The 141,834-nt window shown below is 42.2% G+C and overlaps 12 protein-coding genes, 1 long non-coding RNA gene and 1 other non-coding gene across 37 annotated transcripts; 7 read left to right on the top strand and 7 right to left on the bottom strand.

Annotated features, from left to right (window-relative positions):
- Positions 1 to 12,423: 12,423 nt before the first annotated feature.
- On the bottom strand, positions 12,424 to 17,011 carry DOT4 (Pentatricopeptide repeat (PPR) superfamily protein). Its single transcript, XM_008791844.5, has one exon. It carries the CDS (start codon positions 16,939 to 16,941, stop codon positions 14,308 to 14,310), a length of 2,634 nt encoding a protein of 877 aa, XP_008790066.2. The 5' UTR covers positions 16,942 to 17,011; the 3' UTR covers positions 12,424 to 14,307.
- Positions 17,012 to 17,873: 862 nt separating this feature from the next.
- On the top strand, positions 17,874 to 17,946 carry TRNAE-CUC (transfer RNA glutamic acid (anticodon CUC)). Its single transcript has one exon. It is a non-coding gene; the product is annotated as a tRNA-Glu (tRNA).
- A 65-nt stretch (positions 17,947 to 18,011) lies between these two features.
- LOC103707352 (large ribosomal subunit protein uL5-like) lies at positions 18,012 to 22,417 on the top strand. 2 transcript variants are annotated; one of them, XM_039129200.2, is made up of 6 exons: positions 18,012 to 18,169; positions 18,276 to 18,383; positions 19,012 to 19,054; positions 19,142 to 19,337; positions 20,507 to 20,583; positions 22,044 to 22,417. In XM_039129200.2, the coding sequence occupies exons 1-6, from the start codon at positions 18,167 to 18,169 to the stop codon at positions 22,178 to 22,180; spliced, it is 564 nt and encodes a 187-aa protein (XP_038985128.1). In that variant the 5' UTR covers positions 18,012 to 18,166; the 3' UTR covers positions 22,181 to 22,417. The 2 variants fall into 2 exon arrangements, with proteins under 2 accessions (XP_038985128.1, XP_008790022.1); XM_008791800.5 differs by lacking the exon at positions 20,507 to 20,583.
- Positions 22,418 to 25,638: 3,221 nt separating this feature from the next.
- On the bottom strand, positions 25,639 to 28,460 carry LOC103707353 (uncharacterized). 3 transcript variants are annotated; one of them, XM_026804766.4, is made up of 2 exons: positions 27,835 to 28,460; positions 25,639 to 27,677 (listed from the first exon to the last, which is right to left on the bottom strand). In XM_026804766.4, exons 1-2 carry the CDS (start codon positions 28,266 to 28,268, stop codon positions 27,650 to 27,652), a joined length of 462 nt encoding a protein of 153 aa, XP_026660567.2. In that variant the 5' UTR covers positions 28,269 to 28,460; the 3' UTR covers positions 25,639 to 27,649. The 3 variants fall into 3 exon arrangements, 2 of the variants coding, with proteins under 2 accessions (XP_026660567.2, XP_008790023.4); XM_008791801.6 differs by having other exon boundaries at positions 25,639 to 26,230; positions 27,835 to 28,405; XR_015987416.2 differs by having other exon boundaries at positions 26,104 to 26,230; positions 26,322 to 27,977.
- A 1,399-nt stretch (positions 28,461 to 29,859) lies between these two features.
- LOC103707354 (tetrahydroberberine oxidase-like) lies at positions 29,860 to 33,057 on the top strand. The gene has a single exon (XM_008791802.6). The coding sequence runs from the start codon at positions 29,991 to 29,993 to the stop codon at positions 31,653 to 31,655; it is 1,665 nt and encodes a 554-aa protein (XP_008790024.3). The 5' UTR covers positions 29,860 to 29,990; the 3' UTR covers positions 31,656 to 33,057.
- A 1,419-nt stretch (positions 33,058 to 34,476) lies between these two features.
- Positions 34,477 to 37,014, top strand: LOC103707386 (berberine bridge enzyme-like Cyn d 4). Its single transcript, XM_008791845.6, has one exon. It carries the CDS (start codon positions 35,174 to 35,176, stop codon positions 36,854 to 36,856), a length of 1,683 nt encoding a protein of 560 aa, XP_008790067.4. The 5' UTR covers positions 34,477 to 35,173; the 3' UTR covers positions 36,857 to 37,014.
- A 1,814-nt stretch (positions 37,015 to 38,828) lies between these two features.
- On the bottom strand, positions 38,829 to 39,786 carry LOC103707355 (enoyl-CoA delta isomerase 1, peroxisomal). Its single transcript, XM_008791803.6, has one exon. It carries the CDS (start codon positions 39,703 to 39,705, stop codon positions 38,977 to 38,979), a length of 729 nt encoding a protein of 242 aa, XP_008790025.4. The 5' UTR covers positions 39,706 to 39,786; the 3' UTR covers positions 38,829 to 38,976.
- Positions 39,787 to 44,181: 4,395 nt separating this feature from the next.
- On the top strand, positions 44,182 to 52,876 carry LOC103707387 (uncharacterized). Of its 11 annotated transcripts, none has more exons than XR_016413345.1 (6): positions 44,182 to 44,555; positions 44,734 to 48,127; positions 48,294 to 48,615; positions 49,156 to 51,275; positions 51,365 to 51,433; positions 51,548 to 52,876. It is a non-coding gene; the product is annotated as an uncharacterized LOC103707387 (long non-coding RNA). The 11 variants fall into 11 exon arrangements; XR_015987424.2 differs by having other exon boundaries at positions 49,156 to 50,486; positions 51,171 to 51,275; positions 51,365 to 52,876; XR_016413344.1 differs by having other exon boundaries at positions 49,156 to 51,433.
- A 1,008-nt stretch (positions 52,877 to 53,884) lies between these two features.
- Positions 53,885 to 66,050, bottom strand: LOC103707356 (shaggy-related protein kinase eta-like). The gene is made up of 12 exons (XM_008791804.6): positions 65,821 to 66,050; positions 64,671 to 64,757; positions 64,517 to 64,576; positions 64,161 to 64,433; positions 64,007 to 64,081; positions 63,515 to 63,571; positions 61,148 to 61,288; positions 60,975 to 61,025; positions 60,799 to 60,894; positions 58,420 to 58,503; positions 57,431 to 57,532; positions 53,885 to 54,317 (listed from the first exon to the last, which is right to left on the bottom strand). Exons 1-12 carry the CDS (start codon positions 65,908 to 65,910, stop codon positions 54,222 to 54,224), a joined length of 1,212 nt encoding a protein of 403 aa, XP_008790026.1. The 5' UTR covers positions 65,911 to 66,050; the 3' UTR covers positions 53,885 to 54,221.
- Positions 66,051 to 73,165: 7,115 nt separating this feature from the next.
- Positions 73,166 to 74,560, bottom strand: LOC149753557 (uncharacterized). Its single transcript, XM_089930951.1, has 2 exons — positions 74,265 to 74,560; positions 73,166 to 74,183 (listed from the first exon to the last, which is right to left on the bottom strand). The coding sequence occupies exons 1-2, from the start codon at positions 74,469 to 74,471 to the stop codon at positions 73,269 to 73,271; spliced, it is 1,122 nt and encodes a 373-aa protein (XP_089787077.1). The 5' UTR covers positions 74,472 to 74,560; the 3' UTR covers positions 73,166 to 73,268.
- A 4,906-nt stretch (positions 74,561 to 79,466) lies between these two features.
- LOC103707357 (U-box domain-containing protein 17-like) lies at positions 79,467 to 82,249 on the bottom strand. The gene has a single exon (XM_008791806.6). It carries the CDS (start codon positions 81,912 to 81,914, stop codon positions 79,710 to 79,712), a length of 2,205 nt encoding a protein of 734 aa, XP_008790028.2. The 5' UTR covers positions 81,915 to 82,249; the 3' UTR covers positions 79,467 to 79,709.
- Positions 82,250 to 88,207: 5,958 nt separating this feature from the next.
- On the bottom strand, positions 88,208 to 94,907 carry LOC103707358 (NHL domain-containing protein). Of its 2 annotated transcripts, none has more exons than XM_008791807.6 (7): positions 94,546 to 94,907; positions 94,352 to 94,423; positions 94,100 to 94,270; positions 93,676 to 93,846; positions 93,380 to 93,589; positions 89,366 to 89,448; positions 88,208 to 89,107 (listed from the first exon to the last, which is right to left on the bottom strand). In XM_008791807.6, exons 1-7 carry the CDS (start codon positions 94,619 to 94,621, stop codon positions 88,466 to 88,468), a joined length of 1,425 nt encoding a protein of 474 aa, XP_008790029.3. In that variant the 5' UTR covers positions 94,622 to 94,907; the 3' UTR covers positions 88,208 to 88,465. The 2 variants fall into 2 exon arrangements, with proteins under 2 accessions (XP_008790029.3, XP_008790030.3); XM_008791808.6 differs by having other exon boundaries at positions 94,352 to 94,420; positions 94,546 to 94,895.
- Positions 94,908 to 112,261: 17,354 nt separating this feature from the next.
- On the top strand, positions 112,262 to 121,153 carry LOC103707359 (protein GRAVITROPIC IN THE LIGHT 1). 10 transcript variants are annotated; one of them, XM_008791811.5, is made up of 3 exons: positions 112,465 to 112,647; positions 112,730 to 112,838; positions 117,128 to 119,024. In XM_008791811.5, exon 3 carries the CDS (start codon positions 117,307 to 117,309, stop codon positions 118,750 to 118,752), a length of 1,446 nt encoding a protein of 481 aa, XP_008790033.1. In that variant the 5' UTR covers positions 112,465 to 112,647; positions 112,730 to 112,838; positions 117,128 to 117,306; the 3' UTR covers positions 118,753 to 119,024. The 10 variants fall into 10 exon arrangements, 9 of the variants coding, with proteins under 9 accessions (XP_008790033.1, XP_038985130.1, XP_088578670.1 ...); XM_039129202.3 differs by having other exon boundaries at positions 112,466 to 112,647; positions 112,724 to 112,838; positions 116,536 to 119,024; XM_088722544.2 differs by having other exon boundaries at positions 112,466 to 112,647; positions 112,724 to 112,838; positions 117,121 to 119,024.
- An 11,078-nt stretch (positions 121,154 to 132,231) lies between these two features.
- On the top strand, positions 132,232 to 139,415 carry LOC103707393 (uncharacterized). Its single transcript, XM_088722546.2, has one exon. It carries the CDS (start codon positions 138,014 to 138,016, stop codon positions 139,196 to 139,198), a length of 1,185 nt encoding a protein of 394 aa, XP_088578672.2. The 5' UTR covers positions 132,232 to 138,013; the 3' UTR covers positions 139,199 to 139,415.
- The last annotated feature ends 2,419 nt before the right edge of the window (positions 139,416 to 141,834 follow it).

Consider the following 141,834-nt stretch of genomic DNA (forward strand, 5'->3'; position numbering starts at 1 on the left):
TTTATTTTTTTATTCATCAAAAAAATCCACCTCTCTTTGTGCTAGGATTTGTGGCAATGTGGCAATGGAAAGTCCAACTTGAACGGGATAAGAAGATAGGATTATTGATGACCATTCTTATGGAGTTAGTTATTTAAATTTACACTAAATATAAAAGATATTAAAAATTAAGTATTTTTTATTTTGAGTTAGATTTTGGATTTGGTTTCGAGTTGGAAAATCATCCAAACTGCAATTAAAACCAAAACCAAACTATTCTTAATTTTTAAATCCATCATTAAAACCATTTTCATTTAATTTTGGTTAAACTGTCGTGTTCGATTAGAAGTATGCTTGGTTTAGAAATGAGTAAAATATTGGAATATCTAAAATTTCTAGTCCCGATAGAGTTCGGATCTTCTACGTTGCATTTTTGCACCGCAGAGTATTGTATACATATAGATCTCCGCCAACCTCATCCGCCGATATAGATGACTATTTGTTCATGTATCATGTTTGATAGCCATTTATTTTTACAATAGGATGATGTAGCATGATCACGGTGCGTATGGCATTCTGCGGTGCGCAAAACTAGCCCTGCAGAAAATCTGAACCAATGGTGATAGATGTGGGCGAGCTCATGGCTTGCTGGCTTCGGCTGTGGCGGGACCCAGCGGATCTAAAATCTCTGAGCTTGTCCCTCTCTCCCAGGCTCCCCCTGCCGAACATGACAGTAATTTGTCCGTTGAGGTTCACCGTTTACCTTCTGCCATAAGGCCCAAGAACTTGGATTACCAATTTCACACCGGCCGGTGGGTCGGGTTATCGAAGGCTGAAATCAGGCATCCATTTCCTCATTAAAAAAATAAAAAAAATCCATCTTCATCCCCTTCATCTCTACAATCATGGAGCAGAGGAATGTCTATCTGTTTTTTTGATAATAAAACAAGTATTGAGCTTGCTCCACATGATTTATGATAACATGCAAAGTATAAAACTAATGCCATTTCTAATAAGAAGATTGAGCATGTTAATTGCCATTGAGGCATCAATATCAAATCCATGCCTCAATTACAGCAACATTTTTTTTATTTTAAAGAGAAAGATAGCATCTCTTGGGATTCATTCAAAAAAGGATAAAATAATAAAAATAGGTTTTTTTTTCCTTTTTGTCCTTTATAACCCTTCATATGAACTGACTCAGCATAAACAGTAATAAATCACTCGCAATAGCTAATTGTTCTTGATATATCTCAGCACAGAAAAGTTCAAATAATCGAAGTGTTATCATGAAATAAGTTTTAAGCCAGGCGTCGCCTCCTGCTCTGCTTTCTCCGACTCCTGTAAGGGAGGTCACTCAGGAATCATGATATGTACAAATTAATCATGTCCAAGTATCATACTTAGAAATCCCCATTTCCAACACTAAAAGATTGGCACCGAGCTGCGATGGAAAACCCGTTTCCACATTTCTTTAGTATCCCCCAACTCGATGACTTAATTCCCAACTATATTTTTAATCACTTGCCATCTCTTATTTAATTTTATAAGCTTCCCTCTACCTTCCTCTCTTCGATACGTTGATAACCTTGCTTAAATCGAGTGCAAGACATCTAAAACTAGCCATCCAAGTTTTCGACTTGTTCGATACCTAATTTGGGCAAGCAACAAACAAGAGGGGAAGATTCATGCCACACAAATACCAATCATCAATTGCCAAGTACTTCACACAGACGTATTTGAGCGTAATCTTTAACTAATTTGGAGAGGACTCAAACTCATTTATATTAACTTTTTAAGTTCATTAGACCATGGCGATATTTAAAGTAATGCGAGAGCTAGTCACGACGAGAATGGCATTTAGATTGACTTTATTGGATAATTAAGCTTTAACCATATCAAGGATGAAGGGACCCATTCTCTAATTTAGGCCGTTGTTCCACTTTACAGCCCAAGAGACCGGCCTTGTTCTCGCATAAGCAAGTGTTTGGGCCAAGTCATTATGGGCCGGCCCATCTATTCGAATCCGGTCTCGGTCCGTTTGATTTGGTTCCTTCTATTTCATCCAAATAATGACTCTCGCCCTGTTCGTGCCTATCTCCAACTTCGATCTTGAACCTCGAAACATGTGAACTTCCCAACAAAAGTAGCCTCCAAAGGTTTCAGTAAATAGCTATGTACCTGGCTATGTTTGTAATGCAGCCTCCAGGAAAAGCTGGTGCACGCTACCAATCACTGCAGTGTATTGCGATGGACCAATTACTAAAATGAGCATATGATCACTGGAACCTCTTGTGGTTGAAATTTGGCCTAAGGGCGACCAAGCCAGAAGGGAGCCGAGAAGATGCCGGCCAGAAATGGAGAAAGAGGGCTGCCTCCGGTGGTCCGGGGTACCTCCGAGAAGATGCCGGCCGGTAAGGAGCAAGATGGCCACCTCCCTGTGCTCCGGCATACCTGCACAAAGCCTTGGCCAGAGATTCCGGTGAAGGCCCTCCGATGGTTAAGTTACCCGGGCTTTTTTGTGAAGAGGAGAGCTTTCTGAGTGCCTTTGATGACCTCTTGTCGCTCAAAAATAGTTTGTAGAAGCTTAAGAATGCCTGTAAAAGCTTACCGAGGGTCTTTTCCTATCCCTTTTATCGGGTGAGGGTGGCGGCTGTTACCTAAAATTTTGGGCTAAGATGTGATCAGCTAGTCAATAGCTGGAGATGGCGTGTCGGCAAATGCGGCAGGATGTAACCCTTAGCAGGCGTGGCAGGGTATGACCCTTGACAGGTGGGACAAGGTATGGCCCTTAGTTGACACATCATGGCTCTTGGTAGGGCCGAGGTTAGCTTGGCTCTGAGGTCTGCTCTGCTGGAATTGGGTGACTCCATACCGAAATAGGACGATCCATTTTGCCTCCTATCAAAACCCATGCTTAGTATGTGGCATGCACGGGCAAGGCCGTGCATGCAGTGCATGCAATAATTTTTTCTTAATTGGAAGCCACAAAATTTCTCCAGTCATGGCCTACATCGGTCTCTTCTTTTTGGTGCTCTTCCACTTCTCCGAGTTCTCTCTCCAGGTAGCGCCTGCTTACGAGACTCGGATAAACAACAACGATTCCACTCCATTCACTGCCCATGCACTGTGCGTGCGATGCTTCTTACAGGTGCAGCTAACGCTAGACCGCGGCTGGCATTCCCTTCAATTTGCTCTCGGATTCTACATCTCGTCGACCATTGTTATACCTTGCCATCAAGATCCGAGACTCGACAAATTGATCCAATCTACGGCCTAAATCTGCTCAGGTGGTCTGGAGAGCAAAGCTGCATAGAGGACAGAATTAAGCTCATATCAAGCCTTTCAACCACTTATTTGGGGGATGGTTGGTTGGTTCTATCAGTAACGTCTTTCGTGGATCGCAACCCATATCAAATCAGACCCTATGTCCCATATCAAGAGAGAAAGCTCAGCCTGCTTCCCTATTTCTTTGCCATATGTGTGGCTGGCGTGGAGATGCCTGGTTATATAGCTAAGGATGGAGATGAAAGGAAGGAGCCGGGAGATGATTAAGTCCGGTATACATGAAATATGAGATATATTAGTCGGACTAGATCTATGAGCTCAATGGTGGATCAGTTCAATCACGAACTAACACACGCAAAGATGGACAAAAATGAAATAAAAGGAAGAGGGTAATACCGATATATTGGTCCATAGTTGGACTAGTCTAGCAGCTAAAAGTTTCATAATGAAATATGGGTTACTTAGATTTTACTGATATGACAAAAATACCCTGAGTCTTTCGGGCAAGATTTGGCTAGAACATAATTGCACAAACCGGCCGAGAATAGGACAATAATTATTACCATCCCAATCGGAAATTCGAGAATCCTGAAGGATACGGAATTATTTATTTCTCATTTAATGTCTTATACATCAAAAAACAAAAAATTGTACATAGGGTCGGCCATTTGTGCAAAGTAACCCAGCCCATGATTTTATTTAGACATTGAACCTTTGTGCGGTAGCATTGCTCCATCATAGTCTTTTGAAGTCGATAGCATACTTTTGAAAATAAATGTTTAATCATATTGATAAGACCTTGTTTTTGTATCAGGCTTTTAGTCGTAATCTTTCCCTCAAAATATTACGTTGGTAACACAGCTATTCAAATATTGGTATATAGCTACTTATGCTTCCCAGGCTCATCTAGTTTGCCCTGGAACAAGATGCGACCTTTGACAAGAAAATTCTCGAACAAAGGGTGAAGGTAAGGCTGTGTTTGTTCATGGAGTGGTGGCCACATCACCGAAAGGGTTGAGAATAAAAGAGCTAAGATTTCCTTCGATCGACATCCATGCATCCATAATGTAGAGATGGATCCACCCCCTCTGCAAGCCCACTCAAAACGCATCGTTCCAACGCGCAAAGAGACATAAAATCTAGCGGAGCTGGATTACAGGGCAATTACTTTTTGGCAGGCAGCCACTGCCAAAGGAGATTTGCCCCGGAATTCACCTCCACAGTGCCTTCGTCTTAGAATTATCATCAGGTATGCTTCCATTTCCAACTCTTTGAATGCACACATTGAAGAAGGAACCGGCAACTTTGTCCGCATTTTGCGAGCGGGGCGGGACCGGGTTGTAGCTTTCGCGCGAAAGAAGGATCAACCTTCCTCTGCGACGAAGGCGGGACCGGGTCCAAATGGTGAGAGGTACTCGATAAAAAATCTTAGTTTTTATATTATTTTATTTGGCAGATAGGGCCATAGATAAATTTGGGCTGCTAGTACTCTCTACTCATATGTTCCAACATCAAATAGATTTTTTTTCCGCGGTAAACCGATCCATCCTGAGTATCAAGTTGGTGGTGGTCGCAGAAATCTCAGCTCGTCTCATGTCCAAATTGGAAAAATTGGATAGGATTGCTGCACGCCTCCAAAAAAATGTTTCGGGATCAGCGGTGATCTCGTTGTCAAGCACCTACGAGTCGATGATGGATGGCAGAGGAAAGACTTCGAGTAGTATTCCGATGCTGGCTCCAACCTAAGACAACAAAAATCAAGAAGTCCATGCACCAGAGCATATTCGGCGAGGAATCCTCCAATACTTAAGTCAAATGCAACTTTTAGGGAATAAAAGGAGATCTAAGAGACGCGTAAAACAATCAATATAGAGCTTACTTGGAAAGCCCTTTGGAACACAATATATAGGCAAGGGTCGAAACCTGTTGTCAAATGGTTTAGAGTTATATACTGGTTGGTAAAGCAACAAAGAACATATTTTGCCTATAATTTTGCCTACACTTCTCGGTCGCGGCATTTACATGGATATCTCATTTATTGGAAAATAGTTAGCAATTATGGTCAAGTTAAAATATCTAAAGAGCTAAAATATTATCATTCATCTTAAGAGCTAAAATAGTTAGTAATTAGGGGATTTGCACCTTCATTCATTTTAAGAGCTAAATTACCTTCTTTTACCACACCCTTCCAAAAATCAATACATTTTTCCTTGTCATATGAAGACAAACAGTATAGTAATAAGCAATTGAAGAATAATTCCAATCTCCATACATGTTGGCCAACAACTTCTTTTTCTTGCTTTGTTACAATGGTAATGGATGCTTTAGAGATCTGGGTTATAATTAAATAATCCTGTAGTTTCATCCGATCTAACAATACCTTCCAATCTTCCTGGAAATTTCACCTTGCATACCGATTTTCATCAATTTTTCTGACTTTTAGAAGAAAACAAAGATAGAGGAGAGTTTGGCTACGGAGTTCAACCAGGAGAAGGCTAACTGACTTGCTTTTTTGCTGCACTATCTTCTTGAGATATCGAAACTCCATCAAAATTTAGTTCAGAATCACCGACAAGAATTATAGATCCTCATTATCTCATGATTAATACACCTCCATCCCTTTCTAGCTTCAGTATAGCCAAGAAATATGCACTTGACGGATTTCTTATCCAATTTGTTTTGTTAGGAAAACAATCATACTCGTGCACAATAAACAAATCCAAATACAAGAAGATGAGAGATACTACACTGTTCCCAAATAAATTTTATGGAATCATGTAACCAGTACTCCAAGCTGTCATGATAGTAACATATACCATCATCTACAAGCACTCTATCCAAAATAAATGCTTCATATTTATAGCATTAATCATACTACGGATAGCTCCAAATAAATGTTTGTTCTTCGTTCTTGTCATACTTATTATGCCCAGAAGTATATGGACAAGTAAGCCATCCATATATGCCACAACTACCCTAATTGTTTGTAATCTTTTTGAAAACATATCACCACCACTGTCAGTCCTCAAATAACCAATCTTATGTTTAAAAAATGTTCAATAAGAATTTTAAACTAACAAAAATTTTTAAATACTTCTAACTTGTCTCTAGCAAAGTAAATGACAGTAACAGAAATAATCAGTAAAGATAGGTTATGTACCTGTATGATCATGAATAAAAATAATTATCTTTATATAAACAGTAAAATAATTAGAATATTTAGAATTAAAAAATATGTTTTTTTTCATCCGGTAGAAATCATGGTCATGATACCCATGTTCTCCCTCTCCCCTGTTCTCTCGCCCGCTCTTTGCCTTTCCCCGGCAGCCTCTCTCCAGCCGGACTCAGCGGGAGATCCGACGTAACCCAAATTAGATTTCTTCCCATTGTAATTATTAAAACTTAAAATAAAAAAAGTTGGGGTCAACGATCCATTGGGTTGGTCATCACTGATCGCACGCCCCTAGCTGATGTGTCATCAGACGTGGCAGGTCATTATTCGTAATCCCCATACAAATTTCGACGGAATCCGGTTTCGTCCGCTTGGGGAATATTCTCAACCGCAATCCCATCGCCATCCCGTCTTTCTTCTCCCAGCGGCAACCCAAAAAAGACATTCCTCCGCGGGACCCGCCGCACAGTCACACCTCCTTTTGTCTCATTCCTTAATCCAAATTTCCGCCGGACCACCGCAACGCATCCCATTCATAAATCACAATTGGATCCCGCTAACCTTGCCCCCGGGCAATAGTTAAAAAATATTAATTAGCCTCTAACTACCTTCACTATATTTTTTCCAAAAAATAAAGCGAAATCTTTATTTAATATAATATATCCTTTAAATATTATATTAAATGGAGAGAGAAAATAAAAATAATAATCATAAAAGTATAAGAGAGAATAAAGAAATACTTCCATCTTTTTTCCATTTCCTACTCTACCAATCAAGAGAGGATAAAAATGAAATGGCAAGGTTCAGTGGATACCACTATGACTACTTTTGCACCTACTCTGCCCATGGTGACATGATGTTATTTTAGTAATTTTCAATTAACAAATGGAGATACACCAGTATAGCTAACAAATACTGTACTAATAACTTTTCCACTTTAAAATTTCAATCAAAAAGCAGAATCAATTAAAATCCCACTAATCATCCCAGGCAACTATGTGTAATATAATTTGAATCTCACTAATCATCCCGAGTTAAGGGATAATAATTAATCTCCAACCATCTTTATTACATTTTTTTCCCAGCTACTTTTTAGAAGCAATTAATATCTTTGGAATAAGCTGTCTTTTGGAAGCAATTAATATTCTTGGAACAAGCTGCCTTTTAAAAGCAATTAATATTTCTAGAACAAGTTGTTTTTTGGAAGTAATTAATATTTCTTAACCATCGGCCCCGGGCGATGGTTATCATTTGCCATCACAATTAACCAATTAATAATTAATCACGTGGTAATCACCTCCTACCAGAAGAAGTAATGGTATTTCTGTAATAAAGAATCCACCCAGTGTCATTTGCGAAGCCCGCCCCGCTGCCGGCTTTATAAGCTATCCAGCTCGGTCTATCAACTAACGGTCATGCTTTCGCCGATGGAGGAAGGGAAGGAGGAGAACGCGGACTACGTGCTAACCCTCTTCGATGTCTATTGGTTTCACCGCCAAATCCTTCGCCCTTCTCCCCGGCCGCCGCCTCCACCGTTGCCGGTGCTACCTCCGCCTCTTCTGGACCGGGAGGACGCTGAATCCCAATCCTCGGAGTCGCCTCCTGCCTCCCGCCGCTCACTTCTCCTCCGTCGCCACCGACGATCTCTCAGCGACGAGGACGCTCCCTTGACGGAGCTCCGCATCCAGACCCCCAAGCTGCAGACAATCCTCTCCGGCAAAGAAGGCCTCGTCAGAGACGAGCCCCGGCAAAACGGTGCGACCGCCAGCGGCGGCGAGAACTGGACTGCGGCCACGAGGCGGAGGCGGCGGCGGAGAAGGAGGGAAAGGAGTGGGAGGAGCAGCAGGAGCTTATCGGAGCTGCAATTCGAGGAGGTAAAGGGGTTCATGGATCTGGGTTTTACGTTCTCCGAAGCGGAGGCGGACCCCAGGCTGATATCGATCGTGCCCGGGCTCCAGCAGCTGGGGAAACGGGAGCCCGGAGACGGGGAACAGGCGGCGGAAGGCTCATCTTGCGCCTCCGAGGAGGTGGACGAGTCGGCGATCTCGAGGCCGTACCTCTCGGAGGCGTGGGACGCGCCGGAGAACAAGCTGGTGAATTGGAGGATCCCGAAGGCGGCGGACGGCGTGGTCCTAAAGGACCACCTCCGGTCCTGGGCCCACGCGGTCGCCTCCACCGTCCGATGAAGGTCAGGCGCCCATCACCGCCGTCTAGTTTTTCCTAGGAACTTAGATTCGATATTAATTGGGAATCAATTGTAAATATCGCGAGCGAAGTATATTTCCTATCAGGCCTTCAGCTTCTAGTCTTTTGTCTTTTCTCGATTTCTTTGTTTAAGATGGGAAGTAGACCGTCGACCCCAGTTTCGCTGATCCAAACGTTGAGATATTGTATGATGGCGGAACATTGATATGTCATAGAGAAGTTACTTAGTTTTTTTTGCAGTGGGTGACGCTCAACCATCTCTCTTGGCGTGCAGCTCTTGCTGCAGTTGGTTAGGAATTAAAATGTTGCACTGGCTTTTTTTTTTTTTTTTTTGATCCTAGATTGAAGACTTTCTTTGGTTGTAAGTAATCTATGATTGCGGGAGACTTTTAATGGAATTGAAAGAGTTTGCTGGGCGATGGATGAGTTGCTAGGGCTTCATGAAATTGATATGATGGAAAGTGTAGATCACAAATTACATGTTCATGTACTGGGGAGAAATGTGGAAGGAAAGAGAGGAAGGTTTTTGCTATTTTCTTTTGAACTTTTTCTCCTACTTGCGTTACAGGCAACTTTTCTATGCAGCAGAGCTTAGCGTTTTCAGATCCAATGGCCAAAGGATTTTGCATCAAGTACTGCAGACTGCTGGTTGTCAACTAATGGAGCTGGTTGTACAACCCGTTGACATCACGACCCATTTAGATTTTTTTTCTTTTAATCATATGAGTAGTCTTCCTGGCAGAAGGATTTGCAACGAGTAATTGAGGTGGTTGTGGAATCCTTTGGACATAACAATGTCATATGATATCATGGTCCATGTAGTTTTTTTTTCCTTCATTAAAACAAGTTCCAAGTGGTTTTTAAATTTTCAGCTGATGCTCTTTCGGAGGTGTCAAGGATATTCTTCCTATGATTCCTACCAAAGTAAAATATTTTTCTCCGCAATGAAAGAAAAAAAAAGAGAGGAGAAACAAATGAAATATAACCACTAGAAATTCAATAGCTGGTGACAGTTGATCAAATACATTTAAGCTGCTTCTTTACCATGTAATCAGCAGCTGCACACTATAACCATTTGCTCAGCATATTTTATTAAATTATTAGAAAATTACGGCAGCAGCATCAGCTTAAATAAGGTAAGTAATGGGAGATTATCAAAAAATTGAATGGTGGATTTAGAAAGATCATAAGCAATGTAAGCCAACAAGTCAGTCACTTGATTTTCTTCTCTGTAGGTGTGAGTTGCTTCGGCATATCAACCATAAACTCGAACAATAAATAGGATTATACCTTCTAATCTGAGTTAAAAAAAGTGTAGTGCCTATTTTGTTCAAGAGTTGCTCATAAATTTTAACTAACAGAGGAAGGAGGTTATATTAAGCTTGGAGGAAGAAGATATTTCCTGCATGGTTGCTTAAGAAGAAAGCAAAGATGTCACATACTCATAAGTTGGGCAAAAAAGTCAAAATGAATGTCTAATAATAACTTTCGAGAAAAACCTAGATTTAGGGGCATAGTTTGGATGTCGATAAAAGATACCATGTAAAATAAAGATGAAAAAAAAAGAAATAGTGATATCTAATTTCATCAAAACAATATTGCATATTTTTATCATGCTTTGGTGTCCACTCGAGTAAAAGCTTGTGAATTAAAAGAAGCTTTCCATTCTCAACATCTTTGCCTTCTTTTTTTTATAGGCAGGTTAAGAAGCACAGTCCATCTGCCGGCAAAATTTTCTTTTTTTTTAACATTGGCAGCTCATATTAATTTTGTATGAGCATTGTCATTAAAATTAAAAAAATAAAATATTTCATAAAGATGGCAGATTCAAAAAAAAAATTTATTACGGTGGGCAGAGAAGACTTCTCCATGCTGCTTATATTGGACGGACGCAAAGATTATTTTAATGGCAGATTAACTTATTAATATTTTAGCCTACCCAACGGGCCATTAAAAAAAACCTTCTCGCATCACTTGCGTATCCAAGGGAGCAACCACGGGCGACAGATGACATCAGCTCTCCTCCCCCTTCGTGAGGGTGATGGGTTAATAAACGTGCAATAATTCTCGTTAATAATTGTGAGTTGAGAGGACGCCGCTATCCTAGCCTGGACGCCATGTTTCAGCTCGCCATCACGTGAAAATCCCCCCCGCGGGCAGTACCGATTGCATCTCCCCGCCTCACTTGAATGGACGTGCCACCCGATGTCACCCTGTTATCCGGGTTGGTAGACCCCATCACGCACGGCGGAAGAGCCCACCCGAGGCCACCGATTTGACGGCCCTGATGGAGACATGGAGACCTTAGCCGGATTTCCATCCACTTTATTTTTCTCTCTTAAATTTTTTATATATTAAAAATAAATTTGTCAAACAGTATCACTCCTTTATCTCGCAGAAAAAAATTATTTTTATAAAAAAATAATATTAAAATATATGATGCTTGGGAAAATATTTTTTATATATTTAGTTCTTAAAAAAAATTATGTGCCAAAATAGCTTATATTTTTAATAAAAGTAAAGATATTATTCTATTCTATTTAAAAACTCAAAAATATTTTAAAAAAATATTTAATTTTCAGCTAATTAAAATTGGATTTTTTATCTCATATAGATTTTTTTCGAAAAATAAAAAAATATTATTTTCAAAAAAAATTATTTTTTATCTCTATTCTTTAAACACTCTAATTAAATATAAAATATTTTTTTATTTTTTTCGCTGACCAACCTCCTCCTCCTCCTCCTCCTCCTCCTCCAAACTAAATGAGTTTTATATTAAGTATTGCTATTAATCGCCCACCAATGGCCCCTGCTAAGCGCACCCTGGACCTGGATTGGTGCGAGACACGGTGGAATTTCAATACGTTGTGTGCAAAATCCAGGATATCATGTCAAGAAGAAAGTATCGTAGTTTCTGCCCACTGATACCTCCACCTATGGCGTCCTCGGTTGTTGTCTTCTGAAGACGTAATGGTGAAATATCTGAGGATGATAGTCTTGTTGCGGCCATTCATGTCGATTGGCCAAAGAATTCTTCCTCTATTTTCTTTTAAGGCAGTTGGCCAGCTTGGGTAAGCAACCTGCACCATCCCCAAACTGTTGCATAATCTTGTAATAGTCTGAAAGAAACATACCCATGAGTAAAGACACGACTTTCAGGCCTCAAGCCTGTTCAGATTATACCGTATGTCAGTGCTAGATCTTTTTTTCTCAATAAAAATTACATGGACCTTGGTGTGCTTGACTATTTGGTTTCCCTGTTCAAGGACTCATCATGTCTTATATCACAAGGGCCTCCTGAGTTTTGGAGAGGATAGAGATAAACAGTGGTTGCGAGTTTCACTTTCATAGTCAAATTGCAACTTTGACTAAAAAATCTATTAAGAATGGTCAAAACTTATCTAAAACTTGCCATATCTTTCATAACTCGGTTGAATCAATAAGTCCAAAAAAAACTAACCAAACTGTACGTTTTTCTTGATTCAAGATCTATCTCGATCAAGTTAGAATATTGGATTATTATTTTGATAATGCTAGTTTTGTATTTAATTTTTGATATAATTATTATTATTAAGTCTATGATATCTATGTATTCTTTATTATTTTAAAATTATTAAAACATATTAAATTTAAAATAGTTATAAATATTTAGATTGATAAAATATTTTTTAGTGATTTACAAATAGTAAGTTGCTGTTCGTTTGTTGAGGCGAAAAGTTTACAAATATGTTATGATTTATTGCATAAGAAATGATGTCAATATAGAATCATGTTGGGGCATGATAATACCGATCTGCTTTCTTAATTGTGTTCGATAATATGTCTACCTATGCATAAAAGAAAGAAAAAAAAAAGAACATACATACAAAATAAATATTTTATGAAAGTATATAAGTATGTATATATATATATATGATAATTTATTTTGCCTAGCTATGTCATTGGAGACTACCAAGGCGTTGTTTTGCGTGCTCTTCTACAAAGTCTTTTGCGTGAAGACACCAGTTTATTAAAATAAGTACACAAATAAAAGATCACAGCAAACCCCCTACATGGTTGGCTGCAGGCAATCAAACCAAAAACAAACCTGTCTTTGATGCCAGGTTTAACTTTTATTTTTCTCCAAATAAATTTGATAAACCTGCAGTTTTTTTTTTTAGTACAACGACAGCTCACACCCTACGGGTGTAGATACAGCCAACAAAATCAGTAAACAACATAGCAGATAAAGAATTCGACACTATGTCACGCTCCAGCCATACGAAGCTTCCGAAATGGTGAGCCGCATAGGAGGCAATTCAATCAGCTTCACCATTTGCTTTCTTGTAGACGTGTGTGGCCTGATGGAAGCTACACTTCTGCAGTAATCTGTGAATGTCGAGGAGCAACGGCCTACACTCGCCTACACATCTCGGACCTCGGATCCAGTCGATCACCGTGGCCAAGTCGCCCTCGAGGATGAGTCAGTCGGCACCCAGTGCCTGTCAGGCATAGGAGATGCACTCGTAGGCGGTTCTGAGCTCAGCACACACCATCGAGGAGTCGAAGATCTGTTGACCTGCAGCCGCCGCCACTAGTCTGGAATCATGATCTCTGATGACAAAGCCTACGCATCCGCATCTCCCGTCATCGGCCATACTGCCATCGAAATTCGCCTTCAAGAAGTCAGAGAGTGGGGCACTTAGGATACGAACATATATCTGGATGCCACAAGAGCAGGAAGAGGGCCCAGATGTCCCTGGCCAACCCTGCAGTTCAAAAGCAGATGCTCGACTAGTTCTTTAGGATAATTAGAGTCCAAGAACCAGAAATCATCCATCCCTTCTATCCCTCCTTGGTGTGAATCTCATTTCTTACAGCTAGTCATATAAATATTTTGATCTTTCCTAGTGATTTCTACCCAGAAGAATAGAAAGGACATAAGACTTTATTCTGAATTAAAAACTTTAAAGAGAACTGACAAAAGTTTTTTGAGACAATCAGACGTGTCCTGAAGATAAAAGAATATTCTTTTCCGGTATATAATCTTTAAAAATTGAAGCAATTCTATCAGCATTCATCCATAACATCCATCCGCTGATTCATCAGACTACAAATAACAGTTTTGTTTCAAATTCTTTCCCACGTCATTTTTCTTCCTTTAACCAGCGATGCATGATATCTGATCGTAGCTATAGGTAGATTGTAAATTTCACCATTGTAGTTGAACTGACTAAGAGGGGAGGATGGAGGACTGCAAGTTATCAATCCTTGCAGACTTCAGTTTGTTTTCCTCTGCATTGTAAGTTCTTGATGTAACATAAGTTTTCCTCAGCCCATCAAATCCAGGCATTGCAAGTAATCACATGGATGAATGACTACCGCATAGCTTGGACTTCAAATGCTTATGGAATGACTGGAGCAGTCACAGTGCAAGGACACCTTGCTAACCTTTCAAAATGTCAATCCTTTCATCACTGTAAGAAAAGCTGTGGTGTTCACACTGCCAAAATTGTGATATGTACAAGTTGTCAAGCAGCAACACGAGATTCATCTTCAAAACCCATCCATGACTTCAACTTCTGGACACTTGTTAGCGTAAATGCCAACTAGAGCTTTTCTTCTGAGAGTTTTGTATTCCTGCCTATAGGCCACCTTAATTCAGTCCAAGTTCTAGTCAAGGTTCACCAATAACCTCTGCAAGAGCACCTCCCTCCCTCAAAATGGTGGAAGTAATTGGAGTCCCTCAAGATGATTTCCCTGTCCACCATCTTGGACATGAACTTGGCAACCTCATGACAGTCACCACACACTCTCAGGTTCTTCGAGACTCGAATGGGCTTACCTTTCAGGGAGTTCAAGATACCAAAGGCAATGGCTAGCTTCTCACTGTGCCCACAAAGAGCATCTTCCTTCACTGTATCGTCTACATTTATCAAGGCATACCTCTTCTTTGGGACATAACCCTCATCCCTCATCCTTTTCCTCACCTCTTTGAGAAATAGCTCGATCCTCTTCGATTGTGGATGCGACTTGTCCCCTGCAACAAAGACATGAATCTTGCTCTTGATCTCTATCCAACTGCAGCCTGGGTTTTTCCGCAGTCCACGGCCGCTGATCTTTTTCCTTAGTTTTCTCACAGCCTCCCACTCCTCTGCCTCTGCATATATATTTGCAAGGAGCACATAATACCCTGTATTCTCTGGTTCTAATTCAAAAACATGTTCAGCAACTCTCTCGGCAAGTTTGACATTCCTATGTATTCTACAACCACAGAGCAATGCACCCCAAACAGTGGAATCTGGCTTGACTGGCATTGACTTTATGAACTCGTATGCTTTGGCTAAATGTCCAGCACGACTAAGTAGATCAACCATGCACGCATAATGCTCCAATCTAGGCTCTATCTTGTATTCATTTCTCATTATATTGTAGAATTCCCATCCCTCATAAATGAGTCCAGAATGGCTACAAGCATACAATATGACAGTAAAAGAAACTTCATCTGGCTCCACGCCACTGCCACTCATCTCCTTAAAGACAGCGATAGCATTTTTTCCATGCCCATGCATGCCATATCCAGCAATCATCACTGTCCATGAGATAAGATCCTTTTTGGACATTCGATCAAAGAGTATACGCGCAAGAAGTAATGCACCACATTTTGCATACATATCAACAAGCGCATTTGCCACATAACCATCTGAAAAATGCCCTGACCTTAATATGTGGCCATGGATCTCTCTGCCTTTCTCTAAAGATGAAAGACTAGCTGCAGCAGGAAGGATGCAGGCCATAGTCACTGAATTAGGCCTCATGTGGACTTGCATTTCGCTGAACAAACTAAGTGCTTCATTAGGAAAATGGTTCTTTGAGTAGCCTCCAATCAAGGTATTCCACGAGATAATATTCTTACTGGTGGTATTATCAAAAACGGATCTAGCATCTTCCATACTCCCACATTTTGAATACATGTCCATAAGTGCATTGGCAACAAAAAGATTCTTCTCCACTCTATTCCTAACTATATAATCATGGATATTCTTCCCTTGGTCTAATGACCCACTACAAGCGCAAGCATGAAGAGCACTTGTGACAGCAAATAGATCTGGCCTGACACCCAGCGATTCCATTTCTCCAAATAATGCAATTGCTTCATCAAACAACCCAGCTCGAGTGGATGCCTGGATCATCGAAGTCCACGATACAACGCTCCTCTGAACCATCCTCTCAAAAATTCGAGATGCACCTTCCAAACTCCAGCATTTTGAGTACATGTCCACCAAAGAGTTACTGACAGTTACCTCCTTACTATAAGCAGCTTTTATTGAATACCCATGAACTGCTTTGCCTAGTGTAAGAATACCCAATTCGGCACAAGCTGGGAGAACAGTCACGAGTGTTGCTGAATCTATATCCATCCCCAAAAACCACATCTCCGTGAACAGGTCAACACCCTTTCTTGGAAGACTATTAAAAACACAACCATTGATTAAGGAGTTCCAAGATATGACATCTCTATCGGGCATTTCATCGAACACATCAATAGCGCTGGTAATTCTATTGCATTTGGAATAGAAGGCAATGAGAGCATTCCCAACTGCATTGTAAGCACCAAAACCTAGTTTTATCAGACTCCCATGAACTTGTTCGCCTTCGGAGACACCGCCCGAAGTGGCAAAACACTTCAAGGTCAAGGAGAAAGTGTAGGAATCGGGCTTAACGGATGAATACTGCATCTCTCTGAAAAGATCGATGCTTTCATCAAAATCACCAACCTTGGCGTACTCATTTAACAATAGATTCCAAGGAAAAATGTGATCTTTGGCGGCACTCCAGTCAAAAACCCTTCTTCCCTCCCTCAAGTCGCCACATTTAACGTACATAAAGACCAGTTTTGAACCCAAAAGGGTGTGAATTTGGATACCGGAGGACGATAAAATACTGTGGACCTTCCTACCGTCGGCCAACGAGCCGAGCTCCGCGCAGAGCTGCAGAACAGAACAAAAAGTCTCGGAATTAATGCAGCGATCCTCCGAATCGCTGTCAGAAATCAATCTCATGACCTCCTTCAGATCGCCCTTTTGGCAGAACTTCCGGATTTTAACATTAAGATCGATCCGTTGCTTCTCATAGACTGAAGTGGAGGCTCTCGTAATAATTCTCCGGGAATCGGAACTCCGCAGAGAAAGTTGGGTCCCTGAGGAAGATGGGAGTTTAGAGAGACTTCGGTGGTGCTTCGGCTTCGAAGGAGAGGAGGAGGAAGGAAGGGAAAGGTGGAGGCTGGAGATCGAAAAGAGAGGCGATGCTGCCGCCATTGAGGAAGGGAGTTCGCCGGGAGAAGGAAACTAACGACAACGGTTTGGGATTCAAAGATATATAACCCGCCGATTTCACGCGCAGAGCGCGTGCCTCCTCGCGGGTATATATAATTATATAAATGGGAATGCATAGATGTTTAATGAACTTGTGGTAATATATTGTTTGTTCTGATTTGCCCACAGGGCTTCGTTAATCACTTCATTGGAACAACAACAAAAAGGCCTTTTTTTTGAGCCTGTGTTACAGTCTGCGTGTGCGTGTGCCTGCAAGCTCGTAAGCACACGTGTTATGGCGTTCTTTAATTCATATCAGCTTATCTAATTCTTTTCCTTTAAGAGCCATAAGACACCTAGTGTCGGATGGTTTGAGCATTATTGTTGAGCAATGGAGTAGCTAGCATATGGTTGATACTAGATGAATAATTGAACTATGTAGGTAATTGTTATTTGTTAATGGTGAAACTAATTCATTAGATTAATAGGATAATTATATTCCTCTTAATTCTAGCATTGCTAAGGCATCGTCTATTCTATAGGCCTAGGGTAAATATGTTAGAGAGTTACACTGCTGTGTCACATGACCAATCTAGACAGTAGATTAGAAGCGTGATAGCATTTATATTATTTACAAATGTGTTAGGGAATACCTGATTATGATTGAAATTATCCCTTCTTTCCTCCTTAGATGAGAAAAAATTGAAAGATTTGTTGCTCTCTTTTGGTACAATTTCTATCCTTAAGTAGTGTTTTCTATGCATTAATTCTAGTAGAGGATGGAGTGGCAACGTGAAGATTTATGATTCATCACGAAGAAGAAATTTCAGAGGCGTAGAAGGTGTTTACAATGAATTATGAGAAGCTAATTGATGTATCCCTCGTTGTAGGAATAGCTATTATATTTAATATAGGATGCAAAGCACAGCTGCCTCTCCGTTGTAGTCTAGTCGGTAAGGATACTCGGCTCTCACCCGAGAGACCCGGGTTCGATTCCCGGCAACGGAAGATATAATTTTTTTATCAAAATGATATTCGTAGGACATCGCTATTTTTTTTATTTCAAAAAATTTATCGGTAGCATTTTCGTCATTTTGATCGGCAACAGAGAGAGAACAAAACCCTGGCAGCGAAAGGGTTTGCACCTTTTTTAGGGTTTCTTCCTTCTCCCGCCTAGTGGCGCGAGTTCGACTTCGTTCGGTGTCGACTGCCGTTCACCTCTCCCTCCATGGTTGGAATCCTCCTGCCTCTTTCTCTCTTTTCCTGTGATCTTTCCTTGCCCTTTATTTTCATTCTTTCTATTGACGGTGGCGTCGTCTTCTACTCTTCCTTGGCAGGCTTCGGAGAAGAAGCTGTTGAACCCGATGAGGGATATCAATGTGCAGAAGCTCGTCCTCAACATCTCCGTCGGTGAGAGTGGTGATCGTCTCACCAGAGCCGCTAAGGTACAACCCTTCTTTATTTCCTTGTAGATAAGATCTCGGATGAATCCTCTGATGGATATCTTCCTCTATTTTTTCGATTTTATTCTTCTTCTCTTTCGAGTATCAAATAATTGCATCATTCTTTTTGCTTTTTCATATTCTTTTTTGGAGTTGAAAGAATTAATCTTTATAGTGTTTCTTCAATGTCTCGAGTTTTTTTTTTCTCCGTCTTCATTTCTTTGTATGCGGAGACTTTAGGATACTATTTGGGTGTAGCAGGACCAGAATGTGACTGTTTTTATGGATAATCGAGAAATTTATTATGAAGTTATTACTGGTGAAAACTGTAGAAATTTTGAGCTCTGTTGGTTTGTATTATTTGTAATTTGGTAAAACTTGCACGTATTACTTAATTCCTTAGTACATCCGGCTTGGAATATTTATGATGTATGGAATGAAGAGTGTCGTTTTAATGTTTTTGTGGGAAATATTGAGTCGAGGAAATTGCATTGTAGTTTATTCTCTTCGGCTTAAAGTCAGCTAGTAATTTTATTGCGTAAAACGCTTCTCTCTCTCTCTCTATCTCTATCTCTATTTAATACAGACATTTGGTTTCAGTATTATTCTCTATATGCACTTCGGTTTGCAGGTTTTGGAGCAGTTGAGTGGGCAAACGCCAGTTTTCTCAAAGGGTATTATTATCTTTATTTCATTTCTATTTTATATTTATTTTTGATTCCTTTGCTTGATGGCTGATATATTTTGATCTCATTCTGCAGCAAGATACACCGTGCGGTCCTTCGGAATCAGGCGTAACGAAAAGATAGCATGCTATGTCACTGTCAGAGGCGAAAAGGCAATGCAGCTTTTGGAGAGTGGTTTGAAAGTGAAGGAATACGAATTATTAAGAAGAAACTTCAGTGATACTGGGTGTTTTGGTTTTGGCATCCAAGAGCATATTGATCTGGGTATTAAGTAAGTGAAATTTACTCTTGATTTTTGATGTTAGCCGAACGTCCTGAAATCACAAATTATTGAGTAGAATAGATATAGATATGAAATTTGAGTGTCTTATCCATTAAAGATGTGGGGGGGATTATATTTTTGCAGTTCGGGACTGTTGAGTTAAATATTACAATTTTGAGATTGATCAAACAGTGATATCCATGAAGGAGAAATGGTTGTCCTCCCTTACTATGTCTCTGACTGGTCTGTTCAGTGGTAGATACAGATCCATTTCCCCTCCTTGGGAGGCTCGTGGTTCAATTTTTTTACTGATGTGTGCATGTCTTAATTTTGCGAGATTGGTTTGATAAGTTTTCTTGATCAACCCATTTAACTACTTTACATGTGTATTGTCTTGATGAACTACTGATGAGGTAATTGTTGTTAGAACAAGGTGGGGCTAATTTTCATTCTTTTTTAATAAACACATATTTTGGTAGAGAATTGAAGTGAATGGAACATGATTTAACATGCTCTGGAAGAAACAAACCATAACCCTTTTTGTGCCTTATAGCTAGATCAATGTCAAACTTATAAATCATGATTTATTTTTTGATATGTGAATTCCATTTGGATTTTTGCTAGGATTTTGTTATTCAACTGCTCTGAATTTTATGTTGACCGGTTAGGATTTACAAAAGTATTTGAGGATGGTCTAAAACATTTTTGGTTTGTCTAAAGCTACTACTTCAATTTTCTAATAACCTTGTCATGGACCTCCAAGATTGCAGGTGATTATGGTATGACTTTAGTCCAGATAATTGTTCTTCAGGCTTATAATGTTATCTGAATTCTTGTTTTTTTCATTCTTTTTAATCTATTTTTATACATTTTATTTGTTTTAGGTTTTTTTTTCCTTAAAACCAAGCTGCTAGGTGTCTTTGTTTCCGTATTCCTGATTTATCCAGGGGCTTAATCTGCTGAGTCAATATGGTTGGTTGTGTGTGCCTATTTTGGCTTAGGTAGTTCTGGGTCAATCTGATATGCAATGCCCCATTTGCCTGCATACAGTTATTTCTTTGAGAACATTCAACCTGCGCTGCCGTCACCAGTTTGCTTTGCTATCAATGAAATTGAGTACCTACCTTTGCTATTACGTTCTTCTTCAAGTGTGTAATCATTGGGATTTTGAATTTCAGATTTGGCCTTATTTTAAGTAGTGCTAAGGTAGACTGGAAGATTGAGGAGGTGGACGTGGCTATCTATAACAATGCAGGTAGGGATGCCTAGAAAGGGGAAAAGTAAGAAATTTTATTTTATTTTTCTGGTTACTAGTTATAATGCATATGCAGACACTTACATGGCTACTACTAAGCTTCTACATTGCCAGCTCCGACCCACTTTCCAGAGTGGTACATGTACTGCATGACATTCATGCAAGTGTAAGAATGCTCTCTATTGTACAGGTGGTTGTGTTCTATAGGGTCTCTAGGTTGTCTTTGTATGGCACCTCTTGTAGGATGTGTCAGTTGTATGGCATTGTAGTCCTGGTGGGCTGGATGAGCACTGCATGCATTTGCATGTTACCTGTACTACTGTATGTAGTTGGTGGTCGGTGTATACAGGTTTGTAGCATAAATAAAGCCACCTTACCAGAAAAAGTTTTTTTAGGGCATAGGTTAGGTGGTAATGTGCCTTCTCCATGGATTTGTTCAAGATTTTTTTTGGTATATTACATTTTTTTAATCTTGAAAAGTCTAAGTTTTGCTAATCAATCACTATGAATTTGGATTTTAGAGGACATGGAATACATATTATGCATAGAATCAAACTTAAGGAGAGTCCCCCCCTGGATGACTCAGAATCCAGTTATTTCTTAGGTCTTTTTTTATAGAAGTTTATCATGGTTTAAACCTGGGGAGAAATGGAACTAGGGTTACCTTGGGAAGCTGAAAAATTAGAATTTAGCCACTTGTTTGTATTAATAAAATTTTGGAATGGCAAAGTATCATTCCATTTGCTGATGGGGAGCTAGTAGAGGTGGTGTGGTGGTGGTTAGACTTTGAGGCTCCGAGGGAACAGTATGTAGTTACCATTTTATTTCACTTAAAAAAGGAATGCCTAAAGTAGAAAGCCTGGTAATAGAACTTAATGTAAATAATTTTTTATTGAAATACAGCCTTTTTTCTTGTTGCAAGGATTGGCCATCTTTGAATCCTGCAGGCAGTTGGGGCTGGCAGTATCTAAGATGGGCCTATTTTTAATTGTTAAGGTATTATTAGGTTTTTTTTAATAGTTGTTTATCTGACTACTGACATGAGCGTGTTTATGATACATCACCTCATGCATAATTTGATTTTTTTCCCAGTCGGAGATGCTTCAAGTAGCTAGCTCTTTGGTGAAATTGACTTCTGGAAACAAATGAACAAATAGATGCAGAAAGTTATATTGCAATATCTCATCTGTTTCCATGCGGACTGACTTGTGATTGAAGTCCATGCCTTAAAACTGCAATTCTACGTTACATGGTGATTTAGCTTACATTATGACATGCATTTTCCTAGTTTCCATGGGTGTTTAAAAACTACACGCAAGTCTTGAAAAGGCTGCATCTATGCACATACACATTTTGCGCTTACAAGTATGATGGCTTACAGCTGACCTTGTTGGCTTGAGAATTCAAGATTATGACTTCCATCAATTGGTATCTGATATATATTCATGTTATTTTGACAGGTATGATCCCTCAACAGGTATTTATGGCATGGATTTTTATGTTGTTCTGGAGAGACCTGGGTATCGTGTGGGACGTCGCCGCCGGTGCAAGTCTCGTGTTGGAATACAGCACGGGGTCACCAAGGAGGATGCTATGAAGTGGTTCCAGGTCAAATATGAGGGTGTTATTCTCAACAAGTCCCAGGCAACCACCGCTTAAGATTTTCATGTCAAAGTATCAAAGCCTTCAACTTTTTTTTTATCTGTAGTTTAAGTTAGGCTTCTTCTGTTATCCATCAAAGTAACTGGTTTATGGAAGAATTTTGCTTCAATTTTGTCATTGTTCATGAGAAATTGTATCTGAAAGAGTAATTGATTTTATTTTGCTGCTTTGATGTGCTGTGGTTTTTCTTTCTGACCTTAGATATTATATGGGAAGTCAGCTGGTGATTCACAAAGGTTGTGCGAATATTATTGCTTACTGGGAAGTCAAATGCTGGATGGATAGTTCATTGCTAGTCTCATTGCAAATATTTAGGTGTTCTTCGGCATCGTCATCCATCTGAATGTTCTGTTTTGGCCATGAAATTTGCACGGCTGTTTAATTTTTACAGTGGATGGATGATTTTTAGAAAAGAAAATCTAATGATTAAGATGAGATTTGGTTTCTATCACCATGGAACGTCCGTTGACAGAGTCTTATAGCTGGTTTACGGGCTTACGGGCTTACGGGCAGGGGGTGGTTAGTCGCTGAGCTCTGCCCCCCTCTCCTTCGGCGTATAGCCTAGGTTAGCAGGGAGGCCATAGCATTGCCAGGTGGCAAAGTTACGCCAGTGTTACATCAATGGGCCCTCGCTAGTTCCGTGGCACGTGGCCGAGGTGGGGAGGGAGGTCATAGCATGCAACAGGTGGTGTCCGCTCGTCGTCGACATCTTTCCGTTTTGGTGTCTGGGCACGTGTTAGCAGGCCGTTCTGTCATCGTCTAATGGGCATGTTTGTGATCAACAAAATATATATAAGAAAATTACATAAATATCCTTCTCAAAATTTAAATTTGTATAAATATTTTTTTTAAAATTTATATTTATTTTTGTACTTTTATAAAAATATTACTTTTTTAATAAATGCCGCTAATGCCACAGTTCTTCTAACACCATTAATAAATATCATATTTATTGTAATTAAAATAAAATAAAATTTTAAATTATTTTTTGTTTTTCATTTTGATCTTTTTAAAAATATTTTTTTTGCATATTTACTCATTAAAAATATTTTAATCATTTTAATTTGAACCCGTTAATTTTTTAACAATGTTAGATGGTGTGGATACATATACAAAAATAAAAAATAAAAAAAGATAGAATAGTAAAACAAGTGTTTTACGAGGGTATACGTGCAAATATCAATTTTAGGAAGGTATTTATGCGAAATTCGATATTTAGAAGGGTATTTATGTAAAAAATTAAAAAAAATAAATTCTCTAAAATAAAGAGCCTCAAAAGATGTAAGTCAGTCAGCAACACTGATCACCTCTATGGTTAGCCCGAAAAGAGTCATAGCCTCTCAAAGCAGTGACTGTCCGTTAACATTGTTATGCCGGTTTTGTATCCATTCGATCATTGTAGCCAGTTCTCAGCTCCGCTCTAATGATTAATAAGATCCTGGTGAGCGTAGGGTTAGCCTCTCCACCGGTGAGCACAAAGGCGCAGCAACAACACCGTGTATGTGGGCTCCACAAAGCTGGTGGTTGTTTGGAAGGTGGAGATGGCGAGGAAGATGGCATGAGGGTAGCTCCACTTATGGTAATGACACGAGGTGGTGGAAGGATGCCCGCGCCATGTCAAGCTCCCGCTCGCTGAACCCTTGCTAGGCCTCATCAACCCTGTCTTCGCCCTTTCCACCTCTTTGGGCTTTACAACCCCGTCGACGCCTCTGCCAACCCTACTGCCATCTACGACCTCCCCCTTAAGCAGCACAATCCTCGACATCCACTACCGCGTTGACTCTTCCTTATCTTCGGCTCCGCCACCAACTCCTTAGACATGGAGTATTACCAAATTTTTAACAAAGCTTTCGAATAAACAATTTAATAATTTTTTTTATTAGTCCATCAAAACTGAAAGCTATTAGCACGGACTATTTTGAATATTAAAATATATTTATATAAAAAATAAATATTTTAAATTGATTTTACATATATGAGAATATATTTTGTTACAAATAAATTTTAGTATTTTTAATTTCTTATTAAGTTTGTCGGCTGATATTTTGTTTCAAGTTGGGTTTATCGTGGGATTGACAATACTAAAAAAAAACATACGTGGATTTCAATGAAAAAAAAGCAGGGATATTTCCATCAATACAAATATTCACGAAAAAGATAGAGACAATCATATCAAATATAATTTATAATTTTATAATTCAGATAATTTGAAATTAATGAATAATTCGAAAGTTAGTAAAGAGTATTAGGGTCGCTTACCTCTTCAAAGCTATTTAAGAATACGATTACTTCATATTCAGCTATTTTAAAATCTAAACATGCAAAAAGAACTTCTTAAGGATTGAAACATACTAAATTGAGCTTTATACCCGAATTGGGGCAGAGGAAGAAAGGATTGGCCAGCGCCAGTGGTCAATGGCCATGGCCAGAGGACCGATGACAAAGGGTACAACAATGCAACTAGATGTGTTAGTAGCAGGTAGTGAGAAAAGGCCGACGCCGATGACGGGACAATAATAAAGTTGGTACATGGTTGAGAACAAGAGATTTTTGGCTTGTTTGAACATGGAATCTAGTCTATTCGCCGGGGATTGGGGCTTCGGCAAAGGCTAGGGACCACTGCAGGGGAGAGAATGAGGGCCTCGGCAACGAATGCCTGCGGTGGAGATGGCTAGGAACAAAGAAAAATAGGGTCGGGTTCCTGAAATAGGGGAGGGGTTCTCACCTTGGTACTGGTGAAAATTTGCCACGACCATAGGGAACCCGACGCAAGAAGTCTTTGGCGGCACAACCGAGGCATGGCAAGCCCAAGTGGAGAGAGAAAGGAAGAAGGAGAGAGTGAGAGGAAGAGGAGAAAGGGAGAATCGGTCGTGGTGGCTATGGAAACTAAGGGAAAGAAAAAGGGAGAAGGCTCGCTGGTGGACGAAATCGAGGGAAAAAGGAAAGGGGGCGTGCGCCGTGCCTCCTTGCTTGCGCACATTCCAGCCAACTAGTTTGGTTTCCACCCAAACAGCCCAAGTCAACTCGGCTCGACTGAGTCGAGTCGGCCAAGTTCTTACAGCACCACCTAAGTTTCAAACAGAAAATCTTTGGCTATCAGGCGGAGGGGTGTGACTAATAGGGTCCTAGTTCAATAATGATGCAATTAGAAAGATAGGCTATTTTTGATACATTATGTGTGCGAAACCCTCAACTTTTATTGGAGAACAACATAAAAACAGAGTGTTGAGCTTTGAGTGAAAATGGAAGGTTGTTTCATGGTCTTGAGGTCGCTAATTCAGTGCAAGTTTCACGCACTGTAGATAATTTCACCATTTAAAAAAAAATAAAATAAAATGCCACTTCAAAACTAAAAAGAAAAAAAAATGCAATCAACATCCAAAAGGTAACACAAAGATCAAAACGGGGTTAACATCTGTCAATTGACATCCAATCATAATACACTGATATTGTTCATTCAAAAAACATTCAATGATCGAAGTTAATATATATGTCCACATTAGCTTTGGAATATCTCTCAGCATACTAGAAATGATGATGTCTTGCTTTTCTATTCACTTCTCTAAAGAAATCTCCAGTGTTTTTGACAAAAAACTCAAAGAACATTTCTGTATGGCTGCTGCCCTATGAAGATTGCTTTGTGAGAACTAGTTCATAAAAAATTTACTAACTTCTTACATTATCTCAAGCGTCTATTTTCCCTTCTCTAGGCAAGCTGTCATGCCCGAAAATCTTCAAATTCCCAAACATATCGAAAGAGGTGGGGGTCATTCATAGTGCGAACAACCATGTAAGTATGTAGGTCAGTACTAGCAGCAGGAAGATCAAGAGAAGACAGAATGGTTGACTCCAACAACTGCCACTCTCTGATGAGTTTCTGTTGATGCTGCTGCCCAACATTCTGCTCTCATGCCATGCCTCCATGAAACTGCTGTCTTCCTTACCAATGATGTTTTTTGCATTCACACCACAAATTTCACAACACCTGCACAATGCTCAAGAGCTGGAGACAATTATTTATATAAAATCTTACCTCTTCTTGATAAGTGAAGGGACTCATGGAGGGAATGCTTTACCTAACAGCAATATAATGGAGTCAACTGATAGGAAAATGGTTGTGCCAGCATTAAGGACATGCGATTTAAGAAAATGACAAGAGACTGTGGGTTGGCGAAGTGCCAAAAAGCTAGAGACAGCCCCAGCAGCACTTGCTTAACTATGGGTTAACGGGTCTGGGGCATGGGAGCAGCTATTAAGGAGCCTTGAGCAGAATTACTAGCATTCTCAAAAGCTCAGAATGATAGAGAACTGTGGAATATATTAAATGCTATTAGCAGATCAGAGCTTGCAAAGTTATTGCAGACTAATGGGAAATAAGAGGGGTTTGGAGTACTTGGGGGAGAGTCAGGTAGGTTTCCGCTCAAGAGAGGCGTACACCAAGGGTCAACAGCAAGCTTATGTCTCTTTACACTACTTTTGGATAAACTTACTGCTAATGTTATGCACCAGATTCGTATTATTATAAATGATATTCCGCTAGTTGATGAGGAAAGGACAAACTTAAATGCTAAATTAGAATTACAAAAGAAAGCCATGGAGTACAAAGGCCCACAAATGAATAGGATGAAAATTGTATCTGCAATTGCCAATAACATCAAACTGAATGTGAGGCACCAACCTAACCAATGATCACTACAATGCAGTTGGTTCAAAGTAACAGGCATATGTATGAAAGGAATAAGGAGATCGACAGACATACCCAACATAAACAAAACTAGATGGATAACTCGGCACCTAATTGTTTTTGATACTCTACAATTAATAAAAGACCACGTAGAGATTGATTTTGAACATAACATTTTGCACAAAACTTCTGCTATTTCTTGCTTTCATTTTATTTTTTTTGAAAATTATGGCCTTTGCTAAAAAAAGCTCTAAAGATTTTATAAATAATTTATAAAATAAAAGAATTTCATCATGTGTTGTGGATTTCCCAAAACTAAAAATAGAAAAAAAAAATACAATACCAAACAAGTTCTTGGAGATATTTTTTGGATGTGACTGGTGTGTAGTGCGGCAACTAAAGCCATTTTTTTATAAACAACCAGTAAATGGCAGCGCTGAAGTGGATATCTGGTACAATGATAAAGGATATTGGAGGTGCGAAAACTACAGACAAGTTGAGATGGTTTGGGAACATTCAATAAACTTCGGGGAGCAGCCAGAAAAGAGAGATGCTCGGGTCTATAATGAAACGGTTTGGAAGAGGGAGGGGAAAAAACTAGGCCAACATGGACACAGTTTCCTGGAGAAATATGAGGAGACACACAGTAACAAAATTGGATGTTGCTGTTGAATCGTAATAGAGCTTCAAGCAACACCCCCATGAAAGAATCTTGAAGTGTTATTTCCAAAAGCAACACACCTCACAGCTGCAACAGGGAAGAAAACAAAAGTTTTCTCTTTGAAATTATCACAAACAAGTATAGCAAAGACGACCGAACAGAGATAAGAAGTCAAGAACAATCACAAAAGGGAGTATACTAGCAGCACAGTATCTAAGAACTAAAAAACATGGCGCTAGAATACCTGTTGCCCTTCACCTTAAACCAGGCCTCAGCGCAGCGCTGGTGAGCCGTCCCGAGCTCGCCCTTGCAGCCGCACCCGATCTGGATGAACCCCGCGCCCTCCAAATCCTCGGCATCGGGGCTCAAATGGCAGATCCTGCACAACTTCTCGGCCTCGGGATTCCACTCCCCGCCACCCTCGGAGCTCACGTCGATGACCACAACGGCAGCCTTCTCCAGCCCGGATACCTCCGACTTCCCCTTCCCCTGTTGCCCCCCGCTGACCTTGTCCTCTACCGCCCTCCGAGACTTCGCATCTCCACCGGAGCACTCGGTGTCGGCCGAGCGCGCCATCATGTTGGCGGCGGCGGCTACCTGCGGCGCTACTGGAGTAGGCGGCGGAGGTGCGCTCGCGCCGCTCGCTGCTTCATCGTTTGCCTCCGTTCCCGTCGTCATCTCTCACCGTATGTTAAACGAAAGTAATCGGGAAAGATTAATTATATGTGGATAGAAACAAGATTGTTACGGAGCAAGGTGGTGCTGGGTTTATGCTCCCCCATATTTGGTATACCTCGAAAAGTCAAACATAATTTCCAAATAAATCGTAATATATATATATATTAATGTAAATCAGATTACCAAAGTCTACCGTTCATGACCAATTCAAATTAATTAAAACCGATCAGAACAACTTTAGAAGATTATCAAACATTTCCGACTAAAAAAAATAATTTATAGTAGCATTACACCCTTCCCATCGGGAAGAATCTTTTTTAAGAGATCGATGCTTTTGGTAATAATTTTTTTCTGCTCGAACCAGAGAGATTTTATCCTTACATCATTTCCTAGAGTGATTTTGGAAACTTAACATCATAGAGTTGCATGATGATTTTAAAAATAAGGTTGATTTATGATCACTGTTATATAAGATCAACAAGATATAATTAATTATATCATCATTGATTTCGGGGTCATCATCTCCTACCAAATAGATGCCCGGAATTCTATGTTGTCCTGCACAAAGAGGAGGGTTGACCACATAATCCTATTCAAAGAATTAGGACAAAAGAATTCACAAGTGGAAAAAGAGGCAAGCAAGGAATAGAGGAGAAAGAGTTTTAATTTAACTAAGGACTCATTTAGTTTATAAGAAGATGAAAGAGAAAAGTATGGTCAAGAAAAAATAGAAAAATGCCTCATGTGTGGTTGGAATTTTCAAAGAAGAAAGATGTGAAATTAGCTTTCACAGAAAAATAAGATTTGCACATTTCATAGGAAAGAACAATCTATATAAGATATGGAAAAATCCAATTTTCAGCCATCGAGAATTGGGATAATTTTTTCCAAAAGAACTGTTAAGCTTCTAAATAGAATGAGGTAAGATTTTTTTTTTTTTTATTAGGACAAAGGTCAACTAACATCCATTGAGTTTGAGCAAGAATATGACAATGGGTGGATTGAAGCTTAAAATTTGTGGTAACAAAGGGATACGACATTGAATGTGACTCATTGAAATAATTTTAATTTTTTTTCAAAAAAATAACTAATAAGTCATTGTTCAGGAAAAAAATTTATGTAATGTATTCTATTTATTTCTTTAGATATGAATAGAGAAAGAACAATTAATTAGATGAATGGGTCTTTGTGGTATTGCTGGATAAATTGGTTGTCATCAACATTTAAATAATTGAGTTCATAGATAGCATGAAATAACTAGATAAAGTGATAGATAATAGCATTGATACGGGGAACCGGATATGCTCTAGATAAAGAAAAGCCTGGCATGCATTAAGTTTTAAATATTTTAAGACATGCATCTAATTTTCTCCCACAAATGTTTGGTATACAAATCATTTTTTGTTAGATAATACCTATTTGTTTAGATTTCCTAAAGTATTAAAAAACCGAAGCACGTGGTGGTTTAGCCTATCTCATTGACAAGACAAAGAAAAGTCAGCAAACAGATGCAAACAACATGCATTCCAAACGGGAAATTTATTTACCAAATCTATTAATGACACAGAAAACAAACGATTAGGTTTAGAAGAACAGGGTCTTGGAATTGACAAGCGAACTACTCCCCAACCTGCCAATGGATAGATACAACAATAATCTCCCTCGCGATAGCAGGAGCATCTCCAACCTCTCTCGTACAAGGGAAAGAGAGAGACAGAAAAGATGGCTTTAAGCTCCGCAAATCTCACTCTATATTGCCTTCTGTGCCTGTTAATCTCATTAGCCTCTTCGCATCCAGTCTATGAGAGCTTCCTCCGCTGCCTCTCCATTCATAGCCCACCTTCCACCAACTTCTCGCAACTCATCTACTTGCCCAACACCGGTTCCTACTCCTCTCTCCTCCGATCATCCATCCAAAACCTCAGGTTCGCATCTCCCACCATTCCAAAGCCCCTCCTCATTCTCGAGCCTGCCGATGAGTCCCAGATCCAAGCTTCAGTCATCTGCTGCAGGAACCACAGCCTGCCAATGAGAGTTCGGAGCGGCGGGCACGACTATGAAGGCCTGTCCTATCGGTCCGACCATGACAGCCGCTTCATCTTGCTTGATCTCACAAGGCTTAGATCGATAAGTGTCGACACGGAGCATGGCGTCGCTTGGGTCCAGTCCGGGGCCACTCTAGGCGAACTCTATTACAGGATTGCAGAGAAGAGTAGCTACCATGGCTTCCCGGCAGGCATCTGCCCCACTGTTTGCGTCGGCGGGCACCTGAGTGGCGGCGGTTTGGGGCCCTTGATAAGGAAATATGGTCTCGCTGCTGACAACGTCCTGGACGCTACGTTAGTTGATGTTAATGGGAGGCTCTTGGACAGGGAGTCCATGGGGGAAGATCTCTTCTGGGCTATAAGAGGAGGTGGAGGAGCAAGCTTTGGTATCATAGTCTCGTGGAAGGTCAGGTTAGTTCCTGTTCCCCCCACTTTCACCATTTTCACTCTCCACAGGACCTTGGAGCAGGGAGCAATAGAGCTTCTGAATAAATGGCAATACGTCGCACACAAGCTCCATGAGGATCTATACCTCAAGGTTGATATCCAACATGTGGAGGGTGGAGAGAACGGAGTGGTGGCCGTTTTTGAATCCTTGTTTCTTGGGGGGTGTGCTGAGCTACTCCAGCATATCGGGAAGAGCTTTCCGGAGCTGGAGGTGAAGAGGAATGACTGCAGGGAGATGACTTGGATTCAATCGGCCCTCTACTTTGCTGGGTATCACAGCGAAGTGCCCATGGAAATTTTGCTGGATAGGAGTCTGCAGCCGAAGGAATTCAACAAGGGCAAGTCTGACTACGCGAAGGAACCCATCCCTTTAAGTGGATGGGAAGGGATTTGGAGAAGGTTTTTGGAGCAAGGTGCTGGGTCCATGGTCATGGTTCCTTATGGTGGGAGGATGGGTGAGATTCTGGAAGCAGAGATTCCATTTCCCCACAGGCAGGGGAATTTGTTCAGTATCCAATATCTAGTTCGATGGAATGATAGTGGAGCCTCGGCATCCGAAAAGCACTTGGCTTGGGTTAGGAGAACGTATAGATATATGAGCCCTTATGTATCAAAGCATCCGAGGGCTGCTTATCTAAATTATAGGGATCTGGACTTGGGTAAGAATGAGGAGGGTAATACAAGCTACTTAATGGCTAAAGTCTGGGGAAGGAAGTACTTTAAGAATAACTTTAAGAGACTGGCGATTGTGAAGGGTGAAGTTGATCCCGAGGATTTCTTCTGGAGCGAGCAGAGCATCCCACCTCTTGTTGTAGACAAAGAAAGGAGGTCCGGACAGATTGGTTTCAAGGATCTAATTTCTAAACCAAAGCCACTGATCAAACACTTCCTTTGATTTCTGAAGAACGCATCGTTGTGAAATTGGCTTGTTATTTAACTGAATCAATCAAGAGTTCTCTCAAAAAACTGAATTATTGGTGTCTTCACGGTATCTTTTTGATTAAAAGAATGATGTCTTTTTTTTTTCTTCGACTCCAAAATCTACCAGCTGTGAGATCTACCGATTGTGGGAAAACTTTGGATGGCCACGGTCAGCTCCTTCGAATGATTGAAACCTCGTCTCTTTCATGACTCCGTAATCATCTGTTCTGTTCTGTTCTTTTTGAGGTGCTGGTGTTCTGCGTCTTACAATCAGCAACCTCTCCCTCTTCCTTCAATTCAATGGGGGAAGTTCCTTACTTCTCCCCTTTTACACTTAACCAAAAAAAAAAAAAAAAGGTCTACTAGTATCTTGTGCTTACATTGTTAGAGTTTGAAGATGAACTGTTTTTGCCTCAATGATGATCCCTGTAATTTAATCCATTGTTAGGATGCTAGCCTTTCGTTCCCGGAATTCCAGAACTTCAGGGCCTTCTCTGTACCCATGAAGTGGAAGTACAATATATATCGGGGGCGTGGCGGACCCAAGGCTGCTCTTGTGATGCGACCGGATTGTACCTCTCGACACTGACAACCCAATTGAAAGATAGCAGCAGAACACTTCGTCTTATAGCTTATCATCAATGATGGTGAGGTAGTGGGCATTTGTAAACAATCATCCAGACTCAGGCTTCTCTTCCATTAAAAGCATCATTCACCGGAGCACTTTGATCCCTGATTGCCAGAAGAAAAGAGGAAAAATACAAGTAATAGCTGATAATTACTTTAGCCATGACCATTGGTCACTTAAATATAGTATATAATTGGAGACACTTCGAACTGTAAAAGGGAATAACTTTCTTATATGATGGTACCAAATCCTAGTCTATTTGACCTAACACATTGCCAACCTTAGTGACTAAATCAACCCTACTCTAGTAAATCTAGCTCAATCAACCAACTAGGCAACTACTCACTCCCTCCTCTGGAGGACACTCAATCTTGACCAATTAAGTCATGTTCTTATCTAATCATGACCAATCATGCTTAGATATTCTTGATTAAATCCTATATTGAAGAGTCCAATCCTTCTTTAGACCTATGACATATATCCTATCCTAATTCATCTTATTTTAAAATGGAAGAGAAGGAGGCGGACAGAAGTAAAACAGGTGAGAGGAGGCAAAGTAAAAGTAAAATCTTGACCCATTTAAAATCGTGACCTCCGTTTCAGTTGGGTTAGCATTTCAGGAATTTAAGTCATTTAATTTTAAATAGCTAGACTGAGAAGATAACTTAACTACAGAAGCAGGCGTGCAATAACAAAACACAAAAAGTGAATTTTAGAAAATATACATGCAATTTCAAACATTTATAAATGAATAAACATATATACACAAAAAATCATTTTTTTTCCGGTAGATATTTAAAATTATTTCACAAGATACGGTTTAGATTAGATTGGTGTTTATGTTTAGTTAGCCCAAGCTACACATGCAAAAAAATTTCTCCCAGGAAACTTATTTTTCCAAAATTATCACTTTAGATTTTATACTGTTTTATATTTCTTCTCTCTATTGGACATGATTAAGGATTTTTTATATGAAACTTACTTTTCCAAAATTTTCAAGTTAGTCGTTATGTTTCCATCTCCTTTTCAGTATTTTTTTATATTTTAAAAATTTACTTAATTAGGTTTCTTGATACATGTTTCATTGCTTTTTATTCAAGAGTAGAACCAAGCGTGTGCATGGAAAGAAGAAAGATACCGGAGAAAGGCAAGATTTTTTATTTTTTATTTTTTTTGGAACAACCAGGCAAGTTTACATAAAATATTTATTGAGCCTACAAACAGTACGGTAACCAATCGTGTTCGGCTAAAAATTGGTGTATACAATGTCAGGAAATCTGGCCTTCTATACCGAACTCCAAAATCTAATATAAAATAACCATGTTTTTTTTTCTTAATCACAACTCTAAAATCTACTCCAAAATAACCATCTTTATTTTTCTTAATCACAATTATTAATAGAAAGATATAAGATTTCTTGCACTTTCAAATCTTATATCGTGGGAATCCCAATAAAAATTACGAAATCTTTAATCCATATTTTTATCCATCCGACTCTCTCTCTACTTTAATACAAAACTCTCCTCTTAATAAATTGAGATTATGAGCGCAACATGAAAATCCCATTTTGACTTGTCTCTTGCACAATTGTTCCTATTTTAATTAAAAATCATATTTATTTTAATTAAAAATAAAAAATTAAAATTATTTTTTTTTCCATCATGATCGTCTTATAAAATATTTTTTTACACATCTACCCATTAAAAATATTTTAATCATTTTAATTTGAAACCGTTAATTTTTTAACGATGTTAGATGCCGTGGATATATTTGTAAAAATAAGAATAAAAAAAAATAGCAACACAAATGTTTTATAAGGATATATATGTAAATATTAATTTTGAAAAGATACTTATTTAAGATTTGATATTTAGAAGGGTGGTCATAAAAAAAAAATTCTACTTTTTGATTATATCACCTTATATTTACTCTCTCACGCTGCATCAGCAAACCACGGATCAGACGGACGATTCAGACCAGTCTGATACCGGAGGCTAAAGTGGTCCCATGTAATCCGATCCGCGTAAATGTATACTATTAGGAGTCATATGCACCGTCCGTTCAATGGAGCCAATTTGTCCGTCCCTCTCAATCCCTCTTTCACCAATCTCCACCGCCGGCCCCTCTCTCTCATGCACCAACCTCTCATCAACCCCCTCAGTTTCTTCCAATTTGCTACTTCGTTCAGAGGAGCCAGCGCGGCGGTATCATGAGGCGAAGCAGAAGTGCGTCGAAAGATGAGAAGAGTTGGAAGAGAAATCAGACGCGTGCCCCGTTCTAGCTGGAAGAAATGTCAACGTGGATGCGGCACCGAGTGACACATTTCGATGCATGAAATAAGGCGGTGTTGATCGACTTTATAAGGCATGATATGCTATAGTTGAAGCTGAAACTCTTCCTTCTTTATCAAACAGAGAACAGATAATCTATCTCTGATTTTGGACTAGATTTTTGAGCAATCTGATACCTTTCTTGTTTGTGGAGAAAACCAACTATGTCGACGTGGATGGTGTACGAAGTGACACATTTTGTTGAATGAAGAAATGCTACTCCTGAAGCTAACACTCTTCCTTCTTTATCAAACAAAGAACAAATAATTTGTCCGTGCTTTCAGAAATACTTTTTTGAGCAATCTGATACCTTTCTTGTTCGTGGGGAGAAGCAACTATGTTTGGTTCACATATCTCCACTTTCAAATATCAGAAGCCGGCTCAAATCTCTTCTATCCTCTCTGGTTCAAGTTTATATAGATAGCTTTATACTGCTAAAATCGCAACCAATTCTTCTTTCTGTGCCTCATCAGTTTCAACAGCCAACTCAAATCTTTCTATCTGGTTCCAAACAACAGTCTTAATCAAGTAGAGATGGCTACAAGCTATGCAAATGTCATTCTATGCTCCATTCTACTCATCACAGTTTCAGCCAACTCAAATAATCAGGGTTATGCAAGCTTCCTTCAGTGCCTCTCCCTTCGCATTCCACCGTCCACCAACATCTCCCAGATCCTCCACACTCCAGATACCACCTCCTACTCCTCCCTCTACCTATCCTCCATTAGAAACCTGAGGTTTGTAACCCCGGAAACCCGCAAGCCCCTACTTATCATCACGCCCATTGACGAATCCCACGTCCAAGCATCAGTCGTCTGCTGTAAGGAACACAGCTTCCAGATTAGAGTTCGAAGCGGCGGTCATGACTACGAGGGCCTCTCCTATCGAATAGAAAACGAGAGCCCGTTTGTTATCATCGATCTCGTCAACCTTCGGTCCGTGGCTGTTGACCCGAAACAGGGCACAGCTTGGGTCCAGGCCGGTGCTACTCTAGGTGAATTGTACTTCAGAATCGCAGAGGAGAGTGAATCCTATGGTTTCCCAGCTGGTGTTTGTCCCACCGTCGGTGTTGGTGGCCACATAAGTAGTGGCGGTTTTGGGACGATGTTGAGGAAATATGGCCTTGCGATCGACAATGTCTTGGATGCTAGACTCGTTGACGTCAACGGACGAGTTGTAGACAAAGAATCCATGGGTGAGGATCTTTTTTGGGCCATACGAGGAGGAGGAGGAGCAAGTTTTGGCATCATAGTTTCATGGAAGCTCAAGCTGGTTCTTGTCCCTCCCACTGTCACTGCCTTTACCATCCGGAGGGCTTCTAGCGAGGGAGCAGTTGAGCTTGTCGACAAATGGCAGCAGATAGCACCTGGACTCCAAGAAGACCTGTTCATCCGAGCCGTCGTACAGGCACAAGGTGGGAATAGTGAAAAGAGGGAAGTGGAGGCGTTGTTCAACTCCTTGTTCCTTGGGAGGTGCGGGGAGCTGCTCCAATTGATGACCCAGACCTTTCCAGAGCTAAATTTGAAGAGCAGTGACTGCAAGGAGATGAATTGGATACGCTCAGTTCTATATTTTGCTCACGGTACCGATGAGAAGGCCGTGGAGACTCTCTTGGATAGAGGTTCCAAGCCAGAGAAGTCCTTCAAGGCCAAGTCTGACTTTGTGAATGAACCCATACCAAGACTCCTATGGGAAAGGATTTGGGAGTGGTTTCTTGAGGATGGAGCAGGGATGATGATCATGGATCCATATGGTGGAAAAATAAGTAGCATCTCGGACTCAGCTACTCCATTTCCACACAGGCAGGGGATTCTATATAGCATCCAGTATTATTGCAAGTGGTGGGAGAGCGAAGCAACCTCATCTGAGAAATACATGGGTTGGATTAGGAAATTATATGGGGAGATGAGTCCTTATGTTTCCCAGAACCCAAGGGCTGCATATCTCGGCTACCGGGACCTTGACCTGGGAAAGAATGATGAGGAAGGTTACAAGACACGCTACTCCAAGGCTGTGATCTGGGGCAGGATGTACTTTAAGGATAACTTTGAGAGATTAGCAATTGTCAAGGGCACAGTAGATCCTAGTGATTTCTTTAGAAATGAGCAGAGTATTCCTCCTCTGGAATCGAGGAGTTCAGGGTGGCGGTTTAGAGAAGTCGATTCCAGAGCCCATGTTACCGTATGTGTTGTAGGAATCTTTTTAATTCTGAGATGATACAGACTCTTAAGAATGCCTGATTTGCTCTTCAAAAGATGACAATTTTTTTCTTTTTATTTTTGTTTTTGGCTTATACATACATAACAGATTGCTATCTTTTTTGCTTTCTCATGGTTTGTTTGATTATAATTGACACTTGTAGTTTTGATTTGTAACTCATCTTCTCTCTGTAATTACTAATTTTTTTATAAAGTCTTGGGTGGCTTTTGCTCTCTTAGTATCAAAAAAAAAAAAAATTCTATGATGCCTTCTAGGATTTTGCTTAAACGTGTCACAAAAGTTGTGATATAGGAAAACAGCTATAGTCTTGTTGAAGATGAATACACTCTTTGCACCCTACATTATTTAAATTATATTATAATATAAATATAATATTATATTACATTATATCATAATATATTGATATATTATGTTAAATAATTTAATATTATATTAAATTATTATGCTATAGTATACAATATTATATTACTATATTATAATAATATTATATTACATTATAGTAATATTACACTATATCATATATTTATGTATTAATATATATTATATTTTATTATATTTTGTTGTATAATACTATGCAATGTCCTTTATGGTCATTTTATCATACCAAAAGTACTTTATTAATTTGTTTACTAAACACATGTTAAAATGGCACAGCACTTTAAAGATGTAGTTACCAAACAGTAAATAGCTTTTTATAAAAGTTTTACTTCAGAAAGCTCTACTTCCAAAATTTTACTTCTAAAAGCTCTACTTCAAAAACTCCCCTAAATTGGGCCTAAGAGGTTTAAGGAATGAGAGGAAGAGGGAGGCACTAACTCAAAATGGATGTCGTGTCGAGGTGGAAATGTCTTATATAGCAATCTCAACCTCCATGAAACGGAGCGGGGTTGTATAGTTCGCGCGGAAGAAGGATTCAACTTCCTTTGCGCGAATCTACCGATGGCCTGATCACATCTATTTGAATTTGAGGTTGAAAGATAGGAGCAGCGGGCTAGCAGCACAAATTTACCTATAGATTCTTTATACCAAATCAAATTACAAAAACTAAGCCTTTATACAGGACCTCTCACCATGCTGGATGGGGGTTGTATATTCTATACGAAAGAAGAAGTCATCTTTCTTCGTGGGGATCCACCATTGGTCTAATCAGATCTATTTCAGTTGGAAGATAACGAGTACAAGACTAATAGCCAAAGTTTGTCTATGAACCTCGTCTACCTAATAAAATAATACAAAAACTATAACTTTCTTTATGCAGAATAACTCACCATTTTGGACTTTCGTGAGAATTCACATTCCTTGTGAATCCACCGTTGGTCTACTCACATCTATTTGAATTTGATTTTGGAAGACATGAGTAAAGAGCTAGCAGCCCAAATTTATCATTGCATCCTATCTACCAAATAAAATAATATAAAAACTAAAATTTTCTTTATGCAAGACCTCTCATGATTTTGGATTGGGGTTATATCTTTCATGCGAAAGAAAATTCTCCTTTACTTGCATGAATCCAACGTTGCTCTAATCACATCTATTTAAATTTAAGGTTGGAAGATATGAACATAAGACTCGTAGTAGCCCAGGTTTACCTATTGACCCCTATCTATCCAATAAAATAATATAAAAGTAAGACTTTCTTTGTGGAGGATTTCACCAGAGAATGTATTTTCCAAAGGATTCATGTTTTTTTGCACGATCGTGCAATAGCTGCTTTGAGATCTGTATAGACAGTGAAAGAAAAAAATTTGGTAGGATTTAAGACTGTGCAAGATAGTTGATAATATATATATATATATATATATATATATATATATATATATATATATATATATATATATATATATATATATATATATACACACACACACACATTAAAAAAAAAAATCATTCTTTCGCGTGAAATATAAAACATATAAGATAGAACTAAAAATATATAAAAACCCAAGTTTTGAAAGAGGAAAAAAAAGCAGCCAAAAGTTGTCATCGACATCTTCCTAAAGTCATCAGGATAGTACTTAGAGAAGCGTTGAAACCATAATATGATATGCTTAACACATAATATTTGAATCTAATCGTGATAAGTGCAATCTAACTTTTTCCTAATCAGGGGATTCAATTCAAAGCTTTGACGCCAACCTTTTCGTCTCCTCGTCGCCCTCCTGAGCCAATTCCAGCGCCCTGCACACCTCCGGGAACGCCGCATTCCGGATGGACGCATACACCTCCCCGTTCCAATTCTTTTCCGCCAGCTCCTCCCCCATTCGCACCGCCGTCTCCACCGCTTCCGCCGCTCCGCCGACCGCCCGCTCGATGATCCCCTTCCGTTCTGCCTCCGCTGCCGTGATCTTGGGCGCCCGCAGCAGCACATCCCGCCGGACCCTCGGATCCGCGATCTTGGACCGAAACAGAGCCATAACAAACTCCGCGATCGGGATCTCGATGTCGAGCTCGCTCATGTACAGGAACCCCCGGTCTCCCCTCATCACCACATAGTCGTGGATCAGCGCCAGGGCAAAGCCGGCGGCGGAGGCGTGGCCGGTCACGGCGGCGATCGTCGGCATGGGGAGGGTCATCAGATCCGCGACGACGTGTTGAAAGGCAGAGGTCATGATCGTGGTCCTGTTGGCCGGGGAGGATTTGGCCCAGGCTAGGTCGAATCCGTTGGAGAAGTATTTGCCCTCGGCGGCGGTCACGAGAGCCGATCCGCCGCCGGCACGGGCGGAGTCCGAGCGGACCCGGGCAAGGGCGGAGCGGATGGCGTTGAGGAGGGTAGGATTTAGGCGGTGCTCGCCGTCGCCAGTCAGGGTGAGGAGGTACACCCGGCCGCGCTTCTCTAGCGTGCACATCTCTCGCTCTCCCTCTCCGAGTCGTCTCGTGGTCGTCGGAAGGGTCGCTGTGCGGCAGTACAAGTTTGATTCAATAGCTTCTCTTACATATGTCCGCACATTTCAGAAAGGACAAAATAGGGGATAGCACGATAGAAACGTACTTTGATCCCATCGAAATGATTCAGATTCTAAATGCACGAACGTTGGTTAGATGTGAAAATCGGATGCTTCCAATCTAATTTCCTCGGTAGAGTCAATATTTAGCCTACCATTTACTTAGATGATATTGATGTGATGTACTCACATACGAATAACGCTGCTATGCTGGTGGAGCTCTGCTACGGATGAAGAGGATATGAGTAAAACTTATCTATCTGTATCGATCATTCTTCAGTGGGAAGGGGCCAGTGGGGTTGCTACGCGGGTGAGGTTCTCCTCACCACTTCTCCCTCCTTCTTAAAAAAAAAAAGAGACAAATAGAAAAAAACTGTTTGACTAGGTGTACTGATAAGAACTGATGAATTCGGTGCGTCGGTGTTGAGCTTTAATGTATCTCAAAGCTCGTTTTTTATTAGAATATTGAAGGTTTTTTTGTAGGGTATCCCCTTTTTTCACGATTGCACACGATTGTATCTATGAGGAGATGAGCGTACCAGCTCTTTTGTCCTCTTTAAAATTAGTCATAACTTTTTATAAAATTACAAGCAATACCATTCTAGGATGATCGTCGATGCATATTTCTCTAATGTCGTTGTTTTTACATTAATTTATTAAAAAAAAATTGTGGAGATGCTCAGATCTTAAAAAATTTAAAAATATTAATTAGCCAGTTCAACCGTTTGTCTAGATCCTAATTAATATTATTAATGGAGTAAAAAAATAAAATAAAAATACTATTGATTGTGAGAGGTTATCCTTTGTCATCTTAAAATCCTCCATTTTCTATCATTTATCTACCTGCATAGATCCCAAAGCACTTTATTCTTTGTCATTCATCCATCTACACAGATCTTAAAGTATTGCATTCTTTGTCATTCATTAGCTAGCACAGATCTTAAGAGTGCTTCGGCCTCAATCATCCATTCACGTGCATGGATCTCAAAGAACTTTGTTCATTGTCATCCATTTACTTGCACAGATTTCAAAGTACCTTATTGTGATCTATTTGCCTTCACAGATCTCAAAGCGCTTTGTTTGTTACCCATTCGTCTATATAGACTTCGAAGAGCTCCATCTTCTATTATCCATTCTCCTACACAAATCTCAAAGTGCTCCATCATCTATCATCCATATACTTGGGCAAATCTTAAAGTATTCTATCCCCTATCATTCATCTACATGCACATATCTTAAAGTGTTTAATCCTCTATCATCTATCTGCTTGCACAAATCTCAAATCATCCTCTATGATCCATCCGCCGGTATAGATCTTGAACACTTCATCCTCTATCATTTATCTAGTCACACAGATCTCGAAGCACTCCATTATCTATCATTCAACCGCTTACATGGAGCTCGAAGAGCTCCAGCTTTTGTCATCTATTTGCTTACGTATATCTCAAAGCGGTCAATCCTCTATCATTCATCCGCTTGCATAGATTTCAAATCACTCCATCCTCTATCATCTACACAAATCTCAAAGTTCTCTACAATCATTATCTAATGTATAGATCTCAAAGCACTCCATCTATTATCATTCATCTGCATGCACCTATCTTAAAGCATTCATATTTCTTTATCATCCATCCATCTGCATTCTATCTTTTGTCATTTTTTTGATAGCATAGATCTCAATGTGCTATTGTCCCGTCCTAAAAGAAGAGCCCCTTACTAAGTTGGTAAGAAAAACTGAAATTTTATGAAAAGTTAGTTATCATATGATTTTTATGTGATAACATTTTGTAGCAGAGGGATCCGCGATTGAGCTAGTTTTGATGGTTAATTGGTACTTTTAAAATTTTTAGGGTCTAAATATATATAGCCCCAGTTTGTAGGGGTGTTGCTTTAATTTTATCTAACTTTGGGTATGGGATCGGTTAGAATATCATCTGTTCAGCAGTGTCAACGGGCCGGGTCGGACCCAGACGAACCAGGAACAGTAAATTTTCTGGGCCGGGCCAGGTTCCAACAGGGCTCAGACAATCATATTGGTTTTTTCACAGGCTTAAAAAACTCTAGGATCTGAAGTTCGAATCGAGCTAGATTTTTTGGGTTCTTAAACTAGCCTGGAGCATTGATACTCTTAGACTCGAGATTTGTCACTCATCAGTGAGATGTCTATAGCCTGTGCATCGAACACATATATTGTTATTTGTTAGAGATAGAAGTATAAGAAATACATCAGACAAATTAAAGTCTGGAATCATCAGTTCACGTTCAAAAATAAAGACATTTCTTGTCATGTGTTTAAAAATAAATGCTTCACCTTGTGATAGGGAGTGGTTTAAATGTATACATGGATTGGACTCAAATCATATCAAACTTGATTTCAGTAATCTTTTAGATAAAATCTTTGATTTGATCCAATCTACATAGTGTATCATGGAAGACAAAAAATAATTCTAGATCTGTTCTTTTAAAGCTTCTAAGGCATCAAGTTATGGATGGGGGTTTATCAAAGAAGCAAGCTTACAATGGAGGCAGCGAGGATGTAGTTTGTGCACTTATGCAATGAATGAGAGAGAAAGGGGGCAAAAGGTTGAGTCATGTTTTAAAATTGATTACATTTTTATATATTCCAAGAGTAACTTTAGATGATGCTCATATCTCGGTTAGGTGATTTTCAAACCATGATCCAACCTAGATTAACTCGAATAAGCACATTAATTTGTTATTAAATTGCTAGGGCAAACAAAAAAAGTTAACTAATTTTGTTCAATCATATTAAACTTCAATTAGTCTAATATAATCCAATTTTCTCCCATAGGGGATGATGTGGAGCTGCTTCTTGTTCTAGAGATATGGGAGGATGGCTAATCCTTTGAGTACAAGCATCCACACTATCTACCAGCCATCCAATCACCCTAAGCCTTACTGCATGGTTCACCCATTACTGGGCATTTCTTTTGCCCTTGGTCCCAAGAACATGCCCACATTAACCATAGCCACATTCATAGCACTCAGAATCCAAAAAGAATTTGGTGAAATTGGCACTTAACCAAATTCAGGAGACAACATGGGATAGTCTTGTCCAATCCTGCAAAAAAAGGCCTTAGCCCTTATCTTAGATAGTTGGGCTTATCCTGAAATTATTGCATGGAATGGTATATATTGCATCTAAACAAAAATTGGATTATCCCTTTAATAAAGGAATTCTAGAGGAATACTTAAGAATAGGGATTGCTATCTCCAAGATGAGACCTTAAGGCAGTATTTGGTAAGTGGAGGCTTATCCTTTTTAAGTGGGGTTATCAAGTAAAAGTTCCAAAAGGTTACGAAATAGCCTTTCTCTTCTTTTTTTTTCCATTAAGGCCATTTGTTCGGATTCTTTATTCTGCCAAAATTGCATGATAGAAACTTAGCCCTCTTAATGACAATGTTGCCCCCCATTACTCTTTAAACATGTAAGAAAAATAATTTAATCCTTTAGTATAATTTAAATAATTATAAAAAATGATGTTCTTATTCATTCCTATACATAAACATCTAAAAATAATTTAGATTTTTTTTTTGGGTACATAAAAGGGGTAGGGGGAGGAAGGGACAAGCCCACCTCCGCGTAGCAGCCCCCATTGGGCCCCCGCCCCGCCAGGAGAATGTTCGATGCGGGCAGAAATGGCTGTGTGTTGAGCACCCCGACCGGTTTTACTCATGCCTTTCCCACCCATGGGCCCGGTTTAGCTATCCCTCTGGGCTTTAGCTCGAGTCCCAAGTGTGAGTACATCACACCTGGCACCACTCCGGCTACTAGCGGTCCAAGAGCGGTCCTATACCTCATGTCCAAACAGTGGCCGAAGCCACATTTTAATCGTCGCCGCAGCGACTCGAACTTGAAACCATGAGGTTAGAATCCCCGCCCAGTACCACTAAGCTACCACCTTGGTGGCAATTTAGAATTTTTTTACGAATACTTTTCTAAAAATTCAAATTTGCGTAAATATTTTTTTAAAATTTACATTTATTTCTGTACACTCATAAAACACTATTTTTGCACAAATGTTCCTAATATAATGGTTCTTTTAACACCATTAATAAAAATCATATTTATTTTAATTAAAAATAAAAAAATTTGAAATTAGTTTTTTGTTCTCCATCGCAATCGTTTTATATATATTTTTATTACACATCTACCTATTAAAAATATTTTAGTTATTTTAATTTGAAACCGTTAATTTTTATCGATATTAGATGACCTGTAAAAATATAAAATAATAAAATAATAAAATAAATATTATATATATATATATATTAATTTTGAGAAGATATATATGTAAAATTCGACATGGATACTTTAAAAATAATAATAATTTATTGTGGAATAGACTATCCCGTCCAATGGCGGCAAAAATCCTCGCACCTCCAAGAAACCCGTTACTGCATCAGGCGCCTTTTCCCCGTCCCCGTGGCTCCCTTCCCCTACTTGGAGTAACCCTCTCTTTCTTTCCATCTTCTTGAAATTATTGTCATTATATATACCTAAAATCAAACAGAGCAAGGGCGAGAAAGAGAGATGCAGTTCTCATGGTGCTGAGGGCTGCGATCTGCCGAGGGATAGTGAGGACTAGGGGCCTCGTGGTCGTGGGCGGTGGGAGCTCGATCGATGTCGTCGTCGTGGAGCCGCGTCGAGCCGGCGCCTAAGGATCCGATCCTCGGCGTCACGGAGGCTTACCTTGCCGATCCCATCCCCAACAAAAGTGAACGTCGGCGTCGTGAGTTCCCCTTTCCCCTCATCTTTCATCTAATCCGCTCGCCCAAACCCCTGTTCTGTCTTCTCTATGCCACATCTGCGTTCTTTTTTTCGCCTCTCATCGTTAGGGTTAGGGTTTCGAAAGATATCGTCTCTGTTGATCAAGATAAATGACGTTGCGTTGTTTTTTTGATCTTTAGGGAGCTTTTTGTGATGATAATGAAGATCCTCGAATGCGTTAGGGAAGCTGAAAGGAGGATTGCCGGGAACCTGAATATGTGATCTCTCTTGCTCACCCTCTCTTTTATTGCTTGCTTCCTAGTTTTTTTAATTCTAATTTTCTTGATTTTGGGAATATAGCTATGGACATATATTGGTAGACATGTATCTGGAACCTTTTTCCTTAAAAAAAAACTATTCACCGCATTTTTGCTGGTATATCTTGTGCCCTTTTCTTTCTGATATTCTGCCCTTCTTTTTTTTCTTTCTTTCTTCCGTTTGCATTTATATGTTTTCTTTTTTCGTTTTTCTGTTTTTTCCCTACTGTCATGTCATGGACCCGTGGAATCTGCTTTTTCTGTGTTTTCTTTTTTAATTTTCTGTTTGTCCTCCCGTATTAGCTCTCTGTTATTTTTAATCCTAGCTTGTGCTGCCTTACTCTTACCCCTTGCTCAAATCATTGGTAAACGTCCAAAATTATTAAAAATATCTAGTTAATAAATCGATTTCTATGATTCCTATCCTGTGCTCATTATCAAATGTGTCATGATTTTGTTGAGAAGTGTTTTCTTTCTTTCATGCCCGGATGACATCATCATGATTACAAAGTTCCATGAAAACTTACGATCAACAATCACAACTGAATCCTTTCTCCATACTTGCTCTATGTTTTCTACTACTACTTAAGAATTATGTGCGTTCATAAATCTAGTGTAACCAGCCAGTCACTGCTACAGAGATTTCCTTGAAGGAATATTAGTGATAAATTTTCTTTCCCCCGTTTTCTCTCTATATCATGATAGAATATAATTTAAACCCTGGTTTGGTATCTGAAGATTGAATATTGAAGAGGGCCTCTTCGCTGCAAGGCATGATAGGCATTTTAGTCTGCCTGTGCAAATAGTTAGTTATGTTCATTTGATTGAAAATCAAACTGAAATTGAATAATTTTGAGGCAGGTTTTGTGAAAAATGCTTGTTTAGGGAGTATCTTCTCATGGAAGGAAGCTATAAGTGATTGAATAGTCACTAAAGCTAGCATATGGGGAGTGTTGCCCAAGAAGACAACCCAAGAGGGGGGGTGAATTGGGTTTTAATTAATTATTGACCAATCAAAAATAAAGTGAGTGATTAACTAAATCTATTGCAAGTGGATTAGTTATATCACTAGATGCAATGAACGAAGAGAGAGAAAGAGATAAAGACCAATACAAACACAGAGAGGTTTATAGTGGTTCAGAGCCAACACTTGCTCCTACGTCCACTTCCCAAGCCGCATTTGGGAGTTCACTATAATTCCTAGGATTACAGCCGGTTGTTTTGCAAGCTCATAACCAAACTTGTTGTTTTCACAAGATCACAACGAACTCGGTCGGTTTTGACGGGCTTATCGACTAGAATCAACACGATTGTTTTTTCGGGGTTACAATCAAACTCAGTTGGCTTTTTCCTGATTCACCAACCACAACCTTACACCGTTGGTTTTATCTTTGGCTTACCAACAAACCTTATAACCCTTGATTCAATCCCCTGATTGAGTCAAGTACAAAAAAAACAAGAGTTTAAAGTTCATAAGTAGAGCTTCTGAAAAGCAAATATGAAACAATATAAACAAGATTGAGTTAGAAACCCTCAAACAGATTTGAGATGAGGAAGAGGGGCTTCTTGATTTCTGAGTCTCCTCTTGAATGAACCGGAGGATGGGGAACAGTCGGTAGAGCTTTTAATGTGAAGGAAGCCTTTTTAGTTTTAGTTGAATGCACTTCTCCCTTCTTTTGCTTAAATTCACTCTTGAGATGCTTTTGGTGGTTGAAAAACTTTAATGCTCAAGTGGAATAACTCTCTTGTTGTCTACTACTGTTCACTCTGGCTATTTAAGTGATCCTTTTGAAAAATAGCCGTTAGAGACTGATTGGAGCCGTTCTGACCCATATGCATAATCTGACAATGTATCTGTTGGGATCGGAGTCGACTCGCGCGATCTGGAGTCGACTCGGCTGTTACTGGAGACGACTCGGCCACTGTTTCAAATTTGAATTAAAGTGCATGCCTTGTCCTAGAGTCGACTCGGACCAAACTGGAGTCGACTCGCCAACAGCTAGAGACGACTAGGGTACTTAGGGGTCGGCTCGTTCTCAGGAATCCAGAGAACCCATTTCTGTTTTTCTTCCTTGAGTCGACTCGGGTTAACTTGGAGTCGACTCGGCTGACTTGAGAGGCGACTCGAGATCTTCGGGAGACGACTCGGACCTTGTTGGAGTCGACTCGGCTAATTTGGGAGTCGACTCTGGATCCATTGGAGACGACTCGATATCAGATCTTCAAAAATCAATTCTCTGCCGTTTTCACTGTCTTCTTCTGGGAGTCGACTCGGGACCATCTGGAGTCGACTCTCCAAGTATCGGAGTCGACTCGCAACCTTTTGGAGTCCACTCGCTTTCAGGGTCGAAAATCCAACATTCTGTCTTTCTGTCTGCTCTCAGTGGAGTCGACTCGGGACTATCTGGAGTCGACTCTCCAAGCACCGGAGTCGACTTGCAACCTTTTGGAGTCGACTCGCTCTCAGGGTCGAAAATCCATCGTTCTGTCTTTCTGTCTGTTCTCAGTCGGAGTCGACTCGCAGAGTCCCGAAGTCGACTCGAGCTTGTGCCAAAAACTTCAAGCGTCCCGGAGTCGACTCGCAGAGTCCAGGAGTCGACTCGTGATGCAGACTTTGGTTCAGACAGAGTTCGATACTTAACCAAAAGACTCTGAACCAAAGCTCAAGGCACTTAGACAAAATTTAATAAAGATTTTTCTGAAACACTAGATTGAATTCATTAGAACAACATAAAACATACTCAAGTGCTTTGAACTCATCAAAATCAACTAGGGGAATATTCAATTACTCCACAGGGAGGACTCCGAGCTCTAAAAAGACAAAAGGATAGCAGCAATTCAATCTCTTTCAGGGACTGGTGCATGCCAGCTTTTCACAGATTTCCAGAAACAGTTCTTCCCCAATTCTCAAATTTATATACGGATACCTACTTGGGACAAGTGAGTTTATTTGTGCTTTTCTTATTAGAATTTATTCTTCTTGTGCATATACAGTTATGCTTATCTGCCCTGTTTGGAAGCTACAAACATTCTGCAATGCATTCTAGCCATGCACGCTAACAAATCTAATTGAAATCACTTGGTGGTCTGGTTCGTATGTCAAACTAAATAGTGCAGCTGTTTATCTTGACATGTTTTTAAGTTGCCTCAAGCCTTGAAATAATATCTTGCAGCCATCATAATATTTGGATAGATGCTTGGGTCACAACAGACATTTCATTATCACCATCCTGAATCAAGGGGACTTGATTTTGCTTCATTGATGGTAGATATTAAGGTATAATCAAGACTCAATGACATATCAGTTGATATTGACTTTACATCATAATTTAAGCATAACCAAAAGTGACAAGCATTGTCTGATAAGTCTTTGAATATATTATATTATTGCTGTTGACATAGATGGCTTTTAAAGAAACTGATCTTATGTCATTTCTCATTAGATCCCTCTGTTGTTTCACTCAAATCCAAGGTCAGCAGAACCGTCTTGAACCAGGCGATTTTGGCCGTCCCGAGCCATACCAGTGGCTCACCGGTACAGTTCCAGCAACGAAAACGAGACTCGTTACTGGAGCCGGAGAAGGAGAATGAAAGTGAAAGCAAGCGGGGGACGGAGGGAGAGAGGCCGGCGGAGGCCACGGCCACGCCGGCCTCTCTTTCTCTCTCCCCCTTCTCTCTCTTTTTTTCTCTCCCACGATATCGTGCCCTTGTTGGTTTAGGCCTGGTACGGCCCGTACTAACTCGTGCCGTTGGGGAACCAGTATGGTACCTGATATCAGTTCCTCCGACCTTGCTCAAATCTTTCATGGCAGTCTAAATTCCTATTGGTTCTAATTTAGCTTCCATAACATATGGTTAGACATTTTAAATCAGTGTCCATTGGTGCAACTTGTTTTCCTCTTAATGTCTGATGAGCAATTTACTCTGTGTTTCGTATTTGTTTCTACTTATTCATTACTTCATTATTTCCCATGCTTGCTCAAATGTGCGAACTTCAAGCTCTACCATGTGCTCAACGTACAGTTTTCTTGACTCATGAGATTTTCTGGAGCATCTATCTCAATCCATATGGTGTCTAGACCTTAAGATGATAATTAGTTATTTTAACATTCAATTATGTGATTTCCATTAAAAAAATTCAATATTGAGATGACATGATAATTAATGATATTAATCTTCCATATAGTTACCAACTCATCTTAGTTGATAATATTTTCACTGATGCAGACTCCTTTTTTCTTCAAGTCCTTTTTTTGCAAGTTCTTCTAATCCTATAAATTCTTTTTTTTTTTTTGTTCTGTTTAGAATGATCCAAATGGGTCATTCTTTTGCTTAATGCATGTGCACATAATCCATCCAGGGTGGATCCTTCTGAGGAACAATGGAGGGAGATATCCCATCAGTTTAAGATAAAGAATTCTGGGAGGTGATTTTTCTTCACTATATAAGCTTAACCAGGTTGCCAAACTGTTTGCTACAATATGATGCTACTTTTGGCTGTTTAGGTTTAGAATCATTTCCCATTCCTTGACATGGCATACCAAGGTTTTGCCAGTGGTGATTAAGAGAGAGATGCAAAGGCTATTCAGATTTTTCTTGAGGATGGGCACTTGATTGGCTGTGCCCGGTCATATGTAAAAAAATATGAAGTTCTATGGATAGAGAGTTGGGTTCCTCGGGTATTTGTTTCTCTAACTAGGAAGATGTTTTTGAGGTAATTATTGGCATTTTCCTTCTTAATTCTTGTTCGTTAGATTTATTTGCTTTAAGTTGTGCCCAAGGTCTATCGTGCCGGTATCGGAGCTCATTCCGTGTCGGGCCCATACCGACACAGCAGAGAGGACGAGGGAGCGGAAGAGGGAGAATAAGAGAGAGGAAAAGAGAGAGAGGAGGGGAGGAAGGGAGAGGGAGAGGGAGGAGGGCCGCTGGAGGCCTCCGAAGGGCGTTGGAAGTGCCCCAAAGAGCCGGAGCAGGGGCTCCACCCTCTAGACTCCTATTTTGTTCCATTGGGGCCCCTCTGACACCCTTCGGAGGCCCTCCCTCCCTCTCCCTCTCCCTTCCTCCCCCCTCTCTCTCTCTCTTTTTCTCTTTTCTTCTCCCTCTCCCCCCACCTATCGATTTAACGTTTTGAATGCCAGAACCATCTCGATCCACCGCTAGCATGGCTCAGTATGCCCCGAATAGGATGGTTCAGAGCGGTTCTGCATTCCTTGATTGTGCCTTTGTTGGCTTATTATTTACTAGGCCATGTATAGCAACCCTCCTGTTCATGGTTTACTAATTGTTTCAACGATATTCAGTGAACCAGACCTTGAAAGCTTATGGCTGAAGTGAACGTAATTAAATGGGTTTTTTCTAGCCTTAGTCTAAAAATAATTTATAGATTCCTAAAGCAGTAGGTTAGATCTGTTTTACTGGCATAATGATATAGGTGCTATGTATCTGTAAGCAGGTTTGCTCAAAAGGATGAGTTTTTTTTTTATCATTTTTTTGCTGTTTCTTCTCATTTCATTTGAAAACTTGTGTCCATTGTTTTCAGGTGATGGCTGATCGAATCATTGGAATGTGAAAGGCACTTAGGGAAAAACCTTGAGAAGTTTGGTTCACTGCTATCCTGGGAACATATAACTAATCAGGTGAACTTGCAACTACAGGTTTTACGTGTGATTGCATTGGCATGCATACTCTCATACGCTGTGTCTGTCTCTACAAGACAGGCTGTTTGGCTATGACTTATTATGTTGATTTATATAAAAAATATAGGTAAGGTTAACAATAGAGTTGTGAAACCCATTAGTAGATGACCTATATCAGAACTGGGAGCATGTGAAGATTGATTGGAGGACACATAAATTGGAAAAGAAGATACTTGATGGCAAGTGAAGAAAATAGTTAGGATAAGGAAAAGAATCATAATCAATTAGTCAAAGAGGCAGGCCTTATTTCGAAGAGAAACAATAACTAGTGCTCTAAAGAAGATAAAGTAGATTTACTATTTTTCCTTCGTGACGGGTGATGCTGAGAACTTGAACTACATTAAAAAGTGGAGATTGACTGGAGGGAGAATGGACTGAGAATTCATAATATTTTATCTTGCCAAGTATCTTTCTGAATATTGGCAATATCTATCTGAATCGAAGAGGCAGAGAAGTGACTCTTGGTTGCCTTTCGGTGTCATTCTTGATTGCTAAAAGATTTGCTATGTACCAAAGTGACTTCATCGAGAATGGGGAAGATGTTATTAGAATATCTCCCTATAAATTGGGAAGCCATGTTAGGACTATTCAGACCATTGAGTTAGGGATAACTAATCTTTGCAGGCATGAGTTGATTATCCTGTTGTCCAATATCGTGGCTCAGAGTATGCATTCTTCTGAGAAATGCAAAGATAAATGTGCGATGCAGATATAAATGTAATTCTGGAGGTATCTCTAAATTCAAGAAAAAAGTTCTGGAGAATTGCACTCCTTTGGCAAATGTGATGATACATATTGTGGTTTGACTTTTGGAACAGAGTCTCAAGAGTCTTATTTCCCTAGACTCTGGAGGGTGGCCTTGATGTACACTTCTGGCATGGCTAATGGTAACTTCATTTGGAATACAGATGTTCAGTAGAGGCCTTTTCTAGTTGGAAGAAGTGTATATCTTTCTAATATTTTATGGTTTGAATTTGTCCAAAATATATTTTTTACCCAAGATGTATCCATCATCTTCGGTGGCCAATTTAAATGATGAGTGCCAAAATGGTGTCCTTGTTTCACCGTTTGGAATATGATTGAAGGATCCTTTTTTTTTGACGAAGGATGATCTCAGGATCTTAATAATTTCATTTACTTTTTTCTATATCCTACCTAGTGGCAGATACATAAAGCATTTCCTTTTTGTTGCCTGTGTGGATGGCAATTTTCCAAGTTGAAAAATGTCAGGTTAGTACAATAGAGACCACCGCCACTACTTGTGATAATGTTGATGCAATATATTACTCTTTTCAAGCAACTACCTTTTAAATATTATTTTTATGACGAAGAAAACATAACTTTATAGCTCTACTTTGGTAAAAACTCACTTGGATCAATCAACCTTAATGAGATGAATTACTGAAACCTTTTTACATAGTGTAGGACCAAACATGTCCTAAAACAAAATATGTGGACCTTATAATATGTTTTAGGATGTATGTGTCTCGTCATGGATGGAAGACATGCGAGTGTGTTCTGGTGGATTCACTTGTGAATATTTCTTTGGCATGGTATTTGTGATTACACAGGAAGCCTATAATGATCGGAGCGGCTTGGCTCCCCTAGAAGAAATTGACATGTTACCATCAATAAAGGTGTGAAACACCTCAAACTTGTGTGCATATGAGAAGTAATCAGTGTTAAAGCATTAGTTTGCAGACATGCTTGTGCATCAAATTTGTTGGTTACTCTGAAGATCAATCTCTGCAACAAAAATATCAGAAAGAATCTTACTAGATTTGTAGCTATATTGTTTCCTTCTGTTACTACAACAAGGGATGCATTTCTCTGTGATAAGAATGTATCTATTCTGGGGGAACTGTAGCTCAAGGTTTCCTTTCAACTCTTATATTCAGGGAATAATAATTATTGCACCAAGCAATCGTATAATCAACACTTAGATTAGAAAAGTATCTCTGCCATCAAAGACATATTTAGACATCTATGTTTTCCCTTTTTCACAACCTCTGTATTATCATGTGCAGCTGCCTTTAATTAATTGCATATATAACCTTAATTTGCTTCTGAAGAATGGTTCTCTTGAATGTTTACCAGATTGGCATGTTTTGCTACATACAGCGGAATGACCCCTGAACAGGTTGATTGCTTGACAAATGAGTTCCATATCTACATGGCTTGTAACGGCAGAATCAGGTATTAATTGAGTTGCAATGCTTTTCCATGTCCTTTAATTGTGCATGTTCTTCCCTTGCTTGTAAAAATGTATCTTGTATAACTGATGAACATTTGCCGTGAAAGTTCAGTGGTGTTACATACTTTGGAACCAAGCAGGCAATTATATTTTGAGGCTGACATTGAGCACGAAACTTAGCAACTAATTTAACCAAAACAGGGAAAAGTAAAAAGAAATTCCAACAGAAGAAAAGAAAAGAAGGAAAATGCTTAAAAAAGTAAAACTAGGATTTGTTTTGGCAGAACAAAAGGTGCGGATATAATTCTACCGTGCTCGTGGAGAAATGCTTGTTAAGAGTTTTAAAGATTTTTAAGGGAGTAGCATTATTTGGCTTTTTTATTATGTTCGCGACTGCTTGCGGTGGAGAGTGCTGATTATCGTACTAAACGCGGGACCACAGCGGGAGCCCGCCTTTTCTCCAATATGAGCGACGTGGCGACTATCTCACCATGCATCTCTGCCGTGCAAAACGTGCACCGGTTTCACATTCGTTTCGTTCACCTCTTCCCGGTTTCCTCTTACCAGTCGTCCAAACAACAATGCCATGAGCAGCGAGACTCCTGGGATCCGCTTGTACTTGCGGACCGCCAGTTCTCGGCTTTTGATTGGACGTCATAGGATTCAAACCCACTCGCTCAATCTGCCATGCTTGTGGGGTGTTCCATCACTGCAGGACCAATCCTGCAATCAAAAACATGTTTATCGACTTGGTCAGCTAAACAGGAATTTATTATCTGCCTGTACGTCTTATGCCCCCCACCCTATGAACCAGGTAGCTGTACCTCCACTTCAAGTCTACGTACGAAATACATGTAACATACCTGACATCTGACGAGCGAATTTTCAATAATGGCAACTCCGGTAAGATTTTATACTTCAACCGGGCGCTGTTGTCTCATGCAAACCGGACAATCCCTTATCAACGCAAATGCAGGGAAGAAATTCGATAAGCAAGATGCAACCCCCCACCATCATGCAACGGAACAAACAGCTCAGATTTTCCATGGGGTTAGAACTAGCGACACCCGAAAATCTATTTCCAGCTTCGCAGAGCACTCCTGCCGAGCGACAACATTTACGCGAACCATCAAAGCTTCAAGAGTGTCCAACTTAGACTACTAGATACTAACATACCATCAGAAAGAACAAGAAAGAACAAAGCGAAGACTCGGCCTACATCTGCTTCTAACACAAAGTCGAAACCCGCCACCACTTTCTGGCCCTTTGCTGAACACTCAGCATCAGCATCTCCTTACAATCATTTTTAATCCCAACAATCAGGCAATATACAAGGCTGCAATATTGGTAGGATTAAGACATGAACCACTTAATAAACCAGCAGCTCACTAGTTCAGCATCCATCATTTTCCGTTCAAACCCTGAAGGCCTCCGTGCTTCTGATCGCAATTCATCAAAAAGTGTCCTGCCTAGTTACCGTCTCACGTCCCACCTGGAAGCGGGAAAGTGAGACCATATTGTCGCCTCGCATGCTCGGGCACCAGCTTGTTGATGAGCTCTGGCGAAGCACATGCTGCCTGCAAACGGAAAAAAAAAAAAAAGAAGCAGCAGCAAATGCATCAAATTATGAATATCACATCCACATGATAGGTTTCAATATTGCTGTCTAAAGAGCATGGTAGCCCAGAAATTGGTTTCCCACATCCAGATAAGTTTCAGGGGAAACTGAATCCAGAAACAGATTCAATGCATGGGAGAGGCTTCAAGGAATGACTCCAAAGAGTCTCTTTGAAAACATGGATTTTTGGTCCTTGGGAACTAAAATTGGGACTTTTAGAGGGGATGTATTAAATGAGAACTAGATCTCCTATGGGCAGTGGATGAGGAGTTAAATTAGTTTCATTAATGTACTTGATATAATAACCCTCCTATGAATTTCTTAATATATACAGGAAGTAAAAAATAGCAAATACTAAACAAGAGGGGTTTCTACATATTAAATGGACCTTATGAAGATCAGTCCCTAAAATCTTTCATATATGCGTATTAATTTCTCTCTTTTCTGTTACATTTTAATCAGTGAAATCTTGTAACTTAATACTTGTGTCCACCTGGTTACCTAGATAATAACGGAATTCTCCTAACAGTGTCAAGTTCATATTTTTCTCGACTTTGTTGCCTTTCACCCTTGCACTTTACCAACCCTTGAGCCATGCCCCTCCATCATTGGTCCCTAGCCAAGCCTCGAGTAAGAGAAGGGTGAAACGAGCAATGAGAGGGAGTCCTGAGCTTTATTAAGCGAAGAGCATTTTTTGTCCTTCTGCAACCATGGTTAACCTTAAGTAGGGTTTAGACAATGAAAACTAGCAGAAGGACCAGTTTGCACAAATAGAAAACTTTACAAGGACTTTTATATAAATATGAAAAGATCGGAATTGGTTATTCAAATATGGAAAAGCTCAGGGACTAATTTGCAGAAAAAACATGTTAAGTTTCCGGTTAGTGTTAAATCATCCATGCATGACAAACTAATGGGAATACAACAAAACTAGTTCTTCCTAGAAAACTAACAGATATTTTCCATGTAAATAACCTTTAAATATTTTTTTTGCTTGTTTTAGGAAAATCTTTCTCGCTTCCCGAATTAGGTGGTTCTCTTCACCATTTGTTTCCTGATGCTCTGTTAATGCTTCCCGCATTAGCTTACCCCTTATGGCAATTATGTTACGAACTCTGAACATCCATAGTATAAGCAGATGCTTTCAAGAACTGAAATTAGCTAGGTTGCAGTTCCCTGTAGCTCCCAAACAGCAATGAAAGAACATGACATCCAGGACTGCATGACCATGCATATTAAACATCAAGTTCTGTTCCAATGCAATTGGGTTACTAAAGTTTACACAGGCATGCTTTGTTCCTCACAAATACCACAAGGGAAAATGCTTCATAAATGTAACCAGTTTGATAAAAAAATCAGATGCAATTGCCCATCTGTTAAGCCAGGATACATCATCCTGACAATAGCTAGCGTAAAAATATCTCACCACTTGCATGGAACTTGGATATGTTTATCATTATCTAAGCCTACTCTAACGTTTTGTAAATAAGTTTTCTAAGGTTTTAAAAGTCCACAAATATATCATATCTAATTTTCCATGCAGATGCTGGAGTTTAAACATCACAGAGAGCATCAGATGATGGTAATGGATGCTTCATGTGGTAAAAAAACATGCTTCTGATGAGATAATCAGAAGCATCCAATTGTCTAGTCAGACTAGCGAAGAATTGCAACTGTACAAACATCTTGTATTAATTTTAATTAATAAGATAAGAAATAGACCCAACGACTCTTTTACCACCTAACTTGTCAGAATACAAGCACTTAACTAATGAAAGTAAAGCTGGAGTTATTTCAAACAGGTATAGTGACTTCTATTTTGTTAAACATATACAAGTTGCAGCAGTTCTCCAGGACTAAATTACATGCATGTAAGAATGATTCCTGCCTGTTGATAAGAGATTCTTTGAGAAGATCATGTATGGCAGTTATACAATTCATCTACAAAGTTAAATAATTGATTTCTAGCAGATACATATTGGACTCCTTATTGGTACTTTATTTTATTCTAACATTAAAACTTTAAGGATTAATAAAAAACATGACATCACAGATAAAAGAATTTACTAAAGAATTAGTTGATGGGATTCAAAAGGAGATGAAGAAAGGAGATAAAAGAATGGACTGGTGAGGCTGCCTGCAACAGGCAAGACAAGATGCACTGCAGGTGAGATGAGCTGCATGTGGCAGTAAGTTCGAGGCTGTAAAGAAGGCCACAAGGTGGATTAAATGATCCAACATTGGAGGTCCTGCCTATCACGCTGGCTACTAATGTCCATTTTATATGGTGGAACACAAGTTTAAGACCATACAACAGAAATGTGCTGCTAATTAGCATTTTTCAAAGCTATTTGTGGTGATATTCTTCCTGATGGCATATTATGTCATAAAAAGAAAGCTCGATTAATCTCACCCTACAGTCGACTGAACTTTAGTCAACCTAATAGATAAGTGGCATGCACATTATTAATTCAAGTAGAACATCAGTTTAATAAACAAATTATGTACCCAGAAAGTTCGGTTGTACTGATCTTATAAAACATTGGACCTTAGCTAACTTGGTAAATATGGAGCAAAGACATTTAACTAAATTTGTTTCAGATTCTTGATGGTCCATGCAAATTTTAGCAAGAAATATAAGCCAGTGATATTGAATGAAGGACATCAATATAGAGACCGATTAACTTCCAAAAAAGAGAAACTATATTTCTTTAAGAACATAAAATTACTAATGAAATTGATGACAAGAAAGAGCTGAAATATCATCAGCTAGCTTGCCTACTGCACAAGGAGCATGTGTACTACACTGTTGACTATCCGTATGAGAAAGAAATGAAAAGAACAAATACTCAGATATACTGGCTCAAGAAATGATTGCATTCAGAAAGCACGGTAAGAAAGATGTCTCTGAATAGTATTTCCACATTTTGCACAATTTAGCCACACAAGGAGCAGAAGATTAACATAGTATATCAAACTCGGATTTCTCAAGCATGTGCAAAGCAGTAATATTATAGTCCTGTTTAAGGACAACCAAATCATTTTGGAATTTGAAGGAGTTTGAAAACTTACTTCTTGTTTGAAGTTGAAGAGATGAGGAAAAGGGCGACCATTTGGCAACCGTGCATTGGGCTCTCGTAGCTCATCAAAAAAAGGATGGGCACAAGCTTCAAGCTGCAACAAAAATAATTTGACATTGCACACATAAGAAATTCAGAAATTAATTTTCCTGGATCAGTTCACATAATTATGCATGTAATTTTTTTAGAAAATAAATATAGTCCAATAGAGACAGAAAACAGCACTCCTACCTGTGGTAACAACCAGATAAATCCACCTAAATCCACCAGTCAATAGTTTGACTTGGGGGAGAAGTGGTCACTCTAAAGTGCCCATGATTAAAAATAGGACCTATGAAAGTTGATTGTATTCAAACAATTAAAATTATTAAGTCCTGGGTTCAGATGACCACTCAACCTTGTCCATCAATAGAAAATCGGCTTGTGGCATTGATGAGATTTCTGGTCCAAACATTATCATATTGAACAGACACAAGTTGTTAAGCTACAATCTGTTGGTGCTTCAAATTAATCATGTTATCTGTAGCTTTTAAGTCTAAAAAAGTAATAAACCTCATATTTGTTTTTTTCCCCATTTCAATGATCAGCGAAAAAAATCACAAACTGGCAAGGAAGAATAGAACTTGCAACAAAGCAAAAATGGTACTAGATTAACAGGCATCAAAAATACTTATGGCAAATGTGTGAGAGTGGTTTGAAAAGCAAGCTGCATTTATCAAATAGAAAAGAATAGTTGATATCAACACGATAACTGCTAATTGACAAATACAAGTTATTGACAGAGAATTATCTAGAGGTCCACAAATAAAGTCACTGCATGCAAATTTTGAAAATATATAACAAGGAAGTGGAGAGAATGAAGTATTCTGATTTAAAAATGTACGATGGAATAACAGAAGATGACTCCTTAGCACAACTTAAGAGTATCTAGATTTCATTGCAGTTAAAATTATAAGATGCACAACCCAAGGGAGAACTCACTGCAGTGCAACGAAGGCTTGGTGAATATTGAAGAAGACGGGATGCAAGATCTATAGCTTCTGGAGGCATTCGCTTGTGGAAAACCTGATGAATAAAACTCAACATAACTCATAGGCACAAATACCAGAAATAATGCACATGCTAGTAAATTAGGTGAGTGCAAAATGGCAGCGAGAGTTCTGAAAAAACAAATGCTAACTAATCTCAGTTTCCACTTAGTAGCTACTGCATAGGAGGGCATAAGGATAAGCTCTTCCCAAAGATCAATAAATCAGTTAACGAGCAGGCCACAGTCTGCAATGACTTAACTGCTTATTATGGGGCTGGTGAGCTTCCTTCTCAATAGCTGCCTTCCCTTCTTTATCTAAAGTAATAACAACTTCTCTGCTAATTATACTATGTTGCAATGGTTCGCGATGGCTGATGTCTGACTTTTGAAGAGGGGGAAAGATAAGTACCTTTTTTGTTTCATTTTAACTGTGCAACAACCGTATTAGCTGCACTATCGTAGTGCAACCTGGGCCAAGTTGACCAAAAGCAAACCCAAGTTTTTGGTAGGGGCTCTACCCAAATCATGTTTAGGTTGTGCTGGAGTCAAGAGCTTACCCAAATGAAACTCAAGCGGACTAAACAACTAAACAACTGAATCATGTACAAGATAACCATTAAACAAATTTACCCTAATCCATAAACATAACGATTAAACCATGTTCCACCTACTAGGTGCATGCTGTCTGAATCCTCATTTCCCCATTGTTCACCTCTAAGGCTAAGATGCTAACCTCAATGAAACCAACCATAATCAAAACTCGAAATGACAAAGCGCAACCCTTTAACAAAGACCAATACAATCCCAAATCCTAGTTGATCTAAAATGGTGGCAATGCATATATTAATGGCACAGTATATACTTGTAGTAATATATGCAACTATGTATGCCAGAATTAGTGCACCTTGCTATTAAATTTGATCTAAGGTGTAATCTTGTTATCAGATAATTCATAGTTGTATGCTACTCAAGTCTCCAACAAAAATGATTCTCCACTGCAATCTAACTTGGCCCATTTCAAACTATTTTTGTCCTTGTTGATAGCCGTGTATAGTGGCACTTGGATTAGGCAAGATTGTTAATAAGCTGGACTCGAGTCAGACGACCCTAATCCCAAGCCTTCACCGAAGCGTATAAACACTTTGGATCAGGCTTGATCTGAATAATAACATCAAGGCTGGAGCCTAAACCTAGCCCAATTTAAAGTACACTTGCCAGATATTCTAAAACTCAAGTTCAAATCATTTACCATCACAACAGCATTTTAAGGAAATTGGCAAAAGTCTGCTGAAAAAGAAACGCTTCCTGCATAATTGTGTACAAGAGAGGTAAATATGGATAAGCAAAAGTCATGCATAAAGGAGACGACCAAGATTTAGGTCGGATTTAGTGATTTTGAGAGGTTGCAAAAGAATTAGGGCCTTTTATCTCACCAAATAGGCAGGCCAAATTATATTTTACAAACTTAAAGTATCTGCGAATGCATGAGTGCATCTGCAGGCTATATACAATAAACGATTTCAGTTTAGACAGGTTTGAGCAATGTCAACTGATACCTGTTACAGATCAATTTCAAGCTTAAAAACCAGAGCTCGACATGTCTTGGGCTGAGACAGGCCAATCATCCCAACCAGGATTATGCGGTCATGTTAGGTAAGATTGGTTTTTTGATACTTAACTAGTTAGACAAGACCTGACTGACCCAAATTGCACCTTCCTACAATGTGAAGCAAAGCTTTTGTAGAGTCATCACCTTGAAGCTAATATAACACTCAGTCTCTAAATCATCTTACTGATGGATTGGCTGCATCAAATACCAATACTTCAACATAAGCAATAATCTTATCAACCAGCTAAGCTATAAATCCAAGCTTCAACAGATATAATATATATATTTATATAATCAACAATGCAGACAGTTGGGTACCTAGCAAGCCACAAAGTAGACCACAACAATACTTGCTGGAATGCATTTTGTGAAGGATAAAAAACTTGTTTTAAGAATTAGTCAAAGAGGTCCAAGACATCTGCATGTTGCAAAGGGACGTGGGCAATATCTTAGAGTACCAGCTAACAGCAATTATTTCTTGGATTTCAAGCACCGCACAAGAGTTTGAGAAGCATTAAATAGGACATGAAGAAGTGAGCAATCAATGTAGCACTCCAAGGTTATGGAAAGATATCCAGGAAACAGGCCTTAGCGTTCAAAACAAGTGAGTTGTTGGTAGCCTAAAAGCATTATAATCTTGTAAGGTAAGACAATCAAGAAGGGGTAAAAATCAAAAAAAAAAAAAAATGAAATGGTGCTAAAGAATGTATGTGAAGTCTACCTTGTGCCAAGGATGAGCTTTTATCTGAGGAAATCTAAATTCTGTATAGTTAGGATTCATGCATCGAATTTCTTCTCGAGTCGGAGTACCAAGAACCTGAAAGAAAACACCTCATACATAATCAAACCCTGCTACAGAAACAAGAATTTTTTAACAGATGAGGACTTATTTTATACCTTGATTATCTCAACAAGCTGATCAACAGCACTTTCTCCAGGAAATAATGGCTAATGAAATTGTAAAGAAAAGGAATAAGTAAATGATTAATGCTTTTTTATGTGGCTGAAAGGATATTACTATGACAGAAGACTTATAAAGTGAATAAGGAAATGAAAGAGCAAATACTCACCTGGCCAAGAAGCAACTCAGCAAGTACACATCCTGCTGACCATATATCAATTGATGTTGAATATTCTGTTGCACCAAATATAAGCTCTGGAGCACGGTAATAGCGAGAGCAAATGTATGATATGTTTGCTTCACCCTTAACCTGATGTGAAAAATAGAGATGTAAGAAGCAACCATATAAAATAGGTACTCCAAGCAAAGGTCGAGATCATAAAGATCTAGGAGGCGTGAGGCATGCCACTTATCAAACTATATCCAAAAGAAATATTTTCACTACCTGTATCTGAAAACAAACTATGGTGGATAGATAAACAAAATATTTTCCAGGAAAGATCAAAAATTGCATCTTGATATGTATATTTAACAAAAGAACACTCATTTAGTTACCATAACAGAATAAAATTATTAGGATATAAGGTAAGATAAGCTAACTATATCTCTTTCAATATGTCATATGCATGAGATGGAACATATTCTAGAATGACCACTCAAAAGAGAACCACCACAGCATGCTTGAGCCCAACTGGATATGGACCACACTGATTGTTCCTTGCTCAGCTGACATGGAGAATTTCAACATGAGGACATATTGAGAATACCAACATGCAAGTTTTACACCCAAACCACGTCAGTACTGAAGTTCTAATAGGATCTTATGCTCTGATCACGTATTATCCTGGCTTATTGTATATTCAAGCATGCAAGGAAGGAAAAAAATCTTCAACCATATCCCTTCCTGTTATGATTCTCACATGATCTAAGGACCTCAATACCTTACAAAGTTTCATAAACTTATTTCCACTCTATTTGTCCTCGATATACCATCAATATTTATAACCTACTAACCATGTGTTCCGAAAAAACAAAAGCAAAATAAAAGGTACAAGTTTTCTATCTAACTTAGCACCCTTTCTGCAAAATACACATTTGGCAGGCTAGTAAAAATATCCTGTAATTACATCTGATTAAGAAGTGGATACCTTCTTTGATGCTTGCTTGATTCATGTGATCACTATCAACTAACCCAAATGAGAATGGAAGATGGCTATCAGCCTAAATGAATCATCAAGCCCTCCAATGACTACAAAGCAGTCACCTACATGAAATAGTTCACTTCCAACTGACAAGCATGCTATGGATAAACTGATTAAAATTGATTGGCTATCTAGGAAAAAAATGAATTGACCACTAAATCAACAAGGTGTTTCATTTCCATCTACAAAGTTTGCTAAATTTGTAATGCAAGACCAGGACTACTCATGCTTATAGACTTCATTAGTGTTCACTGCTCAGAATCAAAAAACTCATTTCTACTCAAGCTGCGTTCGAAGACACAAGTACTAAATCAAAAAATTTCATGCGATAAAGATTATTATGTGGTTTTCTCATGTCCCGAATGAACACATCCATCTGAAATTACACAAGCAACTAGTCTTTGTCATTCTTCAATTTGACACTTGCTGATGTATATTTATACATGTGCTTCTGGTTATCCTTAAAAAACTGTTTACTTCGGTTGCTCCATATAATATAAAATAATAATCATCTGAATATACATTGTATTTGTCCTTTGACATAATATATTTCAGGCATCCTCTTCATCCTTGTATCAATCTAACGTCAGCAAGGCAAGTGTCCATATCCATATATTTTTGGGAAGAAGAATTGGTTAATACCAAACATATCACCACAAAAGCATTGATATGCCACTGTGCTTGTTGACCAAAAGGTCGGGAACATCAGATGGTGCCTTAGTTCTCCAACCCAATAACCAAAAAGCTAATACGTATAAGGGAAAATCTGTCAAGAAGGAAACATTCAATTAAACAACTGTTGTGGATACAGGTTCTCTCTTGGTAAAGATAAATCCAAAGAATATGCTCGTTGAGGAATTATCAGAGGAAAGCTTTCACTTTATAGGAAAACATCAAAAGACCAAAACATAGTGCAGAATTCAAAATAAATTATGACACGATAATTATCAACAGATTTGAATGCAACATATATTGTGAAAATATCACATAAGTCTTTAGATACAAAATGAGTTGGATGATTTACATGAAATCACAGTAATTTTCATATGCATCCATGATACACCACCAGATGTGAAGATACATCAGACAGGCTAGAGTGAGAATCCATGCATGCCAGAAATCTATAGTGATTTAAACCTGTTTCAGGTAAAAACCTGGTTCCGTGCAAGGAATTACATTTTCTCATATTTTTCTATAAGGCTAGCAAATAAGTACTTTAGAGGTGCCACAGCAAAAGCTACATATATATGTCATGACATTCATTAAATCTAAAATTGTACACATACATGACCTATCTCATTTAAAAATGTTGAAATTCAGAACTAGTAACTTACCAGAATTTTGGCACTTCCAAAGTCACAAAGCTTGACTTGATGAGTAAGAGGATCGACCTACATGATGCCCATTGACAATAAGAGAAGAATCAAATAACTAGGATATGCAATCTTGGTACCGGGCATTATACCAATACGATAGCAGTTTAGTATGGTACAGACAGTATTGTATGGTACACACCCTGTATCAAGACAGCTCCCTACCCCTCTTTTTCTCTTTTTTATCATGGCACCACCCGAAACCAAGCGGTACGTGCCAGTACGATATGGCAAGCACCTTAATTTCAAGCAATACCGAGTAGTATGGGATGGTTCCACTTGGTTCAAACCGGTTCAACTCATATACACAACCGAAGCTGCTTAGTATTATACCAGTACCTTACCAATATGGCACAGCATGGTTGGTATGGGTCAATACGGTAAACCTTGCAAATAACCATTCTCCAAAAATACTAACAAGTTTACCCATTTATATATGCATAACAAGCATACCAGGATATTCTGTGGCTTCACATCTCTATGACAAACTCCTGGAACAGCATGAATGTATGCTAACCCTCTAAATACCTGCATCAAAATGTCAAAGTAATCAATTCAGGCCAATTTCCATTGTACACCTAAAGGAAATAAAAGAAATGAAAGATACCTGATACATATAAAGTTTCACATAGATAAGCGGCATCCTCTGCTTTACATTGCTGTAATGCTTCAGGACACGGAATACAGTTTCAGGGACATATTCCATGACCAGGTTGAGAAACAGTTCATCTCTGTTAGTGGTGGAGAAGAAACAGTGCTTCAGAGAAATCACATTTGGATGATCCATCGAACGCATCAGTTGTAGCTCACGGTTTTTGTATCGCCTGTCCTGCAAGACCTTTTTTATAGCAACAGTCTCCCCAGTTTCCAAGCATTTAGCCTGCATGGGAGTAACCAACATAAAAACCAATTACTAAACCTCTGACGTAGATAAAATTAGACACACAAAACTTATAATTATACCTGAAAGACAATTCCAAATGACCCAGTACCCACAACACGCTCTGCCATGTAACTAATGGTCTGAAAGACATGAGAAACAGAGCCCAAGTTAAAAATGACATTATTTTGTGGCTCACCTAATTTTAGGTTATACAGTAATTTCATGAAATCTTACCCGTTTGGCTTCGCCATTCTTGCCTCCAATGGTAGTAGAGATAATGTGACCAGTTACTGGACCATTCCCCTCAACAACAGACGCTTCCTGGTGACATTTTCACTCAAAAGTATAGAAACAGAACGGCAGGGAAATATGAATCAAGAAGAAAGACGTTAAGTACTCAAAGAAATCAGAACCAGCGGAAATCAAGATCAATATACCAACCATTGGAAATAATGACTTTCCAAAGATCCTAAGGAAGCGCTCAAGGAGAGGAAGAAACGGCAGTAGAACTGAAAGAAATGCTACCACGAAAAGGAAGAAAACGCAAAAGAGAACGCAAACAGCCCATAAACTCCCACGAAAGCAACAAACACCTCAAAACTTGCGCATCGCAACCATGGAACCCGTTAGCAGTAGAGATCGTTTAAAGAGAATAAGGCGTAACCATCCAGCAATGTGTAAAAGATTGAACCGCAAGCAACAAGAAAATTTTATGATGACGCAAAGAACCAGATGTCCAAGGAACGGTAATCCGGAAAATACAAAGAAAAAGACAAAACTAGAGTTCAGGTAAAGCATCCAACCTAAACACTACAATGTGTCGAGGATCCCATGGCGACCGACGCTTCGAAAACTCTAGATAACGACCACGGGTGGGGATCTAAGAAACTTAGCAAAATCGGAAGAGAAGCACATTTAGGGGGGGCAAAAAATCAAAGCTAGCTCAGCGTTAACACAGGATCGTCATGGGAGAATAAACTTGGTTTTGCCAAAACTGGAAAGAGAACTCAGTAGCCCAATCAAAGGAATTTAGAAAAGCATAAAAAGAAAATACAAAATACTCGGATCTATTAGCCGATTCAATCAAGAAGCCAGAACAAGAATCTTAAAACTACAGAATAAATCGGGGAAAACAAATGCCGCAGGATCTTTAAAAAAAGGGAAAAAAGAAACATATTTCAAGAATCGAAAAGAAAGAGACTAAGTAGTTTGCAAGCCGCGTTGATCTCCCTCCAAAGACCAAGAAGAGCGGTCAAAGGATCAAAAACAGAAAAACCTCCGCCGATCGATCGGAGGAAGAGATACTACAACGAATCCAAACCGCGGAAACGCCAGAATCCGGCCGCAAGCCGCCGGGAAAGCTACAGAGTTCGCCGGAAAATACCTTGTCTTCGGCCATCTCCGGCCGGCGAGGACCGGTTCTCGTCGCCTCTGGCTCGGGGGGATGATGAGGCCCCAGCGGCAGCGAACCCATGTGGAACAGCACCACCCTTTCTCCCGCAGTCCCATTCCCAAAATATCCACAATCTTAACCATTAAACTTTGTTAATTACCAAATTAACGATACAAGCCCCACCATTTAATTTTTTTGAACTTTTTAATTCAAGCTCCTCTGCGCCGGAGAGATGGAAATAACCGCCTCGACGTTTGGGGATACTACGGGGCTGCCCCTGGAGGGGCGCGGTGGCAAACGTGGCAGGCGAAAGGGATATTCCCAGAATGCCCCTGGAGCTGGCGGTCTCCGACAAGGAGCCTGACGAATAAAAAAAAAAAGGGCCCCGCCTCGACCAGATCACATGGGGAAGGGTGGACTTGCCCGCCCTCTCATGCATCCCACCTGCACCACGACCGTTATTTTTAGCTTGACCACCGGGGTATTTTCGGAACGGCTCGTCCCAAAATGGCCCCAAACTTTCCCCCCTCCATGATGGCCCGGAAAACGACCAAAATAGCCCTTTATAAAATGATTAGGGGGCTCGACAGGGCCACTTTTGGCCCGTGACATAGTTCGGGGCGGCAGGGTCGGCTTCGAATGGTGATTTGGAGGGCGGGAATCCGGGGGTATTTTGGGATTCCGGGAACGGCCCGATCTTGGGGCATTGTGGTAATTGAGAAGGAGTCAAGACTCGAGAGGGGCAGAGCAGTCAAACACGCGGATCGAAGCGAGGGGCGGGAGGTACGTTTTCTTTTCTCTCGTCACGGAATTCTCCGGTTTTTCCGGCAGAAATCAATGCTATGCTGTGTGGGATTGCGGGGCCCGCAAAAAGGGTGCAAGGTGGGGCCCGTGGCTGGAGGGAGCCTGGCGGTACCGTAGACTTGGATCTTTTTCGCATTCAAAAAACTTGAAGGGTTGATCCGCTGTTTCGTGCCGAACAACGATTTGTTTGCTGTTTGGAAGGGAGGCGCTCCAATCATAGAGGAACGTGATCGAACAGCAACACGTCTTTGCATTTTGTATGGTGTTGTGTACAGCCTACTGCGTACATCTGTACCGCGGCTGGTTCTCAAAATGTCCGGGTGAGGTAGGGCAAATAAGCCAAAGCAAAAGCTACATGCTCCGAAGCCGAGCCAGTTACCATTACCAAACTACTTCGCCATACGAGCCGGCATGAGGGGACTTGGCTTGATCCATGGGAAGTCGGTGCGACCATGAGAAGAGGCTGTTGGTGCCAAAATTCTGACCGACTATAAAAATTTAAAAAATATTGATGGAGGAAATACTGGATACTCTGATCTCGAGCTAAATTGATCTATTTGTCATCAGACGTAAACCAAGGCAAACGACTTCGGATCGGCGAATGATTTCGACTCCGACCGAGAAGTCGCTAACCGTAGAGAACAATCAATATGTGTCAACAAAGACTGACAGCCTCAACAACCGACAATTATGGCAATCCGCAGTCACGGTGGCTTCACATTCTGCACTCTACTAGCGCACTCTATCACCAATGTGGATTGCCACTTACACCGCGGTCGTACCACTGGCCGCTGCCTAGCCATCATTGCACGCCATTTCAGCTCAGGTAACAACAAAATGGCTTTCCTATATGAGGGGAGTAATCTGAGGGACCTTAGGTATGCAATATACACGCAATACGCTATTCTCCTCACAAAATCTTCACTCTGTTGAAATCTCTTCCTTTCATATTGTTGCTTTGTTGTTGTAACTTAGGCATCGGAGGGTCTCTGCCGAAAATTCTCCGACAAGCGGACTTCTTGCAGGCCATCCAGCAGAGGAATTCGACGTCCAATGCTTCAACCAACCTGCTTAGCCTGTCTCTAATCGACCTCAGGGTCATCCGAGCTGCATTCCTACCTCGGTCAGAATGCAGCGGCACTAAATTGGCACTCAAGGAAGGGCCCTGTCCCCAGTTACATCAACATCAATCGAAGGGAGAGACAACCAGCAAGAAGTCGCAAAGTACCTACAACGCATCGCATGTTTCACAACCTTCCAAGGGTCATTGCAGAGCTTTGAACCTGCTCCACCAAAGCATTCCACCGTGTCTGTAAACAATGATCAGTTCAACCTGCTCACTCAACAGTCCAGGGTCTGCAGCAGACAATAGTGCGGTCAACCCAACCGGAACCCGACTAGCAGAGTCCTCATTCTCAGTCACCGGCACACCATGTGCCCCAGGACAGTCACCGCTCTTAGGACCAAAATCCTAAGCGGTCGTATCAGAGTCGGCACACCCAATGGAGCGACCCCACCCGGAATAGGAGACAACGCCCCATTCCAACGAGGACTCCGTCAAGAGCCTCTTATCTATTCGTTCCCTGCAACCCTTCACAAGGCGGCTCAATTTTGGTTCTTCAGGCTTCGGCTCGAGTCTATCCACTCCTTCGGGCAGCTCACCTTCCTCTTCGCAACGCACTTCATCTCCAACCAAAGACGACGACGCGACTCAGATACGCTACTCAACATCAAGTAGAGGGAGAGGAAATCCTTTGGAGAATATGTCAGCTGGTTTAATACGGTAATGTTGGAGGTTCGCGACCTGAATCTGTCAATCGTGATATCTACAATAAAGAGCGGCTTGTGGCCATCGAGCTTTCTTTTTTCCTTGGAGAAGCATTTCTCCATCGGCTTCCCCAAAATGTTGGCACGAGCCAACAAATAAGTCAACGTTGAGGAAACCATGGCCTCCTGCCACGCATCTGCAAATGGGAGAGTCCCCAAATGAACCAAGAGGGGACGCGAGGAGCGAAGAGAGCCTAGGAGTGTCTCGTCTTGGCGCGAGAGGGGCCTGCGATGGCTCAAGAGCCCTCCTCGAAAGTTCGAGAGGTACACCCCTCTCACCACCTTGAGCACCTTAGTCCTAATGAAAATTGAAAGTCGAGGCTACCTACATCCCCCTCATCGGATGAAGGCTACAACATTCAACAGGGACAAGAAGAAGTACTACCATTGCCACTAGGACCACGGCCACGACACCGAGGAGTGTCTCCAGCTCAGAGACGAGATTGAGGCGCTCATCCGATGCGGGCGGTTGGGTCAGTACATCCATACTTGGCATGACTGAGAAGTGCTTGCTTCCTCCTCTAGTCCGCCACCCTGGAGTCGATCGACAATCATCCGACAACAGGTATCATCAACACCATCGCAGGTGGGCTTGCCGAGGCCCCCAAGTGCCTTAGATAGCTGAACTCCTCAAAAAAGATGACTATAGAGCCAAACTCCCAAAGATCAAACCCACTGAGATTTTCTTTAGTAGTCAACCCTTAGAAATGCATCGAGAAGTATACTTCCGAGATGAGAAAACCGAATCCACTTGATTTTCCTCCGATAGCCAAACCTAGAGATGCCTCCGAGAGCATACTTTAGAGACGAACGGAGGTGTCGACTTCCCAAAGGCCAAGACCACTCAGATTTCTCTGGTAGCCAAACTCAGAGATGCCTGCGGAAGCATACTTCGGAGACGAACGAAGGTGCCAACCTCCTAAAGATTGAGCCCATTTAGATTTTTTCTAGTAGCCAACCTCAAAGATACCTCGAGGAGCATATTCTCGAGATAGGAGAATCGGCCGCCACGTTAAAGACTTGGCGAGTCAAGCGACCTTAATTTTCAGGTCCATAATGACCCTCGAGTATAATCAAATCTCTCTCCCTATATATATATATATATATATATATATATATATATATATATATATATATATATATATATATATATATATATATATATATATATATATATATATATATATATATATTTATAAGACAGGTTTATTGGAAGAAGCTATTGCTCTCCTTCTACTCTCTATCCACCCAAACCAGCCAGCCCGAAGCCTAGCACTAGGTAAACCGAGCAAGTATTTGCATGATTGGAGCTTAATATAGTTAGGAGTTGAAGCAAGGATCGGTGATCTGTGGAATCAAACCCTCACTCCTTGTTTAGAGCGGCAGTGGCTCGAACCATCCGAATTAAAGTTCGGTAGCTAACAATAATTTTTATTATTTTTAATTATCCTTTTTAACTTTCTGTTCTAATCATACAAACAATTGCCAGCGCCTATGGGATTACTGTCATGAAATAAAACTTGGACCAAACCGTGATAAACAAATTCAGTAATTTGGTTGAAGTTCGAGTTCTACATGAAAGTGCTGCCAAATGTTGACGTGCAGAACTAATAAAACTTTCCAAGAAATGGACCACTGTTCCTTCGACCTTGATGGGAGGACTCAAATGGGTATAAAATTTTGTTGATGTGGGTCGTTGTACGGGCCTTTACAGTCTTTGCGTGCTGTAACCATGCATTTGTGGCCTGAAAAGGCTGATCACCGGGCACATGCCTTCACTAGCAGTTCGGTCAAATCACGCCAAGGCGATAGAGGAGAGGCCCTCGCTACGCTTACCATTTGCAAGCGACGACCAAGAGAGAAGAAAAGGAGAGAAGATATGATATCGTAGAACTAAACTGTACTATGTGAATGCCAATATATGCCATGTCGGAAGCATTCAAGATCTGTCAAGGTCTAGCTTCTGGGTGACTTTTTAACGTGATTGACCCTCTGGAAGAAAAAGAGCTTCCAACGCAAACTGTTGAAAGGAAAAAGAAGGTTATGACACCGTAGAATTGTAATATCTAAGTGCCAATGCGTGGCCGATGGAAGCATCTAAGTTGTATCAAATAGTAGCTACCTGTATTTTTTAACACCATAAACATAGCTTGCTCGCCTGGAAGCAGATCCTCCAACGCAAGCTGGTGCTTGCGAGCTGAGACTAATGGCTTGTTGGGCTGGCCCAAGTTCTGTGCAGGTGAGCTCTCCTTGAGCTAGACTTGGGTAGGGAATTGACATGGTTGTAGCCTTGGTGGAACTCCAAATCTAACTCAACTCCTGGATCAGTATTTGGGACAGGCCTGAGAAAGATTATACCCTACATCGTATGCACTAATATGGTCATGCGTCATGCCAATCATCGCATCTCTTTATATATATATATATATATATATATATATATATATGTATATGTATATGTATATGTATGTATAGGCTTTATTCGCTCGAGTAATTAGCCCACAGGAACGAGATGTGGTGATTGGGATGATTTTTCGCCCAGCCCAGCCCACGGGAACGAGACGGGCGACACGCTTAAGCTCAAGGTAAAACCTGGAAACATCGTCATACTTCCACTTCTACTCTGCAGAGTCAAACATTATTCAATGATACTCCTCCGAGCCACCAATATCCTGCTTCTACTCAGCTCTTTCTTCTCCTTGTTCTTTTTTTTGTTTGTTTGTTTCCCTTGAGTTGAAATATATCAGATTCCGAACTGCAATCCCTGAAACGCTCGGTTGTCACGGATCTTTCTCACGCTAGCTGAAACGTTGCCAACCAAACCTCAGTTTCAGAGTCCCAGCGCTGCTGACGAAGGTTTAAGAAATCGATCGACGATTGACTTGCAAAATAGTCAATTGGATGGGCCTTCTGTAGGAGCCACTCTTGCTGGAGCCCTGCTGATCCTACCGACTGTTAAAACGTTTCCTTTAGCAATTGTTAATTGATCAGTCAAATTTTTACGAATCTTCCGTGCACCGAGTGAAGCCTACATCGATCTTTCATCAACTGCCAAAACTTTGTTACCATAATCACTGCAGTAACTACAACAACACTGCAGTAAGTACAACAAAAGATGCATTTCAAGCAAAGATAGATTTGGTTTGTTATCACGGATCAGTGAATGGAAAGAAGGAAGAAGGCAGTTTCGGTGCATGTTATATCAACCAAAGAGAAGGTGTCTTGGATGGATGGTCCTTATTGAATGGCGGGCTGGTTGTAATTTCACTTGCAATTGCAGATCTACCCCCTCATCAATAACCCTGAGCAAGTAGATCCAGACCTGATCATGGACAAGTTTTATAGGTAGTGGTTATTGGGACCATCCTAGCAGTCAGTGGAAGGAAGTGGAAACGACAGAGATCTTCTTGCCTTCTTAAAAGTCAACAGTCAGTTTCTACGTCAACTACTTGCGTCTTCATCGACCATGGCGGGAAGCAATGGCCCTGGCCATCGGTGGGAAGCCAAGGATGAGCGCATGTTCTTCCATGACTGCTCTGTAAACGTGCGCCACTTCTATATTTTTTTTCCTGATCTTAAAAAGAAGCTGCTAAATGGGTACCTAACCAGCTTCATTCATATTGGCAACTGATGTTCTCGCTAAATTGCTTAGGTAGGTTGGGGCTCTAAGGCTCATTAATTGAAGGGATTGGTACTGTTACGGGGGAACTTAGCCACCATGCCCCACGTGACCGGCACGCGCGCCCAGGAAGACTACGGCAGCCCCTTGATCCAGCAATCCGACCCCGAGTCGGACATCTTCGGCTCCGCAGCCCGACCCCGAGTCGGCTGCCCCTTGATCCAGCAATCCGACCCCGAGTCGGACATTTTCGTCTCCGCAGCCCGACCCCGAGTCGGACATCTCTCGACAACGACAGGCTATTCCCCAGAGGCACGCCGCAGCCTCCTGCTCCACTACTCCCTGCAACGGTTGTATCTGGCGCTGCTCCACGATCCCCTGTAACAGCCGTACAAGGCGGAGCTCCACTACGCCCTGTCATGGCCGTACCCAGCGCTGCCCCACGACGCCCTGTAACGGCCGTGTCAGTGGCAGCTCCATCGTGCCCCACGATGACGAACCCCCCTGAAAGACCCGACCGGTCGCCTCGGCTTGCGCCAGCCTTGGCCGACCAACGAGCGGAATTTCCTGAGGCCTAACCCTCGGATGCCTGGCTTAGCGCCGGAAGAAGTTCCTGAGGCCTAACCCTCGGATGCCTGGCCTAGCGCCGGAAGAAGTTCCTGAGGCCTAACCCTCGGATGCCTGGCCTAGCGCCGGAAGAATTTCCTGAGGCCTAACCCTCGGATGCCTGGCCTAGCGCCGGAAGAATTTCCTGAGGCCTAACCCTCGGATGCCTGGCCTAGTGCCGGAAGAATTTCCTGAGGCCCAACCCTCGGATGCCTGGCTTAGCGCCGGAAGAATTTCCCGAGGCCTAACCCTCGGATGCCTGGCTTAGTGCCGGAAGAATTTCCTGAGGCCTAACCCTCGGATGCCCGGCTTAGCGCCGGAAGAAGTTCCTGAGGCCTAACCCTCGGATGCCTGGCTTAGTGCCGGAAGAATTCCCTGAGGCCTAACCCTCAGATACCTGGCCTAGCGCCAGAAGAATTTTAAGAGTCGGGAGTCAGTGAGACGCTACCAAGAGTTAAAAAGAAGAAGGACGAAAGTGAAATGAAGAAACTCTATCTGCATTAACTTTCATTGTTTCAGGGCCGAGACCCATACAACTTGGCAAAACGCCAACACACAAAGAAAAGAATAAAAATACAGAAGGTCAGCTTGGAGGAACCCCCGGGTCGGGAACGCCGGGCACGTCCGCAGGGGGTAGGGAGGCGGTTGGAGAACCAGCAGGCAATGGCGCCGGAGAGGAGTCTAGAAGAGAGATCCCACTCAGGTCAATTTCGGGGTACTTAGCCGACACCCTTGCCAGGCCTTCCTCGAAGCCTAAGATAAAGGAGTCGGACCCCGCGTCCGACATGTCACGGACGAACTCGTCAGACTGACGATAGGCCTGTACCGCCTCCGACATATCACGGGTGAACTCGGCGGACTGACGATAAGCCTGTACCGCCTGACGCCCGATTTCCGCACTCTTCTCGGCCAGCGCCGCCTCTGCCCGCTCCATAATCTGAGCTTTCGCCTCCAAGACCTTCGCCACAATCCGGTCGTCCGCCTCGGAGGAGACCCTCAGCAGATCAGCCTGAGCCTCCTTGTGCTTCGCCTCGGCAGCAATGCGAGCAGCCTCAGCCTCCTCCAGGCGCGAATGAAGCTCCTGGTCGCTCGCGCGGGACTTCTCCAAGGCCGACTCCAATTCGCCCAGCTTGGCTTCAAGAGACCGGGTTCGGTTGCGGGCGTTGTCGGCTGACCGCTGGGCCTTCTCCCACCTCTCCCGGTAGTCGGCAGCCTTCCGGGACTGCTTCTCGGCCCGCTCCTCCGCCTTCTTGATCTCGCCCTCGAGACCCGAGGCAACCTTGAGTTGCTCCTGAGCCTCCAACAGTTGCTTCTCGAGGGTGACGAAGCCGAGTGCCCGCTCTTCGGCCACCTGGAGCCTCATCTCGAGGTCCCTGGTCGTCCTCCCCGCCGCAGCCTGACCTCCCTCCTCTACTGCCTTCAGTTGGCTCTCGGCCCTCGCCAGAAGCCTCGCCTGTTCCTCGTAGCACTCCTCCAGGCGGATCATGTACTGGGCGAGCTAAGAGATAGGAAAAACGAGGGCGTCAGGCGGGGATCAACAGAGCCTATAAATGATGAAAGCGACCAAGAGAACACTCACCGACATGAGACAGACGCAGCTGGCAGCCCCAATGTCAGGGACCCTCATCTCCCGGACCTGCCTGCGGTCCTTCTCCAGCAGCACCGTCTCGATGAGGTTTCGGGCGCCGGCGAAAGTGAAGGCCGACCCCGACTTCTCCCCGGAGTCGGACGGTGGTTCTGCAGCCTTACCCTTACCCATCGCTTGGGGAAGAGTCATGCTGACCATGCTCGGGGCGGGGACCGCCCCTGGAATTGACAGGGTCCCGCTCGGCCGGGGCCTCGGCGCGTCCCTCCTCGTATCATCCGGAGCCGACCGAGTCGAAGGCTGGGCTGGGGACCGGTCACGTCCGACCCGTCCATCTCGGGCGCGCCCGGGTGATGCCTCCGGAAAAACGGTAGTCTCAGCATCGGAGGGCTGATACAGCGTCAACTGCCGGTCCGCGCCCGCGGCGTCCCCCTGATCGGTGGGTCCGGACCCGTCTGTCGGCGTCGAGGTCGCCTGCCGGCGGGACTTCTTCGCCGGTGGGGCCCCGCTCGGAGGAGCTCGTTTCTTCCTCCGGACTGCTTCCAGTAGGGACATCCTACCGACAGCCGTTGCCTTGTCCGACCGCATGACGTCGTCGATCTCTGCAAAAAGGACGAGGTGGTCGGAGGTTGAGAAACTGAAGGAAAGAACGAGACGAAAGAGGAGAAAAGAGCTAAAAAAGAAATGGTGGCGGGCTCACGGTCAGCGGGGACCGAGCTCAGACCGACGTTCACCAAGGTATCCTCGGAAATAAGGCGAGCCACCGGGGGGAGCCGGCCCTCGGCAACCAACCCCTTCAAGACGGCGACGCCATCGGATTCCTCCCTCGACAACCTCGATAGGCCAATCGGGGACTTCATCGGCGTCTCCCAGGTTGCCCTGATTCCCCAAGAGGGATCTGCGTCAACGAAAAAGAAGCGCCCCTTCCAGCCGTGAATGGAGGTAGGAGCCTCCTTGACGAGGCCGCACCCTCGCCGCGCCGCAAAGCACCACCACCCTTTGTCCTGGGGGTGGCCGCTCAGGCCGTAGCATTCCCAAAAGACATTCAGGGTGGCGGGAACCTCATGCATGCGGCAGAGAACCTGAAAGGCCGTCAGGGCGCGCCATGAGTTCGGCACCAGTTGCGTCGGCGCCACTCTTAAACCCCGAAGGACCTGAACGACTAAGTCCGAGGGGGGAAAGCGGAACCCGGCCTGAAGAATGCCCTCATTGATGGCAACCTTCCCTGGAGGAGGATGGGACATCCTCTCCTCAGGCCCCGGGAGCGTAACATTGCAGGCCTCGGGAAGGTGGTATCGAGCCACGAACCTATCTAGGTCTTCGGCGACCAGCTCCGACTTAATGCGTTCTGCTCTCACTTCGCCCATCCCTAATGGCCAGTGAATCTACGGTCAGGACGGGGTCAAGAAGGGGGAAAGGACCGGAACGACTGGAGTACACTAATACAAAAGGAGAAAGTATGGAGAGCCTTAAATTGAAGAATGGGGCAACTTACCGGAAGAGAAGGAAGAACGGCTCCGAGAGCATCAAAGGAGGAGCAAGCGAACAGTCCGACGGCAATGACGGCAGCGCAAAGGAGAAACTCGAAGATGTCTGTAAAGAGAAAGGCGGACGGAGGAGGGCCCCCGGTTAAATAGGCGGAAAGGTGGGTGACGCCTCGGTGACGCCAGAGGACGCCTGGCTGCCGAAGGGTCGCTCGCGCCCCAAAGGCGAATCGACGCCATTAAGGAAGGATGTCCGCCGAAATCCTCAGACTGCCAGGTCAGCAACAACCGCCATACGCCATAAAGAAGGCGGGGAGCTCGAAGCGCGCGCGCCTCTCCGAGGGATGGCGGCAATCTCGAAGCATCACTCCCTTCACCCGTTCCCCTTCTGGTTCCAGGCTCGGAAGTGGGGGGCTACTGTTACGGGAGAACTTAGCCACCATGCCCCACGTGACCGGCACGCGCGCCCAGGAAGACTACGGCAGCCCCTTGATCCAGCAATCCGACCCCGAGTCGGACATCTTCGGCTCCGCAGCCCGACCCCGAGTCGGCAGCCCCTTGATCCAGCAATCCGACCCCGAGTCGGACATCTTCGGCTCCGCAGCCCGACCCCGAGTCGGCTGCCCCTTGATCCAGCAATCCGACCCCGAGTCGGACATCTTTGTCTCCGCAGCCCGACCCCGAGTCGGACATCTCTCGACAACGACAGGCTATTCCCCAGAGGCACGCCGCAGCCTCCTGCTCCACTACTCCCTGCAACGGTTGTATCTGGCGCTGCTCCACGATCCCCTGTAACAGCCGTACAAGGCGGAGCTCCACTATGCCCTGTCATGGCCGTACCCAGCGCTGCCCCACGACGCCCTGTAACGGCCGTGTCAGTGGCAGCTCCATCGTGCCCCACGATGACGAACCCCCCTGAAAGACCCCCCAGCCTGGTATATATGCGGCTGGGAGGAGGAGGGGGGGGTAAGGAAGAACTTCCAGAGCATTCTCTTACTTGCTACTATTATCTCTCCTTCTCCTCCAATCTCCTCTGACTTGATCGTCGGAGGGCCCCCACTACCCCAGTGGTGGTGCGAGGCTTGCTTGCAGGTTTCCCGGTGGAAGGTGGAGCGCAATCAACACCAACCAAGGCAACTCAAACGGAACCCCGTTCACACCGCTGTGCCAATCGTTCTCGGTTTGGACCACCAGCAACAGGTACCAACCAAGATTTCTCTGGTATCAGATATCTTCTTTTTACTGATGATATACTTCTCTCTTGTGCTGGCAAATCTGAAAGTATTGTGGCCGCCGGGCAATTTTGCTTGCATTTGAAGGTGCTTCGGAGCTGAGAATCAACTTTCACAAGAGCTCCTTAATCTGCATGAACATTGATGAGGGAGAAGTACCAGGTTTGTATCCATGATGAATTGCAAGAAAGATTCTCTATTATTCACATACTTGGGTCTTCCGTTTTGTGACAACAAGAAGGTACCAAACAATGTTGGATGCTCTTGCTTGAAAAGATAACTTAAAATTGGCAACTTGGAGAAGCAAGCTGCCCTCTCCTCACTCTAATTAACTCAGTACTTACTACTTTACCTTCTTATTTTATGTTAGTATTTAAGCTTCCAAAATGGACGTTGAATAGAATTGATCAGATGCGATGGGCATTCTTATGGAAAGAAAGGTGCAAGGAGGAGCGGGAATCAAGAGCATTGACCCGATGAATCTTGCCTTGCTTGCTAAATGGGCTTGGAAGTATACGCTCAAGTTTTAGACCCCCATGGAAGCAAATTAGAAGTGCCTATTACCTAAGGAGAAGGCTTGGGATAAGAACTAAAAAATGCTATTGGAAGTTCTCTCCTATTTGGAAAGATGTTAGTAAGCATCTTGGTACCTTTTGGAATTGTTTATCCTTAAAATTGGGGAATAGATATAATATCTACTTCTTGGAGGACACCTGGGTTGGTCAAGTGCCACTTGCTTCTCTCTTTGGTGATCTTTTCTCCAAGGCCTCGAAGCCAAAATGTTTAGTAATCTCTCGGTGGTCCTGGAGGTTCATCAATTGGACTATTAAACTAAGAAGCCCATTGTTTAGGGTGCAAGTAGAGCAGTTGGATGCCCTTCTGGACATTCTTTCCCATGTCAGGCCATTGAAGGTTGCTGATGTTCCAATCCGGAAGCTCACTCAAAATGGTGTCTTTTAAGTTGATTCCAACTAAGTTCATTAATAATGGCAGTCTCATTAGGAAGCTGTTATCCCAAAAAAGGTCAAGGTATTTCTTTAGCTTGCCTTGCGTAACAAACTCCACAAAGGGAAATGGTCAAGAAAGTTTGGCAAGTCAAAGTTGTGTCCTGTGTGGCTAAGGGAGAAGTCTTTTTCTTATTTATTTATCAAATGCTCCTTTGCCTGTAGTTTGTGGAATGCCATCAAAATTCAAATAAGAATAATATGGTGGCCTTCAAACATGCATGATCTTAGGACTGGTTAGAGGCGAAAAAAATTTCAGTTTTCTATGCTGAAAGCGAGAGCCCAACATTGTGCAGCTCTACATTTAAAAATTTGGAAGAAAAAAAATGCAAGAATCTTCACCAAGAAGACCTCCTCTCTTCACGCAACTCTTCAAAAAACATTGCATACTTTCTACAATTGGCAGCACTTGTGTTCTAAGAAGAAAATAAATTATCATGCATGAGAGGCCATGGAACAACCTTACAACCTCGACGCACAATCCGGTAGGCTGAAGTTGCAAGCATCTTCTTGTAGCTTCTTTCTTTTGTATATAACCGTCTTCTTTACATAACCTCTTCTATTATTAATAAATAGAGGGAAGCTTCTTGCTTCCTCCACTTTCTTTTTGAAAGAAAAAACTTAGTTTAGTTGGCTCTTTTTATTTTTGAAAAATCTTTAAGACACACTTCTAATATTTAGTGCCAGCAAAATTTGATAGAAGGGGATTGGTATATAGCTTGAGAGAGTTGATGCCAACACCGTGCTTTAGTATTGAACTGTTAAATGAACGTTAATAGGTCCAAGGAACTCACAATATGTACTTAATAGATGACCCAAAACATTTTTTTAAGGGAACGACAGAGCTATAATCTCTCTCCTGCATTTCTGAGATGCATATCTAAATGCAAATGGATCTAATTTGATAGAAGTTTTCCTCACGAATGGCCTATATTTCAAGTCGAAGGCTAGCAGGTGAGCTTGCAGCTGATAGCATGCTTCATTTTCTCCTCTCTCTACATTTTTCCTAGGAAACTACTCCTTTTTTGCAACCAGGGAGGAAGAAAAAACTTCCATATTTTAACCAAACTTGAAATCATTGATCCCTTTAGTGGTGCACAACTGTTCGTGCAAGTAATTATATGGGCTGCTAGAATTAAATTGTTGGTGCAGCTTTATTTTATTGTGATGCAGAGGGTTATGTAACTCTTTCCCAATTTGTTCTATACCTGGATCTCATAAAAAAAAATGGCAAATTGGGCTTAAAATGGCACACTACATAGTTCTTACAAACAGATACGAACTCTATCTACGAAGAATGTCCACAACGTATCCGTTCATGCTGCATTCCTCTCAGATTTCCACTTGTGAGAGGAATCAAGCATCCATTGAGAGAAACCCATAATTTCTAACCGAAGCAGAATGCTTTACCGGATTACTACAAATGATCGGATAATCCACGGAACAGAGTTGAGACAATCTATAACTAGCTCAAGGTTAAGATGGAGCTCCCAATGCTCTCCGAAACAAGATTTTCATACCAGTATATAACAACTGAAGGAACTACAATTAAATGCCTGATTATCTACAGAACATGTATAATATCACAGTATTCGTTTCATCTTTTTCCTGCTAACTTCCCCTTACCCAAAGGTATAAATGAAAGAATTTCTTTTTTTTTTTTGAATGAACTTAACCGACAGCGACAGCCATGCAACAAAGGAAAACTAAAGCTTCAGGCTATATCGCGTGTACCGAAATGGGCACTGGCACTGAGACTGAAACCTCTCCACTACCAAAACTCGAACTCCGCCTCAATGAGTCGTTGGTCATCGCAGATGTGCGATCGATAGCCCATCCACTTCCCAGGGCCATCGCTGCTGGTGACGCGCACCTTTGGCAAATCTTTGCGAGCAGGGCCGCTTTTCTTCTCGCCCTCTTCGTCCCCGTGAACAAGATGGTGTGAAGCAACGCACCCAACGATGGCATCCTCGCCACCCTCTGAGTCAAGACGAAGCCACCGCGCTGGCACAGCTCCTGCAGTGCCGCAACCGCATTCTCCTTCCCCTTTGCAGTTCCCATCCTCATCAGCCCCAGTAGGCTATTGATCGCAGCCTCTTCGCTCCCGACCACCTCTGCTACAATTGGCTGCTTCAGGAGCAAGGCCAGCGCACCTGCTGCCTCCTCAGCCACCCCTTCATCTTCCACTGCTCCCACCAATGCTGAGACTGCCCCCATATCCATCATCCGGACCCAGCTTTCCGGGTGAGTCGAGAGATTGAACAGCGCCATCACAGCATCCTTCCTCCCTCTCGGTCTCCCATCGGTCAGCATGCGCGCCAATGCCTCCACTGCACCTGGCTCGTCCAGGATTGTTTTCTTGTGTTCGTGCACCGCGGACAGGCTGAACAACGTGGCTGCTGCATTCTCCCTCGCCTCCGTAGTCCACCCTTGTCTCAAGACGCTAACAATCAACCTCAAACACCCTTCTTCGTCCATAATTCGGCTCTTGTTAACGTCATGAATCGATAAGTTCAATATGGCAGTCACTGCATTCTCCTGAGCAACTGGATTCCACGTACAGAGAAGCTTGGAGAGGAGCGGGATCGCCCCTGTCTCCGCGATGAAAGCCCGGTTCTCCCTCCCAGTCTTCGCCAGCAACCGAAGCTCGCGGACGGAGACGGTCCTCTCATCCTCCGACCCAGTCGACAGCTGCCGAACCAAAATTGTAGCCGTCGCCCGGTTGGCTTCCACCGCGGCCTTGCTGGAACACGCGGTGGCGATGCTCTCGGCGGAAGCTTCGGCGCTCTCCGGAGTGTCATAAGGTATTCCATGAGCACTACACCACTGAGAAATTAGGGTTCGAAGGGCGCGATTGGGCACGAGAAGGTTGTGGGCGAGCATCAGGCCAGAATTAGGGCAGGTGTAGTGGCCTTCATCGATCCATTGCGTGATCGAGGCACGGTCATATGTCTGACCGGTGGAGGTGATCACCGGGTCCCTCATCAAATCAAGTGAAATCGGGCAGCAGAAGTCCTTGGGAATGGTGAAAGAGGAATCCAAACTCCCCTGGCTGGGCAATCCCTTGCTCAATTTCCTTGCTTGATTGCTGCATCTCTCGACGTCAATCTCTTGAAATCCAAAGAGCAAGAACCTACAATACCTAGTGAGGGCCACGACCCCGCCGAGAATGGCGAAATCGGCATCTTCCTCCTGGTTATAAATCTGTTCTTCCAAGAATTCAATCTCGGTCCGGCAATCCGTGGCATCTCGAATTCCCAGCTGATCGACAAAAGCCGCCCGCAGCTCCTCCGCGTCCGGAGCCTCGCCCTGCTCGAATTCATTGAGGAAAGAGAAGAGCTTGCGGCGGAGATCCTCGTCCTGCGGATGGACATAGAGCTTGGACCTCCTGGTCTGCCTCTGGAGCAGCTCGATCTGCTCCCGGACGTCGGCGGAGAGATGGAGAGCATCGAGGGGGAGGACGTCGAGGAGCGTGGCCATTTCTTGGTTGAGGTCATGAAAATTGCCGGAGATCTGGGGGTTCCTGAGAAGGAGCCAGAGCCGGCTGGACTGCGAGCAATACTCGAGGAGGAGCTTGGCCCGAAAGACCAGGATGTAGAGCTCTCTAAAGCAAAGGATAGCGGAGCGAGGGAAAGGAGGAGGAGGACGAGGAGGGGAGGAAGAAGAGGATAGCGAATCTTTCAGGAATTCTAAGAGGCAAAGGAGGATCTTGACCTTCCGGACGAGGGATCTGGAGTTCCGTCGCTGGAATTGGGCATGGGGGCTGTAATGGGAGGTGACAAGTTCGCGGGCGAGGCTGGCGAGGATGTGGATGAGAGCGAGGTCGGAGAAGTCCGCCGGCGCGAAGAACGCCCCTGCGACCGGCAATCTCCTCCGCCGGATGGAGAGGAAGGCGAGCGCGGAGGACATCTCGTCGACCGCCATAGGGTTTCGCCTTTGCTCCAAAATCGAAACCCCAGAATCAAAATCAAAATATCCCCCTCTTCCTATTCTTCTTGATTTAAGGGAATGGAATGGGATTGCAGTGCGGGGATTGACTTGGTTCTTCACAAAACGTGACGGGGACAGGGAGGATGCCGGCAAGGAGATTCTAAATCGAGGAAGGTGATCCTCTGGACTGCGGGATTATTAGATTCGGCAGAAGGAGACGAGGATTGATTTGAGAAGATACAGGGACGTAGTTGGATGGCTCTTAAAATCGCGGAAGGGGGGGTTTCCGCGTTCGTTGAGTGGAAATTTCGGACGCCTGCCTGCCTTTAGAAGCAAAAGCCGACACCGGTTTTGACGCCCACAACCAGGCGGCCACGGGCCCCACCACCACGGAAAGGGTAGAGTGGGAAACAAGCGTGTTCTTTTCCCGGAATGACTCAGCGTACTGCAGTGCCTGGTGGCATTAGCTGGGGGTATTCTGGTCATTTCATCTCCATTGGTCGGCGTACAGCGAGAGGTGGGGAGAGGCGTGGGAACGGGCAATTGGGCCAAAGTCAACGTTGGCGTTTCAGACACGACAGGAGGGAAAAAAAAAAAGGAACTCTCTGGCGTGCCGTTCCAAATAAAAATTTACTCCTATTTATTAGTGGGCTAATGGATTCGGTGAACGTACCATCCCACGGCGGTGAAAGAGGACGGAAAGGTGAGCGATTACTTACCGCAGTCAAAAGTGAAAACAAAAAAAAAAAAAAGAAGAAAAAAATGGAATGGTTTTTGTTTTATTTTTTTCGTAAAAATAACACGCATGGCAATGCTCGCGACAGCGACCTTACTTGTTTGACGGAAGAACGAAACACTGGATGGAATGATCACGGTCAGAGAAGAAAAGGCGCCAAGATTGGAAAAACCAAGCATGGGTTCAAGAAAGAGGCAAGAAGCCTCCCTGGCTCCCTCACCGCCACGGAACCGCCAAAGAAATTTACCGGACTACAACTCTTTTTTTTATTTTTTTTTTCTCCGCGCATGTAGGCTACAGTAAAAATGAAAAATAATAATAATAATAAAAAAGCTGTTGAAGGGCATCATTTTATTTCCCACTCATCTACACTGTATTGTACTGCTACCCAATTACCATACAGGATGGGATAATAGTATACTTTAAAATTAACCATCATAATAGCAGCTGTAATAATTTTAGAAGCCTCCGGGAGAAATAGAATTTAAAGTGATAATTCTCATTCAGCTGTTGATCTATTCAAGGAGCGTAATTCAATGAAAATAGAGATCGCCATTTGACAATTGTTGTTGTAGTATTGTCAATTTTTATTTGTTATTCTCGGGGACAATGGCTATTATTAGAGTAGTCTTTACTTATTTTCAGATTAATTCAATTAAGGGATAAATTCAGAAAAGAAGTTATTACTTTTATGATAAAAGAGAAAAAAACAGCTTTCAAGGGAATGATATTTGAGGATATCAATATAATTGGAACTTCACATGGGAAGAACGTACTCTGGCGAAAATAGGAAGGAGGAAATTGCATGAGGGGAAAAAAATCTAGAACGTATCAGTTAGTTAACTACTACTTACCCACTATGAAAAGTTATACTTATTTGAAATTTTATCACATTTATAGAATATCTTTATTTGAAATGTATTATGATATTTCATATTTTCATAATTTTTTTAAAACTTTAAGGTACGTTTGACTAGGGTAGAGTGGGGCTTTGGAATAGAGACAAAAATGAGTGATTCCCCATCTGGCTGGAGGGAGTCCTATTTCTGCCCCCATTTTCAAGAAGGGGGAAGAATGGGAATACTCTAATACCCCAAAATTCAATCCCAGCTTTTCTCCCAAAATTTAATCTCATTCCGCTAGATTTACATAAAAAAATAATTTTCTAAAAATACCTTTCTATTTAAGTAATTTTTTGAAAAATACCTCAACCGGCTAATCTAACTATGATTTTAATTCCGATTCCAATTACGAACCAAACACGTCGAGGAATACTATTCTGATTCTGGTTCTAATCTATTTTGATTCCGATTCTGAATCTGATCGTGAATTAAACGCATCCTTATTTTATTCTTTTTAATATTTTCAAAGCCTTCTTATTTAAAATATTAAAAATATTAATAACATCAACAATTCGTATATTTGTACATGATTTTTCTTATAAGCTCTTTTTAAAATAAAAAATCTTAATGCTTTTATATTATATATCTTATTTAATATATTTTTAATATAAATTTGATGAATTAGTGTACGAGATCCTTGGTGAAATCGATCTCCATCTTGATAGCATATTTTATTCCCATCCTTTGTGGTTGTATTGTTTATATTAGGTCTCATAATTAAACTCTACTCAGAATCTGATATATATATATATATATATATATATATATATATATATATATATATATATATATATATATATATATATATATATATATATATATATATATATATATATAGCCACACACACATAACCCGGTAATATCAAACTAATATATTTGGGTAAAGAAAATATTAATATAATTAATATCCAACTTGTATCCATGTCGATTTAAAACAAATATGGATATGCTTAATATCTGATATATATCTATATTCATTTAAAACAAATATAAATAGCAATTTTGATAACCATTGAATATTCATTTTTGTGTTCACTCACATTAGACTAACGTATTTGGATAAAAAATATTAATATAATTAATATCCAACTTGTATCCATATCTATTTACAAAAATATGGATACTAATTTTGATAACTACTTAATATTCATATTTGTGTTGCTGAAAAGATATAAATACAAACATGAATGTACCAATATCTTATTCATTTTCAAGCATGTTCACAATTCTTGGTTTAATTAGTTGCAATTAAACAAGCAGGCTTTGGCTATTTTTCATGTACCTTTTACACTTGTATGTAATTGTAACCTACATTATAATACTTTATCACTAAACAATCTATTTAATTTATATTAACTACTATTATTCTATGCATTTTTAATTCTATTTTGTAAATAAAATTTAAAGAAAAAATTACAAAAAAATTCATGATTAATACCTTTCCACAAGAAAAGGTATATCCGGCGACGTCATTTTTATTTATGTCCTCTCTATCTTGGAAGACAACAGAATTCGGGCAAAAGAAGGTAGTGCTCGCATGTAGACTCGTGTGATTCTAAATTTGGAAACGACTAGGCTTATTCTCGGGCGAAAACCTCATGATATTTTATGGCAGCAAACCTCCCTTTTCTTCCTAACTAATCTCCACCACTGTCACTGCCTCCTCTGCTCCAACCTCTATTTCGCTCCTCTGGCGACCATCACCACCCGCCCATCCAAGAGTCTTCAGCTCCATCTCGACCCCTCTCCAACGAGTAGAGCCATCTCTAACCTTAAGCTTTTACTAAGGCCCCATATAGGAGAGTTTTTGGAGGGCCAAAAAATACTTTCTCACCCTCCCAAAGTATTTTTGGATGAAAAAGGATGTTTGGTAAAAATTTTGAAAAACTGTTTCAACTTTTCCAGAAAACTAAATAAATAAATATATTTTATTATAAATAAGATAATATTATATTATATTATATTATATTTATAATCTAATATAATAATAAATATATAAAAATATTATAATTATTAGTATAAATTAATTTTTTACCCTTCTAATGACCATTTATCTTTCAAACAATTTTTTAGCTAGATGATAAAATTAGTTACATAATTATTAATATTTTTATTTATTTATTTATTTATTTAGATCATATTATTTGCCACTCACTCATCATTTTATTTATTAATTATTTTATTTCATTAAAATATTTTTATTTATTATTTATTTATTTATTTATTTATTCGTTCATTAATTTATATATTTATTTATGAATTTATTTTTTATTTTATTTTATTTTTTTCTTTCCTTTTCGTTTTTTTTCTTCTCTTTTTTTTTTCTTTCCTTTTCTTCTTTTTCTTTTCTTCTTTTTCTTTTTTTCTTTTTCTTTTTTGTTCTCTTCTTCTCCTCCCTTCCTCTCTTCCCTTATTTATTTATTTTTCTTTTTCTTTCCTTTTCTTTTTTTTTTCTTTTTTTTTTTTTCTTTTTCCTTTTTTTTTCTTCTCTTTTTTTCTTTCCTTTTCTACTTCTTTTTTTCATTTCTTTTTCTTTTCTTTTTTCTCCTCTTCTTCTCCTTCCTTCCTCTCTTCCGTTCTTCTCCTTTCTTATCCTCCCGCGAGGCCGGCGGCGCCGGAAAGGGGCCAGGCCACGGTGGCCATGGGAGGGGGCCTAGCCGCGACGGTTGCGGGAGGGGGCCCGGCCGTGGCCACGGCTCGCCATGGCCAGCGGCTGGCCGTGGCACAGGGAAGCCCCATGGCTGGCCGCCCTGGGGGCTTCGCTGCCACTCGCCTCCCCGGTCCTGCGGTTGGGATGCCGTGGTTCCGTAGTTGGGACGCCATTGTCCCAGGGCAGCCAGCAAAAAAAAAAAAAAAAAAGGAGACGGGCGGCGGCGTTGAGAAGAAGGAGATAGAGAGGGAGAGAGAGGGAAGGGTGAGGGAGAGGAAAAGGCATGGGATGGAGGGTTCTAGGAGGAAAAATGGACTTTTAAATAAGAGTATTTTGATAAAAAAAAAAAACTTTTCGATAAAACTGAAAACAGCTTTCTGGGGAGCTTCTTCCGGAAAGCTATTTTCAACTTTCTCGGAAGCTGTAATAGCTTTTCGAAATTTTTACCAAACATTTTTTTTTATCCAAAAGTACTTTTGGAAGACGAGAAAAAGTTTTTTGGCCCTCCAAAAGCTCCTTCAAACAGGGCGAAATCGGCAACATTGCCAGAGTAAAATAACATATGGATTCTCAAACTAACTTATTTATTAGCTCCTAAGTTCCAAGCTTCTTGCGTTGGCGACTTCAGTTTATATAGAGGTGTTACTATTATTAGATGTCTGAAAAACTACTTACAGATCCTTAATTGAATATTAAATTACTCATCATCCCCCAAACCATAGTCCTTACAATGCCAAGTTCTTTTGGAATATGACGATTTTTTGTTGTGCGAGATGGGAGTATAGAATCCTGAAAACGAAGGTATTCGTGAGTCTGATGGTTCTGGTGTTCACCCTGCAACTCCCATAAGCAGGGCGATAGATTTGGGCAGGTGTTTTAAAGAAGAGAGCCACTCTCTATGTTAACTGCAAATTAACGATCGAAGGGACCATTTTGTATTCATATCGAGTGATTTCAGTCGGATTCATGCAAGCCAAGCTTCTGTATGCATAGAAGGGATTAGGGAGGAGAAGAATTGAGGCACCAGTGGCTACTAAGAGCACCTCAACAAACGAGATTGAGATAGATCTTGACACTCTTGAGACTTCCATTTTTCTTCCACATTTTCCAGCAGTTGTACGTATGAAATCTTTGCGTCCACTTATTAACACATCAGCCCTGTTATTATTGCCCAAGCAAGTGCAAAACCACCCTGGTGTTCAGAAAACGTACAAGAAAAGACGTTTCAAACAATATTTTCCGACAATCATTATCTCCAAGAAAAGATGCTACGAGGTGTTGGATTCGGTGAAATTAAATGCCCGAAGGTGGTGACCGATGGAGGTGAGAACCAAAATCTCCTCACTCTACTAGGATTAGTGGACACAACAAATTGGTCATTTGCCCGTTTAAGGAGTTCCTTACTTTACACTGCAGAGGTTTATGTAACGGTGACTAAATGGAAAGTCTATCAACAGAAAAGTGTGCCATCAGTGACTTTTCTTCATAAACATTAGTGATACATATGGTTCTCACCAATCAGACTCATTACACAAGAACACATCTATATTGCCTAGAATCGCAGAAACATATAGCCCAATTTGGGCATAGAAATGGAGAACCTACATGGCCAACCACGCCAGTAGCATGGTGTGGGTAGAAGATGAAAAGCTGCCTCGGGAGCTCCATGATGTTCTATTTTCCGTCTTCGTTGGATGTATCTATATACATATTGTATGAATTATCCGTCTTAGTTAAAAAAAAAAAAAAGAAAAAAAAAAGATTGACACTTGTTGACATTGAGATTTGAGGCTTCAAATGTGGCTTGTCCTCTTTCACATAGGCAATGAGAGGAAGTCTAAATAACATGTGAAATAGTATGCTATATAATTAACTTTTGGTTCGTGGTCTGACAAATAGTTTATCTAATGCACATAATTGGGGCAATATGTCCAACAGATTCATGAGCAAATGGATTGGTCTATCAAAGAGTTCCCAGAAAATATGGGAATCCAAAAACTACAAAATACAAGTGCTACACATCATTTCATAGAACCTCTTCAAACTACCAGTTCAACCAACAGTATCCTTATGGAAGGAGGAGAAAAAGAAAACATCGGAAAAGATAAAAGCATATAGTCATGAGCATTAATCTGAGTACTCCATGGCCATGACATCTCTAAACTGCACTGGATATACCCACTGTATATTAACCAAGAGAACAATAAGCAAGACAAGTAATTGCAGGATACCAGTGACATGCTTATAATTACATCATTCAGTAGCGGTAGGCGTTGTCTGAACCATACTTGCCCCTGATGTTGTAATGATCAAACTTGGGCTCGCCATAGTCCACCGGCTTCATCTCAACTGATTTTGGCTCTGGCCCCACAGCTCCGAAAACCTCCCCAGTCTTATCACGGTGACGGTGCCGGACCCGATCTTTTTGGCTTTTTGAGCTAAGTTGAGGAGACTCTCCTGAACCATAGAATTCTGCGAAGTCTTGCCTCTTTGAGGACCTATGCTTGCCAGAGGGATCCTTGAATTTTGGTGGTTTGCTGCTCTTCTGGGGCTTCGGTGGTGAATCGCCAATAACGTTCGGGGCATGCAGTGTCTCCGACATAGGTGAAGGGCTCTTTTGCTTCTGCACCAGGGGTGGCTCTGCTTTGTCCTCAGGCATTACAAGACTCTCTTTGAGGCGAGTGCGGCCTACCTTGGCTCTGCCACGTCTGAAACTGAGCGGAATGAGGTTGAGAAGCAAATTACCGATTCCTTCAATACCAAATTTAAATAGGTCAGAAATAAGCCTTCCAAAGGATGGCCATCCAGCAACCGGATCCTCTTTTAAGCTTTCTACAATCAGAGCAGGCTTCTCTGCAATGCTGCTATCTTGCTGTTCGCACTGATTTGAGGCTTGCTTCTGGATAATCACATCACCAGATTGATTGTCAAGTGAAGAAAATAGCAATTCACAAGAAAAAAAATATAGAGAATTCAAAATAGCTTAGGAATTTGTCTAGCTGGTTCCAAGTATCTGGTTACTGCATGACAGGAACAGATTGGAAATAATCTCCTTAACTGAAGGCTGAATGGGGGCAATGGAAAGATAATAAGCATTCTTGTACGAGAAAAGCACTTTACTATATTAGGTTAAATGGAGAGGTGTGTGACATACTACCTTCTGGAAGATAGGACCAAATCCATGCTGCAGCAAGCATGAAACATATCCTGCCAACACTGCACCAATGACCATGGCGATATCTGCCAAAAAGGACACAGGCAACATATAAATTAGGTTGCAGAAATAAGTTTCAGAGAATTTTGGACCAGGGTTGAAAAATGTAACAAAGGTTATATCCTTCTAGGTCCAGAACCTGATGTTTTAAAGGTAGCCCCTATCATTTGACACACAAAAGGTCTTTATCTGATTGCATATTAAATTAATTACGTACTGATGAACCTAATAAACTTTCAAAATTCACTGGGAAGCATCAGGCACATTTCAGTAGGCATTCATGTCAGTAACTTTACGCCTCTTTAATTGAAATAACAGATTTTTACTGGATGCATTTTGGGATCATTGTTCTAAAAACTGTAAAAAAACAATATAGAACTTGGGCTTCTTGGTTCACACCAGAAACCATGAATTAGCTAGTAGTAGTATGTTTCTGTTGCCTGTTGATGGAATATGATTAAATCTCCTGGAAGGGGCCAGCGCAGGGTTATTGAACTTTGCAAAAATTTACTTTCCACCAAAGTCAGATACACTTCCATATTGCATCTCATAAGACGAAAACTTGGTTACATAAAGCTTGATGATGGTAAAACAAGCCAAATGGAATATTAGAAAATTGCAGCCATGTTTCATTACATTTGAATGTCCTATGAACCGGATTTGGACATAATACAAAAATAAGCAGCTCCAGTTAATGTACCAGACAAATTGCATACAGAGATTGGACAGGAGTAAAAATAAAATTCTTGTCTGCGTCAAACTTAAGTGGAAAATTTTCATAAGTTGTGGCATATTGACAGTAGAAGATATAGCAGAACTGTGCTTTATAGATTATGCTGAAAACTTTGAGCTCTTTTCCATAGCGAGCAACACTGCATTGTATAGGTTAAGGTGAAAATATTGTGTTCCTTACTTTTCAACAGCAAGTACACTCATGGCATCAATTTAAGCATGAAAATACAAGTGGCATTAAAGCAACTCATTTATGGTAGCAAAAGTAATATCGAAACATGTGATTATATTAAATTCATCTGCCCACTGAAAGTTCATACATAAAGAAACCATCTACCAGTAAAGCTAATACAGACTACATATCTACAGAAGCATGAATAAGCATGCAACAACTTTGCAACATGGATGCTGTAAAAGAAGTTAATGGGGTAACATATACTCTCCCTCTCTAAGATGAATTCTCTCTATCTCTTTCTGAGATGAAGTTGCTCATTTAAAAAATTCAATAAGTATTAAATGTCTTAACCAGACCAAAGCATGTTAAACAATGAACGCATCCTCACAAATACCCAACTTTCTATGATGATCTAAACAAATGAATGATGCAAACAGAAGCAGTGCTTTTCTTTTTTCTCTTTTCTTAACACAGGAAGAAGTTCATTACTGCTCAGTATAAATGCTCCATATTTCAAATTAGGTAATAAGAGAATCATCTGAACAAGTACTTGTTTTTCCAAATAATCAGAAAAGGAAATCCCTTGAAGACTCAAATTACTCAGTGACTAGAAAGAAGAAAAGACTTCATATTGCTCAGGTATGGATGGAGGGAAACTGAGACACGCTTAAAAAAAAAGCAAACAGAAGGCAAATGGTTTCTTCTATTTCTTTCTAAAGTTGTTCATTTCACTGGTTTCTCTGCACCATTGGGCATGAATCTTGTTGGTTCCAATCATGATATGTTTTTCTCAAAAATTTCTGATATGTTTCTCTAGGTGTTTTGCAAGGTAAGGGTACCTAGATGAGCAGGGAATGCGGCGTAGACAGTTACCTGATTGTTTTCTTGTTAGAGGCATGAGACTGAGTAACAGGTGGACATGCATTGCTAATTGCCATTATGACAGCTTGAGGGCTCTGGATAAATAGCAGAACTCAAGGGGCTAGGAACATAGCGCTGGGCATGGACTGTAAGGACAGAAAAGATATGGTTCAGCCCAAAAGCTAGTAGAAAACTCCTGAATCATGACCATCCAAGCCCAAACCAAGCCCGAACACTCATAAGCCAACCCACTAGCTAACAGCACCCTTACGTGCCATAACCATTACTAAATTAAGCCTAACCTGCTCCTAAACCGTACAATTGTTCCAGAACCAAATCTAACCTGCTGAACCATGCTCTAAATGCGAACATGCAAATTACTCATACTAAACCCAGCATGCACCCCAGAATTTTGAATGAGGAATCTCTTTGCACTAGATGCAGGGTGTCAACCACTTGTTAGCTCGCAAAGCATGTTATCCTTGTACAGAATTCATTTTCCTTCATAAGAGTTGCATGCTCCATAGTAAAGACCAGTAGATGGATTCTTATTTTCTCATATTAGTAGAAACTCCAGGACTCTCATTTGTGGGCTTGTCCAGCTCGGGCTGAACAACGCATATCCTTTTGTCTTTCTCTACTGGATATTCCCAGTTCGACTCATTCATTCTTAGTAAGTTTGAATATAAGGACACATCTTGCGCATGCCTTCCTTCAGAATTCTATTGTCCAACTAGCATATGACCTAATCATGCACCCTTTTCAGAGGGTACATAATAATATCATCAATCATGGAATAAATAGATCATAACAACCTTACCAAAACATAACTATAAACAGAAAACTTTTATCTAACTATTTGAGATTGGCTCTAGAAATCCTTATTCATCAGCCATTCCTGTTAGGGCGTCATCAGTGTTAAACAGTTGATCCAATTGTTTCTTATGACCTCCACTTGTGCTAGCTTAGCCTTTCCTGACCTTTTCCTAGGCCCTTGTACTGAACATAGACTATGATTGGGAAGTAAAAGAACATGGCAGACTGAATGTGGTTACCGATCAATGTGTGGCACATCCATATAAATTGAATGGGTGTGGTTCGAAACTAACATGCTTCAAAGTAAAAATAAATAAATAAATAATTCTTGCCAAACTCTGCTCAGACTTGTTGTTCCTTGATCTTGGCTCTGGCTGGATTAACTCAGCTTTAGGATATCTCAGTTCGGTTGAAAAATGATTCTAGTATTATGCTATCATGGGAAGAACGATGGATGCCCATGCTATGTGTTGTTTCATTTCCAAAAACCCAACTAATTCTCATACTGTTTCACCAATCTTATGTTTCCTTGGCTTTCCCTTCTCTACTGGCTCCTTCCTGATCTTTTCCCACAAAAAAAAAAAAAGACAAAAGCAAGAATGAGAAGAACATATAAGAGACAAAATGACAATTCAAAGGCATGTTCCAACATTTAAGACAAAAAAACCAAAGGCGTTAGTCCAGGAAAAACTTGCAAAACACTAAAAATGATAAACTCCTCCTGCCCGCCCCCACCCAGGAAAAATAGTGACCAGCATCACCACTAAAGGACGATAGCTTAGTAGACTGATGGAGCAAGCATGTACACTTTATGGAGCCTGTGTTGCCCAACCAACGAATATCCTGTCATTGAAAGCAGCTACTATGGTGGGAAAGAGACTCCAAAGAAATGAAGACACACATTTCAAAAGTGAAAGTGCAAAATATTGAGCTTATCTATGCCGTTAATTTAACATGTTAACAACCAACCAAGCAACAAGCCTCATTCCATTTAAATGGGATTCATGAAGATATAATCCAGTAAACAGTAGGAACATTCTCCAGTAGGCATTTATCCTAGTGACAAATTTCTACAATTTGCAAATGACAACCCACCGCACAAGAGAAGCATGACATAAAAGGCAGAAATCTTAGAATTCCCTATAAATAGAATTATTTTACACCTCTGAGAAAATGTTAGTAATAATCTGGCTCATTGAACAGATAGTAAACATTTGTCAAAAGAGAAAGGGGGTAACACTAATATATTGACCATCCAAATTTTACTGAAAGGTGGCACTTATCCCAGTGAATGTATACGAAAATGAGTGCAAGTGAAACAATTGAGGAAAGAGATGACATTTTAGGTAGAATACAGTGAATCCAGGTCAAACCTGAAGGTGAAATGGAGCTATACTGGTAATCACAGTCTTCCTGCTGAAGAGAAATTTGCCGAAGAGCAGCGTTGCCTCTGTCGACAACCAATAGAGAACAGGTCTTTCCAACATAAACCACATCAAAATCAGTAGAGAACTTAGCATCCTCGCTAGGTCCATCTCTATATCCTGCCACATTTGATTTCCCTCCAGCAATAGTTGTCACTCCTGCAAGGAAATATATCCAATCAATAACACCCCACGACACGCCAGGGCCAGCATCACCAAATTTTATGAAGTGCCAAGGGACACACCTCCTTCCCCTATCTTTCGAACAGCCAAATTAGAGGTATCAGCAACATACACATTTCCCTTGCCATCCATAGTGACACCTTTTGGATGATTAAAACGAGCATCGCTCGGTTTCCCATCTATATGCCCTGAGTATCCCTGAAATGACCCAGCAACCAGTCTTGCCCCGCTATCTGTGTAATGCTCTTCCGTCAGCCCTCACTATCAAATCCAAATGGCGCATACTAAATAATATATAGCAGCATCGCATTAAAAAAGGATACGAACAACTCGGTCGCGTATTATATTAGCTCAAGCAGTCATATTTGTAAGAAGAACCCCCGAATTAAATATAAAATGCCTCAAAGAACTCACGGCCAATGATCCAAAAAAGAAAGAAAAAATGGTTCGCAGAATCCAGGAAAGAACAAGAGTTTGTAGGCGTACATTGGGACAGCGGCGGGGTGATCCGGACGATCTTATTATTGATGGAGTCCACAGCGAAGAGCTCCCCTTCCGGCGAGACCCGAATGGTGTGCGGCACCACCCCAAGCTTGTCCCCGTCCACCACAGTCTCCACGAAGTACCCGCTCTCGAAGGCCAGAATATCCCCATCAGCTGCAAGATCAAATGTGGCATCACAACACTCAGTGATCACAGGCACCCCTCAAACATAACCTAAAATTGATCTCAACTGACCGTTTTGGGGGGTTTTGGGAGAAGCCCTCGTCCATCTAAGAACGGAAGACAAGTGCTTCACGATAGCTCCTGCTGGAAAATAACAAGCCAGAAAAGGATTTTAGGTTTACTTAGAAATAAAACAGGGGAAGAAAAAGAATGGGCGGGGATGCAAAAAGGAGAGAGAAAGTGGGTTCATTTTTTTTTAGGATTACCTGTAGGAGAAGCTTGAGCTATGAATGGGAGAGGGGTGGTGGCGAGAAAGAGGAGGAGGAGAAGGGATCTTTTCATGGCGCTTTCTTCTTTCTTCTCTGGCAGAAGAAAGGGCTTCCGGGAGAGTGATCCCTTTCCTTTCTATTATATAGCTGTAAAGAGGGTTTTAGCGCGGAGTGATGCGGCGAAGATGAGCGAGTCGCTGGTAAAGCGAGGTTCGGCTCTTGATAAACACCCCGCTGTTGGTTTGCCGGGGTAGGAGAAGCGCCGAGAATGGACAAACGGACGGTGGAGGATGCACCAGAAGTGGCCTCTACAGTCTCGAGAGCTCTTGGTCTTTTTTTTTTCCCTCTCTCTCTCTCTCTCTCTCTGTGTGAAAAAAATAAAAATAAAAAAACAAAAAAGGATAAAGTGGTAAAATTGTTAGTATTACAGAACTCGAGGCCGAACCCAGCCCAAGACAGTAGGGCCTGCCCTAACCCGTTTCCATATTAAAAAAACAAAAAAAAAAACTGCTGAGACTTTTTTTTTATCTTCTCGTATGATTCTGGCCGACCTACCCCATAAAAATTTCTATAAATTATGTGAATATGGACTTGGCCTAACCTTAATCCTGTGAATCTTGTTGGATCCTTTATGATTATCCAAACGGTCTCAAACTTCTCATATAAAAAAATACTGATTGGTTTGCCTCTTGACAAACATGGTTTGGCAGAACGAAGCTGAGAAATGACTTGGAACAGACAATGTTTGATTACGAGATGATGGTTGAGGGCATGTTGGCAGAAATATGGTTTTTATTCATTCAATCTATAATTGTAGTAAAATTTCCTTCTAACTATGTTTTAGAATAGTTCAGTTTATAGGCAACGGTTATGAAGCCCTTTAGGGTTGCTCTTAACTTTGCTTCCAGCATTGTGGGAGTATAGAAGATTTTTTGTCCTTGCATTGATACGGTGCCTGGTCAATAATTCCTCCTGATGAATCCCTTGTCATCCTTCCGTGATGCATCAAGATTCATCTTCACGATCACAGGATAGGGTGCCTAGGAGATGGAGATGGAAGAAAATGTGGATGAGATTCCTTTATCCATGTGTGGTGCCATTGGTGATGGATGACAAGATATCAAAGAATTTGGTTGTCAAACAACTTGCCCAATGATAAGCATAAGCAGGGTCATAATGGTTATTAATAGACGGCAATAGGCATCCAATATAGTTTAGTTTTATCGTTGCTGGAATATGAGGATCAAATAGATAGGCAAGTATAGATTGCAGTATGACAACCCAAGACCTCACATAAAAAAATCGGTCATAAAGTATTATTTTGATTTCTTAATCCTGTGTAAGTACCCAAAATTTATCTAGTGCATAGCCGATGTAGACCTAAATATATGCTCGCACGGATCATCGCATGCTCTTCTCATTTAAGCCCTGGCATCCCCGCCAAGCTAAGAGTCCAAATTTATTTAAATCTAATCACAACCACTATGATCGAATATGGTCAACATCAATGAATTTGTGCTGCAGTGTCTCCTAATCCACAAAGACTGTAAGCCGGATCCGACTTGATACAATTTGTAAGTACTCACAATTTCACCCACAAAGACTAACCGGAAGGTATTATTTGGGTCCCTTGATCTAATAAAAGTATTCAAAATTTATGCAGTGCATAGCCAATATGGGACTAAATATATGTCCGCATAGAAGCTTCCATGCATTATGTCAATCGTTGGAAGGTTAGGATTGTTGACCCTCTTTTCATTCCAAACATCTACAGCAAAGTTGTAATTTATTAGCAGACATTGGAGATCTTTCTTAGAACATGGACAAAGTTTGCAGTTGATAGCATTTCCTGTAGGAAGCCTTCCTAAGAAATCTCTCCGAGGATTTCTTCCCCATGCAATTTCCCTCCAATAGATTCTGACCCCAGGCCCTGCCGCGAGTCTCCAAATCCAAGAAAATTGCAGCTTGTGTCTGAATGGGCCTTATTGTTGCAAAATGATCCTGTAAACATCTCTCGCCCGTAGTCTCGTGAAGCTAGCTGCTTGCCGTACCAACGTATCAAAATATTGATGCTTAGAAGGATGGCGAAGTAAACCTCTATGCTAGTTCTAGAGAAAACAATTTATATGGCAGTTGCTGGTTCCAAGAGCCCTCATTGGCACTTGAGTTATGAGACATGCCAATCATTCTCATTTTGATCCGGATTGTTAGGGATTGGTAGTTGATTTATCGGTATGTTGAAAATCATGGATCCTACGAATCATCAATATGTTGGCCATCTTCTATCTACCCATTTTCCTTCTTTGTTGTTAAGATGGGATCACAAGTTAGCGATAAGATTGTGATAGATGCATGGGCGTGCTACTGACGTTGAATTAGCCGGAAATAGGGTGATCAAATGATTGTGAAAACAACATGGGTCAATGTACCTTGATCTTTAAGAACTTTTATTATCATCATACCGCTCATTCAAAAGAAGATGAATAAAATAGAATAAGGTGGAGCTAGGGCTATAATCTAAGTAATCTACTGTTATTACTGCTCCTAAAGATAGAGTTATACTGATGAACTATGACTCTACGAGCAAGACAAAGTAAAAAATAAAATAAAAATAATTAAAAATAAACTAAATTTATTGATGCATCAAAAGATCTTCTTTTCAGCGTACATCCACCTATTTATATAGGTACAACAACTATAAAATAACCGTTTGTAATCGACCATATTATCATGATCTTTAGAGGTTTTTGAAATTCATCTCCACAATTCAACATTTTTTTTATATATAATATAACCACAAGTTGAATCTTTTTCAAAATAAAACTAACATGTTTTGGCTTATGGCCAAGTCATGATCCTTCAGCCCATGCTCCCAATACTTAGTTGCATTTTTATGGCTGGATTTTTTTCCTAAATCTAGCCAGAGTCACATGGCTCTCATTTGTTCCAATTCCTTTATCTCGTTCATGTATTGCTTGTTTATGGTCGCCTGCTAAATTATTGAGATGGGATATACATTCTCCTGTTGAATAAACTTTCACAGATTTTGTATATAACCAATAGCTCCCCAAATTGGCAATGGTCCATTTTGAACTTGGAAGTTATCTCAATTAGTGAAATTATACTTTGCTGACACCACTTGACTCCAAATGAACTGTACGTTCACAATTAATTGCCCAATTGCCTTTCTCATAAAAGCATCTCTTCGAAGCTTTTGTTGCTGCAATCCCAATTCTTGCTTGTTTTTGGATATATAAATGCTTTCCTATGCTATCAAATACGACTTTCTCTGCCCAGTCTCATGATCCCATAGAAAGGCCTTAAAAGATTTTTAGTCTGATACAAACAGTATCTGCAACTGCACAATCAGAAAAGAAAGAAAGGAAAAAAAATAAAAATGCTTCCTTCAAGATGTTCGTTGACTCTATCAAAAAAAAAAAGAAAAAAGAAAAAAAAAGATTGAAATGAATGATCTTGATCTTAAAAGAGGAGAGAAAGAAGGGTTGGGGACCCTTAAGGGGAAAGGAAGATGGGTGTCTTATAGGGATTTGGGTTTCAAACTTTAGTCGAGTGGATTGGGCTTCGTGTAAAGAGCTCGTGTAAAGTGCGCGCATGCAGTCCTCTTGCCAAGTGGTATGAAAAAAATTCGCAACACTCGTGAATTTGTTGTCAAGCATAGCACACGAGTTGATAATAGAGTAGAGTTGCCAAGTTAGCAATCACAGTCTTGAAGAATTTTCATGCGAGCTTCGTTTTTATATTTAAAATGAATCAAACCACTAGTCTATTCTCTCCCATGATATAAGTCGCTTGCTGATGAAACTCTAGAGGCAAAATAATCAAGTTTTAAACTTGACCCCACTTTATTTGCTACCCAGGCAACAAGTAGTTGCAGGATGATTCCAAGCTCTGCGATATCAACGCCAACCTCATCCTTTTTCTAGATGAATGAAACCTTTTGCAGGACTACACTGGATTAAATCAATATTAATTATGACGACGACGATGATTCCTCCGCCTCAAGCTTCATAGCAATTCAGGTTTGTAGACTGGTTCGCTGGTAGACACAGTCGTTGATTTGGGTGGAAGCTTCAACCACTCAACCTAGTAGCTGATTTTCCGGGATAATGAACAAACCGGAGCCTGCTTTACTTCAACTCTTCAGCCCCATATCCAAATACCATCATTTCTTAACAAATAGGGCCACGCCATCTTGAGGATTAAGTCTTATTTGGATGGCTGAGTTAAAAATTTTATAAAATTCATTAGTTAAGCTAGCACAATCAGCAAAATTATAGAATCGTAGGTCGGACTAGGCTTATATCCATAATTATTCCGCAGTGGTTTTGAAGTAGATTGGCCGAAACTCATAAAGAGAGGGGAAAAAAAAAACCTCCACTCAATTCACGAATATAGATTTAGCCCGCTTCAAAACTGTTGCTGGTGGTCCAAACCGAGAACGATTGACACGACGGTGTGAACGGGGTTCCGCCTGAGTTGTCTTGGTTGGTGCTGGTTGCGCTCCACCTTCCGCCAAGGAACCTGCAAACAAGCCTTGCACCACCACCAGGGTGGTGATGGCCCTCCGACGGTCAAGTCAGAGGAGATTGGAGGAGGAGAGATGATAATCACAAGTGGGAGAGAGTGCTCTGGGAGGTATTGCTTACCCCCCCCTTCTCCCCCCAGCCGCATATATACCTGGCTGGGAGGTCTCTCAGGGGGGTTTGTCGTCGTGGGGCTCGATAGAATGGCTACTGACATGGCCGTTACGGGGCGTCGTGGAGCAGCGCCGGGTACGGTCATGGCAGGGCGTAGTGGAGCTCCGCTTTGTACGGTCGATACAGGAGATCGTGGGCAGCATCGGGTACAGCCGTTGCAGGGAGTAGTGGAGCAGGAGGCCGCGGCGTGCCTCTGGAGAATAGCCTGTCGTTATCAAAAGATCTCCGACTCGGGGTCGGAATGCTGGATCATAGGGCAGCCGACCTGGGGTCGGGCTGCGAAGCCGAGGAGGTCCGACTCGGGGTCGGAGTGCTGGATCATAGGGCAGCCGACCCGGGGTCGGGCTGCGGAGCCGAGGAGGTCCGACTCGGGGTCGGAGTGCTGGATCATAGGGCAGCCGACCCGGGGTCGGGCTGCGGAGCCGAGGAGGTCCGACTCGGGGTCGGAGTGCTGGATCATAGGGCAGCTGTAGCTTTCCTGGATACGCGTGCCGATCACGTGGGGCATGGCGGCTCAATTCCCCCATAACAGTAGCCCCCCACTTCCGAGCCTGGAACCAGAAGGGGAACAGGTGAAGGGAGTGATGTTTCGAGATTGCCGCCATCCTTCGGAGAGGCGCGCGCGCTTCAAGCTTCCCGCCTTCTTTATGGCGTATGGCGGTTGCTGCTGACCTGGCAACCTGAGGATTTCGGCGGACATCCTTCCTTAATGGTGTCGATTCGCCTTTGGGGTGCGAGCGACCCTTCGGCGGCCAGGCGTCTTCTGGCGTCATCGAGGTGTCACTTGCCCTTTCGCCTATTTAATCGGGGGCCCTCCCCCGTCCGTCTTCTTCTTTACGGACATTTTCGAGTTTCTCCTTTGCGCTACCATTGTTGCCGCCGAAACGTTCGCTTGCTTTTCCTTTGACGCTCTCGGAGCCGTTCTTCCTCCTCTTCAAGTGAGTTTCCCACTCTTCTACTTTGAGCTCTTCATACTTTTTCTTTTTGTACTAGTGCACCCCAGTCGTTCCGGCCTTTCCCTCCTTCTTGACCCCGTCCTGACCGTAGATTGGCCATTAGGGATGGGCGAAGTGGGAGCAGATAGCATCAAGTCAAAACTGGTCGCCGAGGACTTAGACGGATTTGTGGCTCGGTACCACCTTCCCGAGGCCTGCAATGTCACGCTCCCAGGGCCTGAGGAGAGGATGTCTCATCCTCCCCGAGGGAAGATCGCCATCAATGAGGGCATCCTCCAAGCTGACCTCTTGTACCTTCCATTGTCTTTTTTATTTTTGTATGTCGGCGTTTTGCCCAATTGTATGGGCCTCGGCCCTGAAAATTAATGCACGTTGAATATTTCTTCATCTCGCCCTCGTCCTCTTTTTTTTTTTTTTTTTTTTTCTTGGTTGCTTCTTGCTGACTTTTGATTCCCGAAGTTCTTCCGGCGCTAGGCCAGGCATCCGAGGGTTAAACCTCAGGAAACTCTTCTGGCGCTAAGCCAGGCATCCGAGGGTTAGGCCTCAGGAAACTCTTCCGGCGCTAGGCCAGGCATCCGAGGGTTAGGCCTCAGGAAACTCTTCCGGCGCTAAGCCAGGCATCCGAGGGTTAGGCCTCAGGAAATTCTTCCGGCGCTAGGCCAGGCATCCGAGGGTTAGGCCTCAGGAAACTCTTCCGGCGCTAAGCCAGGCATCCGAGGGTTAGGCCTCAGGAAATTCTTCCGCTCGCTGGTCGGCCAAGGCTGGCGCAAGCCGAAGCGACCGGTCGGGGCTTCCGGCTAGTCTGCTCCCGGGATGATCATCGGGTTAGCCAGGCATCTGAGGGTTGTCAAGCCTCAGGGAAATTCCGCTCGTTGGTCGGCCAAGGCTGGCGCAAGCCGAGGCGACCGGTCGGGGCTTCCGGCTAGTCTGCTCCCGGGATGATCATCGGGTTAGCCAGGCATCCGAGGGCCGAGCCTCGGGAGATTCCACTCGTTGGTCGGCCAAGGCTGGCGCAAGCCGAGGCGACCGGTCGGGGCTTCCGGCTAGTCTGCTCCCGGGATGATCATCGGGTTAGCCAGGCATCCGAGGGCCGAGCCTCGGGAGATTCCACTCGTTGGTCGGCCTAGGCTGGCGCAAGCCGAGGCGACCGGTCGGGGCTTCCGGCTAGTCTGCTCCCGGGATGATCATCGGGTTAGCCAGGCATCCGAGGGCCGAGCCTCGGGAGATTCCACTCGTTGGTCGGCCTAGGCTGGCGCAAGCCGAGGCGACCGGTCGGGGCTTCCGGCTAGTCTGCTCCCGGGATGATCATCGGGTTAGCCAGGCATCTGAGGGTTGTCAAGCCTCAGGGAAATTCCGCTCGTTGGTCGGCCAAGGCTGGCGCAAGCCGAGGCGACCGGTCGGGGCTTCCGGCTAGTCTGCTCCCGGGATGATCATCGGGTTAGCCAGGCATCTGAGGGTTGTCAAGCCTCAGGGAAATTCCGCTCGTTGGTCGGCCAAGGCTGGCGCAAGCCGAGGCGACCGGTCGGGGCTTCCGGCTAGTCTGCTCCCGGGATGATCATCGGGTTAGCCAGGCATCTGAGGGTTGTCAAGCCTCAGGGAAATTCCGCTCGTTGGTCGGCCAAGGCTGGCGCAAGCCGAGGCGACCGGTCGGGGCTTCCGGCTAGTCTGCTCCCGGGATGATCATCGGGTTAGCCAGGCATCCGAGGGCCGAGCCTCGGGAGATTCCACTCGTTGGTCGGCCTAGGCTGGCGCAAGCCGAGGCGACCGGTCGGGGCTTCCGGCTAGTCTGCTCCCGGGATGATCATCGGGTTAGCCAGGCATCTGAGGGTTGTCAAGCCTCAGGGAAATTCCGCTCGTTGGTCGGCCAAGGCTGGCGCAAGCCGAGGCGACCGGTCGGGGCTTCCGGCTAGTCTGCTCCCGGGATGATCATCGGGTTAGCCAGGCATCCGAGGGTTAGGCCTCAGGAAATTCTTCCGCTCGCTGGTCGGCCACTTGTCGCTCGCCGCCCATCGGGGTTTCTCTGTGCCCAGCCGCGACCGTGTTTCTCCTCTCCTCCAAGCGTTGCCTGGGGGGAACACGAGAGAGGGTATTAAACGCTAATTAATGCGTTACCTGGGAAATCGGATCGCCAGTTGCTGCTGGTGAGGAGTGTTAGTTGAGCGGCCGCGATACGCGGGTTCTTCGAGGAGGATGCGGCCTGGGCGCGAGCGGAGACACGTGGACCTAGGGGTATACGTCACCCGGATCGTCCTGCACAAAGAATGCGATTTAAGGAGAATGACGCTTAGGAAATCGCGGGGAGATACGCCTCGGGAGCCGGTACGGCTCCGGATTCAGTGCGCCTGCATTTATTGGAGCCACCCGTATCGGAACTACCAGGGGGCCGCAGCTTGGCTATAAATACAGGTGCAGGTACGATGGAATTTGCTAAGCCGGAGCTGCAGGTTGCCATGGATCGCGGACCTCCTCCTTGGCATATGACTGAGAGACTCCTGTCGAAGGAAAGGGGAGGCGCTCCCCTTACAACTTCAGCCAACTAGCCGTTTCATCTGGGATCAACAAGGAGGGTCTCCCCGGCGGAACTCCGCTCTAGGCGTTTCATCCGGGATCACATCTCCCCTCCTTGAAGTTCAGCCTCCCGGTTGAGCTCTGCGCCGGACGCTCAATCCGGGACCGCGCCTCCATATACTCTTCCCCCTCGAATCCCTTCTCTTTCCTACCACTGGGGAAGATGGGAATATCCTTTGGAGGCGGCGTTCCCCTGGGGGCAGCGGGAGCTTCTTCTGCGGCGGCTCCTCCTCTTTTTGGTGAGGTGCTGGATGGCGCCTCCGGTTAGAAGCACCCACTTCTGGTGGGACTGCAGCCGCCCTGGGTTGAGGGTTTGGGTCCCCACCTCTTCTTTACTTTCTTTACTCCCTAATTCCCCTCTGGGAATTCCTTGTAATCACACGAGCACGCCACAGTAACCAGAAATTATTGAAATGAAAAGTATTGCACCTTTTTAAATTGTCTTTCTGGCCTTGTTGTTCTACTGGTAATACATCCGCAGGTTAGCGGAATTCCAGCCCCTTGGAATTTCTCGGCCATCTAGGGCTTCCAACTGGTAGGAGCCAGGTCGGTTTACCCAACGAACTTTATACGGGCCTTCCCAATTTGGCGCTAGCTTCCCACCTTCCGTAGGTTGAGATGCCTTAGCTCGCCTCAGCACCAGATCTCCAATTCTGAAAAGCTTCGGTCGGACTTTGGAGTTGTAATATCGGGCCACCCTCTGCTGATACATTGCCATCCGTACCTGAGCCATTTCCCTTGCCTCTTCCAAGAGATCCAAGTTCCCTCGGAGTTGCTCTGAATTGGCCTCGGGTCGGTGCGCGGCCACCCGAGGCGAGGGGAGTCCGAGCTCCACGGGGGCAACGGCTTCCGTGCCATAGGTTAGGCTGAAAGGCGTCTCTCCAGTAGGAGTCCGTTGTGTGGTCCGATACGCCCAAAGGACATTCTCGAGTTCCTCGACCCAAGCTTGCCCCGTCCGGCCGATCCGCGCTTTGATACCTTGGAGGATTGTCCGATTTGTGACCTCGGCCTCGCCGTTGGTTTGGGGATGCGACACGGATGTGAACCGATGCTCGATCCCAAATTCCTCGCAGAAGTCCCGGAAGTGCTTGTTATCAAACTGTCGACCGTTATCCGAGATGAGGACCCGAGGTACTCCAAATCGGACAATGATGTTCTTCTTCACGAACTTCCGGACTTGTGCCTCCGTGATGGTGGCCAGTGGCTCTGCCTCCACCCACTTGGTGAAGTAGTCGATGGCGACAATCAAAAATTTCCGCTGGGCCGAAGCGACGGGGAATGGTCCGAGGATATCCATTCCCCATTGTGCGAAGGGCCAGGGCGCGGTGATTGGCGCCAAGGGGACAGAGGGGACTCTCTGGACGTTGGCGTGGCGCTGGCAGGCGTCGCATTTCCGCACGTGGTCCTTCGAGTCCTCCATCAAGGTCGGCCAATAGTAGCCTTGCCTCATGATCTTATGCGCCAAGGACCTAGCCCCCAAGTGCGATCCGCAGATGCCTTCGTGGACTTCGCCGAGGGCGTAGGCCGCTTCCGCGGGGTGGAGGCACTTTAAGAGGGGGGCGGTAAACGAGGTCCGATACAGCCTCCCTTCATAAAGTACGTAGTGGGCGGACTTCTTTACAAGCCGCCGGGCCTGATCTTCGTCTTCAGGGAGGATTCCTTCGGCGAGGTAGGCGACGAGCGGGTCCATCCAAGACGGCTCCGGATCAATTGCCATCACCGCTCCAGCCCCGTCAATGCTCGGGGCATCCAGGGTCTCCAGGTAGATTGCCCTCGACAAGTTGTGCGCGTCTGCGTCCACTAGGCGGGACAACCTGTCGGCCCTGGCATTTTCGCTCCTCGGGACCTGCTGAATGTCAACACTGCCGAGGTCGGGAATGAGTGTTTGCACCTTCCGGACGTAGCTCTGCATGGTCGGGCTCCGCGCCTCGAACTCCCCTCGAACCTGCCCGACCACCAGCTGGGAGTCGGTGAAGACTTTCAGACGCCGGATGCCGAGCTCCTTGGCGAGTTTGAGTCCCGCGACTAGGGCCTCGTACTCCGCCTCATTGTTGGTCACTGGAAATCCGAACCTCAAGGCATACTCGGCTATCACTCCATCGGGATTGGTGAGGACCAGCCCAGCCCCTCCACCTTCAGGGTTCGACGACCCGTCAATGTGGAGCGTCCAGATCGGGAGATCGAGGCTGGGTGTCTCCGGCGGCTTAGGTTCCGCCTCCTGCACAGTGCACTCAGCGAGAAAGTCCGCGAGTACCTGGGCCTTGATGGCTGGTCGGGGCTGGTAGCGGATGTCGAACTCACCAAGTTCTACTGCCCACTTCACCAGCCGTCCCGCATTCTCTGGATTGCTGAGAATCTGCCGCAGTGGTTGATCGGTCAAAAGGGTGACAGAATGAGCCTGGAAATAGGGGCGAAGCCTCCTGGTCGCAGTCAGCAGCGCGAAGGCGATCTTCTCAGCCTTCGTGTACCGCGTCTCGGCATCCCGGAGGACTCGGCTGATGTAGTATACAGGCTTCTGAAGTCTTGCCTCTTTCCGAACCAGTACTGCGCTGACTGCGGTTGGGGAGACCGCCAGGTAAAGGTAGAGCATCTCCCCCTCTTGCGGCTTGGACAGCAGGGGAGGAGACGCCATGTACTCCTTGAGCTGGTCGAACGTCGCATGGCATTCGGCCGTCCAGAGGAAGTCTTTTGGGCGCTTCAACACCTTGAAGAATGGTTGGCAGCGTTCGGCCGACTTTGCCACAAATCGTCCGAGCGCGGCGACCCTTCCAGCGAGCTCCTGAACCTCCTTCACTTTGGTCGGAGGGGACATATCTTGGATGGCTTTGATCTTGTCCGGGTTGGCCTCGATCCCGCGCTGGTTGACAATGAAACCGAGGAACCTCCCGGCCGAAGCACCAAAAGCGCACTTCGCTGGGTTTAGCTTCATGCGAAACTTTCGCAAGGTGGTGAAAGTCTCCTCCAGATCTGCAATGTGCTGGTCTGCATGGCGGCTTTTTACCAGCATATCGTCCACGTACACCTCCATATTCCGGCCGATCTGCTCCTTGAAGATTTTATTGACGAGGCGCTGGTAAGTGGCGCCAGCGTTCTTCAGACCGAAGGGCATTACCTTGTAACAGTACAGCCCCCGGTCTGTTATGAAGGCAGTTTTCTCCTCGTCCTGTGGAGCCATCATTATTTGGTTGTAGCCGGAGAAGGCGTCCATAAAAGACAGTAGCTGATATCCGGAAGTCGCGTCGACCAGTTGGTCTATCCGTGGAAGCGGAAAGCTATCCTTGGGGCACGCCTTGTTCAGGTCGGTGTAGTCGACGCACATCCTCCACTTCCCGCTCGCCTTCCGGACAAGTACGACGTTTGCCAGCCACTCGGGGTAGCTCACCTCTCTTATGAAACCTGCCTCCAAGAGTTTGTCTACCTCCTGGTCGACCACCCGGATCCGATCCGGGGCACAGTGTCTCTTCTTTTGCTTTACTGGTCGGTGGGTCGGGTCGACGTTGAGGGCGTGAGAAACGACCTCCGGGTCGATCCCAGGTACATCGGCCGCCGACCAGGCAAACACATCTGCATTGGCTCGGAGGAATTCCACTAACCGGAGCCGAGCTTCCAAGTCGAGGTTGGCACCGACCCGGACCGTGCGGTCCGGGCGGTCTTCTTCGAGGGGAACTTCGATTACGCCCTCGGCCGGCTCCCCGTGCCGCAAGGCCACTTCGTCTCTGGCGTTAAGTGACTCGACGCTTAGGGCCTCCATGGGCTTCTTCCCTTTGAGAGTTGCTAGGAAACACTGCCGTACGGTCGGCTGGTCACCTCGGACCTCTCCAATCCCGGCCGCTGTGGGGAACCGCATGAGCAAATGGTAGGTAGAGACCACCGCGCGAAGGGCGTTCAGTCCGGGTCGTCCGAGGATAGCGTTGTAGGCCGAGGGGACACGGACGACCAAGAACCCGAGCCGCACCGTGGCTTCTGCGGGTGCAATGCCCGCAGTCACAGGCAGCTCGATGACACCTTCGGCCGAGATAGCGTCTCCAGTGAATCCTATGAGGGGGGTGGATGTTTTGTACAACAATTGTCGGGAAAAGCCCATCTTTTGGAAGGCCTCGTAATACAAAATATCAGCTGAGCTTCCACTATCCACAAGAACACGCCTTACATCATAGTCCGCCATAGTGAGAGAGATCACCATGGCGTCATCGTGGGGAGTCTGAACCCCCTTTACATCTTCATCACAAAAAGTGATTACATTTCCGACCCGCTGCCTCTTCGCGACGGCCACTCCTGATACTTCCGCCGAGCCCCCTGCGTTCCTCACGGGCCGAGAGCAGCCCCCAGTGATGGTGTGGATCACTCCCGCAACGGGTCGATTCTGCTCCCGAGGCTCCTGAGGGGCCGGGTCGGCTGGACGCGGGTCTGCGGGGGGACGTCGGTCGTTTACATATCGACCGAGACGTCCTCGGCGAATGAGAGCCTCGATCTCGTCCCGAAGCTGGAAGCAGTCTTCGGTATCGTGGCCGTGGTCTCGGTGGTACTCACAGTACGCCCGAGAAGGCTTCCTCCCAGGGATCTTCTTCATCTGCCTCGGGACCGGGAGGTCCTCCCGCCCCTTGACCTCCATGAGGATCTGGGCCCGGGGGGCCAGGAGTGGGGTGTACCGGTTGAAGCGTCGGTGCGGAGAACGAGGGCGTGTGGCGCCGTGGTTCCTTGCTGGTGACGGGCTTCTGCGCCGGCGTTGAGGCGTCGGGCTCCTCCTCTGGGGTGCCTCTTTTCGCCTTTTCTTCCCGGGCTTTAGAGGGGCTTCGGCGGCCTCCTTGTTCCGGTGGGAGGCTGCCTCCTCGGCGTCTGCATACTGGTTTGCCCGAGACAACAGCTCCGGGAAGCTCCGCGGCAGACGTTTGTCCAGGGAGAAGGTGAGTCTGCCCTTCCGGAAGCCTCGCTTCAGGGCTGAGAGAGCCACCTCCTGGCTCAAATTCCGGACCTCCAGTGTTGCCTTGTTGAAGCGGGTGAGATAATCCCGCAGGCTCTCTCCCTCGTTCTGCCGGACATCGAAGAGGGAGTCGGAGACCAGTCTTCGCCGGCTACTGACGGCGAAATGGCTGATGAAGAGACGGGTGAACTGGTGGAAGGACTGGATGGAATTAGCCTCCAGGCCGGCGAACCACGCCCTTGCCGGGCCGCGGAGGGTCGCCGGGAAGGCCTTGCAGAGGAGAGGATCCGATGCTCCATGGAGGAGCATAAGAGTCCTGAAACTCTCCACGTGGTCCCGTGGGTCCGCCGCCCCGTCGTAGGGTTCGATCGCCGGCATTTTGAACCCCGGCGGGTTTAGGGTTCGCAGGATCCTTGAGGCAAGCGCCGGCTGGGAGGAGATTTCCAAGTCGGCGAAGGGATCTTTGGAGTGGCCCTTCAGGACCTGGAGCTGTCTGTGGAGATCGTCCACCCGCCGGTCCAGGGAGCGCGACCGGTGGGTGGGAGACAAGGAGCGGCGCGAGGGGGACCGACTGGAGTGCGGGCCCCTCGAGGACTGGGGTGTCTGAGAACGCGCCCGGGTCCGCCTCTCGTACCCCGCGCAGCTCCGATGAGAAGGTCCTGGCAGAATGGACCGCACTCGAGAATCTTCCCCGCGCCGGCGCTCCTCTCCATGGGAGAGGAAGGAGCGCGGGTTGTGAAGAAGAGGCGAGTGCTCGGGGAGCAGCGGCTCCTGAGCCCGCTGCGGCACCCGAGAGATCACACCCTGCAGATTCTGCACTGCCTCCGCGAGGGTGCGAACCTGCTGGGCTAGCTGGTCGAACTGAGCAGGTTCGACCGTCTGAATGGGAGGAGAAGCGGTGGAATGCTGCTGAGAGTGTGTTGGGGACGCAGCAGCCTCCCGGCCAGAGGCGCGAGAGGCTCCGCGACCGGAAGCATTGGAAGCTCCGCGACCACCTCGCCGTGCCATTACGATCGTTCTGAGATTCGGCCCTTCCTCTAGCGCCAACTGTTGCTGGTGGTCCAAACCGAGAACGATTGACACGACGGTGTGAACGGGGTTCCGCCTGAGTTGTCTTGGTTGGTGCTGGTTGCGCTCCACCTTCCGCCAAGGAACCTGCAAACAAGCCTTGCACCACCACCAGGGTGGTGATGGCCCTCCGACGGTCAAGTCAGAGGAGATTGGAGGAGGAGAGATGATAATCACAAGTGGGAGAGAGTGCTCTGGGAGGTATTGCTTACCCCCCCCTTCTCCCCCCAGCCGCATATATACCTGGCTGGGAGGTCTCTCAGGGGGGTTTGTCGTCGTGGGGCTCGATAGAATGGCTACTGACATGGCCGTTACGGGGCGTCGTGGAGCAGCGCCGGGTACGGTCATGGCAGGGCGTAGTGGAGCTCCGCTTTGTACGGTCGATACAGGAGATCGTGGGCAGCATCGGGTACAGCCGTTGCAGGGAGTAGTGGAGCAGGAGGCCGCGGCGTGCCTCTGGAGAATAGCCTGTCGTTATCAAAAGATCTCCGACTCGGGGTCGGAATGCTGGATCATAGGGCAGCCGACCTGGGGTCGGGCTGCGAAGCCGAGGAGGTCCGACTCGGGGTCGGAGTGCTGGATCATAGGGCAGCCGACCCGGGGTCGGGCTGCGGAGCCGAGGAGGTCCGACTCGGGGTCGGAGTGCTGGATCATAGGGCAGCCGACCCGGGGTCGGGCTGCGGAGCCGAGGAGGTCCGACTCGGGGTCGGAGTGCTGGATCATAGGGCAGCTGTAGCTTTCCTGGATACGCGTGCCGATCACGTGGGGCATGGCGGCTCAATTCCCCCATAACAAAAACTATTTCTCAATATTCATAGGTATAGGACTAGTTTAATTTGTAATTATATAATTTTGTTAGTTGTACGGACTCTATTCACAAATCTTGAAGAATATTCAGCCGAACCATCTAAGGAGCCTTTTTAACGGACTACGAGCTAGATTCAATTTTCTGGCTCCCCGTAGAATTATGGATAGAGTATTCATCAGCTAGGCTTGGGCCTCGTGCCGGCACCGGTTGTGGGTGGAGTTCCCAGTTTGGTCGCGCAGCCTCACCGAACCAAAAAAAAGCAAGGAAGCCCTCTCTTTCTTTTAGGCACCAGGCAGGACGGCACGGCAGCTGCCGACCCACCCAAGGCGCGCGGGGCCCGTGGGCCCCCACGCTCCACGAGCCAGAGTACGATTGGACGGTAGCGTCGTCCGACGCTGCGGCGGTACAGCAAAAACGAAAAACGTCGAACAGGTGATCGATATTTTAAGGTGAAAAAGTACGCGCGGTGGGCTGCGACTCCGAGAAGGGCGGGCCCCACCGGGCCTGCACGTGATGGAACAGTGCTACGGGGCATGGGCGCCGAGTCAGGCGCGGGTCCCGGGAATCTCGATCCGAGTGTGATGGCCGCTGGGCCTTGGGTTCGAATGCATTTTCGATTTGACGCTGGTGCGCTCGGTAAAGGCCGACGGATGGAGGCATGGGGCACAGTAGAGCGACTACCAGCCCGTCTGCAACCTTTCTGGGGAATCTGAAAGCTAATGGCGTAGTCTGTGGGCTTTTAACGAAGCTCCAATCTGCGGCTTCCTATCCGCTTACGTGCTTATCATTCATGTAGCTCAGCTTTTTCAAAAGTTCCAAGGACGCTGCAATGATTTTATGCAGAAAAGCTTATACGAATGATGAATGTCTCTGATTATATTCTCTCTCTATGTCTCCTTATAGCTTTTTCCTGTATTATTATCATCTGTATTTGCGGTATATTGGATATTTAACTGGTTTAGTGCGAAATACAATTATGGTCCCACTCCCACCAATCCCACCCTAATAAACCACGTAGTACACGAAGAGAAAATTGCTTCAAAAAGAGGGGGGGGGGGGGGGGGGGGGGGGGGGGTGGGAACTAGCCTGCATATCAAGAGCAATCCTTATTGCCGCATGTTACGAAGGAATTGATGCTCTAAATCTCTATCATCACAATGTATCTCATAAAGCTATTTAATTATACAATTTTTCCCATGCTATATGGCATCTCATTTTTGGGGAATCATGGTTGGGTCCTGTAGCATTACTAAGGAGCAATTTTTTATTTTTCATTGATTTGAATGCCATCAAATTCTAAAGCTACTCCTTAGATCTTGGCCAACCTGCTTTCACCTTAGTATCAGCCAACCTTAGCAGAGCTCAAGTAGTAACCGACCTCAACTCAGATTGACAGATTCTAGCAACAACACCTTTAGCGGCAACGTGATACATGGCAAGCACATATAAAAACTGGAGAGATCAGGAGAAGTAGTTATAGCTTCACATAGTTCAAGGGTGCAGATAAGAGTAGATGGTTGTAGCCCGTCCACTTATCTCGAACCTAGAGCCTAATGGAATTGCACTCTCATTTCTATATAGATAGGGCTAGAAAACTCAGGCATACATCTTATTTCAACCTAATCTTATTACTCGTTTATTAACTTGTATTTTTCACTTTTCAAATCTTTTTATATTTTTTTTACCAAAGTTCTACCCAATTTAGGCATCGGAAGTGTTGTTGCTAGAATCTAAGGTTTGTTAAGTTTGGCTAACTCTCAAGGTGAGATTGATGTTGGCTGCAATCTAAAGTGAAACACTTTGTGCTGATGGATGATGGAGATATTGGTGAAATGGTTAACTAGGCTTTCAAGATGTAAATCCAATCTGAAATTAAAATTCTTTTGCTAGCAATTTTCTAGCAGGCGATCCTCCGAGGTTTAAGTTAGCCGAATTCTAAAAAAATAATAAAAAAAAGATGGAGTTTCTAGAGAGAGTGAAGTTTATAGAATGAATGACTTAAGAATCCTCTAGTTTCCTCTATATAGAGGATGAGATTGGCGTTGGTTACTCAGATTAATGGAGCATGCAATAACTGCATGGTAATGACTCTTCACAACATTCAATGGTAAAAACATGTACACTGTGATAATTGCTTTAATTATACAATTATGACTAAGCTAGGCATGACTATTTTCTTAACGGGCATTAACCACCTTCTCTAGGTCTTTAATGAGATAGATGGAGTTTTCCTATTACTGAATTAAGCCGGAACAACACGTTGGCCAAAATCGAGGTAAAGTACTTGGGACCATATCGAGATTAAAAACTTCGGTCTGTCCGAGATCGGGTTGACAAATATTCTATCATATTAAGAGGGTTCTCAATCGGATCTGTTTCAACAACATTTGATCATCTTTTGGTCTACGGGTTACATTCCATGGTTATTGGACTATTTGACAGCCCGACTTCACATCGCCGAATCTACCGCATGCCTTCAAGATCAGTGTTTTGGTGATTAGAAAAAAAATAATTACTCTACCAAAAAGGGGCATCGGGTGTAAGAAAATCGAATGAGCGACGTGGCAAGTGGCAACGGACCTATCCGATAATTTTCAAATATAACCCGCACCCCACCTAGCGGAAAAAGATCACTCCATTGACCGTAACAATTAGAATGCCCAGAACACGCCTACCAAAAGTCCAAAATCAAGGCAAGACCATCCACCCCCCGGTCCTTTTTTTTTTTTTGAATAGAATTCTCCCCTGCCGTTCACACGCAAACGGAGCTTCTAGAGAAATCGGGATGAAAGATGTTCCCAGAATTTCAGGTTTTAAATTGGAGGGCATTTTCTGTAATTAAGCGTGGTAAACCCTACAAATAAATGGACACGGGAGAAGTTCAGAGGGGTTTCTTTATTTCCGATGCCGCGTTTTCGAACGCGGTTGCGCTCCTTTTCTTCCCTTCCCGCGCGACTTTCTCGTCTTTTGCTACTTCCACCCTCGCTCTCCGCCTCGCTTTCTCCGCCCTCGTCTTCGATGTTTTCTAGGCGATAAGCCCCCGATTACTAGAAAATAGAGGTAATTTTCTCCATTGACGAGCTTTGAGCGAAAAAGATTTCTCCTCCGCATACTACTTCTCTAACTAGTAAAATAGCTATAGGCGTCCGATGTCTGACGATCGGATCGGAAGCGCAGGCTTCGTCGAAGAGGGATAGAAGGACCAAGGGGAGGAAGTGCGCACATAGCCCTTTTCCGATCCAAGATTTCTGGTAAGTTTTCAAACCTCAGTGGTTGAAATATTTGCGTTCGTTTTCTTCTTCCGATCCGAGTAACGAAAAACTCAGTTCAGTTAGATTGATTAATCGATCGCTGCAATCCGACAAAAATCGAAGATCAGAAAAATAAAATTATAAGCCGTGCATGGCCAGGCCTTGCCGCTCGCCATTTTTTTTTTGGTTTCGAATTTTTTTAATAAAAACTACAGTTTAATTATTTTTTCCTTAATTATGCTTTTTTTGTGGTTTTCTGTTTGCTAGCTCGATATTGAAAATATCAAGCGCCGGTTTATATTTTCACTCCCCGTTGTATGCATCGAGTGTCCGTACGAGTCGTGTTCGAATTTTTTTGAATTCGAATATCAATAGTTACCGGTTATAGCCGGTTAAATGGGGCTACGCATTCAAAAAGCGCTGGGCCGGGGTAGCAATATAAAACCGCTATTATTCTCCTTACAAAGTCCTGCCCATGTCGAGCCACGCTTTGAATCTGGAAGTGCTTTTTGGGCGCGTTATCGTGATGGTCCACGTGAGCATTTTAGCAGTGGGTGGGTCCGCTTCGGGAATATTTGTCCTGTGCGAGTCATATTATACAACTAGGAACCCACCAGATTCCGTGTTAGAATAAAACAAAAGAATTCCATTTTTTTTACTGACGAATTAGAAAATGCAACGTGATCAATAGACATAAACAAAGAAGTCTAACTCTACTTTGCGTTGGATTTTACGTAAAAGTCATTTTGGTCTCCATTATGTTCCTCCTATTTCGCCATTGGCTCCCGTTTAGGAGGACTGTAGTCGGCAAGGTTATGGTTTATTGTGTCATCAGGCTAACCAAATAAACTAATCAACTTATTCTGGGCCTGGCTAGTTTTAGACTACCAGTAATCGTTAGGTTCTCCTTGGTCTGTGTTAGCCTAACCTAACCACATCCACAATCCAACATATTAACCACGGATACCACATTGATGTATGAAGATCTTTGTATTTTTTAATTCCTTGTGCTGGCTATTGGCAGATGCATTATATTCATAACTTGATAACAGTATAGGAAATTGTTGGTTGAGCTGTAATTGTCAATAATAATTCTTATGACTCTAAAGCGATTTTAGATTCTATCCTTCACACAAAAGATTTTTTTTTTTTTTTCGAGAAGTGTATTGTTGGATCGCGCAATAGCATCTATAACATCTGTGCTGATAGATGAAAGAGAGTTTGAAATGCTTTAAGAGATTTGTAAGGTTGATCCAATGGTTGATGTTGCAAAGAAAAAAAGAAAAAACAAATATTACTTCGGGCCAAAGATGCAATCCGAACCCTCTTAAGTGTTCGTTTGCCAATGTCAACGTTCGGTAGGTTCGCTGGAACTCGATGAATTCTACAATTAATTCTTCAACGGATGGAACTTAATCGTACCCCTGGTTTGGTGTCCTGACGCGGTCCATTTATACCCCTGGACCAAATGGCCATCTAAGACCCGACTTTTCCAAAGGATCTTTCCAGAACTTCAGGACTTCTGCCCATCTGCCGTTCAATATTTTTTGCACCGGGTCTTAAATTTGCGCACTTGGAAATATTCAAATTACCAATATTATTTTTCATTTGAAAGTAATCATGCAGACGACCTTTCTAAAACTTTGTGTGAATGTAAGCATAGGATCCTACCGTTTCTACAGGATTGTATTTTCCATATTTGACTCGATTTTTGTTTTCTTTCTTAATAGATCATGTTACATGTATCTACCTAAATATGGTATCCTTGTCTGGGAGTTCCAGGCGTTGCATACCGGCATGTTTCATCCGATAAAAGCTTGCTTATAGCTATTAAAAGTTCACGCCTATCTCATTGTCTAGAGGGGGTCTACATAATAAAGTGTGACCTATAGAGAGGGTAAATATATTAATAATACTCCTTCCATTCTTAACACTAACTTGGGGTTCGGGAGTTTATAAGGGTGATCCAAATCTGATAATATCGAGAATTGAGCATGTTTAGGTAGCTGCTATAAATTTGCTATTTGTAGCTGACGTGGGAGATCGACCAATAGCTACCATGAAGCTTTTGACTAACCAAACAAAGCTTGCCACATGATCGATCCAGAGACACGTAGAGAGTCTTTTAAATTTTAAAATCTCCTCTAGTTGGCAACATCTGGACCATGTTGTGAACGCAAGTGAAACATCCGCACATGATTTTGGGATGTGCGGTTGGTTACCAAAAACGATCAATTCGTACTTTTAAATTCTTTAGCGATGGGCATCGATCCTTGTATGCATAAATCATTTCTCGGAGATCCTATAGGTAAATATTTTTGAACTCTTTTATGTCTGTGAGGACTCATACGGGCATGTGTTTAGTTCCACATTGGTTATTCGTTGGATAAAATTTTGGTACTTATACAGGATTAAGGAACCCAAATAATAAAAACTTCCGGCTAGCCATTTTGGGTGAGATCCTGGGTTGTTACAAATGGTATCAGAGCGGATTCGACCCATAATCTATGTGGACTAGAGGATACTGCACCACGCATCCATTAGGGCGGACCACGAGCTGATCATGGTATTTATGATTAGATTTGAATGGATTTGAATCCTTAGCCTGATGAGGACGTCAGGGCTTGAATGAGTGGAGTATGTGAAGATTCGTGCGGGCATGTGTTTACTTCCACATCGGTTATTTGCTGGTAGATCTTGGATACTTATACAGGATCGAGGAACTCAAATAATACCTTCCGGCTAGCCATTTCGGGTGAGGTCCTAGGTTGTTATAAATGGTATCTGAGCGGACCCGTTCCATAACCTATGTGCACTAGGGATACTAAAGTACGGATCCATTGGGGCTGACCACGGGCCAATCGTGGAATTTGTGATTAGATTTGAATAGATTTAAACCCTTAGACATTAGGGCTTAAATGGAGGGAGTATGTGAGAACTCATACGGACGTGTGTTTAGTCCTACATCGGTTATTCGCTGAGTAGATCTTGGGTACTTATACAGGATCAAGGAATCCAAATAATAAAAACTTTCAGCTAGCTATTTTGGGTGAGATCTTGAGTTGTTACAATATCTTTGTGCCGCCATTGTACCGCTCTTACAACATCTCTACTGTTTCATGAGAATTCATTTGACTTAAGCATCAAAAGATTCATTCTAGGGGTGAAAATGGATGAGATAATATTCGTCCAGATCTATTTTCATATTCGAATTTATTCGAATATATATAGAAATGTAAGCATTCTACTAATATCCGTATTTTGTATCCATATTTGTCAAAAAAAATAAATATGGATATATAGATAGACAACTATCCAATCAGTATTCGAATATTTGATTCTATTTGTAATCTTATTTAATTTTAGATGATATTCATAAAATTTTTTTAAAAATAAATAACCACATTAACATTCTATTAACTTGATTTCTTATTTACTTAGTAATATTTTTGATTTTGTGATCATAAAGTTTAATTATCATTTGTATCTATATTTTTTATATCCAATTTGTATCCATATTTATTTAAAATAAATATGAATATAAGTTTTTGTATCTGACTAATATTCGTATCTGCATCTATATTTGTCAAACAAAATAAATATAGACATGGATATACTAGTATTCAATCCGATTTCAACTTTAATCCCTTACGAAACACTCTCTAGCAAAAGGACTTTTTTGTTTTTGTTGTTTCAGATAGGATCTGGTGCTGGAGTAGAGGTCCAAGCATGATCTCTTCTTTCCACTACCACTTTGGGAGCGACCAACGTTGAAACCATCGCTATTCGAGCAAAACATCCATTATATCTCCACCTCGAAGACATATCACTATCTTCAGCTAATCCGTATGGTTCGAGCAGCTGATCATTCGAGCACTCTAGTAGCTTGATCAGCTCGACGTCTTGATTAGGCCGATACCTAGCGACAATCGTCACCATTAACATATTCTAGATTTGTTCCCTCAAAATAACATATTCTCGGTTTTTTTTGTCTACATCATATATGTAGATTTTTTAATGTTGCAATGCAGGAATTTCCCCATCATGGCCCATATGAGAATATCATGTCTTGCAGAAAATATTTTAAATGAATAATTCATACTTTTGATTAATGCCGTACACACTAGCTCGTTCTTGCCTTTCACTTTGTCCTTTTTTATTTTTAGATGAGAAACTCTTTGCCCTCTTTAAAATCTCCTTTGCCGGTTCTTTTCCATTTTTAAAGTAGAATAAACCCTTAAAAAAGACCACCTCTAAGTTCTAACGGAACATTTCCTCTAAGAAAGCAGGGACCGCAGCCGTCGGATTGCTTCTCTCAGTGCCGTTGGATTTGTTCTCCGCGCGGGACGCCTCAGCTCCGTTTGTTCCTCTTCATCTATCCTCTCACCAGCTACTTCTATTTCTCTCGCCCTACCGTCTCTTCTGTCTTGGTTACAATACGGGCTTCCCCTTCGGAAGAAAGCAATAGATGGAGACCGCCAGGCCGGCGCCATCTAACTTTGGGTCACTGGCCAAGACCGTTACGAAGATCCTCCGCCTCCGGCGGGCCGCCACCGGCTCCGGCGGAGGCGGCGGCGTTGGTGTCGCCTCTGACAAATATAAGCCAATCATGGAGAAGCTCAAGCTCTCAGGAAACCTCACAGAGTACTCCACCATGCTCTCCGAGCCTCACAAAGACGAGGATGGGAAGCAGCAGCAGGAGCACTCGCAGAAGCTCTCCTCCAAGGATAAAGAGGCCATGGAGTCCCTCCTTGCGAACCTCTTCGCCAGCATCTCCGCCATCAAGGCGGCCTACGCTCAGCTCCAGGTGGCCCAGTCACCCTACGACCCCGACTCCATCCAGTCCGCCGACAAGTCCGTGGTCTCCGAGCTCAAGCACCTCTCCGTCCTCAAGCAGTGCTACCTCAAGAACCAGCTCCAATCCCACGCTCCCCCGGCCTCCCAGTCGGCCCTGGAGGCCCAAATCCAGGAGCATCGTAGCCTCCTCAGGACATACCAGATCACCACCAAGAAGCTCGAAGCCGAGATTCAGCTCAAGGACTCCGAGATTCTCTCCCTCCAAGCCGAGCTCCTGTCCTCCGAGAAGCAGAACCGAGCCCTCGACGCGAGGCTCCACCCGGGCCGCTCCCTCGCCGCCCTTGATGATCTCCACCTCTCCGGCTTGAACCCCACCCATTTCCTCACCGCGCTGCGGTACGCCGTGAAATCGATCCGGTCCTTTGTCCAGCTGATGGTCAGGGAGATGGAATCGGCCGGGTGGGACCTCGACGCCGCGGCCGGGTCCATCCAGCCTGACGTGCTCCGCCGGAAGCCTCGCCACCGGATCTTCGCCTTCGAATCCTTCGTCTGCCAGAAGATGTTCTCCGACTTCCACCGCCGTGACTTCAATCTTAGCTCCTCGGCAGACCGGTCCGCCTGGGACCAGCGCCGGTTCTTTAAAGAGTTCACCGACCTCCAATTTGTGAGTTTAAAACAGGCTTTCGATGGGAAAGGCCAGAAGTCGGCGTTGGGAAAGTTCTTGAGGGCCAAGTATTTGGCCCTGGTCCACCCGAAGATGGAGGCGTCCTTCTTTGGTGATCTAGATCAGAGGGCGCTGGTGAGCTCGGGGCGGGGGTTCCCGGAGTCGGCTTTCTTTGCCGGCTTCGCGGAGATGGCGAGGCGCGTGTGGCTCCTACACTGCCTCTTCTTCTCGTTCGGGCCGGAGGAGGAGGGGTCCATCTTCCAGGCCCGCCGTGGTACCCGGTTTTCGGAGGTGTACATGGAGAGCATCGCGGAGGACGACGACGACGACGACGACACGGCCGGTGTGAGGCCCCCCGCCGTGGGGTTCACGGTGGTCCCCGGGTTCCGGGTGGGGAAGACGCTGATACAGTGCAAGGTCTATCTCTCGTCTAGGGTGGGCGGGCGGTCATGATTCTTCTCTGGGATATCCATCGGACGGCGGTGGAGGTATCCAAGCCTAGTCTGGACTCTAAGGTCGTGATGTCATCAGGAGTTTTGCCATTTGGGCCCCGCGGTCCTTTTGTCCTGTTGAGGACCGTGGGGCGGTAACGCGTGACGGTGGTAAGGTGGGTGACAGATCTGATGGGAAGTGGCGCAGGGGTTCTTTAAACGTCTATGTATATATATGGTAGTGTTTATTGTTTTTCAGAATTTTAAATGAGTATTTATTAGAGATATCTGGAAGGTAGATAGCGTCAGATGGTATACTGATTTACGTTATGTTGTGGTAATATGCTCAGTGAGTATGGAACTTGGGGGGTGTTTGTCTTGGGGGGGGATTAATTAGAAGAATAATAATGGAGGTTGGTCTTGGGGGGTGATTAGAATAGAATTATTTGGTGGGAGGTGGAACGAATGGGCGCCAAAGAAAATGGGATTCTCTGGATGTCGACATCCTAGAATGGTTGGTTTTTTGCTGCCTTTTTTATGCTCCGTGGCTGTCCCGGAGGAGACCGTTTTGTTGTCGTTGTGTCCCGGTTGGGCTGATGCGTTCTCTATTGTTAATTTTGGTTATTGGTCTTGAGATAGACGGAGTTTATTTCACCGCTACAATGGCTGGATTGTGCTGAGGATGAATGCAGGACAACCCGGCTCTGTAGTTCAAGACTCCAACCCCATGGTTCCAGTTAAATTTATTATTTATTACTAGCACGCTGGACCTGGTTAGCTTACGTGACTGCGTTCCGAATTGATCCACAGAGGAATGCTGGGTTTTTTCACCCAAATCAGGGTACTCAAATCAAATTGGTGATTAATGGTGGTAAGAGCTTTCTGTATTAGCCTTTTTCATATGAACTCTCTACTACTCTGTTGATGCTTTCCGTTGCTTACGTACTTGTGTGGTGTTGATTTTCCGTTTACAGCACCAACTTCTCTCATCGGCTATTACAAATTCATGTAAAACAAGTCCTTGTGTCTCAGATCTGTGCTTGACGGCGACCTGTCTCAGATATCAGACCAGGCTTCTCTTTATAGTTTTGATTCTCCGGTGGTGGTAGCGCGTCCACGTCTTAACCAAACAAGCTAGTTTATTGGAGATGATAGCTCTGTTTTACCGAGTTAAACTTTTAAAATAGATGATGAACTCGAGTTAGCTTTTCAGCTTAGAATTGATGGAAAGAAGAAAATATTTGGAAAGTTTTAATTGATTTCTTCCCATGGAACAGGTCACTTTCATTTGTGTTGTACGACTCTTAAGGGGAGAGACAATTGTTCTGGCATGGGCTTGACACGTGAATCAAGGTGCTTGTAACGAGCTAGTGTTCCCCAAAGCATGACAGGCCTGAAAGCAACGTCAATGAAAAAGATAGCAAGCAACCATGTCCAAAGCCGATGATATGGGCAAGCCACCGAATTATAAGTCGCGCTGATGCCAAGTTGGGTTCACGTATTAACCATGCTCGGGGCCATTTCCTTTCAAAAATTTCAGCAAAGGATTAAGTTAATTTTAATCATGTCTAAATTGGGAAAACCAGCATCAAGATCTCGTGGAAGAGAGAACTAGATCGCTCGGTCAATATAAATCCATAAATGAGTTCACTAAGTTCATCACTTACTGAAAAACAAGATAGTTTTTTTTTATTATTATAACATATATCTCTTGGATGGTCAGTTGTCCATCGGCTCTACGTTTTTGCCTCTTTTTGTGTCAGATGTTCTCATGGTTGATGAGTGCATACCTATTTTGTTGATGGGCTCCATTTCTTGATGGGCTGGCGGCCGGAGGCCTCACTCGGAAGAGGACCTATCCAGCGACCCAGGCCCAAAAGCCCGACCTTGTTTTCTGAAAGTCCAGGCCGGCTCGACCCCTCCAACTTAGAGCCGACCCAGCGACGCTAGCGTTACCATCGGAGCCCGGGGGCCGCCTTTTTCCAAAGGCAACAACTGTCCGTCCAAAACAATGTAGATTTTGGGAGAGCTTCAAACATTATAGGTGGTATTTGTCATGTATAAACAGAGAACGTAACATTCTATACATTCTGTTGGTGTAGTAAGATGATCTCTCACTGAGAGAATATGACAGAAAGATGATATCTCTATGCTGTAACATTCTATACATTCAGTTGTGCTATGATAATTACAAGTGGCAAATGCAATTTTTGTATTTTTTGGTAATGTGGCAAGAATTTAGCTCTATGCTTCCAAGACTACCAAGTACAGCATGATGGCTTCATATGGATGTCAAACAACTTTTCTCATCTTCTTTTATTTTTCTCTACTGTTCCCTGCTTGTTCCTGGTACTATATCAGACACAGGATGGGATTTTATTCTTGTCATTTTAATATGAATTAAGTTGAATATGGATAGATTGATGGCTAGAAGAGGATATATATATATATATATATATATATATATATATATATATATATATATATATATATATATATATATATATATAAATTTAAAAAGCAAGTTGCTAAGCTCCATCTGCCATTGAGTCTTTACAATTTCTTTGGTAACTAACATTATCAACTCGCCTAGTGAAGTTTTTTTATTTGTGAAGTCAAATTTAAGGAGATTAAGGAGGATCGAATGGTTTCAAGCCAATAAAATAGGTTCAACTTTTACCATGACAAGCATAGTTATTTAGGCATCGACAGGTTGCGGGTCACCAAATCCAATCCAAGAACAAGTCTATTTTGTTTTAATATTTTGTTTATTTTTGATCTTTGGTTTGTGTTAGTCTATTGTTGAGATCTTCTGATCTGAAGCTTTAATAGATAGTTAAATAAGCCACATTATGGTAACTGTACTATTTACAGTACTATTCATGCTCCACTGTCTACGTGAACAGTAAGAGAGTACTTCTAAGGATAGGTTGGAAATATAGCTTTGTATTATCGTTTTCCTATTGTTGTAAATAGGGATTTGGAGTCCATGTAATGCAGTTTTTGGAGTTTTTATATAGATTTAATCGGAGAGTTGGCCTGGCTCTTTCCCTTCTCTTTTTTTATTCCCTTATTTTTTTCTAATATATCTTCTAATTACTTTTTTTTTGATCCATTATTTTGTCCTATTTGCATATTGATCTAGATCTAATCATATTTGAATTTCACATGGTTATTATCTATTTTCCGTGTAGTTCTTAGGCTCTCCATCCATGGACACAGTGGGACTTGGTTTTAGGCGAAGGGCCCAAGCATGTGGGCCCTTGTAACGATGTATCCTTTGAATACAAGATACAATAATATGAGAGTCCTTAAAATTTCCATCCAAACCATTTTGCATTGCACCCTTTCACACAAATAATTGGCTTCTCGGCAGAACAAAATGATTACTGTTGAGAATCTAGGGAAAAGAAACTGGAATCGTCCTTAGACGTGTTTTTGGTGGAGATGCAGATGAAATAATTGATCACCTCCTTTTATCTTCATATTTGGCCTTTTCTTCGTGGCAAAATTTAGAATTTCTAATGCTACTGCATTCCACCATTGCAGTACATTGGTCTATTGGATGAGAATTTGGGCAAAAGTTGCAACATTGATACATTGTTGCACCAACTTCATAATGCTTTACCCAAATGCCATACAAGAATTGGATATCTTAAGGATACCATCTCGATTGTTAAGTTCTGAAATATACTCTTTTTCCTTTTCCTTGCCCAATTGTTTTGCTATCCATGACGTTTCTCTCAAGATTACAGTCAGGTCGCGTCATCTTATCTTGGTATCCTTGGTTAAACATATGCAGAGTACATCCATCCATATTCAATAAGGTTTACAGCATCATATTACTGTTCAAGCCACATTAGCAAGCCATTTATTTTGGGCTAACTTAGGCCATCTTAAATACTTGGACCTAAATCCACACTTATAATTAATTATGTGGACTCATGAATATGTTGTCGCAACTCAGGACCTTATCTAAAAAGACTAGTTGGAAGGTATTATTAAAATTTCTTGATTTTTTATAAGTACTCAAGTTTTACCCAGTATATAGTCGATGTAGGATTAAATATACATTCGCATGAGTCCTCACAAACTCTTTCTGCTTAAGCTTTAGCATGCTTGCCAGACTAGAAGTCTAAATCCATTTAAATCCAATCATAAACACTACAATCATCTCATAATTAGCTTAAATCAATCCGTACTACAGTATCCTCTGGTCCACATAGGTCATAGACCGGCTCTAATTTGTTACCATTATATATTGTAATATTGTATGTATGTAGCATGAGGTTAGAAGGTTGGAGTCCTTGGGACAATAGTGATTAGAAATTCAACTTTTATTAATGTGAATAAGATAATATAAACAAATAATTATCCCAATTAAGAAATTAATTATAGTATTTGTCCTATCCTATATTATAGTACATACAATAAGATGCCACAATTCAAACAACAAGGAAATTAGAGAATATACCAAGGATATAACTAAACCCATGCAAAACTTGTTTAATACTTGATGGCAAGCACATAGGAATCTTTTTCTTTTCAGTGTGCAAGGCAGCAAGCTTAGAAGCTCACCAATCACCCAACGCCCTTCGGTTGGATAAATGACTAAATGGGCGAATTCTGGAGATTAGAGACACACCTTTTTTTTTTCCCCTTCAGTTTTTTTTATGATTATTGTGTCTGTCGCACTTATTTTCTTTGATATGTAGTACTTATTTTTTATTTAGATTATTATATTTTATAATTATTGAATTTATTGGATGATTGTGTGATTATTTTTGGACATATTAATTAATTGAGTTGGTATGAATCATATAAAAATTATAGATGATATTTTTCATTTGGATATTTATATATAAATATTTGGAAATGGATAAAAATTTTTTAATGAATTTCAGTTTTTGATTTTGTGGGGGCTATAATTTTATTTTATTTCAAAATTTATTTGGTTTCGATTTCGATTTCGAGTGGCTGTGGTAGATTTCAAATTTGGTTTCAATTTTTTAACTCATCCTACCAAATCCACCCTATTTGCATTTCTAAAATACTAAGTATACATAATGTACAAATAGCAAAGGCATCTTTCGAAGGCATGCATGCAAAGAAAGCCCCCTTTTTCTCTTCCTTCAATTATGGTGCTATTATATATGTTACAGAAATAAAGGCTTCATTGTCTTGCTCTTCTTGGTGGAGTTGTAATATTCATCATCACCAACACTGCAATTCAACACATCGACCGACAAGAAAAGAACATCAGTTTACCTTTCGGTGCTGGCCAGCAAGGTCTCCATTGCCTCTGCAACTTCGTAGAGGATTCAATTATCACCTAAAAAGGTGATGTGAATTGTTTGCTGCCAACCTTCGCCAATTTTTGCCATATGTTTCTCGCATCCAATTTCCAGCTTCCAACAACAAATCCAGATGGAGCCGCGCGCATGTTTGAAAGTGAGACCAAAAGTGCTCGTCCTCCGCCACCGAGTAGGCAGCCAGTTTGGGCCAATTCCGTGTACAAATGGCTCACGTTTAGCATAAGCCTCTTCCCACTGGAATTAGGGAGTAAAAAGGCCGCTTGGAACTTCAAGCACGGCCATGGGAGGGGGTTCGAATCTGTATATGTCTGGATAGTGCTATGTCATCTATTTCAAAAGATGGATGACTATTGTTGAGCACCTCAACTCGATCTCTATTCTTGATGTTAGCACATCCATCTCTCTCATGAGATGGGTAACATGGTGGCCATCCAAGCACATCTCTCTCCTGAGATAATCTATAGCTGCTACTCTTGATTTTAAATACTGTTTCAATAACTGGTGATCTTTCTTTTCTTTTCTTTTCTCCCCCTTGATCTTGCTTGTAAAGAAACCAGTTGGTGCTTTGTTTTTTCTCTTGTCGTATTTGCTCTTATTCCTTTTGGAGTCGAATCTTATGATCACAAGGCATATTCTCATGAATGGGACCTTTTAAATCCGTATGTCCGTAAGGAACTCTCATGTAGCGTGGAGAATTTGAGTGTCATATCTTTCCATGTATATCCTAAGGAAGCAGAGAGTTAAGGAGTCTAATACTACCGTTGTCTGCTTCACCATCAACGCTGCTGGTTTCATGCAGTGTACGTCAAGAGCACAATTAGTTAGTCATAAGAGCTCTGCCTTTGCTAAACGGGAGGGAGTTCTCCAGCCTAATGGCCCACAAGTAGGACATTCACATGAAGTCAAAAGTGATTGAGTGCACTAACTTTACCTATCACATGCTTATATGGAGACATCAAGCAACACTTTCTAATATGAAATGCCATGTATAATTGGCAATGGTTTTTTAGGCATGTGAAACCTCTTTGAACAAACGTTACCATTCAATGAATACACCTCTCAAGGCTCTCAGTGCATTGAAAAAAAAAAATGTTGTCTAGGGTGCTCCATAATTTGTTATTTTTGACTTTTTTTTTGAATGTTTTCGTTGTAGAACTGCATGAATATCCATTTAGCAATATATATGTATATATATGTATATATATATATATATATATATATATATATATATATATATATATATATATATATATATATATATATATATATAGGATTCTAAAAATGAATACAGAATGAACAAAGAAAAATCAAATGGCACATAAAGATCTTTGTAAGGTAGAGGAGCATGGAAACAGATTTTTTCCAATTATAAAATCTGTCATGAAATTTTATAGAAAAAAAAACAGAAACAGAAACAAAATCTGTCATATATTTCTGTCTTTGGAATGACAACATTTAATGCAAAAAGAAAAAAAAAATCATAATATATATTTAACAAAAAAATAAAAATAAAAATATAAAAAAAAGTTCATTGAAATAATAATTATGCATGTCAGTTCGCATTTAAAAAGCGAAAAAAAAAATCAAACAACGATCAAACTTACAATGAAACAGCAATAAGCACCGGTGCATTTTGATGGCCATGCAATAGAAAAAGTTGCGATGAGATGGTTCACCATGAGCAATTCATTGATCGATAGGACCATGACTGTTTATGAAATATTCCATGCATCCACTTGAATCAATCATGTGCATAAACATGTAAAATATCAAACATGTTTTAAAAAATTAATCGGCATTCGAGCAGTAGATTAATGTAGTTTGACTTGAGGTGTTCTTTTCCCCTCGTAGAGGGACAAAAGAAAAAAGGAAAAAAGAGTTAGGAGTACGGATGATATCATAGCATACAAACGGGTGGCGTTGTAGATGGCCGGTAGCGTTGTAGTTGGCCCAGCTTGCACTCGAGATAGGACACTAGTGCTCGCTTACAACTAGCTTTCGTTTGCCTAACGCCCAAATAGGACTTAGGATCTCCGACTAATTGGCATTATTTGCTTGGACTTACCTGCACCGAGGATCCTTTATCCCCATTAAATAATAACCCCTCTACCTAAACGATGGGGACACTCGAGTCGGTGGATCCCTGAGATTACCAAACCCAAAAAGTAGGTGAAAGTAAAACTTAGCCCTTTTGTATCCCTGCAATGAAGTCAATGGCCTTCTGCCAAATTCTTCTTCTTCTTGTACCCTCCATCCAACTGTTTTAGACGGCACTAGATAGATACCTTGAGATCTCCACAGCAGCAGGACGACAGGATTTAGTCAAATAACTCAAAAAGGTTTCTAATTAGTCTACCCAAATTAACCATCACTAATGCTGACATACCTCCTAAGATGGGGGAAAGTGTCGTATCTTTCTTTCCAGTTCGCTGTTAGATCATCTATCTGTCACTTTGAGATCTATGTAGGCAGGTGAGCGACAGACTTAGATTGCTCTAAGATCTATATGGTCGATGATCTAACGGTAAACTTGCACGAAAAAAGACATAACCACAGTCTCTTGAGATGTGTGAAATGCGTGGCAGCACAGGAGGTTTAGCATTATCGAGAATTATATTATATTTGGTTCATGTTGAATATATATATATATATATATATATATATATATATATATATATATATATATATATATATATATATATATATATATATATACAGTCGTCAACAAGCTAGCATAGCCTATTGACAGAGAAGGCTCCTTCCAACTTTGGGCTCTGAGAGGTGTCTCCTAGAGATTGAACACAGATAATTCTTGCATCATTTTTCTTTTTAATTTTGATTGACGACACCTGATGTAACTCTTGAAGAAAAGATTAAATTATATTCTTACTCACAAGGCTTTGCAGCAGGTTCAGCTCGCATTTTAAAAAAAAATCAATCCCATCAATAAATTAAAGACGATCATATTACATCTTATCATCCCGAGATGGAGCACGTAGTACCATGACGTGCAAATTCGTATCGCATGCTCCGTCGTTGCTACTGCTTTTACATTACGAGCACGCAATATAGTAAATTTAGGAATCGGAAGCAACCGCATGAAGCTCGGCTTATATATGCTCAACACTATATTGTAAAAATTCTGTCTATATAATTGAAGGGACACAAGAATACAGAAGTGATGATGGATTCCCTCTCCAATATTTATTTATCTTATATACACTTCTTCTCATTCTTGTCTATGTATGTACTCGGTACAGCAAGCCAAACCAATGATAACGAAGAAAAAGGAGAAAGTTAACAATAGGTAAAAATTGTGAATCCTGACCAACAAAAATTCCTAATATAATGAAGCCAAACTCATCTGGGGCTAGGGGAAGAAGTAATTAATGGCCAACCCCAGGGCTCGGAACCGATCCCAACAGCCGCTGAGTGTTGCCCTTGGATGTGCCGGCTGTGACAGTGTTGTGGCCACCTTTGCTAGGAGAAGAAGGTGGCGAGCTTCCCTTGGGGAGGGCACTTAGCAGCAAGCCAGCTTCGAAGGATGGAACCTTCACTTCTGCTTCACTCCGGAGCTTCCTGGCTTGTAGAGAGGGTGCGAGGAACAGAAGAGAGATAAATAGGACAAGCGGCACTCTCCTGTTATCCGAGGCCATGGAGAAAGAGGAAAACAGTTGAGTCTGGGGCGAGGTGTTCAGGGTCTGGAAGGAGTAAGGGGAATGGAATGTGTGTGATGGATTCGGGAAGGTTTGGAGGGGATGTGGAGGCCTTATAAGCGGGAGGAGGGATGGTGGGCTCTACTCCTCTCCGCGTGCTAAGTGGAATAGACCGAAGAGCAAGGGCAGGGAGGCGAGAGAGCAAGAAGCGTGGGGATGAAGTTAAGTGGCATAGTAGTCAAATAGATGTATGCTTTTTCCTTCAAAAAAATAAAAATAAAACAGAGAGAGAGAGAGAGAGAGAGAGAGATGCATCATGTATGAGTATTTTATGTTGCATATGTATCATATATATTTCTCTCAATTCTTTTCCGATTTTGGTGTGTCATCTTCTGGTTTTTGTTGCAGGAGAAACAGAGGTCTTTCTTGGGAAGTAAAATCTAGGACATTGCCGCGTGGAAGCATGAGGAGGGCGGGTGCGAGGCTAATAAATAAAAAGCCGCCGGCATCTTATTTCCTCGCACCTTCTCTCCACCCCACCGTCAGCATCACTTGAATTCGTCTCCGGTTCGGTCGAGGCGGCTTTGGACGCGTTGAACCTCGTGAAATTGTTGGATTCTCTCTCTTTTTTTCCACGGTCTATTTTGGAGTAAGCTCTTAAAGCTATCGAGAACACATTATTTCAACTATTCTATTTTGAAACGCCATCTTCTTCTATTTTGGACAATAATTGGGGTGAAGTTAAACTGTTAAATTACCTTGGTTAAAACAGGAGGAGCTTTCTTTCAACGATCCAACCCACAAACTCCTCCCAGATCAATGGTGCGTGCAACTATTGGGCCATGACTCAATTCTTCGTCCGAAAACTCTAACTATGGTGCAGCATAACTATTAACCCGATTCTTACTCTACCAGAACTCTTTTGACACTATGCATGTGCACACCGAAAGTCTTCAAATTTTGGAATCTCCTAAGCCTTCCAATATCATAGTATTAAATTTGACAATTAAGTTCTCTATAGTTAATAAGTATCTTATGGACCAGTTGTACTTGTGGCTCTTTATAATTAAGTTAGAATAAGAATTAAAGTTTGGCTGTTGCTCTTCACTATTTTTTGAGAAAGGTGACACAGTCGCCACCACTAAGAATGGAGTATCTGGTTTTTGTTTGCGAAAAGCAACCGATAAGTGGTTCTTCCTTCCAAGGAAGTCCTTGCTCTTACCAAATAGCTAGTGCTTGCATTTGTTGGCTATTTGCACGAACCAAAGCCTGGATTTGATAGACTGAGGCCTGAAAACAGCTTGTGGGGCGGGGTTGTTTGAGCGTGAACGACACCCACAATTCAGGGCAAGTGTTTCCTTTGACCCAAGGCCAATATAACTGAAGTAGGGTCCATTTGCTGGTGGTGGTCTTAGAAAGTAATCGGCTGATTCAGCCTAAATAAATGATCTGCGGCTAAGGAGTCAAAGATGGACACTGTAGCCACCACATCGCCGCCCCCCGGAGGAACGAAACTAGGAGGTATTTTGAAGTTTGAAAGGTCCGAGGAAAGGGAGAAGAAGGGACGGGAGGATGGACTTGGATATGAAATGTGATGTTCGTGCGACTATTGAGGTTTGAAAGGCAAACTGGCCATGAAATCTGAGCCATAGTTGAAAGGAGAAGGGCAGGGTCTGCTGGGGGGGTGCACGAAGTCTTACTCCTGACGTGCGGTTCTTTTGAGGTTTGAAAGGAAAACTGGCCATGAAATCTGAGTCATGGATTGAAAGGAGAAGGGCAGGGTCCGCGGGGGGGTGCACGAAGTCTTTCTCCTGACGTGCGGTTTGTCCTGCAAGCGCCCAAGGACATTTTGCTCTCCGCACTTTCTAGTCCAGATGTTCTCTCCCTTCACGGCAACAAGCTTGACCTCCGGATGGGTGGGGTGCATCCGTAGAGGATTTTAATTCAAGCAACTACAGTGAATTCTTTCTTAATTGATTAAAAAAGTACTAATAATTAAAAAAAAATTCCCTTGATTTCATGATTTAATAGTTAATGATCGATGACATCTACTAACTATTAACTAATTAGTAATTTGCAGTTCTATAAGGCTTTTGAGTGTCTTCTTGTGGATGCGCAACGCATGCCACTCGTATACTATATACAAATATCATTTAGATGTGTATACGCTATGTATGTAATATATACTTCAATTTAGTAGTTATAATGCAACAGAAACCTCGCGTAGGAAGCATTCCAGAGATGCTTCACCGCTAAAATTACAATAGAGAGAAGTGGCTTATAAAAAATTAGCTTGTTTATTAATTTTTAATTTTTAGAGATATGTTTGAACATGTTTGGTTAGAAAGAGTTGAGACTTGGAATAGGAATAAGGATGGGCGACTCTCAAACTAGCCATTTGGTTAGGAAAGGTCCATTTCCATTCCAATTTCAAGGGAAACAAGAATAGGCCCCAATCCTCCAAAATCCAATTATGCTCTCTCCTAGTATTAAAATTTCTTTCCAATTTCAGTTACAATCCAAATATGTTGAAAGATATGGCCATTCTGATTTTCGGTTCAATCCATTTTTATTTTGATTTCTATCTTGAACCAAATACATCTTTAAAACTCTTTCTCCTCCAATAGATTTTTCAAACTCTCTTCTTGCAGCACTTATCAGGTGGATTTGAATTATAACCTTCCCAACCCATCGTAACTAACATCAGATTGGCTACCAGATTGAGAGCACTGCTAAAGAATCTCCTTGTCTTTAGAATTCCGTAGCATATAACTAGTGTTGGTTAGCAAGTGACTCCTAACAAGACCTATCATTATTTCCTTCCTACTATCCGATCAAAAGACTAGCAAAAAAAAAAAAAAAAAAAGACTAAACTATAAGCGGATGGCAAACCATCTCTCACCCCCTCCCCGCCGCCAAAGTAAGGATGCTAGCGGGTTCAGTCCACGCCCAATTAAAGGCTAGTTAAACTCAAGTTACATTCAGATTTGGAATTTGGTCAAGGCCCTAACATATTTATCTAATTGATACTGCGACCTTTATGAGGTTATTTTAAACTATTGCTTAGATCTATTTGGGTCTCCTAAGTAGGCTCCAATCTCACTAAGCTTGTATGTGGATGGCTTGGGTGAAGAAGTGGGGCAAAAAATGCGACTCAAACTCGTCCAAGAATACCATTCTGAATCTGATAGAAGCCTCTTAGATAATTTCTACGCCTAGCAAACAAAGACGTCGACATAATTCCGAAAATCAGTTTTACATGAACGTTCTGGGCCAATTAAGTATCTAGATTTTTATTTTGAGGAATCTATTCTCTAAGAAATCTAGAAAAATTATTTCTTTCAATTTGTACCTTTCTTTGTTCCTTATTGCTTCTCAAACAGAAGCGGAAAAAAAAAACAACCAAGAAACTGGCTTATAAGCAAAAGCACTCTCACTATGCAAGAAGAAAAAAAATACTTTATCCAATTTTGCGGTCATTCACCATCCTGCCCATGCACAAACTCCATAACCCAAAGAGACTGCCCTGGCTCGAAAAGATATGAATTAAATTTGTTGACATATGTACGACCGTATATAGTCTATTTAAGCTGACATCGACAAGAGATATTGAAGAAAGCCAAGGGTCATGTCTTGTGAATTTGACATACCATCATCACCAACCACACGGAACCAAAGCACTTCACCATATATCATGCTTATCCACTAAATTAGAGCACCATAAATTAATTCGGATTAATTTAGCAGAACATGTTCCATAGCATTTATATATTCCTCCACAATTTCTTCGTAGCACGAAAACAAATTACTAGACCCATTTCTCAAGCACGGTAGATCTTTCAGCAATGTCTCCATGTTACCAACGGTCTATAAAAAGATTTTCTTCAAAAATTTATACGAACACAATGTTGGTTTTTCACGGTATCTTCTAATTTTTTACGCGGCATGGTCATGAAATGGCTTCTACGGAGGAAAAAGGTAGAGATCTCTCACCAGATGACTAGTGAGTAGTGAATTTACCGATCTGACGTGGAAGTCAGTAATTGGTTGGGTGGTCGGCAAGCACTTACGCATGCCACCAACCCCGTTGTGTACCATAACAGCATCCGACTGCCACATCAATCCGGTGAACCTGAGGTGACCTAGCGGGTGTTTGGGAGCAATATTCTTCTACGTAAACTTCACTTCTTTAAGCTGGTTGGAGACACCGTCGCTTCCCAATTTTCTATACAGTCCCAACCTATCTATTGACATCTGGTCCGGCTTGTAAAGACCATATGAGGGTTCGAAGCTAGTATTGGCCATTCAGCAATCAGCCACCAAACCAATCACTTACCAAAAGTTTTTATCACTAGGCAAGAGAATACACACACACACACACACACACGCCAACCTCATAGAAAGAATGCAAGGATAAAACGATGTGGATGTAATGTCAATCAGATGCACGCTTGGGAAGATTAGCTTGTGACCTTATTTGTGGTATGAAGTGGCTAATAAAGAAGAATTTCTGATGTAAGTACTCCTCTAATACTTATCTTATCTGTTTCTCTAGAAAAATAAATATTTCTAAAAAAATTTCTGTTCAATTTTTTTTTTTCTTTTCTCCCCACTACCTACCAACATCCTAAAGTATAAAGGATTTACAAGTTTGCAAGTTATACTCAACCTCAGCGGCTAATCTCCCAAGTTGAACTACCCCACGTTGGGTAGGGCATAAGAGGGATGATGATGATGATGCATCCGTGAGTCCCTGCTGGTCCACCGACTGACTCGACGTGAGCTAAAGACAGAACAATCCACGTGTTGGTAGACCCCGCGGAGAGCTTTGTGCAACCATTGGATCTACCGCTCATAGTTCTTCTACCTACTGGTCTCGTATATGAACTGACGGGATATGTTTGGATGGCTAAACCGGCGGCAGATCGGGATCCCGCATAGAAAGGTCTATGCGCATTTTCGGGAAGATAAGCGTGAGACAAGTCACAGCTATCTGATCTCGGATCTGGACTTCCGCAGTGAGGCCACACGGGGCGGAGACCTCATGCGATAGCTGCAAGGCCGCGTGCATAGGTTTCACACGAGCACTCGGGAAGAAAAGGAAGAAGGGTCACAGAAGAATGGCAGGAAAAAGAAAAAGGAAAGTTTGTCGTTGTTGAGACGCTTGAGCTCTGTGGACCCGATTTGCAAATCGAGAGCACGTTTTATGCTGGCCCAGGTTCCGCATTCTCTCTAATATTACGTAAAATACCTCATAAAAGGATAATGATAAAATGATAGGTTTATCGGCATATGATGACCAAAGTATGTGTTAATAGTGTTACATATACTAAATCACCAAGTACTTGTTTTATGGCATCAAGGGGCAAAGAGGTGGATTATTATTGGAATTTGATCTCAAGGGGTGGGATAAGGCACTAAGCATTAAAATTTTTATAATTACCAAAAGTTTCTGTAAAATCATTAAAAGTGTTGATATCTCAAAATGAAACAAAGAATTCTTAAATGCACTGGATAATAAGTTAAAGGCAAATTAGTCATTTATCGGAGTTGAACCCCAAATTTAACCCTCACCTGGTGCAAAGCTAATGAGCTCGCATGATTGGGGAAAAATGTGTCAAATTACTGATTCGTGCTGGCCCAAGTTGGTTTACAATTTGATAATGTTAGTTCCGTAATAAGGTTTACAATTTGCTCGTCCAGACGATGAGAATAATCGGAAATTTCTATTAGGAGTGTCATGCATGCTTCAAAATATCTTAGAAAGCCACTCCTGCAGCCACTTTGCATATGTTTCCTATTCTTTTTTCTTCTAGTTTTTTATTTTATTTAGAGACTATCTGCTTCCTCACCCATCCCTGCATGGATCAGGGAGAGCTATGGAAATAAAAGTTTTACTAGAGGAATGTTTCTTTTAAAGCATCTAATGGTATACAGAAGATTAAAACAAAAACAATTGAACCCCAAAAAAAAAAAGCTCCATGACAATCAGTCATTTTAAATATTTTATGCAGTGATTGATCCAAAGAGAAAGATACAAATCGATCTATTCTTTCATATCAAGAGACTCTGCTTTTCATGCTGCGTCTATCTGCCCTTTCTCCATCTGCCCACTCTTCCCCACCATTCAGACCCTCTTTTCTATTCTCACCTTGCAATCCAAGACGAGATGTTCTACAATTATCTCAATATTCAATAGGAGGGGGAAAAAGAGAGAGAGAGAGAGAGAGAGAGAGAGAGAAGGGGACAATGATTGCCAAGCAATTCGGTGATATAAGCTCAATCACGAGAGGTATGGATCCATCAATCCTTTTATACTCCCCTAATATAGGAAGCCATGTTTTGCTCCTTGTTTCTTGGAAATGTCATTGCAAACCATGGACGAAGTTTACGTCCCATGCAAAGTGAAAAGTGAGTTTTGGCTTGGAGTTCACTTGCAAGACATTTAGATTTTGAAATTCATGTGAAACTCTAAGATAATGTTTTAATGCACTGTAGATCACTTTATGCAGGCTGGTCTGAAGCAAAAACTCGATTCTACTTACAGAGCATGCTAAACCAAACCCGTGAAGAGAAGCTGGTAGTTTTCCTTTTACGTTTCTAGCGAACATATTTGATGCTGGTTATCCTACAATATCAAGACTAACTTTATACATCTTGGTTCACAAGACACCCTTGAGAAGGTTCATTTAAAGTGCTGCTATAAATGTTAGAGATTTATAATGGACTGAAATATTGACTGGCAGATATGGACTGAACCATGATGGGCCTCTGGTTGAAATCATATGAAGCCCACTTGGGTTCAAGAATAATAGAGTCGTATTATTGCGACAAGATTAATGAACAAAGAAGGAATTTATACAACAGTTTGCATCAACTATAACCATGTTTTTTAATAAAACAAAGAAACCTGTCTTAAACATAAATAAAGAATTTGAATTTCTTGTTTGTGCTAAATGCAGGGTTTGTTCTAAGTCTCATTGGTAAGCCCCATTCTTCTGCGAATCAAAGGAGGGGTTCATGGCCTGCAGGATGGTGAACCTAAACTTTCACCACTTTATTTTGAAAAATTTTCGGAATCTAAGATACGAGAGTAGTAAAAGGGATATATTTCATTTATTTTTGCAAACTAGGGATTAGCAGGACCTCAAGGTCCAAATATATTTGATTCACAGATTTCCCAAGAACAGGATTGTAAGAAATTAAAGAAAAAAAAATTAGAAGAAGATTTACTTGATTGCTTTTAATATCATTTTGGAAACAATGCTAGTGTAAACATCTAGAAATTAGTTTGTGAGGATTTTTTTTTTTCCTTTTTTTTATTGGATCTCTATGGTGAGATTGTATTTTAGATCTTCATAAGAAAAATCCAACCTGCTGGTCATGTTAAATGTAAAATCAGGTTTCATGATTACAGATGACTTGGTTACTCAAATCTATAAACTAAAACAACACCAAGAAAGTGTTGCACATGGTACATTTGTTATGTATATTGGTATACTAGAAGCAAGAATTGAAGTTTTATTTGTCAAGAATGTTCAAAAATCTAAAAAAAAAATCCATTTGGTTTCACTTTTGATTGGTTGACAGTTTTTTTTAATCAAATCTTAAGTATATCCAGACTTGACAATGAATCAGAACAAATTTATAGATCATTGTTTTAACACTGACGACAAAGGATTCATAGAATGCTCCACTTGTTTTGAATCGTGTCTTATGGGCTCGTTTGGTTCGCGGAAAGCATTTTTCCTCCTAGGAATATGATTTCTAGGAAACAAATTCCTAAGAAGAGGATGCCTAGGAAAGTACTTTTGGCATGTTTGGTTGACCATGGAAAAGTGACAAATTTCCAAAGTGCTTATATTTGGTTGGTCATCCATTTTCCTAGAAAAGTTATGTATAATTCCTATTATGCCCTTAATAAAAATTAGGTCTTTAATGCTTCTTTAATGCTAAAGAGCCAATTTGGGAAAAAGCAAAAATGGAGTGATTCCCGTCTCATGGGAAAGTAGCTTTCTCATGGAAAAGACTTTTCCATGAAATGTGGGAATCATATTCTCATGAAATGTGGGAATTATATTCCCATGGGAATACAACTTTCCCGTCTCTCTCATTTGAAAACTCTAATTAAACAAGAAGCATCTCATTACTTTCCCGTTGACTACACTTGCCCCCTTCTTTTCCCACGAACCAAACGAGCCCTATGAATAAGCTAGAGTGTTCACTTGAACCAATAGTCAAGTTCTGCATTTCCGGAGCAGTTGTCCAGCCGAATCAAATTACCATTAGGTTCAGTCAACTGAGTTTCAATACAACAAAAAAGATCCAAAATAATTTTTATCTAGCATTTGATTTGAATGCATGAGAAACGAAACCTAAGGAGGCCCGAACTAAGAGGGGCAAACAAACTGTAATCTGGATCATCTATGCTATTCCGGTTGCAGCCTCTCATTTGTCACTCGAATCATTCAGTAGAGGGAGAGAGCGAGCCAATGTATCAATGAATAGACAGTCAATGGTAGATAGACAGCGCTGCCTACACGCGAATTAGCTTATGAGGTTGAGCAGTCTCAATCTCGCTACTGAATTTATGAATGAATGCTGGGCTAGGCCGCTATCCTAGGTTGTTTGATCAGCATTATGTTCTGCTGGCGCTCGCTCTTTAACACACCCGTTTGCCAACAAAGATACTACGGCGAAACAGGAAACTAGGGCCACCATGGATAGTAGCATTGGGAACCACAAGTTAGCTGCTTTTTATATCGTACGAAGAAAAGGCTTTTAGGTCGGCATATTTAGTGTACTTAATCTTTCACCTCTAGAAAGCTCATCAAGCTATTCATCCACCCCTCTTACTTTTCCTCGTTAAAATAATAGCATTTTTTACTACCATAGTCTGGGACTTTTTCAGAGTCCTCTGACTAAAATTGATCTACTCATTAAACACAAAAAATCCTTTCAAAATTGACCAAAATTTGGTACAGGAAATTGTCAAAAGTCCTATAGCATTAAGTATTACGGAAACCCTTCCCCAAATCCATCCGAAAGCCTCTTTAATCCTTGATCCCTAAGCATATCCGATCTTTATTTTCAGTTAAGGGTTCACCAACCAATTGATATCTTGAATTGGATATAAAGCAAATATGAGAAGATCAGGCCCTGACTTATTCTTTTGGTCATCAAATTTAGACTCTTCTTTTCAGAAGTGCAAACCATATAGTTTAGAAAGTTAGGAAACATAATACTAAATAGCATAGGATGGATAAGCTATTTGATGGTTTACACGTGGGGCTGAAATCGATGGAATACGGATCGAATACTAGCATATCTATATCCAGATTTATTTTATTTGACTAATGTATATACGGATACAGATATTAAGCGGATACAGATATTCATCCATATATGTTCTAAACAGATATGGATATAAATCGAATATTGAAAGTATAGATATAAATATGAAAATAAATAGAATAATTAAACTTTATGATCACTGAATCAAAGATAGTACTAAGTGGATGATGAATCAGGTTAATAGCATACTAATATGGTCATTTTTTTTAAAATTTCATGAGTGTTATATAAAATTAAATAGGATTATAAATAAAATCGATATTCAGATACGTACCGGATAGTTGTCTATTCATATCTATATCCATTTTTCTTTAACAAATACAGATACGAATATGAATATTAATCGAATGCTCGAATTTTTATCTACATCTAAATAGATTCAAATAAAAAATAGATTCGGCCGGCTTTCATCCCTAGTTATACATCTTGTAGTTATACGCCTACAAGGAGACCAAACAGCAATGCAAAATGGTGGGGCCACGTTCAAAAATTTTTCCAAAGCGAGAAACTTGACTCTCGTGTGGGCGGTTACACTTTCCAGAACGTGGGGAGAAAGAGAGAGAAAGGGATCCCTACCGTCACAACGTCTCAGGACGCGAACTTCTTTTAAATTCCGGAAATGCAGAAAAGATCTCCTCCTAATCACACCCACATCTCCACCCACTTACCACCCCGATGATGAAAGACTGAACACTCCGCGATTGCGAGTGTCTTCGTGTGTTCCATGTAACACTCAACTCTGTTGTGCCCCTGAACTCGAAGAAACCCACGTTCCCGAAGACAGCCTAACTAACCGCCATTTCCCAACCGCTTCTTCTCTCTATCATCCCACGTTTCCATTTCAAACCCCAAACCCATAAAACTATATATGCAGAACCAAACAAAGCTAATTCAAAGAAGAAACGAACTTGAAGAGAGGGCGGAATTAGAACGTACCTGAGTAAGAGAAGAGATCGGGATGAAATGGACGAGGCGGCGGGAGCAGCAAGAGCAGACGAAAAGGAAGAAGAAGAAGAAGAAGAAGAAGCATTTGTCCTCCACGTCCAGGTCCTCCACGAGCTTTTCCTTTACCCGGGTCCTTCCTCCCTCTTTGATCTCGAAGCTAAAGCGCCTCGCCACCAAACTTAATTCCCGGCCGCACAAGCCCAAGCGAAGCACCCCACCCAAATTCATCACCCACTCCTCCCCCGCCTCCTCCTCCTCCTCCACCGCCGGCGTCACTCCCAGCCCATACCACCACCGTTCCGCTGCCCACCGTCTCCCCTCCTCACCTGTCGACGACATCCTCCGCCGGATCGCCGCCCGCTTCCCGCCATCCGTGGATGATGAGAGACTTCTCGTCCGATCCAGGACGAGTCGCCCGACTCGGCCCAGTTCGTTGACTGATCTCGAACTGAGGCCGATTCGTTGTCGTAGATCGGACTTCCGACTCGCCGGGAGTTCCCCAGAAACGCCGCGGGCTCTTGAGATCCCCACGGAGATCGAGCGGTCTGGGGCCGATCGCAGGCTCCGGCGACGGAATCAGCGTTGGTGGAAACCGAACGATGGATCGGAGACGCCTCGAAGGAGACCTTTGGGGGATCGCAGGTTAAAAGGACCGGCGACAGAGGAAACAGAGGGAAGTCCGGATCCGACAACAAGATCCACGCCTCCTCGTCTTCCAAAACCGATCGAGAACGCCGGAATCGATCCTCCTCGAAGATTGATGCACGGTCCAGATCCGGATCGGAAATCCATCGCCGGAAAGATTCGCCGCAGAACAAGGGTTAGGGTTTACTCCCCTCGGGCGGAGATGGGGAGAACGAAGGCGTCGGCGGCGAGGGTGAGAGGGAAAGACGCGGAGAAGGGGAGGAGGGAGTTGGAGAGCTTCGCGGTGTTGAAGTGCTCGCGGGATCCGCAAAGGGATTTCAGGGAGTCGATGATGGAGATGATCGCGGAGAAGGGGATGCGGCAGGCGGAGGAGCTGGAAGGGTTGCTGGCCTGCTACCTGTACGTCAACTCGGACGAGCACCACGACGTCATCGTCAAGGTGTTCCGCCAGGTCTGGCTCGACTTGATTCGGGAGCGCTTCGGGTCCGAGTCCGAGTCCGAGTCCGAGCTCGGAGACAGTTGTTCTCCTGCGTTTCACTCTCGAGCGGGATGACCAACGGATCGTCCGCATAGTGTCGGATCACATTGTATAGTTTCACCTTCTTCTTGCGATTTTGGTCAATTATGTAAATAGTTATATTTCCATTCCATAATTAATTGATCAAATTGACTAATTATAGTAAATGGTCAAAAATATAAAATGGATCCAAATTTACTCACATATTTGTACATGACACTTGAAAGAAAAATATTTGGTTACTTGTTATTTACATAAGATGTCATTCGTGTTTCTTTATTTGTGATTTATTATGTCCTCTCCATGCTTCCTTGTATTGCAATATTTATACCCTCTTTGAATCCATTTTTAAGACATTGATGGATTTGGCTCGGACTCAAATCGAATTAGATATGGATGAGATACTAGCATTTCTATATCTATATATTTATTTTATTTAACGGATAAAAATACGGATACGGACGTTAGTCATATGCAAAAATTCATATTCATATTTGTTTTAAATAGTTACGAATACAAATCGGATACCAAAAGTATAAATATAAATAAGGATATAAATTAGATAATTAAAGTGGATAATTGAACTTTATGACCATAAAATCAAAAATATTACTAAATGGATGATCAATCAAGTTAATAATATGTTATTATTATTATTTTTTAAAAAATTAATGAGTGTTATATAAAAGTAAATAGAGTTACAAATAGAATCAGATATTCGGATATGGATCAGATAATTGTTTATTCATTTTCATATCCATTTTTTTGATGGATATGAATATGAATATGGATATTAATTAGATGCACAAATTTTTATCCATGTCCAGATATATTCGGATACGAAAATAGATCCGAACAGATATTATCCGATCCACTTTCATTTCTAAATTTGGCACACCTATAAACCTCGATTTATAGTTTTGTGCTTTTAAGAAAATGAGTAAAAGTTTGGTTAATCTTTTTTCCTTAGAGTTTGGAAAAAGTATTGAGAGACAGTCATTCAATATTGTATGAATACATGCTCTATATATGTAGTCTAACTCTTGCTAGATTGCACTTGACTTTCTATCAACTTTCATGAATTTTACAAAATCACATCAACACTTTGTTCAATTAGACAGTCCCATGCCATATTGCTAGCATAGATATCCTAAGAGAATTCTTGAGGATTTGACCATGGTACTTGCTCGACCATGAGCAATGCCATCATGGAGCTATTAATTGCCTAGCATTCTAGCATCATGTAAGATTGATCTCAAAAGTTAATTAGGTATCAAATATATACTTCAATTTACATAACTGGCATGGTCAAAGAGCCATACCTTGCTAGCTAATTAATCCTTAAATATCAAAATGATAAATTAAATGTTGTCTAAATCAATTAAATGGATTCATTATGGTGGGAAAAATTGTCGCATTTTATTTTGAGCTAATAAAGTAAATTCAATATAATGGAACTTGTGATCTTTGAATACCTGAAAAAATCGGCATGTAGCTTATCTTTTTTACATGGGCTAAAAAACAAGGCATACATATCCACGTTACTATATAGTTTTGAAAATAGCCTTGCTCTTTTTCTTCCATTTTTAATAAACGTAGGCCTCTGTTATGTTATTCTATTGAAACGTGTCTTGTCTGCTAAAATGCTTGATTCGCCCTCCATGTTTGTTGCTTGTATGAGGCCCAACAAATTTTTTACAGTTCTTATTTGCATGAGGCTAGACAACATAAAGTCATAAACTATAAGGTGGCTCTATACTGTGATGGTAGAATCCGTGACCATAGCATTAGAGTTTGTGCTTGCCTTTTTTTTCCGGAGAGATAGAATAAGTTCGGCATCGCATGAGGTTTTTAGAAATTCCTTTGGTATTGTTGGACCGGAGGCAATGAGATAGACTTAGAGGAGATCATGTAAAGTCAAAATTTGAATTTAGATATTGATAACAAACATATTGTAACAACCTAGGACCTCATCCAAAAAGAGCAGCCGGAAGGTGTTGTACCCAAGATCTACTCAATGAATAACTAATGTGGGCCTAAACACATGTCTGCACGAGGTTATTATAAACTCCCCTTATTTAAGCTTTGGCGTTCTCGTCAGAATAAGGATCTAAATCTATTCAAATCTAATCATAAATACCATAATTAGCTCGTGGTCGGCTCAAATATACTTGTGTTGTTGTGTTTCCTAGTCTATATAGGTCATGGGTTGAGTACACTCTCATACCATTTGTAACAATTTAGAAGCCCATCTAAAAAGAATAGTCAGAAGGTATTATTTGAGTTTGTTGATCCTATATAAATATCTAAGATCTATATAGCGAATAACCAATGTACGACTAAATACACTTCCGTACGAGCCATCATACATGTCTAGACTTGGCCCAAACTAGGCATACTCTTCTCAAGCAAATATTGATAGTATCTCATGGATTTTTCACTTATTGCATTGATCATTGGCAATAGTATTGTATTTTGCTTATATGCACGATCTTTTTTTTTTTTTTTGTTAAACAACTATGTTACATTTTGTGTAAGAGATCTTACTAGAAAGTCAACATTATAAAATAATAGAAATTATATAAATAAGTAATAGCATACCTCAGATAGATTTATTAGTTAAAAATTGTTTGTGACCATCTACCCTACGAACCAGAGCTAAGTCAACCTAA

This window comes from Phoenix dactylifera, chromosome 5 (genome assembly GCF_051530095.1).
Source record: "Phoenix dactylifera cultivar Ajwa chromosome 5, Ajwa_hap1_PhDact_Kaust_v1.1, whole genome shotgun sequence".
NCBI classification, from domain to species: Eukaryota; Viridiplantae; Streptophyta; class Magnoliopsida; order Arecales; family Arecaceae; genus Phoenix; species Phoenix dactylifera.

Excerpts from the sequence above, each read along its gene's own strand:
- LOC103707359 (XM_008791811.5), top strand. The coding sequence starts at position 117,307 with ATGGAGACCGCCAGGCCGGCGCCATCTAACTTTGGGTCACTGGCCAAG.
- LOC103707356 (XM_008791804.6), bottom strand. The coding sequence starts at position 65,910 with ATGGGTTCGCTGCCGCTGGGGCCTCATCATCCCCCCGAGCCAGAGGCG. Across the intron at positions 63,572-64,006 it reads TGAAGCCACAGAATATCCTG|GTCGATCCTCTTACTCATCA; the intron begins GTATGCTTGTTA and ends GGCATCATGTAG. Across the intron at positions 57,533-58,419 it reads CAAGCCTTCGTTGCACTGCA|CTTGAAGCTTGTGCCCATCC; the intron begins GTGAGTTCTCCC and ends TTTTTGTTGCAG.
- LOC103707352 (XM_039129200.2), top strand. Across the intron at positions 19,338-20,506 it reads CATATTGATCTGGGTATTAA|ATTTGGCCTTATTTTAAGTA; the intron begins GTAAGTGAAATT and ends TTTGAATTTCAG. Across the intron at positions 20,584-22,043 it reads GGCTATCTATAACAATGCAG|GTATGATCCCTCAACAGGTA; the intron begins GTAGGGATGCCT and ends TTATTTTGACAG.
- LOC103707353 (XM_008791801.6), bottom strand. The coding sequence starts at position 28,268 with ATGACGACGGGAACGGAGGCAAACGATGAAGCAGCGAGCGGCGCGAGC. Across the intron at positions 26,231-27,834 it reads TTTAAGGTGAAGGGCAACAG|GTGTTGTGAAATTTGTGGTG; the intron begins GTATTCTAGCGC and ends AGCATTGTGCAG.
- DOT4 (XM_008791844.5), bottom strand. The coding sequence starts at position 16,941 with ATGGCGGCAGCATCGCCTCTCTTTTCGATCTCCAGCCTCCACCTTTCC.
- LOC149753557 (XM_089930951.1), bottom strand. The coding sequence starts at position 74,471 with ATGGTCAGCATGACTCTTCCCCAAGCGATGGGTAAGGGTAAGGCTGCA. Across the intron at positions 74,184-74,264 it reads GCTGCGTCTGTCTCATGTCG|CTCGCCCAGTACATGATCCG; the intron begins GTGAGTGTTCTC and ends CCTATCTCTTAG.
- LOC103707358 (XM_008791807.6), bottom strand. The coding sequence starts at position 94,621 with ATGAAAAGATCCCTTCTCCTCCTCCTCTTTCTCGCCACCACCCCTCTC. Across the intron at positions 93,847-94,099 it reads CACCCCGCCGCTGTCCCAAT|ATAGCGGGGCAAGACTGGTT; the intron begins GTACGCCTACAA and ends AGCATTACACAG. Across the intron at positions 89,108-89,365 it reads TTGGTCCTATCTTCCAGAAG|AAGCAAGCCTCAAATCAGTG; the intron begins GTAGTATGTCAC and ends GTGATTATCCAG.
- LOC103707355 (XM_008791803.6), bottom strand. The coding sequence starts at position 39,705 with ATGTGCACGCTAGAGAAGCGCGGCCGGGTGTACCTCCTCACCCTGACT.
- LOC103707354 (XM_008791802.6), top strand. The coding sequence starts at position 29,991 with ATGGCTTTAAGCTCCGCAAATCTCACTCTATATTGCCTTCTGTGCCTG.
- LOC103707386 (XM_008791845.6), top strand. The coding sequence starts at position 35,174 with ATGGCTACAAGCTATGCAAATGTCATTCTATGCTCCATTCTACTCATC.
- LOC103707357 (XM_008791806.6), bottom strand. The coding sequence starts at position 81,914 with ATGGCGGTCGACGAGATGTCCTCCGCGCTCGCCTTCCTCTCCATCCGG.
- LOC103707393 (XM_088722546.2), top strand. The coding sequence starts at position 138,014 with ATGAAATGGACGAGGCGGCGGGAGCAGCAAGAGCAGACGAAAAGGAAG.